The sequence below is a fragment of the Seriola dumerili genome, unplaced genomic scaffold, assembly GCF_002260705.1.
Source record: "Seriola dumerili isolate Sdu_G_001 unplaced genomic scaffold, Sdu_1.0 BDQW01000533.1, whole genome shotgun sequence".
In the NCBI taxonomy this organism is placed as follows: Eukaryota; Metazoa; Chordata; class Actinopteri; order Carangiformes; family Carangidae; genus Seriola; species Seriola dumerili.
In genome coordinates, this window is record NW_019174788.1 from 51,889 (window position 1) to 196,067 (window position 144,179).

At 42.4% G+C, this 144,179-nt stretch overlaps 3 protein-coding genes across 7 annotated transcripts in view; all 3 read right to left on the bottom strand.

Annotated features, from left to right (window-relative positions):
- Positions 1 to 15,553: 15,553 nt before the first annotated feature.
- Positions 15,554 to 63,800, bottom strand: LOC111235776 (cell surface glycoprotein MUC18-like). Of its 2 annotated transcripts, XM_022764317.1 has the most exons (17): positions 63,593 to 63,800; positions 28,573 to 28,700; positions 28,176 to 28,389; positions 26,176 to 26,249; positions 25,958 to 26,054; positions 25,668 to 25,850; positions 24,863 to 24,984; positions 24,589 to 24,730; positions 23,928 to 24,043; positions 22,619 to 22,760; positions 22,084 to 22,208; positions 21,173 to 21,314; positions 20,879 to 20,902; positions 20,268 to 20,300; positions 18,084 to 18,225; positions 17,368 to 17,467; positions 15,554 to 15,668 (listed from the first exon to the last, which is right to left on the bottom strand). In XM_022764317.1, exons 1-17 carry the CDS (start codon positions 63,651 to 63,653, stop codon positions 15,666 to 15,668), a joined length of 1,848 nt encoding a protein of 615 aa, XP_022620038.1. In that variant the 5' UTR covers positions 63,654 to 63,800; the 3' UTR covers positions 15,554 to 15,665. The 2 variants fall into 2 exon arrangements, with proteins under 2 accessions (XP_022620038.1, XP_022620039.1); XM_022764318.1 differs by lacking the exon at positions 20,268 to 20,300.
- A 20,255-nt stretch (positions 63,801 to 84,055) lies between these two features.
- On the bottom strand, positions 84,056 to 88,982 carry LOC111235809 (40S ribosomal protein S19). The gene is made up of 6 exons (XM_022764368.1): positions 88,944 to 88,982; positions 88,097 to 88,167; positions 87,778 to 87,878; positions 87,057 to 87,240; positions 86,201 to 86,255; positions 84,056 to 84,110 (listed from the first exon to the last, which is right to left on the bottom strand). The coding sequence occupies exons 2-6, from the start codon at positions 88,165 to 88,167 to the stop codon at positions 84,081 to 84,083; spliced, it is 441 nt and encodes a 146-aa protein (XP_022620089.1). The 5' UTR covers positions 88,944 to 88,982; the 3' UTR covers positions 84,056 to 84,080.
- Positions 88,983 to 98,040: 9,058 nt separating this feature from the next.
- Positions 98,041 to 144,179, bottom strand: part of cadm4 (cell adhesion molecule 4) — a 142,135-nt gene continuing 95,996 nt past the window's right edge. Inside the window, exons 1-10 of one of the 4 annotated variants that reach the window (XM_022764270.1) lie at positions 133,822 to 136,302; positions 126,190 to 126,336; positions 119,869 to 120,156; positions 117,069 to 117,230; positions 115,231 to 115,321; positions 109,685 to 109,857; positions 102,720 to 102,833; positions 99,739 to 99,867; positions 98,673 to 98,751; positions 98,433 to 98,514 (exon numbers count right to left, since the gene is read on the bottom strand). In XM_022764270.1, coding sequence (XP_022619991.1) covers positions 98,711 to 98,751; positions 99,739 to 99,867; positions 102,720 to 102,833; positions 109,685 to 109,857; positions 115,231 to 115,321; positions 117,069 to 117,230; positions 119,869 to 120,156; positions 126,190 to 126,336; positions 133,822 to 133,918 — 1,242 coding nt within the window. In that variant the 5' untranslated portion in view covers positions 133,919 to 136,302 and the 3' untranslated portion in view covers positions 98,433 to 98,514; positions 98,673 to 98,710. Of the gene's footprint in view, positions 98,515 to 98,672; positions 98,752 to 99,738; positions 99,868 to 102,719; positions 102,834 to 109,684; positions 109,858 to 115,230; positions 115,322 to 117,068; positions 117,231 to 119,868; positions 120,157 to 126,189; positions 126,337 to 133,821; positions 136,303 to 144,179 lie in introns of those variants that run through there. The other 3 variants (XM_022764268.1, XM_022764269.1, XM_022764271.1) reach the window with 3 other exon arrangements.

Consider the following 144,179-nt stretch of genomic DNA (forward strand, 5'->3'; position numbering starts at 1 on the left):
TGTCCTGATAGCCTAGCATTTAACATGAGTGTACACTCGCATTCATAGCTCTGGTAGGCAGTATCATGGCTGAGTGGTACTTTCAGCTAAATGCTAATGTCACCATGGTAACATGCTCACAATGCAAATGCTAACATCTTGATGTTTAGCAGGTAAAATGCTGTTGGGAATGTCATTCATTTTGCAGATATTTGTTCATAAACCAAAGTATTGGACAAATTAAATTTTGACCTGATGATGGCGCTAGATGAAAAGTTAATGGATCAGTAACATGCGTACAGTTCATTCACTGGGCACCTTGGATATCAGTGCCAAATCACATGGCAGTTCATCCAACAAATTTTGACACATTTCACTCAAAATCATAAATGTCACTGCCATAGCGGTGATAGAGGAAAAGTCAGGGGATCATCAGGCGCAGTGGCTTCATTGTCTGAGGACCATGAATGTCAGAACAAAAATAAATGGCTATGCCTCAAACTGTCGTTGAGATATTTTAGGACCAAAAAGCTGTATTGCCACTAGCTGTACAGTGTTATAAATACTTTTTACAATGGTCGTTAAAAAAGGTTGATTACCTGGCTTGAGGAGAAATCTACTGCACCATAGCACAACATATAGCTTTAAAAACATACTTACTTTATAACAATGACACAACTGTATTGCTACATTGAAAAGTTGTGTGCTTATCTAGAAACATGGATTGCATTTAAAATAACACCTTGTTTTTGGCCTGCTAAGGTCAGATGCACCTTCCAAGGATCCCACTCCCACAGAATTTAATGGACCAACACATTCAGAAGTTGTAAAGATAAGATGACCTTCGAGGTGAGAGGGATTTGTATGTCCTGAAATAAATTCTAGACACAAGTCTGACTCCAACAGAGCTGCTATCTTCTTCTCTGTTTCTACCCTTCACACAAACATGCGCACATATTTTATTGATATCTCTGACTGACAGACTGTGGAATCCTTTCTCTCAGCCCACTTAGCTATAATATGTTTACCTGTATTAATGGTAAACCATCGTCCCTTTCGCTCTTCCCGCACTCCCTGTTTTTAAGCTACTGTAAATTATTTCCCAATTTCTGGGTGTCCTCCCTTCCTCCTTCTGTTTCTTCTGGCTTTTATAACTCAGGCATGCATGCGCAGCCCACAGTGAAAACAAATATCATCCTCAATTGCCCAAATACCGTGGCATAAACTGATTAATGAGGGAATTAAAATGAATGATGATCCATAGGGGGAAATCTTTTTCCTGGGATGTGACAGTGCTTATCAGTGGTTGGTGCAATATCTGTAGAATAAACGTAAGGCATCTCCCTCTCTCCCTCCATCTCCCTCCATCGCTCTGTTTCTCTGGCAAACTGTCACCATCACTCATCAGTGGCTTACATTCCCAGCATTCCCCTGGGGCACCTGGCTCATGAGAGAGGAAAAGTGACGAACACGCACTGAAACGCACATTCACAAACAGAGAGGAAGTGCACGCGGCACACACCCGCTCTCACACTCATCCTTCCATCATACACTTTTTCTTCATAATAACTGACAGGTCTTTTCACAAATATGCAAATGAACATGAGAAGCTGACTTACATTAGCACAAGGCTGAGTATGTGTGTGTGTGAGTGTGTATATACAGTACTACGTGTGTGTGTGTTTCTGCTCACTGGGCTAATGGCACATTGAGAGTTGTACAGGCCAAGTCAATCATGCCGGATCTCTCCCCATTGTCCCATTGAGACCTGTGGCTCATCAGGGGAGATAATTAGTCTGAAGAGCTTTAATGACACTAGCCTAATAGCTACAAGAGCACACTGAGAGGCAGCAGTGTGTGTGTTTGTGCATGTATGTGTGGGATGTGTTGTGTGTAAAAGTGTGGGACGTGTCTCAGAGGCGGTGAGTAAGCGATTAAGTGATTACAATCATGTTTTGTTAATACATATGTTTAGGAGAGAGAGAGAGAGAGAAAGAGAGAGAGAGAGTGTGTCTGTGTGTGGATGGTGATAATGTGGAAGGTGATAGAATAATGAATATTGTGGCTATCTGAGTCTAGCCCCCACACACACACACACACACACACACGCGCACGCGCACACACGCGCACACACAGAGTTTTCACATTACCACCACACAGCACACGCGAATGTCAAAACGCGCACACACACACACACGCACGCACGCACGCACGCACGCACACACACACACACACACACACACCTCCTCACACTTTATTTTACTCTGCTTTTCTCCCACTCCCTCCATCATTGTTAGCATTGGAGCAGTGAGTTCGCTCACAATCCAATCCTGACACACAAAACCTCTGAGCTTGTGTGTGTGTGTGTGTGTGTGTGTGTGTGTGTTTGAGAGACAGTCAGAGATAGAGGTGGGGGTGGCATTATGCATTCATATTGGAAATTGCTGTGAATTTAAATGAGCATGTGCACTTTGGAGGATAAATAAAGTGCATTGCATTGCCATGAGTGCATACATACAGGGGGTGGACGCAACAGTGGGGACAGTGTATGTGAATACGCGTTTCTTCCACAAAAATCATACATATTTTTACTCAAGATCTGTTAATAACTATAAGGTAAGTATACAAGCCCACAACACAAACACTAAAGAGACAAACAATAACACAAACCTTCTCAGAGAGCTACTGTAGTCCCTCTGAGATTTATCTAATAGAGTGAGAGTTATCACTAATAATGGTATGGATTTGTCCCAGAAAAGCAATAAAGGAGGCCCAACCTTTCCTAAAATAATCCATATAATCTTGCAGGGAAAATCAGATTCTCCCGAGATAGAGGGTGACCAACAAAATAAAAAAAATACTTTATATGTTTGAGTTTACCTTTTCAGTCTACACCCTGTTTTTCTGTGACCTGAGTATGAATCATGCCTCTGACCCTGAAAGTGAATGTGGTTTTGTGCCACAAAAGAGAGAGAGAGAGAGAGAGAAAGAGAGAGAGAACAAAGTAAGCAATAATCAGCCATGTTAGTGTGTCTGTGTGTGTATAGAGATGCAATTACACACATGCAGTAATGGAACTGCATCGACTGATCTCGAAATGTTTGGATGTATCACACACGTGTACTCTGATAATGCATTAGTATTGATGGCATTGTGTTCAGGAAGATCCAAAACACACACACACACACACACATGCACTCAAGCACAAATACACATGCATTTTCAGTAATGGTTTTCTCAAAAAGGGGGCACAGCTACAAAGAGGTAAACCCCACAGGGAATCCATTTGCCTTCCCTTGCAATCATCGCAAACTTCTCTAAAAACACCACGGACGGGCGGCGTTGCCATGGATACACACTGCTTCATTCATTCCTCTTCCCCTGTCGTTTTTCCAAAGTATCTTTCTTTTTTTCTAGAAGACTTGCAATCCCTAAGGATTGATTAACACTGCTGCTACATACCAGAACATGTTGTTTCCTGTGAGTAAGCATGTGTCTGAGTAAATGTGAGTGAAGAATGCAGTAAGAAAGCCTCACTCGACGGCACGCTTAACTTCAGGGAGACAGAAAAAATAGCATCCAATGATCCTACACAAACAGATACACAGTGCGTAATGCTGTTAACAGCTGCTCACCGCAGTGAACAGGCAATGTGGAATGTATGCGTTAGCTCTTACACACACACACACACTCACTCTGTCACACACACACAACCCCGAGCGGAGAGAGATGTCCCATCGCTTACACCAGGTAAGCCAGACAAACTCCCCTGAGCTATAAGCCAGGACTCATTGATAGGTCTGTCACACCGAGGAGAGAAGTCGACTCATATTTCACTGTGAACCTGGAAACTCCCCGCCTGCAGAAAAATGTCATCCACCAGATACTGAAAATGCCACAGACAGTCTTACTTCCCAGAGAGTTATCAAAAGGTGAACGGCTAGTTTATTTTATCTCAGTGGTCCATGTTGGAGCTGAGTTTTCCTGCTTCATGTCTGAGAAACATAAATAATAAATCATTTGGCAAGATTCACTTATTACACCTGGGAGGCAATGAAAGCGTGTTGTTTTTGTAAGAAAAAAAAGAAAAGAAAAGAAGAAATGGCCACATAACTACACAGGAAACAACCTGTGCACTGAGCAGTTGATTTCTTCATAAATCCAATGCTATGTCCACCTTTAAAAGATTATTGTAAGAACTTTGTTTTTATTCCTGAGAATCGTGATTAAATTCAAAGAACAGACTAGACTTACAGTGGGAGTAAGGGGAGGAAAGCCTGAGGGTTTGGGGAGTAAATCATTTTACATGAGTAAATCACTCAAAGTAACATACAATTTAAAAACATCTAACACATAATTTGATAGAGCAGGATTCACCTATTTAAACGGAGATTTAAAAAAAAAAATTTAAATTTTAGATTGATTGAATAAAAAAAACATACAAGATAGCCATTATTCTGTCTTATAGTAGGAAAATCACACTTAAAAGATGTGTGATAAACAAACATGGACACCGTGAACAGCATCATGCAGATTTGGCTGCTTCTTGCTGTTGAAGAGAAACTGAAAAAAAAAAGCTTGTAATGATGTAACCTTGACTAATAAAAAGAGAACATCAAGCATTGGAGCAAATAAAACAGTTCAGATGGATCCAGCTCTAAAATGTCTACACCTAAATTTCTTTACAGACATCACCATCTGAATGGCAATTAAATTAAGCTTATGTATACGTGCTTTACCCAGCAGGTGAGATTATGTTTGGATTTTCTGTAATTACAACTGTGCACTCGTATCACTGCTAACAGCCAGCTCCTTCCTCTGTTTGCTTTAAACAAACTGCTGTTGCTGCTGTTGCCACCAGAGTAAAATACATCATTTCCTGTGCAGCAAAGGATTTCTACTTGGAAGAATCCCCTGAGGGCTAAACCAGCAAATGTAAAATCTTTTATGAGCTGGGCATAGATTGAATTGATATTGTGCTGCATCTTTTGCTGATAGAGTAAAAGTAGCAAAACTAATACTGGTTTATAAGTATCAGTATCACAGATTATCATTTTAATATACTTTTACATTTAAAGACAGAGAGCATCTCGAAATAGTCACAACTGGACAGATATCCCCTGATATGACCTTTGACTCTTGTTCCTACTGTAGCATAACAGCAGACCTTTGAAACGTAAAACCTAACCCTGGACACAACCCTCTATGGCAAAGGTTGACTTCACAAACACATGTCTTGGCAACAATTTCCCAAACTATTCTGCACCATGAAGCATAAACACACACACACACACACACACACACACACACACACACACACACACACACACACACACACACACACACACACACACACATTGAGGGGAAGGAGGGATAGCGAACACATACAATTAGTAAGGAATGTTAGCCCCTCTAACCCCACCCGTGCTGCCCCTTACCCTGTAGCATGTGGCTCCGAAAAGAAGCATGCTCTCATACAGCGTGTCATAGAGTACAGGTCGTGAGCAGAGAATCAGATCTATTTTTTGTGCGGTTTTCTGAAAATATTTAGATTGAGGCAGTTTCATACAGTACAGGCTGTGACCAGAGGATCAGATTATTACAATTTTTTTCTTTTCACTTATTCTCTGAAAATGATTCGGTTGTGGCCAGTGAGTACATGAAAGAAACCTAGTGTATGTACAGTACATTTATATGGTGTGTGTAAATGGAAATAGCAGTATGGTAAGAGACAGGCACAACCAGGCAGTGCAAGGAGGAGGGAGGCGAGACTGTGGGTACTGAAAGTAAATAATTTACACTAACACACACGCTAACAGTAGTTGAGCATCTGCAAAACATCTCAAACAAAAACACTCTAACACAGCCACTCACGCGGTGAGTTTTTCTTTTTATCCTGTGTGGATGTGTGTGTGTGAGAGAGAGGGAGAGAGAGACATTATGCAGAGCTCTGTCCTCTGATCTTGGATCAAATAAAGTGGACAGGTCTGATAAGCTGATAAGGATGCAGCTGAGAGAAATACCAGGGCCCCTTACTCACACACAGAGGCGATGCGGGCGGGAGAGGGGAAACCTTGACACAGGTAGACACACTGCCACTGCAGCTGTCCGCAGGTAAACGCTGTGTCGTGTTTTCTATTACTGCACACAGCAGCTTGATAAGGTCCCTCTGGCTCTGTAATAAGCGGGGCTCTCTCATCACTTGATAGCTGCTAGTTTTTTCCATTAAGGTAAAGGAAGTAGGGAAGGTCACAGGAGTGAATGAGTTGTACAGGATAAAATAGAAGCTGAGGTGAAAAGGGGAAACTGAAAATGGAAAAGAAGAAGAAAAAAAAGGAAGACAAGGCCTATCCAGGTAGCTGTAAATGCTCTCATCCTCAAACGATACACACATGAGATTCTGTTTATTCCATCAGCAGGAGAGACGTGAATGAAAGAAAAAAAAAAGGAGGACAGGATGGGATATAATGGCAAAACTCCATTAGTAAGTCAGTGGAGCATATGATAGTAATTATCCGGTGTACTCTTGGGATGCCCTAAGTCGCTCTCACTGTCACTGCTATTACTGTTACAACACACAAGGGAAACAAACACTTTTCACAGCGTGTGCACATACGCATGTGTGATGGAAATCAAAAGAAGAGAGTGAGCGCGTGCAAGAGAGAGAGAGAGAGAGAAAGAGTAGAGTGAAGGAGCGACATAAACTGGCATACTGTTGCACGATGTAAATGCAACTGCTGTTTTTCTTGGCTGTGTGTTGGCCTCAGGCAGGTGTGGTGTGTGTTTTAAGGTGTATTTTCTGCAGTGAGACTTGGGCAAAAAGGTCAAGAGCAAAGAATGTGCTAGCCTTTTATTACGCTACACAAGTCAACTTGCTTCTAGATATGTGCACCATTTCTGGAACCTTGGTTTAACACACACACACACACACACACAAGTGCACATGCAAGACAGTGAGTGATGAGTGTGCTTAACTTTAGTTTTAGTGTGCGTTGATGTGGGGCTACTGCGTTTCTGAGTGTAAATCATCCCCAAAAACATAAGTGTGTAAGTGTGTGTGTGTGTGTCTTATCCTCCAGACAGCTGCTGTGCTGTAATGTTAGCCAAAGGGAGGAGCCTGTAGCATGTACAGAAGTTCTCGGAGGAGCAACACTCAACAGCTGCTCTTCAGCTCCTCCGGGCCCTTCTCCCTCTTTCCTCTTCTTTTAACACTGACTTTCTTCTATGATCCTTACTCCCCTCCCTCTCTCCCCTCTCTCTTCTTACTGGGCCCCAGGGGACTTTTTTTTTGCCTTTGGCAGTAATTTAAATCCAGCATTCCATGTTGTGCGAATGTGCAAAGACAAATGCCTGAGTATGAGTGTACACCATACAGTATGCTATCATAATCCAGTATGTCGGTGAACATGTCAAGATTTTACAACAAAGCTGATGTAACTGACAGTCTGCTTCTCATGATGTTTTGTTCTTTGAAAAAAAAAAGCCTCAATATCAAGCAGTACAAATGTCCATACTTATTGAAGTAGAAAAACTAAAGCAAAACTTACAGGCTGCATGTCAGTGGTGGGTCTGAAGACTTTTCCTCTTGTAGATGGACGGGGGAAGCAGAGTTGGCAGGACCTTCAGAGATCTCTCACCTTTAGCAGCTGAACAATTTGAGCATAATACATAGTGCTGCATTAACATTTAAATAGTATGCTTTATATGACAATTGATACTTCTGAAGCAGTATTTCTGATTTTTCTGCCCTGATGTTGATTAGTGTAGCCTATTATAATGACAGGAAATGTTGTAACATTCTACAATTGACTAAATTCTGTTTATAATTTAAAAAGTAACATTTTTGATGCTGAGTGAGACAACAAGCCAAAGAGACATTTGAGACTTTTTTTTTTTTTTTTTTTTTATCATGGCAAAGTAACAATGAATGAATACCCATGTGCCAGGATTTTAAATTCACGAGGACTGAATTTTTTTGCCGACTTTACATAGGCTGTTTGAAGGACATAAGTCTGGAGCTGCAAAAGAGATGCAGGCAGACAGAGCAAGGAGAGAAAAGTTTCTCAGTACAAAGGCAAAAAGCAAAGTTACAAACAATCCATTCTCTTTTAAAATTGTTTGGTTTTCAATTTTAATTCAATTTTACATGTATTTTATTTTTATGTATACATTTGCTTGTGATAAAATGAACAACATATTAAATTAATGTCATATTACTTTCAGTCTTTGTTCATTATTTTTCTTCAATGTTACATGAATTGCCCAGAGCAAATTTAAATCAAGTCACAAGATAACAAAGTTTAGAAATAGCCCCCATTAAGTTCCCACTGCATTGCTCAGCTTCATGCTAGCCTTGTATTACATTAGGTATTAGCTAATGTTAGTGACATGTTTTCATTTCATCTTACAATTAAATTTATTAAGGCCAAAGTTAGCAGCTAATGTTACTGGCACTATGGAATGTAGCTGAATGCTAGCCTCAGTCAAAGAGTTAGCAGCTAAAGTTATCCTTGTTATATTCAGAGGTTAGGAGGAGCTAAGTTATCTTTGTAATTGTAAGGTCCAAAGGTTAGTAGCTTCTACTAGCCTAATGTCCAAAAGCTAGTTAAGTGTACCCTCGAAATTTCCAAAAGAAGCAGCTAATGCTAGCCTTATATTGTTCAAACTTTAGAAGTTTAGTTGCTAATGTTAGGCTTACAATGCCTAAGCTTCAGAACTTTAGCGGCTAAAGCTAGCCTTATGTCTGAATTATGTTGGTGACACCGCACTGCTTGGTTTCATGCTAGCCTTGTTTTCTTTAAGTTAGCAGCTAATGCTACTGACATGTTTTCATTTTACCTTACCATTAAATTCCTAAAGATAAAAGTTAGCAGGTAATTTTACTGACACTGTTTAATGAAGCTACCCTAATGACCAAAGGTTTGTAGTTATGCTAGCTATGTAATATTAAGACATTGGGAAGAGTACAAAGCTATCTTTGTATTTGTTTGTTTGTCGTTAGCACTGTGTTTTTTTTTTTACAATGTCCAGCACTACTTTTGTTGGTTAAACAGATATAGTTCTACTGTACTTCATTGGTTTAAATTGCACACCTTAGGGTTGAGCCTTGATCCTCACCATGGACTCCAGGGTTCAAAAAGGTGGTGGCAGACAAACACCTAATTTATGCTCTTGCTGATTACATCAATGATGTCACTGGTTAAACCATGACTGTGGGGGTGGTCATAAGTTTAATTTACTGTTTTAAGTATTTGTGTGATTTGGAGCAATTCTACAGTTGTTACCATAATAATAATTGAGTAACTTTTTTGTACCGTTGATGTTTACTGATAAAAACAACTTGGATCGATCCAGACAGTTCAACAATGGCCGAGCTGGTCAGCTGTGAATGAACCACTTTAAATGTTATGTTTGAGGCAGCATGAGAATCCAACCGTGTGTTCAGATTACCCCAAACAACCCATCATTATGAACCAGCATAGTTAACCCAACAATGTGTTTACAGAAACAACCCCAACCCAAAAGGCAAAGTACATCCCCAGTAGAGTTGAAGTATGTAATTTGGACAAAATGTTTAAATAGTTTGCGTGAAAAATAGTCCTGACCATGTGTTTTTAATGGTTTAACTGAATCTTGAAGTTGACCTCAGCCTGTCATGGAAAATTTAAGTGAACTTTGACCCATGCTAATTGATTAACCGGCCACATGAATCCATTAACTTGGATGAACTCAGAGGGAGTGAAGCACGTACACACAGTTCTGATTCCCATTACATTTTGGCTTCTACACATCAGTGCCATGTATTTATTGTTAGCTTTTTAAATAGTCTTTAGCCTATAAACCCTGCTGGAAATTCCATCTCCCTCTGATGTATTTGCCTATAATTCCCTCAGACACAGCACAAAGTAGCCTAACCAATTAAAATTAAAACACACCCAGCTGGGACTTAATAACCAAACATCCCACAGGTGGCCTGGCCCTCCTGAGTGACACGCACTCACACACTCACTGAAGCTCGCTGCAGCGGGGGATTGGCCTCCACTCGGCTTAATAGCACTCTCACAGATACAATCAATGGAACAAATCTTTCATGCTGTGAGATAGATATCAGAAATACAGCAAATAAATGCAGGCTCACTCAGGTAGGACATGCACACACACACAGTGAGTATACAGGTACTGTCTCTCTGTTCTGCTTCTCATAATCGCACCCAAACAGTAAACACGTTCAGGCCACACAGGATATTAAACCGTAGGACTGAAAGAGATAAAGACATTTATCACACAACGGGTCTTTCAGGCTTTATCTCTGTCCACCTATCTGCAAACCTTCACTTTTTCCCTCCCTTCTTCCTCATTTCCTTTCCCTCCTCTCTCTATCTCCTACTTTATTCTTTCAGAGCCCATATTTGTTTAACGCTCAGAGCCAATGCAGATTTATGACATCTTAACAAGGCATCTTCTGTTTCGTCCTTCGTCACCAATCACTACTTTCATTTCCCCTCGACTCCTAACAGTAACCCCTCCTACTGCATCATCTCCTCCTTCAATTTGCTCAACTCCTCATCCTGCCTTTAAATCCATTTTCAGTCCACTCAATCTAACATTTTCCCATTTTCTCCTCTGCCTTTTCAAATTCTTTCTATCAATTATCTTCTTCCTTCTCTTTCTCCCTCACGACAGACAGTCCTCCATTAATCTCTACATTCATGCTGATCTTCTTCTCGCCTTATTGCTCTTAGGGTCATGTGTGCAAACTCTATGTGTGTACTGCTGATTATACAGGATGATAAAGCACATCTTGTCCATGAGGTTGTCACCAGGGCATTGTTCAACCTGCAGCCATCTCGGCAGTGCTGCATAAAGTAGTAGTGTGTCTGCTTCTGTGTGTATATATTGAGCTGAGCCAAATGCTACTGAGTAGCCATCAGATCCAGGTTGAGCAGGCAGAGGGGACAGACAGTGGCTGTCATCCCTCAATAGGCTGACACTAAATGGCTAAATCAGTTTAAAGCTACTGTAACTAAACCCAGTGGAGACAGCAGGAAAACTCACAGCGAGCAGAGGGAAGGAGGAGGGAGGAAGGGAAGGACACTGGGAGGAATGACAGTAATCCCCTTCATTGTTAGCAAGACTGAAAAGCACTGATCCTCTCATTCTTTGCAAAACAAAAAATGAGAGGATCTCTCTCTCTCTCACTCACACACACACACACACACACACACACACACACACACACACACACACACACACACACACACAAAACAGCAAAATACACAAATACATGCTTACTCAAAATACTCTTCATCCATATCACCCTCTTAAACCCAAGTTTTACTGTGCTTATAATTACATTTCATACATTTATTCATCACTATTACCAACATCACAAATAGCATGTCCTTGAAGCGAGACTTTGTAACTTTTAAAAGAGGAAATAAGTCAATCCTCCAGTCCTTTTCAAGGGAGAAACTGAATTCATAAGCAATAAAAGACATATTTTCTCTGTTCAGTACACTCCAGGGTTTTGTTGCTGGTCATATTTGACCTGTAAGCTAGCTTATAGTGGCTAATGTTACTAAATTTTAGTAGCTGTGTATTTAACATTACTGGGTCAGTTCACTGACTTAATGAATCTTCTGCACTTCTGCTCTAGTTACAGTTGCTGTCTGAAAAGGGATTTTTATGGAGGATTTATTTGGTCTCTGTGCATTCGGTGGAGAGACTGGTCTACAGTTTACCAAATGAAGAGAAATGTGACTCCTTGTTACTCATAATTTTTAATTATGTGTACTTAGCCTAGTTGCTAAGTTATCCTCAATCCAGCAGCTTGACTGTGAGGATGGGACTTTTGTTCTGTGTACAGTCAGCAGGGCTAAGCTAGCTGTTCATGGCCAGTAAATATATCCAATAGAACTGGCTGCTTGTAAAACCACAATGTCTCCTTTTCTATTTCTACACGTTACAGGTAGCAATTTAGCAAGTTAATGACTAATGTAAGAAATTACTGTTGCTGTTGAGTGATCATATTATGATGATGATATTATGAACTTCCATGACATGTGGTCACAGATGAACATTTTAATGGTTTTATCACAAACATAAACAGACCACGCCTGGATTGTTTGCTTGTTGCAGGTCATCAGGCCACCAAGTAAATCCCAAGAAAATCTCCAGGAAACTCACAGGAAATTAAATTGAGCATCCCAGCAAACACTTTTCAGTTCGGGGAACATTCTGTGAACATTGCCCGAAGGGTGCGGGAAAGTTAGCTGGAACCTCGTAGCGAACATTCCCCTACAGTTATTCAGAAAAGTTTTCTTAAGACACTTTCTTTAAAGGTTGCAAAAAAAAAAAAAAAAGAAGTAAGCTTCAGGGAATGTTCCCTGGAGGTTTTCCTAGGTGGATATGTATCTGAAACAGCAAATGTTTGAAGGTTTCATTTCAGGTTTTACAGTGTGAAGCCCCTAAAGATGCTAACATGTATCCTTCACCTCCATCACATCAGCAGGGGATGACATTGACACTGTTATTTATGTTCTCCATAAATTCCCCCTATCCACCCGTACTCTTACACTGTTCTCTATGGTGCTTTGTATTCTGAGCACAGATCGATTTCACCAGGTCACATTGATGAGAGCCTTCTAATTTCCTAATGGAAAACCAGCAGGGCAGGGCTTGTCCGTAAGAACAATGGCTCTGATAGGCCCATAAGCAGAGAGCCTGGGTAGATGCATGGTGTTGGCCAAAATTGTCACAAAGTGGTACAAGCTTAATGTTAGAGAGACGTGGAGAATAAAACTGCCTGTTTTTTAGAGGAATTCTTTCATCTCATCTCTTGATTAATTTTTAGCTTTGATATATGAATTTTCAAATAGCCAATTATGATTATAAGTGCTATTGATAAAAACCATCCTACTAACTGTTACTGATCTATGGCACAAAGCCGCACAGCAATTTGCTGATGATTGATGGCTTCATTTCATCTCATTTCGAAACATGAAAGCGGGTAGAGAGAGTGCTGCATCATGAAGTCGGCAGCGAGCCCATCCTTTAAGCAGTTATCGATGCAAAACATGAGCTTCCTCGATTTTTCTGTTCTGTCACAACAAATCATCGGATCAATCAATGTGCGGGGAAATTTACATAGCACTGTTTATATCAAAGAAATTAAACTTTGTGCAAGCTGGGAATCAGTTTAGAGTCATCGTCTAGGAAGTGTAAGAAAATACACAGCTGAATTACATCAAAAGCAATCTGATTTCTGATAAGACTCTGGTTTGGTGTATGACAATTTTAGAGATGATGTTCAATGGTGAGGAAGTGTTTCAGCTCCCTTATCATATGGCCAGAAACATTTTCTTACCCCCATGTAACAGTGTTTATCTTAAAAAGCATAAAAAATAACAGTGATATCACTTAAGAAATCCCGAAACAGCATTCCTGTAAATTGCCTATCGCAAATATGGGAATAAATACACACAGAATATAGGAGTGTGATTGGTTTTCTTGGGGGTTTTTTTCATTATAAATTCTACACAGCTGGAACAAAAGAAAAAGATACATCAACACACCACAGAGGTCACAACAGTGTAGCACAAAATATACAGTATACAGTACAGAGAGAAGTAAAGCACTGAGACTGAGAATATCTCATAAAAAAAGACACCTAAATTAAAAATATCTCTCTTCTCTCACCAAATGGAAAATCATGGGAAAATGAAAACTCAGTAGTTGCAAAATTAAGAATCCCCTTTCTAAAAAAAAAAAACAACAACCTGTATACCACAATATATTTTATATAAAACATTAAAATAAAAAATAAAAAACAATGCTCCAAGTTCACTTTTCTATCTTCGCCTGCCATCACAGGTTTGCTAACAGTCAAATCATAATTATGGCAAGATCAGTAGACAATCATTGAAGAATAAAAATGAGCCTTGTGGATGCCGATAGTGGTTTGAGGTGACCTTTTTTTAAGTAAAGAAATCAAGGCCATGGGTTCCAGTGTACAACAACGTAAAAGGGCACTTCAACCCGCTATCAAACCTCTCTGGTCTGCCGACAGTGTAGGGAAGAAACAGCAATGCCAGTATTGCAAACCTGAAACACTCCTGATGTGACACTCAAAAACTCTTTCATTTGGTAAAAATAAAAAGGTACATCACATACTCCAACAATAATCCCGATCCCTCCCACACCTTCCCTTCCCTTCCCAGCTTGTATCAAACTAGAGTGAACCTGTGCCTGTGATTTCCCCCTAACAGGTGAATCTGTGACTACTGCACCGTAGCCCCTGAAAGTTCAATTTTGTTATCATGTGAAAACAACAACACAGCAGGCCACAGTTTGAGACTGTCGCCCATTTCACCAGATTCCACAGATTTTACAGTGAAAGTTGATGATAATTGAGCTTTTCTGAGTGGAACTGCTGCGTGCTGTGCCTGTGAGAGTGGTTTCATCACAGAGCGGAGGACTGAAAGGCTGTGAAAGACTTGGGAAGAAATGATAGCAATTACAGTCCCAGGCCAGCAGCTTAGAAACCATAGACATTTAGAGCTCCACATCATGCACAGTGTACCTCCTGCTTGATAGACAGGGTAATCAGTGTTTGAATTTACAACGAAAACAGGAGAGCAAAAGAAAACAAGTGAACATTTGGTAAACTAACATAATATACAAGTATGCTGGAAATGGCAAGAACAAATTTGTACAACCTAATAGCTTGCTTGTTCAGTGGCTTTTTAGCTGGATTTAAAATGGCAAGCAATTGTAGAGAAAGGATTGACGTTATTAATGCCTTGGCTGTTTCTACTGAAAGCTAATTAGGGATATTGGGAGGAAAAAAAAAACATTCACAGGTGGCAAAAATGTAATTAAACAAACAGCACTAAAGCAAACACAGAGCGTCTTTGAGCAGAAATGTTACAGCCATGTGTACTAAACAGTGTGTTGGGGATAAAATGTGAGCATAAATCATCACTTGTTACTGAGGTGAATAAAACAGAATGACAGCTTGTGATAATTATGCCCAATGTACCCAGCAGAGAATTTTAAGTGTAGACTCCAAGACAGAATAGACGTTCAGTGTTACACTTGCAGGCGAATGCACAACCCCCCCCCCCCCGAAAAACCCCCCCCCGAAAAAAAACACAGTGGCTTAATGGCATTTTGTGTTTCATTCGGGGTAGATAAGAAAGATTCTGCCACTGTGTTTGGACTGTGTCAGTCACGCCTCACTTCTCAGCTCTACTCTGCAGTGGAGTCAACCAAAGACATGATTGGTGAATAAGCAGTTAAAAGAAGCCATGATAATAATGTCATCCAGTGATTATGAGTCCCATTAAGATTTTGCACATGTATGGTTTTTAACCTGTGGGTAGCACAGATGGATGGAGCTGAAGCAACTCAATCTTTAAAAAAAAAAAAAAAAAAAGGAAGGAAAAAAAAAAACTCCACCCAACTGGTGTACTCCAGGTTATAAAACAAGCATAACCAATGCCAAACACGGTGTGCCACCCAATGTCCCATTTCCATGCTCCACCTCTTGTTGCCCCCCCCCCCCCCCCCCCCCCCCCCCCCCCATCGCTCCTCTAGTGTAGTAAATAAAAATTAGCCCTGTTGTCTTCATATCAGTCGTCCTCCTTCCCTTCATCTCTGTCGTTTGCTTCCCTCGACTCTGTTCATCACTGTCAAAGAGAAAAATACAAAAATAACAATAAAAACATCGCCCATGTGCAATCATCCACTTTTTTTTCTGATGATGAGAAAATGCTGTATTTATGACTCCAGTATTTTTCTTTTGAACAACTTGTTAAAGAAAATATGCCCAAAAACAAACAAAATGAAGAATATTCTTTAATTTCATAAATAAATATTCCCTCTACATATTCATTCACACCGTTTTTTGTCAAGTGCTCATTCATTGTATGTAAACTTTTGGTTTTAGATTACGGCAACATAAGAACAATGACGGTAACATATAAGTAAATAATATCATATATAACACTGTATAAAGTGATCAGAGTTGCTGTTTGTATGCATAGTGTTTTCCTCATTAAACACATAAATTACTCATTCACAGCTGGTGGCCATGAGATGTACGTGACAATCTAATTTGATGTCAACCAACCCTGTGCTTATACACATCATATGATGGTGAATTCATGTTACACATTGTTATATTTTACTTCATATCTCACAATATATCCAAGATTACTACATTTGGGTATTTTATGTGACAGTTGAGAGCTAACAGGGAACGAGGGGAGACAGAACATTCTTGGAAAAGAATAAATGTCGTTAGTACGAGTTAAGATTTACTGTTATTTTAGAATAACATTAAATCTGTCTGCGGCATGGCTGCCGCCGTATTAGAAGACAGCTTAAGGGGTGATTTTTTTTTTCTTTTTTAATGGCGTCTCGAGGAAGAAACACGACTTGATAGCATTTGGACAAACAGGCTTTACACATCTTCTTGTTATATCCATTTCAAAAGCAAAGCAAAATGTGTCTGCAATCTCCCTGCAATGCTGAAATGTCACCCAGTTTTCTGTCAGCAGTTTCAAAAAAATCACATAAAACAAGGCTCGCTTAAACTGGCTTTCACATTCACGTCAAATATGCCACTACCATAAATTTCATGATGAAATGTTTTACATTTGTGATGACATTCTCAGATGACTGCGTGCAGCTGTCACCCTCCATCATCTGAGCTGCAGGGACAGTTTTCTCAAACCTGCGCTCTTTGAACTAAAACTGACTTAAGACACTCAGTCAGCCTGACTGATGCGCCTGAAGATATTTCTGCTGACTGTAAAGCTTGTGTTCATGTCAAGCTGACTGCAATCTTTAGATAAGTTTATGTCTACATGATCGTTCTCAGCATTGTGGTGCAATAAATCCAAAGGGGATCATCTTATTACACCGTTCAGTTGCTATTGAAAGCTTGTATGCCTCCAAATAATCTGAATGTATTTTGTTTAACTACATGAACTGGTCATGTTATTGTTAACCAGCTTATTCCCTACTAGATAAAGTAAAAACACGATAACATGTTTTACAAAGTTTCTTTTTGTCTTTCTTTTTTATAAGAGAAACCAGTATAAATCATGAGTGGCTTTGTTTTCATCCACTGCGCTGTCTTAAACAGCTGAAGTGTCCTTGACCTGACCCTGCATACCAGCAGCCTGTATCGTTGTGAGTCACACTCATTAATGCAGAAAAAGCTACACCACCTTAAATTCTTGGAAGGAAAAATGCACAAGTTAGCTCTCAGTTTGCCCTATGATGATCATTTGCTAGAGCTCACTGTTAAAAACACTGCTGCCAAAATTCTGGCACGTGACCCACGAGCCCTTAGTCCCATCATGTGTCCATTGGCCTGACCTGTTCTGTGGACGGTCTCTTGTTGAGGAGACCGGCCTCTTCATTGGCCTTGTCTGTCTTCATCTCCACTACAATGTCGTTGTTCACCTCTCCGCTGGCCCTGCAGAGAGAGTGGAAAAAAAACAAATGCAAAAGAGTCAGTGGGCTGTGTTGAGCAGTATTTCGACTGCACAGCTAATGGATCTAGATATGACTGAAGCTTGCTGACAACTGGTTTGACCTCTACACAGAGTTCCTGATATAACAAATAATACTGGGCTGCTTCACACAGCATGCACTTTAAAATTTTGTTCACTTCTCCCAATTTGTCTGCAATGAATACTCTATTTTTTAAGGTTTCCTTATGCTTTGTTCTTTTTTTAAACTCACTCTTAATTGTGTCAATTGTGCCTCTAACTTCTAATTGCATTGGTTTTATCTATCCATTCATTTACCGAATCACTATATGCTTTTATTTTATGTGATATTTTTCTCTTTATTACATTTGTAGTAGTAGAAAGCAATATAGAGTTTGGGTTATGGTTTTATTTCACTGTCTTAATTGTAGAGCCCCAAATAACTCTACTTCAAAAGAGTTTTTGTTTCTTTCCTTTTCAGTTTCAAAGAGCACTGGGACAAAAAGCCCTACAATAAAGTTTGATTTTAGTTGTAATGGAATCACATGAATCACATGATTCACACATGAATCAGACCCCCCCCTCCCCCTCTCTACTCACACTTCCTTCTTGCCCTTCTTGCTGCAGGGCAGCTTGCTCTTCTTGTTCAGGAAGTAGATGAGGGCCACCAGCAGCAGGAGCAGCAGAACACACACCACCACGGCTATCACCACCCCGCTGGAGCCTCCCTGCTGTTTGTCAGCTACAGCGCCGCAATGGAGGTACACATGGAGGGAGGGATGAAGGGGCAGATGGTGGGGTGGAGGGTTGGTGGGACAGTGGAGGGGGGACAGAGGTGGGAGGGAGGTGTGGAGGGGAAGCGAGGGATCGATCACAGTGGAGGAGGTGGGAAGAGGGTGGAGGGAAAGGGAAAAGGGGTGTTTTTGATTTTGACGGGGCAGTGGTAGGGAGAGGGGCATCGTGGTAGGTGTAGGGAGATGGGGTGTTTGATTTGTGGGATAGAAAAGAAGGAGGAAGAGGAAGGAAAATGATTTGATTTGGGGTATCATTGGAAGGAGAGATGAGGTGACAGGAGGATGGCGAGATGGAGAGGACGGGGAAGGGGATGGGTGGGTTCCAGGTGAAGACAATGGATGGATGGATTGATGGATGGGTGGAAAAGAAAAGGAGCGGGGGAGGGGAGTGGGATGAAGGATTAGTCTAACTTTTGAATGCAATGTTCTTGAAATGTGATGGGACCCAAAAACAGGGCCTGTATACTCAGATAATATCAGACAGCTGACCAGAGCCAGAAAACAACACTGAACATACTCACCCATCCACCTACTCTTGTATTATTATACTTGTGAGGACATGACTCTGAAATGGTTTTCTCAAAATTGATGTTGGTCTACATAAACTGTAACATCACTATAAATTTAACAAGCGTTTTAAAGGCCAATATTGATATAAATTTATACTATGGCCATTAAGAATACTTATTTTGTAACTGGATGGCTAGCGTCTTTAAAAGAACAGTTTGACATTTTGGGAAATATGCTTAGTTGGTTTTTTGCCGAGAGCTGTTTGAGAGGATTTATACTTCCCTCATATTTATTATGAAGCTGGAGCCAGGAGAAGGTTAGCTTAGTTTAGCTGAAAGACTGGAAACAAGGCGAAACAGATAGCCAGGGTATGTCCACACACCAGAACCTTTAAAGTTCATTATTAACATATTATATCTAATTTGTTTAATAGTTTCACGGGGTGTTATGTGATGGACTTATTATTGGATGGGAGGAGTGACTTCCTGGAGTCTCAGGAGGTTGCCTGGCAACCTCACAGTGATGAAAAGGAAAATGTAAAACTATACTTTTAAAATTGTACAACAGACACAGTTCTGGTAAACAGTGAAATCATCCGAAACCATTCAAGCTGTAACTAATAGTAACCACAGCAGGAGTTGATGGTTAAACTGACTTCACTATAACTTAATTTAACTGCAAACAAATTTTTAAAATGGTTTTAAATTTGAAAACAACTTCTCATCGGGACTGTGATAAGTGTCTTAGAACCAGATGGAGAAAAGGTTCCACCTTGTCCATTATATCAGGATGCCAGAAACATTTCCACCAAAAGGTTTCTTTTCAGGTCAGCCATTGTGGGGGACATTTGACTAATTTTTTAACAAAAATGATGAAATTATTTTAGTTCTAGCAAATCATCAAGCCACAGGACATACTCAGTTTAGGGCCACTGTCACACCTCGTCGTCAAAGATTAAATGAAATAAATAATTAATCAAAAGAAATGATGACAGAGATGAAACTATTGCAGAACTGTTTTTATGTAGCTGTAGTTAGGGAGTTATGTCTATCATAGATGAGAGAGAGCAGACGACTATCCATTAGAGGTGAAATGATTCGTTGATTTTAGCCATTTGTCTTTTAAAAATTAGTCGGGGGCCATTTTCACTATCTCAGCTGTGAGGATTTGTTGTTTTGTGTTGTGATGTTATTTTCATTACTGATTAAATGAGAAAATAATCCGCTGATTAACCGAAAATGAAATCAATTGTTCAAATAAAAGTTTTTAAATCCAGTATAAAATGTACCTTCCTTTTCCACCTCAAGACTTCATTTAAAGCCCGTCCTCACAACTACAGTAATACAAGTACACAAGCACATTAGCTCTTGTAAACACAAATACACTAACCTGTGTGTGCACACAGACATCAATAGACACACAGTGACTTACAGTTCTAGACATACAACATATACATGTCAGTAGGGTTAGCGATACAGACCTGACTTAAGCACAGGGTTTCCAGAGAGCAGCACTTTGAGAAAAAGAGAGTTTCTCAGTCCCATAGCATAGCAAAGCAAGAAGCACAACACACACACACCTCTAAGAGCACACGCACACAAAAGCTACAGGGATACACAATTCGACACACAGCAACCCGGCGAGTGGATACAAGGAAAAGGAAAAGCCAGAAACAAGACGTCAGTCGGAAAGACGAGGAGACCACAAAGAAGACACAGTAAAGAAACAAAGAGAGGAAAGGAAGGAATAGAATAGAATAGAATCCTTTATTGTCCCCAAGGGGCCACAAAAAGTTGTAGTAGCATCCACAAAATATAGGACAGACATCATACAAAGGTGACGAGAGAAGAAGAATAACAATATACAATATCCACAGTGTTCGGTAGCAAGAGGGCAAATATACAAGATTACAGTACAGCGGTGGGAGGTGTGTGTGTGTGTGCATGTGTGTACGTGTGACTGTATGTGATGGAAGGGCCGGGGCAAGAGGAGATGGATAGAGGGGGGGATTTCTAAATTACAGGGTTTGTACAACAAAGAGTCCTGAAAGCAGGAGGGAGAAAAGGAGGAGGAGGAGGGAGAAGGCTCTACCTCTGTCAGCCGTGTTGTCAATTGCTGGAAAAGAGGAAAACAAAAAGAAGAAAAGGTTTAGGTTAGGTAAAGGTTGCAGGTAAGCTTTGTGTGTAAAGTAGTTTCTAAGGTACTAAAGTGATTTAGTAAAACCTTGCTTGAAGTACAAGCAGTTTTACTGAATCACATTTTTAGGACACACAACAAAAACACTTTTTGATGTCATAACTCAATCATCAAAAGCTGTGCTGGAGAAAATATGAAGACAAAGGGGATCTTGTAGCATCATCACTACCATCATCTCCTGACACTGACCTCTTGTGAGAGATACCGGCAATTTCTTGCTATCAGTTCCAAACTCGTTGGTGACCTCGCAGGTCACCCCGTTCTTCATGACCTCGGCTGTGGCTTTCAGGGTCACGGTGCTCACCAACTTGTTACCCTCCACTGATACCGACTGGCAAGGGCAAAGGAATGGGAGAAGAGAGAGATGGAGGAAAGAGGACAAGGAAAAGACATGAATTCTTACATATTCCCCTCATCATTTCTCACCTGTAGTTTAATTTTGTGGCATATTTTCCTGATGCATTTGCACTCCTCCCAACCCTATCCTCCTGTGCACAGTGTAGTGAGGTTTTATTCAATTTTTCTTCCTATTATTCTCATTTATACAAGAAAATGCTCTTAAAAAACTGTTCAAGGTGCAATTTTAAATATCTATCATAAACATATCTCTATTTGCCTCTGAAATTATCCAAATTTTCAGAAGAACTTTATTTTCTACAATATTTCACTCATGGAACTGTATTCTCTCTGTAAACTTCTTTAAAGCTGCTTCGTATGGGATTTTCTTTTCAACCATATCATATCAATATGATAAAAATAAAAAAAAATATTACTTATTGCCCTGTGAGCTGTTTCTCGCTCTCCCTTTTCCATTGCTTTTGAAGTTCAACATTTGCCAGTTTTCCAAGAAGAAGATCTTAAGATGTTATGAAAAATAAATCATGCTTCAAACTTCACATCTTGACCCAAATGAAAACACTAATAGTCATAGCTCAGTTTGTTTGAAGTACAGCTTCACCTCTGCTGCTAGTTTTATGTGCACAATTTCTTTCAGGAAAGTAGCAATGACATCTGTTTACTAAGTGCTCCTTTTAAGTTGCACACTCGGAAAGAGGTTATTTTTGTCTCTGCTGGTCTTGGCTCTGTTTTCCCACATGTACCTCTTTTCCTGCAGGATTCCATGTGAACTGAGGGGCAGGGGAGCCGTAGGCCGAGCACTTCAGAGTCACCATGTCGTCTTCCTTCCCCACCTCTGTAGGAACCGGAGTCTCAATCATCGGCTTTCCTGGAGAGGGAGTGGATTTTTTTTTATTTTTATAAACAGTGCAGTACACACATACACACACACACACACACACACACACTAATCCGGTTACATCCCGTATGGAATGATAATCAAAAGACTAGTAAGTCACACTACCTCCCAGCTGCTTCCGCGAACTATACTCCTCTGATTAAATCTCTTGTTAATGATTACTCTGTTTACAATAGAGTCTGAAATCCTCATAAGCAGTAGGCTTGAAAGTTGCAGTCAGTGGCTAGCTGGGTTGTGTGTGTGTGTGTGTGTGTGTGTGTGTGTGTGTGTGTGTCAGACACAACACTAATATGATTGAAATCTTAACTTAATCTCACCTAAACACTGTTTTAGTGGTTTGTGTGTGTCTATGTATATGTCTACATGAGAGTGTGTGTTACCTTTGACAGTGAGGCTGACAGTAGCCTCGGCTGTCAGTCCTGGCACAGATGGAACGGCTCCAATACACATGTACTCTCCAGCTTTATCATAGGAAACATCTTGTATTGACAGAGTGCCATCCTGAGAGAGGACCTCAGAGCCCTGGAGGAACACAAACACACAGAAATAAAACCAGCTGGACCCACAGTATTATTCTCTGTGTGTTGAATATGAGAGTAGAACAGCACTGTGAATATCTCATTTTGAAGGCACGCTGCTATGCTGGGAAAGCAGAAAAAAAAAAAAAAACCTCCACACACACAAGTTCTTCCAAAGTGCAGTGATAATGGATCAAAGCAAGTCCTCCATGATGAACCTGTCTCTTATGATCCATCTCAACTTCTTCTCATAGGAATCCTCTTTTTTCTAAGAACAAACACGTTGCCTTCCCAGAAAACCGGCTGTTGGTGAGTTTCTCTCACACCCAGGAGACACAACAGATAGACAGGCTACAACAACAAGCCTGACACTGGAGGAACATTTTGCACATAACAAATGGAGGGGCAGGGATGAAAACCAAAATACTGATGGTATCATGTTGATTTGTGCTTTTACAGGTTTTGTTCTTTGGTATGTTTACTGTAGGAAATTGAGACAATGGGTTAGGGGTGCTTTTCATTGCCTGGTGCACACAGAATATGCAAACTCAAATAGTTTCAAATATCTATTACCCAAACCAGCCGTTGCCAGTCCAGAAAGTTTACACTTGAACTCAGACAGTTTTAAAAGTGAAGTCGCATGAGATGAAGTTTTTCCTGCTACTGCAAAACTGAAAATATACAAAAAATATTCTGCTCTCGCATATTTCCAACAGCGGTTCAGGTCTAATCTATTTTAGACTGACCAAATTTAGGATTTATGGTTATAGGCTGAATTACATGAAATGTCATTAGAGACATACAGCATGTGTTGGTGTTGCTTTTTTCTCATTCACCAAATAGAGCACACGCCAGTGTCTACTCTCCAGCTGCTGCAACTGGACATAACACAATGCAGCCAGTGTAGCAGGGCCACAACTGTCTTTAAAGGGAGCCCTGCTTAAGACCTACAGGCTCCAGTGTTGAGTGGCAGCTGCACATAAAGTTAGTTCTGTGTCACATTTCAAAGGGCTGAATTTTTGTCCAACTCTTATCTAGGAATGCTCAGAACAATTTCTGTGAACTGCTGAGGAAAAGAGCAAAGTTTTGCATTTCTTTCTTAGAAATATACCACTTTTCCACGAAAGAGACAGGAGAAGAGAAGGAAGGCTGAGAAAGTGATGCAGCACACCTTTTTCCACTGAACAGTGTGCTGAGTGGAGGCCTTGGTCTTACACTGCCATTCCACCTTGTCTCCAAGCATGACGACTTGAGGTTCGGCAGGGATCACGTTCACCGGGTCGATGTCTGACGCAGACAAAATGAAAAACAATTGAGAGAAAGGGATGAAGACACACAAAACCTACGGCCTTATATACATTCTGAGGGGTTAAAGAAGTGCCACTTAAAATCAAAAAGCTTCTCATTGCTTAAACAACCATGTAATATTCTGCTTAGTACGACCGTACTAAGCAGAATATTACATTTTTTTTGTAAGTACAAAGCTAATGCACTTACTCTGAAGTTAAGCCCATTTTGAAGCCCAAGTTAAGCCTCTTCCATGCTATTTCTAGGCTATCTCCACTTAATGTGTGTGATAAGATCAAATTAGGTAGTGTGGTTGGGATAACATTAAAGTACCAGATGAACTGTGAAAAATTGAATTGGATAACGGCCAGCTGAAAGGATTCCATTAAAGCTCATTCTGTTTCAACCCTTTTAATTCTATGATTTACTGACGAAAAGAGCGGCTTTACCGCGGGGGCTAACCTGCGCAAACAGGAGACAAATTGTTCTTTATCTGTTTTTTTACTTAATTCTGCAGTTTGTGCGTGCGTCTCTGGCTCACTCACAGTGGACATTGAGGTTGATTGTTCCGCTCAGGTCAGCGTCCAAGTTATCGAAATCTGTGGCGGTGCATTTGTACACACCGGTGTCCGTGCGCTTGACAGATTTCAGCGTCAGGAGACCACCCTGACCACTGATCATTTTTCCCTGGAGGTTGAAGGACAGGGATCGGAAGAGAGACACATGAGTAAAGACTGAGTGAGTCATTTTTATAAATAAGTTGGGATACACATGTTGTTCTAAACAAAAAAACCCAACAAACTTGAAATGCACACGTACGTCTTTAGTGAAGTCAAACTCAGGCTGTGGGTTTCCATCAGTCTCACACTTCATAGTGACAGTATCGCCCTCTTTGACTTGATCGGTGTTGAGAAGGGAAAATGTCGCTTCCTCAGATGGATCTAGATGGACAAGGACAGACATGGAACAGGTGAACATTCCTCTTTTGGATACATTTACACTGTTACACTGTATATCATCAATCACAGATGTGCAATGCATTCCACAACGGATGTTTTACTTTCGCGGTACCTCCCCTTTCCTTTCCTCGTTATTCTTCTTCAGCTGACAATCAAACTCCACCGTAGCTGCATTAAACTACTGTGTTTAGCAACCAATGAAATGGGCCCAGGAAGTGAATGATGTATTATTTTATAAAGGGTTGCGATTATTTTCATTATTAATAATTTGAATAATCTTTGCATTTTTTTCTTGATTAATTGATTAATCGTTCCGTCTATAAAATGTCAAAATAGTGAAAAATATCCTGACATTTGAAAAACTGGAAGCAGCAAATGTTTGACACTTTTGCCTGATTAATTGATTAATCATTCTATATTTCTTAAAACAGTAGGTAAAATTGTGATGGCAGACAGGAAGAGGCTTTCAGATGCATACTGTTTAGATGGTGGCAAACTGGTCTGGTTTGTTATTGCAACTTCAAATAAACTAACTTGCCACAAAACTCCACAGACCCCCTTCAGTTCCTCCACAGAAGCTAATGTTGAAGACCTTTGTCATAGATTCACTGAATGTTTAACACCCCAAGCCACCAATTCTGCTCCCATCCCTCCTCTCCACTCACAGTTGAGGTTGATGGTGATGGTGTCAGACTTCTTCTGTTTGATCTGGTCGCCTGGCATGCTGTACTCCACAGTGCACTGGAACACAGAGTCCTTGTCGGCCTTGGTGGGCTGCATGTACAGGGTGCTCGTGATAGTGTAGAGACCCGAGGCCTCCTTCACCACAGAGGGAATCATGTAGGTCTCTGGCAAAGAGGAGGGTTGGAGGAGGGAAAAACAAGATGAATTCCTTTACTCTGCACAGCAAATGAGATAAGACTACATTTTTGTTTGTCAGTCAAATGACGCTTACGCTCTTTCCTGTCTTTGACTTCAGGTAGCGGCTGTTCATCTTTGAACCAGATAATTCTTGGCTGGGGATGTCCATTCATTGTCACACAGGTGCCAATCTTAATGCACATGGACAAAATGCAGGAAGGGCAAAAGATAAGTGACAGATAATGTGCATCTTCATTGTTTATACAACTGCAGGGAATATGCAAACACACATGCACGAACTGCAACACCCACCTCGGAGCTGGTGGTCTCTCCCACAGAAATAGCCTGACTCGATGGTCTTGTGAGTTCTGGCTTCTCGGGAGCAACTGAGACAGACAATGGGAGGGGAAGAAATCATTATTATATCATTATGATTCATGAGAGGAAAAAAACCTTTAACCTTTAAGATACAGGCACGCACACACACTGACACACACTGCACTTTCTTATATGCAGTACAACTCACATGCTTGCTGACCTTGTTAATTAAGTCGAGCAGTAAATATCCTGCCACACCTTACTCCACTGTGACCTGCTTCACATGAGCTGATAAGGGTCAAACCCAAAAAAAAAACCCACAAAAAAAAACCACACTCCCTCCCTTTCTCTGGATCCCCCACACAACCGCCAGTTCCCTCTTATTCCTCTGCTTTATTCCCTACCTCACTTGTCCACATGCAAGGTCATCTTATCACTGCCTGCAGCTGTTGACTTCTTATAAAAATAAACAGTAGATGGGTATTTCACTCTCTGTCTCACTCAATCAATTCTTTGTTTTCATTTTTTTGTAACACTGCTCCCAAAACGGCTGTAGTTAGCTTGTATTCTTTTCTTTTTTTTTTTTTAAACCTTTCCCTTCCCACATACTGTGCAGTGCAGGCTGCAGTATGTAAGCACAGTCAGTTAAAAGAACAGTGAGGTTTCTGCACCTTAGACAAACGTGAAGACGACAAACCTCAGTCTCTTACATTATAACCTGAATAAGTTAGCTATCTTTTCATTGATATCTTTAAAATTTTTAGAGAGTTAAGACAGCAAAGCACAGTGGAAGTAGGATCGTTTTTATTCTGTTCAAGTGTGCTTTTGCCCGGCAGGCATACTGTTTACTCTGTACTGTAAGCCTCCAGAGAGAGAGAGGGAGGGAGAGAGAGCGAGAGAGAGAGAGAGAGAAGCCAGGCTATCACTGCTGTAGCTCAACCCTCAGGAGAGCTCATAACTCAGTCCTATTAAGTTAAGGCAGGACAGACACGCTGTAATTCATCCTCCAATGAGTCAAGTGTTCGAATGTGGACAGAGAATAATTGCTAGTTTGTGAGATAGGCTCTTTTCTTACAACTGTGGGCATTAAGTGCATCTAAAAAGGCCTTTGTCAAAAAGCACTTCATTGAGGTAATGTCAAACACTGACTCATTCACAATTAATAGCTTATTTTATGAGATGGCTTTGAGCCTCAATGCCTCTGAGTGCATAAATGTTAATGGTTAACTTGTAGCATCTTAACTAAAGAAAAGGTTGTTTTGCTGTTCCCGCAACACAAATTCTCCCTCTTTAGGGTGATTGATCGGTCCAATCCGAAATGCAAATGAATCCCACTCATTTTGGTGCGACCCGCTAAATGCTAAAAGTATGATTTATGTCAGTTTAGGGTTTGCTATGGGAACGGCAAGGACACAGGGAGCTGCACCAGGGTCAGCCGTCAACGCCTTGGTGATAAATCTGGACTGTTATTAAGGTGAGATATATGAGACATGACAGGTGTGATTGAACTATTCATCAATTGTGTCAAGAGTGATTAGATTGTGGTTAATTGACCTCTGGGGAACTTATCAAAGGAAATTGGTAACACAGCATTGGCAAAAGCTTCACATGATTAAAAAAAGTGTTAGCTAAAGTCTACTCTATTCTTCACAGATGTAGACAATTGTGACAAATCATACTTTATGATTGTGTATTTAAATTAAAAGGTTTTGCATGGAGCTACTTTCAGCATGTGTGAAATGCAATAAGCAAAATGCATCACATGCATTAGGTACAATTAAGTCACTCCTAAATCAAAGTATGCATGAACACACACGCAGATCTGATTAAAGCCATAAACCTTCAGTGGCACTGACAAACCAAGTCATAAATTCCACACATCAACAGGTGATGGGAAAGTGTGTGTGTCCGGAGGGGGTGGGGGTCTCTTTGCAAAGGTCATGTGGGTCATGTTGAGGTCATATTAAAAAGCCAAAGTGCACTGGCCGACTCACAGAAGACTTTAAGCATAGTGGCAGCTTCTGCGACCCCAGCGAGGCCGGTGTTGACTTGGCAGTAGAAGGTAAGCTCGTCGGAGGGCTGAGTGGAGGAGATGGTCAAGGTGTAGTCCTCTTCGATAGCGACCCTGCCAGTGAGAGGGGTGTTCTCGTCACTTCCATCTCCACCCTGGGAGCGGAAAGCCACGCGCCTCCTGGTTCCCTGCTCCTCCTACATCGTCAGACAGAGAGAAAAGAAGAAAAAAATGACCTTAAGTCAAACCTAAAAGTCCAACTTTTGAAAGGATCTTCCTTTTTTCATGAATTGGACATGAAAATCTACCAACACAAACTTTTTTTCCTTGTCTATTAATGTTCAAATTTGGAATAAAATGAATACTTGGAAATTACTTACAAAGTACCATTCAACAATAGGGTTGCTTGCTGATGATGAAACAGTAAAAGTGCAGGGCAGTTTGGCAGTCTCTCCTTTTAACACCTCCACTTTAGGAGCCACCTTCACATTCAGAGCCTCACTGCATACTGTAGAGAAAAACACACAGCGAGAAAAAATATGATAAAGGACTCCACAGCAGAGGGATCTGCTAACAATAAAGATTTTAAGAACTTATACAAGTATTTAATTTCAAATCACATCAAGTCACTTTTATTTATACAGCAACACAATCACAAGTCTATGTAAACATAGGAAATGCTCCAATGTTAGACCCTCCATTCAGACAATATACCCTGCATATATATATATAGAGGCTGACAGCACAACATGAAGAACTTTGGTGAATCCCCACTTTATTACAAAACCTTATGACCTCAGAGACAGTAACATCGAATGGTTTAATTGACGGTACTGCTTTATGACATGTATTAGAAAAGTATAGCATGGTACATATGGTGTTGTTCACATTTGTGATGACAGTAAACTTCAGATCTGTACAGTGCCTCTTGAAGAAAGACAGGAGGAAATGAGGAGACACAGAGGGAAGAAGGAAAGACAAATAATAAAAACCACAATGACTACAACTTTGTGTCCATGTTATTAGATTGAAAGTCTGTGTGTTTGTTTGATACCCTCAGGGCTTCCAAGTGTTCAAACAGTGTTACGAGAACTAGGGACAGCTGCATGGCGCCCATGAGGGACTTTATCAGCGCTGCAGCACGCCTTTTCCTGCAATGCCTTGGGCAGTTCGCACTCATCACTCGCCGTGCACGCATCACATACACCAGCAGAAAGGAGAGGCTGAGGTCTGTGATTACCCCACGCTTTTAGGCGTAGCGCCTCCCCCGCTGGAAACACATGTACACAGACAAACATTCATGCATGCAATGTACGCCCACACAGACACACACACACACACACATTGCAGTAAACAGATACACAGTTGTAAGGCTCCAGGAGATGACAACTGACACCGGGGCGAAGCCAGAGGGTCGGACCACACATGCATAGACATACGCAGGCTTGTGCTGTATCTCATCCTTAACACAGAAACACACAAATCCTCCACAGGAAAAATCTTCAGTGGAAAGTACATGTGTAATCCTAGCATATTAAAGGAATATTTTACCTTAAATTTAACAGATTGGCTTGACAACAATTACAATATTTCCGATGAGAACAGAAAGTCAAGGCAAAAAATATATATCAAAACTTCCACAGGAACTTATCAAACCACTCCTGCAGCATAATTCGCTTTTGTTAAATATAGTCTGAACACATAGCCAAATACCTAAATAGCTAAATACACTACTTTCATCTCGTGTTACTGCCTATGCGTTGCTTTAAAGTGCTGCCTGTGGTTCTTTTTGTGATTTGTAGGCAAAACAAGGTACAACAACATATAGTAAGGAACATTTAGATCAATGGCAGAGATGTGGATTCTGCTGCAGAAGTAGCTTTGGGAAGTTTCTATAGATGTTTTCATGCATGTTTTTTGTCAAGACTCTGCCTTCATTGGAAGCTTTTGTAATTGCAGTGAATCCAAACAGACTACAGCATCTTTTCTCTGCAAAGGTAACAAGCTACTCCCTTAAAGGTGTATGCACAGCAGTAAAAACTTTTAAGGGATCCCTGAGGGAAGCTAGAAGGCCCTTGTGACTGACACTGTCTGTGTTCTCCATTGAATAGAGACATTAGGATGCACACAGTGTCCTAGATCTCAATGGGAGAGTGTGCGGCTAGAGCACAACAACTCAAACTGGTTCCTCTTGGGATAGGGAGCATTGTAGCTCTCTAAACTCTAGCTATGGAGAAACAACGTGACATCGAGATTATATTGGAGGAGGACGAGAGGCGGGGAATGATGCAGGGGAAGGATGGAGAGCTGGAAGAAGGGAAGGAGCTCCATTTCTGCTAATGAGGGCACTGCGGCACATACAGTGTCATAAATCGTAAGGCGCAGTGATACATGAAAGCAAGGGAGGTCACTGTGTTGTGAGGGTGAGGCTCTGGAAACAAAGGACAACAGCAAAGAAAGGACAATGTTGTTTAAGTGACTTGGGTTACACTGCCAAACCAATTTTACTAAATCAAGTCATCAACATATGGAAGCCAAATTTCACAGTCTAATTTGGCAGGCTTGTATGAAACGCAGTGCTTGACAGGCATACTTAGATAGAATTAACTGATATGCCAGTAAAGAAAAAACACACAGGTTTATGGGAGTTGAGGCATATCTACAGCACTTTCACAGAAAAAGAAAATGTTTGTATAATGTGAATAAGCAAAGTACACAGCCTCTCTCACAACATTCCCAGAAATCCCTCTACACTGCAAACATAACAGACACTGAGTTAAGTAGCATTAAAAATCCAGAGACTTACACTCAAATTAATATTCATAATATTGAACATACATGTTGTTAATGACCAACCCAGCCCCAAACCCTGTGTGGTAACATAAATTAATCATGTCATCAATTTCTGGACAACAAAATCTAGACTTGAATAATTTATTTCTTGAGAAACTGCCAAGAGCGGGGAGGGCGGACTTCTGGGAATCATAGTTGTTTGACAGGCTAGTTTTAATAACAGAGCAAAAAAAAATGCAGACAGGGATGATGAAAGAGTGTTTGCTCAAAGTGTCTAAAGAGAGATGAGAGAAGCTGAGGGATGGCCGGCTTGTTATCACTCTACTGTGAGAAAGAGCGGGAACGAGGGATGGAGGGAAAAGAAGACAGAGAGAGAGGGAGAGTAAGTATAGGAGGAGATAATAAGGGGAACTGTCAAAAATACACACACTGGTGGTTTGGTGGTTTTGTGTGTGTGTGTTAGTGAGAGACATTCCATCAGGGGCAGATGCTATGATTCTCCATGACCCACAAACCACATAGAGGTCAAGGGTCAGTCAAGCGTTGACATTTGATGAAAAGATCTCATGTCTTTCTCTGTTTTAATTCTCTCACTTCCTCTTCATCATCCACTTCCCTTCACTCTATTTTTATCCTCCCTCTTATTTTCCTATCTACTTGTTATCTCCATCTCTATCCAGCATCCCACCCTCATTAAATATTTTCTTCTACTTGCTCAGTAGCTCTCACATGAACCAACATTAGTTTTACAAACCAAGTCTCATGTTCCGAGTTTGTAAGAGGGATGTAGCCCAAAAGAAAATCTTCCTCTGTTTCTGCGCCAACACAAACAGCGAGCCAGACAAGCAAACACACAAGAATGTGTGAGTAAACCAAGTGCTGTGCTTTTAGGCAGCACTCAGGATTTAAGAGTCTTGTTAAGTGGCGCATGGGAAAAATACACACTCACACACATACCACATTAAATCAAGTGACTAACTGACACACACATACAGACCCCTAATCTTACTCTGGTTACTCAAGTTATTTGGCTCTTGAAAAACACCTGTAAACTCTGGATTTTTGGGGTAAGCTTGTAGAATAGTTGTGAGAAATCTAGTTGAGAGTTACTAATAAAAAAAAAATGGATCCATCATATGCCATTAATGGTAAATTAAGTCTAACCAAAAGGATCCGAGATTAATAAACCACAGCATGTTTTTGGGGGACATAAGTTTTTTATTTGTAAAGAGTTGTCAACACTAATCAAAATAATTGGTTTCTACACTAGGCTGAGCAAAAGCAAGTGACAGGAAAATTAGGACATCCCTATAAGCCTCAGCTCTACTTTGTGTTTAGTGCTAATTAGCAAATGTTAGCACGCTGACCCGGAGATGGTCAGGCTCACAGTGCCACTAGAGGCTGCAGAGTCTTACTATATGAAAAACTGAATTATAAATTAAATGCAGCTGATGAAGCCATATTTATTTGTATTTCAGTGATTAATTATGTATTCATGTGTTGTCTACTAACTTTTAGCTGTGCAAGTCACATGATACTGATTACATTCATTTCCTGTGGAAAAATAGAAACATCTGTATGTTGTACTTGTATCATTATTTTGGCATAATGGAACATAATCAAAATTGCCGAACACTCACTTTTAGAAATGCTACAAGCCCTAATTTTGTCGTTCATGGGATAATAATAGTCACCTGATATCAGTCATGATATTCTGTGTCAAAGTGCTGGTGTCATAACATATACTTATTTTTACTTTTAACTGGGGTTTGGTGCATGTAAATGCCTGCATGTGAACTGAACTAGCCAGTTTAAAGCAATGATATGGTCTTTCTGTCTTTGCCAGCCTCTTCCTCCTCTTCTTCCCTTCCTTATCACTCATTTCTGTCTTTTTTTTCTTTCACATGCATCTTTTGGTGCCATTCGCAATATGTTTTGGTCCAGGGTGATCAATCAGGCCGCGGCTGTGTTTTACACACAAGGCAGCTGGACAGACAGAGACAGGCAATTAAAACATAATTAGGGAGTGCTCTGTTCAATCCAAGCAGTGTGATTGTGTGTGTGTGTGTGTGTGTGTGTGTGTGTGTGTGTGTGTGTGTGTGTGTGTGTGTGTGTGTGTGTGTGTGTGTGTGTGTGTGAGTGTGTGTGTGCAAGAGTGATTGTGTATTCAGAGACACAGGCTGTTGGCTGTCACTGTGTGTGTGTGCAAGAGTGTTTGTGTATTTTGAGACACAGGCTGTTGGCTGTCATTGTGTGTGTGTGTGTGTGTGTGTGTGTGTGTGTGTGTGTGTGTGTGTGTGTGTGTGTGTGAGAGAGAGATTGAGAGAAAGAGAAAGAAAGAAAGAGAGTGGTGGGGGCTGTTGGACAAGGGTGCTAGCTACATGGGGGTCTCGTTAGCTGACGCAGGCCAGCTAATCGGATTTAGCCAAAGAGAGGGAAAGTGTGTGTGAGGTGGTGTGTGATGGGGTGCGTGACCGGGTAGAAAGACAGATGGGAACGAGACGGTCAGACTGTGACCTGTATATACACACACACACACACACACACACACACACACACACACACATACAGTATATCTATAATGCATGTGATATTTATGAGCAACCGAACCACCCCAAAAAGCTACAGTTAAGTAGAGTGTGTGTAGAAAAAATAAAAGATCCAAGTCTGCAGTCAAAGCAGCGTGTCAGAGTGGAGGACATCCACATCTACTGAAAAGTTAATGTGAAACCATCTTTAATACTCTCTGTATCTCCCTTTGCCTTTTTCTTTGACTTGCCTCTCTGCCTGCATCTCTTTCACACACACACACACACACACACACACACACACACACACACACACACACACACGCACACACACACACACACACACACACACAAGCGAGTGCCCCTAATTATGAAAAGAACCAGCTGGATCCTCTCTCTCCTGTCCTCTTTTCCTTTCCCTCTTGTTCTTCCCTCACCTACTGTCGTATTCTGGACATCAAACCATGAGCTTCTGTCTCTCTCCGACTCTCCTCTTTTTATCCCTCACTCTCAAAGAGCATTTTTTAATACCCAGTGCACAAACTCACTCGCGGGTCTCGTCTGCGCATGTGTGTGTTTGACAGAGGGAGATGAGAAGCGGAGAGAGAAAGATGGTAAAAAAGAAAGGCACAAAGAAAACAAGTAATGATAGACAAAAGGAGAGCAAGAGGAAGAAAGGGAACAAAAGACGATGTGTTTTTGCAAACCTGGCCTTACCTACATGAGTGTCACCCAACTAGAGCCCCCTTATGAAGCCACCATGAACCTCCTTTCACTGATAGTACCTGCTTGTCTCCTTGCTAACCCAAACAGCACTTAGCTGTCAGTGATGGATTTTCTATAATGGAGTCTACTGTGTACATGTGGGTGATGGTACTAGGGGTGCAGGAGAGGTGTGTTAGATTACAGTCAGCATGTGTCAAAGAGGCAAAACATAAAGATATGCTCCAGTAGCAAGACCACGATTGGGACTGTACACAAGACTGGAGCTGTGAAGCTGAAAAGGACAAGAGGAGTGCAACGCCATACCTGCCGGATGAGGACTGTCAGTGAGTGTGTATGTGTACCTGCGTATGTGTGTGTGCGTGTGGTCCAAAAACATCCCTGGCCTCTAACAGGATTAGTGTGTTTGACTGTTGGCAAAGCAAACAGTGTCCTGCTGCAGAAGACACAGCCTCAATGTCACGAGGACTGAGTCACCTACAACACGAGGTCATTAAAAAAACAGCATGTACCAATAGCTTCCACTTTTTATTCATCACTTTCCACTGATCAGCACCTTTTCCAAAAGGTTTCCAATTATTTCTCAATCTCCTCATCGTTGCCCTTTCGTTCTCTTTAACCAGCACTGCTGACATCTCCAACTGAATTCATGCTGGAATAGTCTGTGATTATGATGCAACCACTGACACTCATATAGCCCTTTTCTAGTCATATTGACCACTCAAAGCGCTTTACACTACTATAGTCACCCATTCACTCACACATTCATACAGCGCATCTCTATCACACACACTCATACACCGATGATGTATCAGAGGCAATTTGGAGTGAAGTGTCCTGCCCAAAGACACTTCGACATGAGGACTGGAGGAGGATCGAACCACCGACCTTTTGATTAGTGGTGCCTCCTCAGCCATAGCCACACCACAGTTAAACACATTTTGATGGTGAAGATTTGTATAGTTAACTGAAAATCTTTGAGTTTGAACTGTCGGTTGACCAAAAAAAAAAAAAAAGAAGCTATTTGAAGACATCACTTTGGGCTTGAAAATATAAACAGTAGATCAGTTGATAATGGGACTAATCCTTAGTTGCAGCCCATGCTAACAGGCACCTGGTATACATCTGAAAGAATCTAACTACATTAGGGCTACAGCATGTATGGAGATATCGCATGGAGACCAGAAACTGTATTTTGTCAGCTTGTGTTTTCTCCTAGGATTTTCCGATGCTGGTGGGGATTGTTAACCATGAAGACAACGTCTGTTTTTGTATAACGTATGAATGTGGCTTCACTCCCACCACATGTTGTAATGGCTACTAACACCACAGAAAGATGCGAGCGAGTCACAGCAGTCATCATCATCCTGAGCCAGAGGCTCTGTGTATGTAAGCACAGTTGTGGCAGCAAGGCGTGGCAGAATGCCCTCAGCTCCCCAACACCGATGATGGCCCGTTAATGTTTCAGATTGGATATGACTCAAATCTCGTGTGTGTACGGGCCGTTCATATTCACTCAGTGGTCCCATTAGTCTGCCTGCACTGTTAGAAGAGAACAGTTTGCACTCCTCAGGGAATTCAGTTTGTTCAGTGACATTCATTTTGGATGCCAAACTCGACGCATCTAACAAATTTACTAGCCTTAAGGTGGAAAAATAAACACAGAAACGCTCTACTGGGACTGCTCAAATAAAAAAAAAAAAGGTGTTTGCTAATGTGGTTAAAATGACTCTGTGTTGTTCCATTTGCAATTAATACTGTTGTGGTTGGACATTGCAGAGACATAAAATGTAAGGTCTGTATAACTCCAGTCAAGCAAGAACAGTGTATATGAATATATATATATATACTGTATATATGTATATGAATATATATATATACAGTATATATATATATATATATATATATAAGTGCGCATGTGTGTGTGCGTGCGTGTGTTAAAGGGCAGGCTGGGTCAGACTGCCAGTGTCGGGGTGGGTCCATGTAAGGCCTGGAGTCCGTCAGTGCTTGACTGATGAGACAAGAACAGGTGCAGTGCCGAAACAGCAGCTGCTGCGAAACACACAGGCGCAGTGAGACTCACAGAACTACAGAGATGACAGACAAGGACAGAGAGGAAGTTTCTCAAATGGCAAGAATATACAGACCCAAACAGTTGTAGAAGTAAAACTTGTAGCAACCAAGGAGATAATACATAAGAAACAAAACACAAAACACACATACAGAGAAAACCAGACAGAAACAGATACAGTGTACTCTCACTGTCTGTCTCCTTGCAAAGTCCTCATGTTAAGAGAATCCAAACAAGAACAACACATAGCAGACTAACTGCTGCAATGTCTGTTAGTGTCCTGCTAAGTGTTGACCTTTGAGAGGGAAGCATAATGCTAATTGGAATCCCATTGTCATTTGCTGTATCAATAGGAGAGGATTTCACAGAGAGAATTGTCCAGAGAGAGGGAGAAGAAAGGAAAAGGTAAAGGCAATGCAGAAGTAGAGGGACAGTTATTAAATGCCAAAAAAATAGCTTCTATTTAACTAAAAAGAAACTATGTCTTGCTGCAAAGGCCATGAAAATCTCAATTCCCAGCATACTTTGAGCCACTTCATTACCAGCCTCATGAAACAGCTAATATCCTGTCGCACTGAAAGTCTGATCCTGTACAGTACATTCAATGCCTCTGTGCACATATGTTAATACATGGAAATTTCAGTATATTCTGAACAACACAAATAATTTAAATCATGAGTTCATTTGCCACAAAATGGCTAAACCAGTGTGAAGAATCATAATGAAATCCTGGATGACCTTTCTATACACACATGGGTGGCTGTGCATGCACAGTGTCTGCTGTTTGCTCTTTGTAGGGCCCTTTTGTATTTGCTATTGTTGCTCTTGTGACCTGATTTGCTTATGATGTTCCACGACATGGACATTTCCCCAAGTGGGACATATAAAGTATCTCAAGTGCTTTCATAATAGAGTCATAAGAGTCCCTGATAATCTGTTCTCAATATAAATCACTGAGCATTTGTTTCATTTGTTTAATAAAGTCACAGTAATTCTACTTCAGGGGGGATTCGTTTGTTATTCTTCACCAAATACAGAATCTAGGTTAAAAGAAAGTTAAACGTTTTTTGACTGTTATGAACTTCACAAGAAACCAGTGAAAAACTTTTTTTTGAGGATTCTTTTGCTCAATATCACATGTACGACAGCACTCCAGTACCAATTACAGCAATCAGAGAATCAGACAAGAGTCCTCAAATCTGCTCTGACTGCTCAGAGGCCAATCAAAAGCCTCTGCAGTTCTAACTGCAAGTCGATAAGCGAGGTGTATTGTGCTTCAAAGATGATATCTGGGGCCTCTAATTGGAGTCAAACACAATGTTTTATGAGGGTTATGTGTAATATATCTGCTTGCGAGAAGGAGGTCTTGATTTATGGTCAGATAGACCAATTCCGGATGTGAAGATGCCACATGCTAAGCCCTTGCACCACAATTACAGGATATGGAGGGGCCTGTATGCCTTCCTGTCTGGACTTGTATTGATGTACCACCTGAGTGGAGGCAAAATCTACACCTGGGACCCTGCAGCAACAGACAGAGAGAGAGAGAGAGAGAGAGAGAGAGAGAGAGAGAGAGAGAGAGAGAGAGAGAGACACACACACACACACACACACACACACACACACACACACACACACACACACACACACACACACACAGGTAGCGGCTGGTTGTGGAGGTCATCTGAGTCTGGCAGAGGATACTTTGTTTTACCACTTTGTTTATTTATTGGCACTAAACCCACCAGCTACTGTGTGTCTGTTATAGAGAAGAGAGGGGAGATTAGACAGGGGAGAGACTTTGAGGGGAAAATACATTTTTTAGACGTTAGATACAGTAAGAATCCCGTAATCTTTTATTGTTCTGCTCTCAGTTCTCCAAATTTTTTGTATTAGCTCTATTTGTTTCTTCTGTCAAGCTCCATTTTTATGATTCTGATACCAACCTTCTTGCTTGAAATCTAAATCGTCTTTCATGTCTGATCTGTACTGCTGGCCTTGAAAAAAGCTGATGCGATTAGCACTAAAAACGGGTTTAGCTTCATTTGGATTCATATGATGAACTTCATTTAAAATGAGAAAGGAGAGACAGAGGACAAGGACGTGAGTTTAGAGGATGATGTTCTCAGGGACTTGATGTTGACGTAATGCAGCTGAGTCAAACATAAGGCTATTAGCAATTAGTTTGGGGTACGCATCAGTCTTCTCCACTGCCATAAAGCTAACAATATTAGCATCTGTGCATCCTTCTCAATGTAATAAAACGCAGAGCCCCGAGTCATCGCAAAGTTCAATGACTCGGCAAATTATGTCTGCCAGCCAAGTTGTGTATGTGTGTGTGTGCGCTTCTTTTTTGGTATGGAAAAGTGTGTTGTGTGGGACAGGAGGGCAGAGAGGTAACATCACAGTGTGCGCAGTTGTGGCAGATAAATCACAGCTTTACTGGTGTGTGTGTTGTGTCATCTCATGGCAGTTTAGGGGCTCAAGACAAACAGTGTGAAGTGGGCTACAAGGTCGGCCCCTCACACACTCTTTTGTCTACTGGGAGATTCCCCCTCGCCGGTCCTGTTGTCCCGGCAACGAGGTGAGAAGTCAACCCCATTCAAACACAAGAGTTTTGGAGCTGTGTGGTCAATGAGTGTGTTTATGTATGTGTGTGTGTGTGTGTGTGAGGAGGGGGGGGGACGAGCTGGGACGAGAATGGGCGTGCCAGTGAGTCAGGAGGAGAAAATGAGGACAAGGATAGATGGTCAGAACAAGGAGGAGAAAAACAAAGAAAAATAAGACAGAATGTATGAGCAGAATATGAATTCGTGGAGCTGACATTGCAGTCTTCTGTCCCACTCCGCAGGAAGCGACAGTTTGAAAAAAAATAAAACAAAGCCAAGGCGTCTCATGAAGAGATTATAAATAGAGCTATGAATACATGAGTCTTATGAGGTTTAGTGCTGTGTAAGTGCTTCTGCTATAGTAGCTTTGATATATTGTCTCACTGATAAACCTAAGGATCCTCTGAGTGTCCTTCCCCATTAGAGTTACCTGAGTAAAACTGAACTCATCTCTAACACAGAATATCTAGGCCATTTATAAAGCCAGTATCTTTTAGCTGAAACAGTCTGGTGGAATTATATGCGGCTCCATTAACAGTGAGTTCGCACCAATAGCCAGTGTCTTGCTCCTATTAGAGCTCACATTTAGGTCTTAATACAGGGGTGGTAACAAAGAAAAAAAAAAGCCATAGCGGTGAATGACATGGAAGATCAGATAAAAATATCAAGTAGAATTTCATTACTTTTCGAATCAAAGGGCACAAAACAGAGAGGGTCCACCAATTACCGCAGTGTGTTTCCTCCTGGCTGCCTTTCATTTTCAGGAGGAACTCAATTTGGTGAAGAGAGAGGGGGGTGGGGGGGTGGGGGGTGGGAGTGTGTGTGTCCTGATCGACTGAGAGAAAACCCAATCAGTGGATGTCACTAAAGGGGCAGAGATGAGAAAAGGTGTTAATATTTAATGTTTCGGGGCCCCCAAATCTGGGCCTCCTTTCCCTCTTCTCCCTCTTCCTTCCATCCCTCTCGCCTCGGGCGCTCCAATTAACACACCCTGTCCTTTTCTTCCCCCTCTCTCCCAGCCTTTCTCGCTTTTCCCTCCTTCCTTGAAACACAGCCTCTGGCGAAAAATAAAATTTAGAAACAGGAGGAGAGAAGAGGCAGGAATGGAGGGATAGGCAGAAAAAAGAAACGGGGGGAATTTGACTGGGATAGTGTTTGGAAATGCGATGCAAAGTTTGGACGAGAACAAGTTAAGAAGGCTAGAGGGTCTCAAAGAAGAGAACAAGCACACGCAGTAGAGGACTGATGCAAATGCAAGCATGAGCAGAAAAACCAGAGAAAAGAAAGTTTGCAGCTCTTGTACGTAGGAGTTAAAACTGGAGCAAAGGAGAAGGAGAAAGATTAAGTGAGGGAAGCAGAGGGTCCCCCGAGTGTTTCCAATTCCCCTCAGCCTCTACCTATTTATCGAGGTAAATGACTTGCTTTAATGGGCCAGAATGATATGCAGTGTTTTGCAGAGGCAATCTGCTTGCATATGTTGCCGCTAATGTTGCTGACGTCCATAATAGAGTATCCTAATGAGGTGCATTGAATGATGGGTGAGGCAGTAAAGATTATAAATTCCTATCAGGACCCCATGAGGGAGAGGTGAGGCCTGGAAAGAGGATGGAAGGATGGATGGATGGATGGATGGATGGGTTTGTCAAGTGGGGCAAACTAGAGTATTCTGAATTCTGTGTTCATGTATCAAACTGGATTTTGACAAAAGAAGATTTGGCATTGCAGGCGTAACGCATAAAGTTGGGTGACTTGCAAGGGATTAAAAAATGTCATAAATGAAGCCAATTGAGTCCAATACATCCTAACTTTTAGTCCCTGGCTAGAATCAAGCTCCATAAACGCTGGCTTCTACATTTCACATAATGTAACCAATAGCATCTTTTGTTGAGGACCATTCGTGGTTCTGCGTTAAGGGCGACGCCGTAGCTACGTGCTTTGACCTGCTGCCTCATCTCATCTTGCTGTTCAGCATAAACACAAACATGGAACAAACTGAAGAACGTCTGATTGAAGAAGTTCATATACAGCAACATACGACACTCTTGTCTCTCCATTACAAGTACTAACAAATGACCCATAACTTGTGGTGAACGCATGTTAACACGTTTCTTTGTGCATTAGTCACTACCAGCCATTTGACATGTCTGTGTGAGCATGACTGCCCCTTAGTATTGCTGCGGTTCTACAGCAAGGAAAGTCAGTGTTGAATGATATGCATTACGCATCTGCAGCGGCATCGCCGTGACCTATGCTGTGACCCCTTGCGTCAACCATAAATCCAGCTTCATAACTCCCTGCCAAGTAACTCTATGCCCCCAGTTTGTAAAAGAGGCTTTTTGTAACAAATGTATGGTCTCCAAGCTCAAGCTGATTTCAGAATCGACTCCCTCCAGAGCCACAGCAGACATTATATTAGTGTTTTCACAGATGTGTAGAATAGATAAGAGTTTCCCTCTGAATATATCACTTGTTCGTAGGTGGTGTCACAATTTCAAGTTTGTATGTGACATATTTACATATTTCAGGTAATGCATGAAGAAGTACTGCAGCATTCCCTGGCAGGGCAATGTTCTGGTGACTTGTTTAAGTTATGGTGTAATTGATTACCTTTGCACAGGACATTAATGACCTCTGAATTTATAGCACAACTTGGGCTGTGATAATTTTGACATTAAACTTGAATGAAGATATTCCAAATTTTGCAAATGTCAAGCAAGGTAGATTATGCACTTTAGTATGTGTTGCTCCATTTCCCTGAGCGGTGGCGGCCCAAGGATTTATTCTTAAAACAAAAACCTCACGATCCATCACTTTTTAGTGTTTAGTGACATAATGAGTGACGGGAAAAGAAAAGGCAAAAAGAAGCAGGCTGTCAAGGGAGATTGTCCTCAGGATTCACTGTCCTTGCCTTCTGATTTTATCTAAGACAAAACTCACATGACTCTGTTTTGTTTTGGATTAAAGACAACAAAACAGTCTAGAACAAGATCACTGCTGTTGTGCCAATGGATATTGTTTAAGAGAGGTTATTTAGGACAAGCACTCACGTTGTATCCCCTGTTACAACTTTTGTGACACTGGACTGGACTTAAGGGAAATAAAAAATATTTGTCTTAGAGTTGACTGGTAGATATTTTATTTTCCATGACAACCAGTCTGCGTTACTGTCCCTTTACTGCCGTTACTAATTGTTTTATATTTTGAAAATGAAAATGTAATGACACCTCTGTCTTTTACAGTCAGGGCAGACTGTCAGAGAGAGGAGAGAGAGCGCGCGCGCGAGGAGAAAGGCTGACTCAGAGTATAAATAAGCGGAGAGACATTAAGACTACAGCTAATCTCACTAAAAGGGTTAGGACAAAGTGCTGCCGCCTCTGCCGTCTCTCTCGCTTCCCCTCTCCCTCTATCCTTGAATCAATTCATTCTGCAAGTCATTTCCTAGCGTACTGTGCAGATAAATGCTCAGCGTAAGATAGCTCTTATGCCCATTTACTGTAATAAAACACCTACTGGAGCATGTCCATCACAGTGTTTGTGTGCGTGTGTGTGTCTTTAAGAATACACCAATGTAGGGTGTGTTTGATTAAGATTGAAAAAACAAACCCAGACACTTTCAATCCAGAAGGGAAAATAAGATTTGAGATAAGTTGTAAGGTGAAAGCAGGCCAACATGTCTCCCTGTGGGTCTCAGATTTCCGCTCTGGAGCCTACCACCAAAGACACACGCACACATACACACATACACACACGCAGTAAAGCTGTAGGCTTTAGTATGCCGTCCTGCAAACCCATGTGTATTTTAATACTGGGGAGTCCAGGGTTTAATGTCTCATGCTCTATTTACAGTAACCTATTTACAGTATGATTACTGTTACATTCACAAAAAGAGTGAAACGCACGCACAAACACACCTGCCTGGCCTTCGTATCTCAACAGCTCTGTTCCTCAAACATTCTGGTTCTGTCTGCCACCTATTTTTTTCTCCAGCAGTCGTGTCATGCTGATTTGTAGCACCCAGGTGTTTTGTTGACCTGAGAAAAGGGCCTGTTCCTGGGTGGACGGGTTAGACACACACTGCACAAGGTGAGGTAAACAGAGGGAGGGAACTGAGGGCAGATGGGTAAATAACACTAAGTTGCGACTGTAGCTCGCTTCCACATTGTGTTTCTTGTGAAGATAACACCAATATATGAATACTAGCTTTAGACTACATCCATGCTAAACCCTCTTAATCTGAAAAGAATGGATGAATCTGAAAGTGCAGGCCGACATTTGTGTTTGACTGTATTAAAAATACGAACCACGTGGTCATGGAGGTCAGCAGAGGTTTAACCAGCTGAGACTCAGACTAACTGTCCCGCTCTTTTCCAGATGTTGACCGTGTTCGCAGTTTTGTTGTTTGCCAAGTGAAAAAAAGACAAAGAAGAGAGTTAGCCATTTTCCTCTTGATTTGAGGTTTCAGTGTGGATGGGTACATTTACAAAAATCACCAGAAAATGTTAGCATGGATGCTCAGCTTTCACATAAAATTGGCATTTTTAGATTTAGGCAGCTTAGTGTGGACAAAGTCTGACTTTTCCATGTTAGCCTTCATCTGATGCATTCATTAAAATGAGTGTAATGTTTATTTGTTGCATTTTTTCTATGTATTTTTTGCTTCTCTTTAGCAGAATCCCTTTGTCTGCATTATCTCTCTGACACGTCCTCCTTCACTGTGCTGTCTGTTGTCTCTCATTCTCTCCCTCTGTAGGAGTGCTGAGTAGCACTCTGCCCATCTCATTTAGAAACAGCCCTCCCTTCACTTCTAATGAGTCTTCATTTTGGCAGAAGAGGGAGAAAAGCCAGAGAGAGGAACACCATTTCCACTACTTCAGCTGACAGCAGTTCCCTCTTGAAAACCTCTTCTAATACCCGCATGGGACTATACAAGAGGGCTGGAATAGGGAGAAAATGGTGGAACAAATGGATAGCCACTCTCCCTATTAGCCTCCATTATCCACAAGCATCATTTCATAACTAGCGACTAACAAGGCTTCTGTGTATGCGCCCGTGCCCCTGTTGTATGTTTGAATGTGCGCTTTGGCTGAGCTAGGATACACAAATCTGGTGTGGACAGCTCAGAAACCAGAGAGAATTGCCCTTCTTTGTGCCCGAGCTGAAATACGAGAGCGCTTGCTGAATAAAGGGGGTCTTATAAGGGGGCGAGGGCACTCCTTAGGGGGCCAGTCAGCCGGGCGTGACAAGCCGGTACCGCTGTAATGAGATAACAGGCCACTGGAGTACGCGTTGATTCATTCCTCCTTTCTTTCCTTTCTCTATATCCATTATCCCTTCGCTGTTTTCTTATCCATCCATTGCTCCATTTTTTTTTTTTAAAGCAGGCCATCGTGCTCAGCAGGCTGGTAAAGCCTGTGTGTGAGGGACCGATAGAGGGATAGAGAGGAAGGAGTAAATACACTGGCAGAGATCCAGATAGAGCGAAGGAGAAAGGATAGGGCGCAAGGGTGTGCAAATGAAAGCTTGGAAGTGTGTGTGTGTGTGTGTGTGTGTGTGTGCTCCTGAAAACATATATTCAAGTTCATACGAACAGGAGTTTGGAATTCTTGAATTTAAACATGGCCACAGTGAAAAAACAGCACGCTGTAGAGATAGAGGACAGGGAGTAATCAAGAGATAGAGAGAGAGGGTGTATACAGTACGGCTCACTGCCTCCAGACAGGCTGGGTAAAGCCTTCCTCCACTCCTCAGCCATCAGAAAATTACCCCTGCACCTGCCCTCCAGCCCTGTCCCCTCCCTTCTCTACCTCCCCCCATTGACCCCCTCCCGTCATGGACAAACTGACTTCTACAGTGTTGACAGTGGCAACACTCAGTGGGAGGTTGCAAGATACGGGAAATCCCAGTTAAAAGGTGAACTCATTCATTGTGTGCTAGGAATATATGACTGTTAGCCTGGCAAACCACCCCTGACAAAGAGCCTCACCACATGTCTTTTGCTCTTTCCGTAACCTGCGCTAATTCATTACCGCCACTGACCTCCATATGTCAGCTAAACCACCAGATTCCAACTTATCTTTCTCACCCCTTCACACCCCAACAATGATTCATTTGTTGAAAAAAAAAGACACCTAGTCTTGCTCTTAAATCAGAGTTTTCTTATCATGTTTGTATAGATTTATAGTTGCGATAGTTGGACAGCCGAAGCCATGATTTCATCTGAACGACATGAGCTGTGTGCCTTCCTGGGCTATCAACACTTGCTGTCCCAAAACAGCGTATAAGCTGGAGATTTAGAACGGTCTGTCTAGCCCTAAATCTGTAGTCTCCTGCCTGGCATACCTCACACACAGCAGACTGAAATACACACACACACACACACACACACACACACACACACACACACACACACACACACACACACACACACACACACAGAAACACACGCTAACTACCTTTTGATGCTCTACCTCCCACCCCTCATTCTCTCTCCCCTACCTAAGACTCTCCCCCTGTTCTTTTTGCCTATTATGGCGGATTAACTTATAATGCTTGGATGAACTTCAGTAAGTGGGGGGTACAAAGTCACACATCAATACACACACAATCGCTGGCCGGCTGGCTGGCAGATATGGTCACAAGCCCACTGGCACGGACACATGGGTCCTTCTGGAGAACAGCGAGACACATGCTGACATACACACATATTCATGCACGCATACACACACACACACACACGTTTACATACAGGAACCAGACTGAGTGAAAGGTGCAGAATCCAACCCAAAGCCCATATTAATCCCTCTGATCCCTCAGAGATAGAATAATTCAGAGTTAATTACTATTCTCCTGCATTCCCCTCTTTCGTCTCCTTGATTTCTAAATCCACTAAACTCCGCCTTTCCCTCAATCAGGCAACCATTTGAATATACTCTCTACAGTAAATCCGCCTTTGTCTCCTGGTGTACATTTTTATTTGTTTTTCGCCCGCTGCTCGTCTTATGCCTTGGCAGACTTTTATGCACAATGTCTTGACAGAGTAAAATGAGAGGTAAATATGGTTATGAGCCGTCTCTCCCTCTCAATTTTTCTCTCTCTCGCACACACACGAACGTACAGGTCTTGGCAGCAGCTGACACAGAGTCTGGCACTGAGATTGTGTCTTTCTGGTTGGAGTTTGGAACCACAGTGAGTTTAATTAGAGTGGAGGGGGACCACATGGCCTGCTGCCTGGCTGGTGTAAGACTGGCTGAGAGGCTGGGTAGTGGAAAGACCCACTAACAACCACACAACAAATCACTGCGAGGAGAAGTCACTGAAAAAAACACACACACCAGTGCGCACACATTTCTTACTGCAATATATTTATAGCTATAGTAGCTGCACACTCATTTGTATGCAGACAGCTTCCTCAAATATCTTTCCGTCTCAAACCAACAGCATTCTCATCCAGATAACTCATTATTCCACCGATAAAATGCCCTTGTAGTATAGAGTTAAAAGCATCCTACATCATTGCCCATGCCACACTGCATTATCTTTTGTGGCATTCTCGTGGCATTTTGTGGCATGTGAGCTGCATATCTTACACAGGGGGAGAGAAAAAGAGAATGCATTCCCGCAAAGTAGTTTCTATTTTCTGCACCAACACTTCAAGACAGGCCAGCAGATAAGCTGAGACAAGGAGATAGTGAGGGGCTAACACTCGGCCATACATGGGTAGGGCAAGGAGACGGAAAGAAGCTTCGGTATGTACACACACACGCACATATTCACACACCCAGAGTGCATATTTTGAATATTCGACATATGGACAGAGCAAGCACACATATCACAAGTGGCATGCAGATCACGTATTATGCACACATATTTTAACGTAAACTCTGGGGAATATGAGCTCGCAAGCGCGCACAAATACACATTCCAGTTAGCCAACTCCCGCCTGTGTTAACCTTCCAGCATTCCTCGCTAATCTGCACCATAATGGCACACCTGTCTTCTCCCATTCTCTATTACTTCCACAAAAATACAGTTGGGGGTTTAAAATGGGAGCGGAGAAGGGCGGGCGCACTAAACATATTCATGAACAAACAGCTGATCCATCCTCTCTTTTAATTTTCTCTTTCTCTATGCATCCCTCTATCCATCCTCAGCCTTCACTCTCTTGATCTGTTTCCATAGGGAACTGTCTATTTTTTAAACAAGAGGAGCAGTGGTTTGTCTTTGCTTTAGGGGGTTGGGGGGGTATGTTACCACGGTAACAGACATAGAGGTTATTGTCATAGCTAGACAGGCATTATTGGTGCAAGTGGGAAGGACAGGGCAAGAGAGGGTTTTTTCTTGGAGGGGCAGGGGCAGGTCAGAGATTGGAACAGTGCAGGCCAGGGGGTGAATAACTAAAGCAGTGGGGCAGGCGAGGTAGATAGGTAGGTCACATTATTATTGATTGCATGACATTATGTGGACAGCAGGGGAGTCCGCAGAGACAGACGAATAAATTGTGGCTTGACATCAAAGTCAGGCTGCTGACATTGAGCCTGCAGGGGACAGAAGCTGCCCAAGGCTGGATTTGAGGTGGATAGATACACACGCAGGCACGCACGGACACAGAAATAAACAATGAGAGCGCTGTTCACCAGTTACCTGATAAAACCAAGATTGTCGAGAGAGAGCTTGAAAATGAAAATGACGGAAAGAAACAGGAGGAAATGTCAGCCATGAATAATTTCAATTCCAAACTCAGATATTTTTTTTTTATGAAGCCACTTCTCGGACTAAAATCCCCAAAAATGTCTTACTCATTTACACATCAAGGCTCACCAGAGACCTTCACAAGGTGCATTATTCCAGTCCTCATAAAATTACAATCTGCTACCCACTACATTTTTCACATTCATTAATGCTTCATTAAATTATTATTCATAGCTTGGATGATGATGTGATTAGAAAAGAAATGGGAGACAACAGATGAAATAATTAGGGAAATGAAGCTAAGGTTTAAATATTCAACATTCATTCTCATCTCTCGCCGCGTGACTCTGCAAGGCAAAGCAGAAAATATAACTGACAGGAGAACAAAGTTGTCGGAGGAGATAACCCCATGACTGTCCAACATGACATACATATTGTCCTGTTAAGGCCATGCCTGACGCAAGCCTTTCATCTGTGGGCATCAGGCCTGACACAGAGGACACCACCGTCATTGTCTGCTAAGTGATTGACCGCCCTGTCTAGATGGCTATCAGCTACACTAACCGGGGCCTGGTGATAACATCTGGAATGTGTGAAACTTGAGAGAGACAAAACAACAGGAGTCGCAACTTGCACAGACCTGCAACTCCACGAGATGGAAGATAGAGACACAGTGGGGCTGATGAAGATGTGTGGAGGGAGAGTTGGGGTTGGGGGGGGGGGTCCGGGGCTCAGGTGAGGTTTGGAGAGTTTGCTGAGAGAGACAGCGGAGTCCAAAACAAACAGAGAAAAACAGTGGGATGTCGTCATGGATGGAGGATGAGACAAAAACAAGTGGTGAGGAGGGGGAGCAAGAGGAAGGAGGTGGAGGGTCTGAGAGAGGAGAAGGTTAGACAGAGTAACATGATTGAAAAAATGTCTAAACCACATTCTACTCCACTACAAAGGCTTTGAAGCACACCAGCAGTGTTTCCTCCTCTAACTGTGGACGCAGAACCAGATTGACCCCCACAACTTCCTCTGCTCACACAGTGCCCATGTCCTGCTTTTGAGGAAACAATACCAGACTCCTTTCCTCCTTTCTAGTGTACATACGCAAGGTCACACACTGAAGGGTAATAACTGTTGGCCTGAGATCTCGCACCAGATGGGCCTGTGACCCTTTAGGTTATGCTTCCTATTTGTATGCATCCTGATTTAAATAAGGCAAATTTACACTTCTATAAGGTCTGTGTTTCCCACTGACATTTCATCAATATTGTGGCCCCTCTATTATAGGTGACTGACACATACTGCTTTCATTGGTCACAAAAGGCTATGTCTGGATAACAAGGCAAGAGTGTGGCATTGAGGGTCATCTCTATAAGAAAAGCCAGTTAATAAAAGGTCAAAGCTGACTTGAGTTGCTATTCATATAATGCTGAAAGGATAAGTGTTTGTTTTAGGTAATTAATATGAAATCCACAACAATTTTGGTAATTGATTAATTGCTAACCGTTTTCTCCATCGTAAATTTGGGTTTTGAACTGTTGGTCATACCAAACAAGCGATCTGATGATGTCGCCTTTGGCTTAAAAAACGTGTGATCAGCAGTTTCACTATTTTTTCACACATTATAGAAGTAACCCACAGATAAACGATTGTATCTGTGGGATAATAGATAATAAAAATAACAATAAGTTGCAGCCATATATAATTTGAGTCTCTAGGGGACAAACACATCAAAAAGGTTCTCCTTCCTTCCCCTCACACTCTTACACGCACAAACTCTCTGATGAACAACGCACCTCTACGCTCCCATTCTTATGCAAACACACAGGTCACGTGTCGATTTAAGATACCGTATCAAAGAAAACAATAGATTTATGTAGTCAGAATAACTCAAGCGATGATGGAACCTGACAAGCAGAGATTACAAGGCTGATGGACACTGATAGGAAGAGAGGGAGGAAAAAAAATAAAGCACACCAAGCCAGTGTGGCAAAACTGGCATGGAGATGCAAAACTAATCGCTAGCATACCAAGATCAAAGGAAAAATGAGGCATAAGAAAGGAGTACGTCAGGGTGTCCTTGTATCACTTTAATCATGGCTGCTGCATACCACAGAGGCAGACGGTATGGAGAATGATTTGTTCCCCTCTTTTAATGAATAAAGTGTGTCCTAGAGGACCAGTTCCTTCCTAAAATACAGAGCCACTTATATCATTAGCGTCATTGTTTGACTTTTGCCCTAACAACCCTGTACAGTGTATTAATTTTCTTTATCAATGTATATGTGCAATTAAATACATATTATGTAAACACACGTCTGCAGGTGTAAACACCAGCACTGCAACATAAAATTAAGTTTAATCTAACCCCAGAAAAAAAAAATAATGTTTAAAATACAGTTGAGCGCTGTTCACCAGGCATTAGCCTGAGAGGAAACCCTGGTTTCTGTCCAAGTAGATGAATCTCTGTTGTAGGTGTTTACAGGAGCAGATGGTCCAGGTAGGCGTTGGAAGTGCTGGTTGTTTAGGATAATGGAGGAAATAAAACATCATATGGTGGGAAGCCAAGCAGGAGGATTGCACGTGTGTGTGTGTGTGTGTGTGTGTGTGTGTGTGTGTGTGTGTGTGTGTGTGTGTGTGTGTGTGTGTGTGTGTGTGTGTGTGTGTGTGTGGAAGAGGCTTCTGGAAGTTTCTAAGGGTGTTGAAGCTTAACTATCAGCACCTCTGCTACCCTGGCACCATCTAGTCCACCTCCTCCATCTCCAAGCATCTGGTAATAATGCGAAAAGATTAAAACATATGAAGGTAGAGGGAGGGAGAGGGGAGAGGAGGGAAAGAGAGAGCATGGATGGGTGGCTAGAGATGGAGAAGGTAGGGAATGGCAGAATGTTAGATAGAGGGTAGTGAGCTGGAGGCCATTGTGAGCAAGATAAAGATGGAAAGGATAAAAGTATCTACCAGTGTTCTTTGCATTTTTGAAGGTGACATAAGAAGGGGAGATCATTAAAGACATTTCACTACAATTTCATAAAGGTTGTTACGGAAGAAATAGAAAATGAAATGGGGAAAAAAATGAAAAGAAAGAGGTGAAATGAAGTGCATCCAGTATATTACTGGACATCTGTGATCATATGAGTGTTTTCAAAGCTGTCAGCCTGCGCTTTTTATTACAAGAGTGGGAGACGGAGAGAAAGAGGAGCGGGATCAAGATAAAAGCAGACACCACACTATTGAACTTGTTTCAATTAGATGAACTCAAAGGCGGCAGTGCTGCGTAGCTGGACCTCCCATCAGCATCATTCATTTATTATTCATAACTGTGTCCAAAATCACAGGCCTGTTCATAAAAGATTTTTTTTTTTTTTTTTTAAAAAACCAAAGGAACAAATGACTTACAGCAGAAGTAAGCTATTCAATTTACATTTCCAGAGCTTTTTTTGTTGGCGTTAGCCCACAATGTGAGCAACCAGCGTGAGTTTTTCTCAGAGAATGTCCTCTGACTCTGTATGCCACTAAATGTCAGTGAAGAAAAGTGTGCTTTTATAATGCCTAGGTTAGAATTATACATAAGACTGTGGTTGGGTTCAGGGCCCTTAGGCGAATTTTGACATTTATGGTGGGGAAGGTATAAGAGGGTGTTTGAGAGGGGTTTGCAGAGGCAGGCAAAAGCTTGTCCATGCAGGTATATGGCAGGAAGGGGTGGGTGGGGGTTGGGGCGAGGGAGGGGGAGGGGTGGTCTGTCAAATCCTGGAAGAGGTGAGAAGCACTAAAGAAGTGTGAGCCGAGGAATGTGGAAGAGAAGTTAGCGAAGTTGACGGGCAGGAGATGTGGAAGCTGTCTGTCACCAGCGGTGCTCCAGAATTTTCCATGACTTCAGCTCTCCATCTCCAAGCCGAAAAAGTAGCTGCGGGGCAGAGAAGCCCCACGCTGTATCTCCATAATTAGCTGTGAATCGCAGGCTGAGGTGGCAGGGAGACACATGGAGGTAAAACTCGGAGGTAACACACTCTAGCTTAGGTTTCAGCCGTGCACAAGTGAAGGCAGATGGACTCGAAAGCCCCACTAGATTGGTCACAATGTGTTGCCCAGATTGAGAAGGCATTACATACATTTCGCATACTAGCACCCAGATGCTCACCACCCTCTGTTGTCGTAAATCACACCAACCGGTTGCCTCATCCATAACATTTTGCAAATAAGTGGCCACATATGTGAACTGTGATACAAAAGGTTTCGACATCGAGTACAGGGCTACAGCAGGAAACAGTTTTGAGTGGCTACAATTTGCTCGAATTGCAGTTATTTTTCTGTTGAGTAGAGATGCAGGAAGTGAGAACGCCAACGTTGAGCAATAACTTACTGGACTCAATGATGGCTCAATATGGCCTCACCAGCTACTAAGAAAAGAGTGTGAACAGGAGGCGTAAGCAACACATAGCTATTGGCATTACTTAACATGATTTCTGCAATACAAACTCCTCATCCCACCCACATGCATAATAACCTCATGCGAAAACAGCCAATAAGAGCTTCTGTATTTATCTGATAATTCATGCATTTTGGATTGTACGCCACCAAAAGCCAGCTGCTGCAAACAAACAGAAGCAACGCAATGTGTCAGTGTTACTGGCTAATATGGTTTATGGGCAGACCTATGGACAGAGTGTGGCTGAAGCTGATATGGAGGCTCGTTTCCACGGTCCAAAGCCAACCAGCCAATCATTTGGATATTGTCTCATGTTTGTACTGGAGGCTTTGGCTGCCCTCTGTGAGTCAACTGACTGATAATCCACTGCAGGGGCTCTGACCACATAGTTGAGTGGGAACAGACAGAGACAAACAAGAAACAGCAGAGAGAGAGAGAGAGCGAGGCAGAGGGATGTGGTGTAAGAAATGGTATGAGCAAAAGACAGAATTCGGAGAGAGAGCGGCAGTAGTAGTCATAGCAGTAGTGAGAGGAGAAACCAAGACAGAAGAGGAAGTGGAAGGAGGTGAAAATGTCAAAAGACAGGGAAGGGTGAGGAGACAGTGAAAAAAAAGAAAAGAAATGAGGACACGGAGAGAAAGAGGTGCAGACAGTGTTGTAAGTGAACACATGCAACACGATCTCGAGGCCATGACCGTCCAGCTGTCTCTCCTCTTTCTCAGTCGCTGTCACCGTTTTCTTTGTCCTGCTAAATATGCTTTCCCTGCCCATGGGAGATGGCAAAGAAAGAGAAAAAGAAAGAAAGACAGAAAGAAAGCAGCACAGTGTTGGCGGGGCGAAGGAGAAAGTGTTCGATGAAGGACAGGAGGTCCTGGTCTGATACTTGGATACAGCCGAAGTGAGGGAGGAGAGAACAGGTGGGTAGCCACAGGAAGACAAGTATGCCATTGTTTGGCTGGTATCTATGTAACCATACGGTCCATGTCTCCTCAAACTAGCATTTTGTATCTCTCAGTGCATGTGAGTTGAGAGTTAGCATTAGCTCGGGGTTACTGTTGCACACTGTGCTTTGACTTTGACCGCTCTGTCATGCCGATGGTGGGCCTGGATTTGATGCACTCCTGAACCGTTACACCAACTGGCCCTAAACCAGCACCAAACAGCCACACGTACGTGCACACACACACACACACACACACACACACTCAAACAGATGGGGCGAGGTGGGGTGTGTGTGGGTAAGGGGCTACAGAGAAGGGTGTAGGCGGTGGATGGTAGATTTTTTGGCAAGCTGTACCTTCCTAAGTTCATTGCCAAGGAGAGCAGGCTCTAACTCAGCCTGGATCATATACCACCAGCTGGCAAGCTAGAAGCCACAACCATGGCGGTGCAATATGACACAATGCAAATGGGGAAAAGAAACAAAGAAGGTGTTACATCAAAATACAGGAAATGAAAGTTTGAGTTCCCCCTTTTAGGTCAAAAATATTAACTTGGAGACATCGTATTGACATAAACATCCTCTTATCAAGAAATAGAGGTGCCTCTAGCCATGTGAGGCCCCTCAGTGTACTGGTGAGCAAGTCCACTGCTGTCCCATCACCAGCTGGTACTACCATTAATGTGGGACTGGACACACACACACACACCTATTTATAACCTCAGTTAAGTCCGGATTCCAGTTCACGATGGGGTTGCCATAATGTTCACATGCTCCTAACAGCCCCGACTGCTCCAAGTGACGGGTGCCCACACACACAGCAAAGTCCTGTCATACACCCAGTGCTAACTCTCCCCTTTGTCACACTCTCTCACACACATACTGCAGTGTTCAGTTAATGGGGTATGCATTCCAGACACACACATTTAAATACCCAGACACCCCTTCTCACGAGTATGCAGATGCAACACACACACACACACTTAAAACACCTGCATACATGCATGTATCCATCCATGTGTGCACAATCACACACACAGAGTTTAAACATCAACAAGTACCACCGCTCGTCAGGCTCTCCCTTTCACTGTGCCTCAACTCCCTTCACTCCCTTCACTCTACACCTCCTCTCCTCTCCATTCCTTCCTCCTCTCCTTCCCTCTCCCAGTCTCCCTCTCTGCTGTGTGTGTAATCAGCCCAGTATTAATACCTGCATTCCAACAGCCTACAGGAATGTCTTAACAATGTAGCCTTGTTCAGGTGCAGAGGGAGAAAAGACCTCACTGAAAAATACATTAAAAAAAGTGCTGCAGCAAGGAGTCCCAAGGCTGCAGCATGGAAGACCTGAGGCACGTTATCATTCGAGATGAACACGGTTGAGTGGAACACACTTGGCTGCCTCTAACACTTTGTGGCCAATCTACGAAAAAAATTCCTACTCTTACAGACATAGTATATGAGTCAAGTACTGTATACCACTTGTTAACAATCTCTCTCACACCCAGTCTATAAGCCCAAGATGCACAGGACAGATAATCATGCAGCTGAGCTACACTGCTTCACCAGAGAGTGATAATTCACTATTATGCTTAATTTGTTTTCAAATGTATCATATTATAATGATTCAAATAAAAGCTGCAATGATTAAGCAGTTAGTCAATCACTCTGTATACAGAATATTAATTAGCAACTATTTTTACAAATTAATTCATTTGATTGTTTAAGTATTTCTTTCCAATAAAATACCAGTTGGACTGTTGGTCAGACATTTGAAGGTGTCTTCTTCAGGAATCTGTGACGAGTATTTAGAGAAAATAATTAGAGGATTAAATGATGAAAGTAATCATTAGTTGCAGCCCTAGTCCAAACTAATTATTTCAAGAAAATTGCAATCAAAGTGAGTCATTTTATACATGCAATTTGTTCCACTGCTTGTTTGTATGTGATTGGCCGCACTGTGATGCATTTCAATGTGTGAAAATATTCTCATGATTATAATGATATTGATTTCCAGACCTAAGTAGAAGAGAGAGGTAATGAAAAGGAGTGACATACTGAATGTTCCATCATCCTCCCATCCTCCCTCCATCCCTCCCTCTGCCTGCCCCCTTTGTCAGGCCTTATTATTGAACATGTGTCCTCTCTGCCCCTGCCATTAACCAACCCCACCCATACACACTGCTTTCAATGGACAGACACACACACACACACAATGTGCAGCGCACACTCCTGAATTGCTAATTGACATGGGGAGTTGGTGCATCTTTCATCATTCTCCATGGAGACAAATCTTGAAGTGTGTGCGTGTGTGTGTGATGTGAGTGAGGAAAGGGATCAAAGGAGGCCCTCCAAGCTGCCTGTCCTAGAACTCTCAGCCCCTCACGACACTTTATAGGGCAGCTGGGAAGGGCCAAATATCTATCATACTCATCATTCAAGAACTACAACGTAAATGTACAGTAAGTTCAGCTGACTTGAGTTTGATTATCATTCAGAGCGAATAATTGTCAAGTAAATTTAGTCTTACTGCTGCAACATGACCACCGCCCGGAGCAGAATGGAAGATGCTCTCGAGGCAAAACATTGGCGTTATAATTACTTTAGCCCTTAATAACATGAGGCTAAATCAGTTAGGAACTCTGTAAGTCTAACATTATCCTCACAATAACTATCCATCACGTTTGTTGTTCTGCAGATTGCACAGACATGTAATTGGGAATCATTTAGCCAGATGGAGTCATAACCCAATTGAATGCGATTGATTTTGTATTAAATATTCATATGAAGCAGGAGTAAGCTTGTACTTTTTTTCCTGGTAGACTGAACTGAAATGATGCTATGAAACTTGATTCTCCTTGTATTACTGGAATATGGACATAACTGATGAACAACAACAAGAGATTTGGCTGAAAAATCCACTTCAGTTAATGGAGGACTTTCCACTACTACTGCACGGAGCTGCTGCAACTCTACAAATATTGTTACATGAGTGGGAAGTGAGTGTAAGTCAAACCCCCTTGTGGCTTGATTATTGTCATTAGCTGAACTGTCAGTCAAAAACAAAAAGATTACCTTCCCGTACTGCTAAGAATCACCAGGGATTGGAGACGCCCGGGTTCTTTTGGCTCCTTATTTTTCTTTTTCAGGCTATTGTGATGATTAGACAAAACATGGTCAGGATGATACATGTATTTTCTATTGGGCCCTGGCAGGGATAAGAGACAAATGACGGATGAAGGGTGAGACAAGGTTAGAGGAGGAAAGAGACGGATGACAGAGAGAGATGTAGAGATGAAAAAAAAAACACAGTGATAAAAGTGATGCTTTACAGAGCTGGGCATGAAGCAGGGTGTGGTAAAGAGGCTGACAAGCGAATTCCAGGGAGAAATGTAACTAAGAGAGAAAAAGAGACTCACACTGAAGTTAAGAACAGATTGTGACTTGAGGAGAACATTAACAGTCAGAGCATGGTAACTTTACCCCTCTACTCTTCTCTTTCAAAGTCAAGTTTGCACAGGCAGAGAGGTGCAAACTTTGGTGCTGTTGTCGTTGTTTCAGAGGGGCTCTGGTAAGTGAAACCTCATTAAAACAAAGACGAGTTATGTCCTTAGGCGGGTTGCCTGACTCGGAAGCCCTGAAAACCGACACCGTATCTGTTCAGTGATGACACTCGGGCCTCGCTCTCAGGTAACGTGGGGAGCCCCCTTTTCTCACACAAACAGACATGAAGTCATACCAAACATCCAACACACAGAGCCAACAACACTTGTGTTGTAATACAAACGCCACTTCTGAATCTCACACACCCACACCCTCTTCCCCTCCACCACATTCTGCTCCTCCTCTTCCTTCCCATCGTAGAGGATTAATGTTCCCACTCCTGTCTCCCAGGTCCCCCCGGCCCAGTTATAGCAATACGATCTCATTGTCAAACAGTGACCAGCCTCGCCGGAGAGGTTAACCACCGCTGCTTAACCATTAACTAGATTAAAGTCAGGGGGGGGGGGGGGGGGGGGGGGGGGGGGGGGGTGCAGGAATGTTGTCTGACAGATGGAAAAGGGAGATTGGACATAAAAAGTGGTTTCAAAGAGTGATCACTGTGGTTTTGGCCTACCCTTGTGACAGTGGTTTGAGTAAATTTGATCACACACACACACACACACACAGACACACACAGACACACACACACACACACACACACACACACACACACACACACACACGTGTACATATAATATAGGTAAACAGAGAAAATTGTGTAGCCTAGTGAACTTCAAGTCACCCTCATCTCCATGTTATCGTCATGCAATATAGATAAGGGAAGAAAAGAATCCTTTGGGGCTCCACCATCATATTTCTGAAACCACTCCCTGGGAAGCAAGAAATACTGGGTCAGAGGTGCATTCAAATATTTTTCCACAGGCTAAAAACTGCGCCTCGGTTGCATGGGAAGCGTTCAAAGCCATGTGCAATAATTTCATAATCATTGCATCTGAAATGTCAAATAAACAATCAAAGAACTCAGGGGCAAACAAATCAAATTAAGGGTGCATTCACAGCAAACACACATTTTGACTCTCTCCTTCCCCCACACCAGGCGAAACTAGTGGTGTAGAAAGACACAAGGTGGTAATGGAACCCGTGTGTGTGTGTGTGTGTGTGTGTGTGTGTGTGTGTGTGAAGGAAGCGGGGTGTGACGGGGGGAGTTTTTTTTGGAGGGGTGCATTCAACAACTGCTGCTGAGGCAACTGTTGATGTCTGAAAAGCAACAGCTTGCGGGGCTCCCAGAGGACGTTCTGCCAGCCAACAGTCAGATGGAGGGTTTAGGGTTGGAGGGGCGCAGGGGTTAGGATTTCTTCTCTAGTGCCAGGAAAATGATCTCCTTGGCCACAGATCCAGGCTTTTCCATGACATTCCCCATTGCTGACTGGTATTCCTCAATCCTGACGTACTCCGCCTGTCTGATCCGCACTGCTGCCATGTCTGCTTTTTCCGCTTTTGTTCATTTCATCCCCACTTTCATGCTATGTGATTGATCATAACAGCTGGGCAGGAAACAAGAGGAGTATTGTAAAAGCTATTTTTTGTGGCAGATATCAAATACTGTATGTAGGTCATCACATTTCCTTGCTGATTTATGACACAAATTTGGAACACGCGTGACCAAACATGCTCAAGCCAATCTTGCTTCTTTGTACATTCCTACAACAAACACACAGAGAACTAGATGCTCTTATCCACATCTTACTACAGCACTCAACTGATAAATGGATTGGCAGCACTTAACCTCATCTCCTCAAAGAGCTTTGTGAATTTTTCAATTTTGCTCCAGCCCTGAATTGCAATGCAACCCCCCCCTTCGTCCCTGCAGCTACCACAACCACCATCACATACACAGATGTAGAGGCAAGGACACACATGGAGCCTCGTCTCAAGGCTGCATTTGAAATTACCCATCACCATCATCTTCCTCCCATGAGACAAGAACAAGACTGCGTGGTGGCAACACAATAGTCAGCTGTAATCATCTCTTATCCCATCCCTTGATCTCTCTCTGTCCGCCCCTTCCTCTCTGCTTCCTTCTTTCCCTCCCTCTTCATCTCTGATTCTTTTTTCAACTTTCCAATTTTCTTCCTAATATTCAATGTATGTTAAACTTTTTTTTTAACACCTATGAAACTACTTTAAATCATGATTCAAATGCAGACAGTGGCAGAGTCACACACCGTCTTTTATTGTGCTTTGGAAAGTGAAAAACAGTGAGCCTGCCAAACAGGGGAGGATGGTCATTCTTATTTTAAAATCATTAATAGAGGCCATAAATCTGCTGTGGAGCAGCTCCAGGGATGGGCGTAAAAGCAAACAGAGCCCTCTCCCACCAAAAACACAGCAGGCAATCTTCCTGATGCTATGCAAGGTCATTAACTGTGAACCGTGCACAAAAGCTGAGTGGTCAACACAGGCAAAGACAACATGATAAATCACAGCAAGCAAACGCACTCACACAAACAAGACTGGACATCACGTGACCTCCTCTAAAGTGTCATTGTGGAGGACAAAAAGGAGAGAATGTAGAGGTAAGACAGAGATAGACAGAGACAGACAGACAAAGATAAGAGGGAAAGACGGGGGAATGTAGACAAAGCTAATCTGGTTGAAATACACCTTTTGTTTATGGATGAGTATCTGTGGAAGTGTGTATGTCTGTCTGTCTGTGTGTGTGTGTGTGTGTGTGTGTGTGTGCGTGTGTGTATATAATCACAGCTTTGACTACAGCTCTTTTGAAGCTCTTGTGGGGATATGATGATGAAAAAAAACAAAAAAACCAGGGGATAAACTTTTCCATCTCCGCTGTGCACCACATCATTCTTGCTAAGTGACTTCAAACCAGGATTAAGCACGTGCATGCAACCTACCATCTGCTCATGCTCAGTTGCGTACCGGTGCTGATTGCCAGCTCATTAGACAACATCAGCGCCATATCAAAGTTTAATGTGTCATTCATTGCAAAATATTAACAGAAGTGGGTATGTGAAAGGCTGACAAGCTCAAATCCCCTTTTCTGAGTTCAGTGTATACTAAACAGTCTTCCTCACACAAACCAACCTGAACGTGCCTTTTATTTAAACTGACTACTGCTTAACTGGTACCCCATGGATGTTCTGCTGAGTTAAGCCCAGTGAAACCACATGGATGTACCCTGGCTGTGAACAAACTCCAGCTTTACACCTGTGACTGTAGCCAGTTTTACACAGAGATCCCACTATATTGATGTTGAGAAGACCCCTCATTATGCCAGCTTTGCTTGTTTACACTGAACCAAACAAGTCGGCATAATGCTGCCCCAAGGTGTGATTTAGACAGCTTGCAGGCATCCCATAATCAGAGACATGAAGCGCAACACAACAGTGCCGGCATCTGTCCCGCCATGCTGGCTCTGCCGCCCCCCTGCCCCCCCTACATGAGTTAGTACCTTTTATGCAGAACGGCTAGGTGCAACATTCCCACTTTGAACAGTCTGTGCGAGTCACATTGTGCCTGCTTGTTTGTATGTGGATTACAGCCTGTGACTTGTGGTGAGAGGTCGGTTTAAAGACAGAAAGGAAACTCTTTTCCACAGAATTCAAAGGTGTGACAAACAAACACACACATTAGATTGCAAGCTTCAACGTGTCCACAGGAATGCCACTCATTCCATCTCAGTGCTCAACTCCATCACTGTCACACAGACACACACACACACGCGCGCTTTCACAAACACACAGAGGGGAATGAATCACCCCAATAATTGTGGCCCAACCATTCCACAGCCCACTCCCTAGAGGCCTAAATGACAAGGGGGCAAACATGGACTTGCTCTCCCAAAGCAGCCACTATCAACCTGTCACTCACTGCTATATGAGCTAAGATTTCCAGTGTTGCATAACGCCAGAATCCTGCAACTGGTGGCCGTATGTGTGTGTTCTTAAATGTATAGTACAAATAATGTGTGCATCTGTATGTCCATTTGTAGTTTTATGACTGCACACTTTTTTGGTCAGCGAATGTATTCTTATAAGTATTCTTGGCTTCATGCATTCAAGAATGCACATGCGCGTGTACTTGCGGAAAAAGGAGACTAAAACTAAGTGCCCCAGGACAGTTGCAAAAAGAAAAAAAAAGGGTTCCCTGGCTTTTATCTCCTTGTGGCTAAATGGATCTTTTTCTGGCCTAATACCATAATAATTACACATGGCTGCAGGGGGTGCACTTTTGATGCTGCGCTGGCAGGGGGACAGAAATTAAAAGTGAGGAAATGACTGTGGGAATTAAGGCAGCGATAGACAAAGAGGCTGACGCCGCGTGTTAGTGGTGAACACCTTGAACTCAACTGATGCTTGTCACATTGATTCTTTCCACCGGTTTCTGAACACTTTGGAGCCTCTACAGTTTAGCTCAAACTCATCTAACCATCTGACTCTCATCTTGTCTCTTTACCTTAATGTCACTTTGTTCTTTTTATCCCCAAAACAAAACTCATTGTTACTTTGAAGTTATTGCTTTTTACAAAAGACTGGGTGGACATATTCTTTTCAAATACATTAAGTTTTCTTCACCACTACCTTAGAAACTGTGTTTCTAATTGCAGATAGACTGCGCCATCACAATTTGCAGACTTCTGAAATGAAGTTATAATACAGCATGTTTCCACGGTCAATGCAGCTGCGATGGAAAAGGTAATGGCATGTCAGGAGCGCAGAACAGGAGCCACTGACCAACATTTCTGTGCGAGTGGGTCAAAGGGTAAGCGCAGTCCTGGGCACAGGCATGCCGAGCACCTTAGGGTGTCCTGGGTTGCCATGCATCACATATCTGTGTGTCACAACTATGTACATAAATACAGCCATACATGCTCACAAATATAAAGACACACTTAGTGTGGCCAGGTGGGGGCACATCTGGGTGTTACATGTCCCATGGTTTTTTTATTTTAGTGTACGTCTGTGCTCAACACTGACATAGTTGGAAGTTGCAAGTGTGTGACCAGTAATTGTGAAAATGTGGGTCTGTGTGACAGAATCCCACTGAGACCCAACAAGAGCTGCTATTATTAGACAAAACTATGCTAGAGAGAGAGAGAGGGAGAGAACGAGAGAGTGAGTTCAGAAAAAAGAACAGATTTGGCAAAGTTTTTCTATGACAAGACCAATGTTACACCAAAGTGAAAAGATTACTTTCCTTGCCTCAGAGTGTGTGTATGTGTGTGTGTGTGTGTGTGTGGGGGGGGGGGGGGGGTCAGCACCTGGAACCAAGCCTTTAAATCAATGTACCACAGCTGTACAGAGGGCTGTGTGATCAAGACTGCATCCATCAATTACAGGGAACTTTTTAGTAGGCACCTGTTAAAAGGCTCCATGAAGGGCAGACAGACAGCAAAGTACAACAACTGTCTCTGATACCAGGGTGGAGGGAGGGGGCAATCGTAAATCTGATCTGGGGAGCGAAGAGGTGTATAAAAGAAGAAAGTGGTATGAGAAAGGAAGAAAAGCTAAACCAGGTAAACTCTGAGGGAAGCTGTGTTTTCGGTGAAAAACAAACTTGCTATTCAATGAGGGGCTCCATAAGTAATGAGAAACTACTATGATGCAGTGAGGACAGGACAGTCAGAGAGAGCAGAAGAGATGGAGAGTATAGAGAGAGGCCAGCCAGCACCCCAGCCCCGCCCTTTACTTCATCCTGCTTCAAACCACCAAAGGCTGCCTGTACAGGCAAGGAATTAGAAATAATGTTCATGAAAACTCTGCTATGCATTCCCGCAAATTTGATTTTGACACACACAAATGGCCACAAAGGAGTCACTGAGGGCTACACTATGTAAAACACAAATATTAACAACAAGTTAACCTCTTATACATCTTTTAAGGATATTAAGCAATGAAACGTTACAGTCATGCTAAAAGAGAATAAACAAACGCAGTAAAGTAGGCTACAGCATAATCTCAATGGCAGCACATTAAATCATATGGGACTGTTAAGCATTGGACATAAACATCAAGTACACTGAGGTCAATAATAAACGTGTAGGTCTACCACAAGTACCACAGCAACTACTTAAAATTAATCTACACTTGGTTTTGGTCAGTAACCACAAGCTTCTCTTCATAGATCATATAAGGCCAAAGTCAAGTTGCATTTAAATTGGCTTAGTGTGTCTGGCAGCAGTAGAGGTGCTGAGGGTGAGGCGCACTGCCAAATAAGAGACGCAAATCCCGCAGATCAGACATCAAAGCGCTGGAAACTGCACCACAGCAGCCAGACATGGCAGATTGAATGAGACTGGATGAGACCGGCAACCTGGTCTTCAAAATAAAAGCTTATTATTTATCACCGTTCAGGTAAAATATAATAAATAAATAAATGGGCTGGCCCAAATATTTGGAAGACTTATTTCGTAGATTTCTCATTAAAATGACACATTATCTAAATATAAACATTATGTTTTTCATTTCAATCGGTGTTTTACTTTGGCAGTTCAATATGTTTTATTACGGCCGTATGGAAGAGGCGCTGTTTGGTATTAGGCTATGTTGGTTTGGCAGCGGTGTCCAGAGGACAGGAGCAGTGTGCCGCAGTCCTGGGCGCTGTTAAGAAGTGCACTCAAGTGCGGAGCTGAGACTTACCGCACTAGCCTACAAAGAGTCACCATTAACCCTTTAAACATCCCCGCAGTGTAGAAAACCCGCACGTCGTAACTGCGCAAACTAACGGCTACCGTAAAACAATGTTTGTTTTATAAATCAGTTAGACCTCTGTTGAAACAAATAGACTTTCTGAAACGTCGATTATGGGAAAAATGTTATCGGCGTGTTCCGGTGGATCCGTGCCGCCGCTAACAGGTTGCTCTACATCATCCAACAATTTCGAGCAAACATAGCCAAACTATAAAGTGTTAGTCTGGACTCAATGAGCCGTTTCTGGCTGCGACATGGACAGACAGGTTTGTCCTGGACTCGTGGTCCGCGAGAGAGGAAAGTATAAATGTGCAGCCTAGAGCCATGAAAAACTCACCAGAACCGTGACAAAAGCACGACAAAGTTAGTAGAAAGAGGCATACTGTAATAAATGAAGCGGGAAGTATCAAAGAGACCTACCTATCAATGCCCAGAGCAAGGTGCACAGGAGCGACGTGCGTCCAAACGTTATCCCGTCCATGGCCGGTTTTCTAACTTTTTTCAGAGAAAAGTATTCACTTTGTTTTTGGTTGTAGAGAGTGGAAATCTGGCTGCAGTTAGTCTTCTTTCTTCTTTCACTGCTCCAAAGCCTTCTGGACCTCTCTGTCTCTCTCTCCCTCTCTCTCTCTCTGCTAAAGGAGTGCCTCACTCCCTCACACACACATACACTCAGAAATCTGATGCTGGTGGCAGTCCTCTTGGTTGATATATTTGCACAAAAGGTGACCCCCCACCCCCACCCCTCCTCCTAACACAACCCCCTCCCCTCTCCGTCTCTCCCTCTCTCTCTCTACCTCACTTGCAGTGAAAAGACTTGCTTGACTAATTCGCAGAGCAGGTCTCCCGGGGCCTGCAGGATTTCTTTAAAGAAACTTAAAAGTGATTTTATCATGAAGCTCTCTGGCTCATTGTAACTCGATAGACAAAATAATTTAAGTTTTATCAGGATAATATAAGAATTTCACAGCAAAACTAGACATGAAAGCTGTAAGCTCACATTAATATACTAGTAGCCTATGTTATAGTAGCTAGGCCTATCTACAATAGTCCAGAATATTAAAATTATTTTTGGACTTGTTTGGAGTCAACATGGCACACTTAACAGCTTTTAAATTTAATTTCTTTAATTGCTTGGAAATTATGGAGGTAATGGCACAGTTTCAGAAAAAAACATCATATTAGGCTTAATAAAATAGGCTGCAGAATAATTAGCATTTGATTAAGTGCAAATTGCAAAAGACACAATTTTGCAACTGTAGATAAGGGAAATTATTTTCACCCATTATAGCTAAATGCTGGTAAATGAATATGACAGGTTACTGATCATTATTCAGAGGTCTTGATTGCCCAAAAAATAATTGGTTGGGAAAACAATCAGCTTTCTTTTGCTAGTTTATTTTGTAGACAAATTTCCGGCACTGGTTAGACCTTTAACATCCCAAACTTACACATGTCTCAAATAATGATTTTCATTTTCAAAGCAACCTGAGGCCATTTCTTGGGTTAAGCTGTCTGTCAATGACAGACATACCATTCATTCCTAGACATGTAATCCCTTCAGAATCTGTTTGGGTATTTGCAGGGTATGGAACAACCTATTTGGGTATATACAGTTCAGATATACGGTTATCATGAGAGGCTAAGTGGCTTATTCACTATACTATAATACCAGTCTGAATGCTTGGAGTGGGTATTGTGTGACCTCTGAGGTTGATTTAGGCCAAATCCCATAAGCTAGGACTTGGAAAGCATAAACACCTGTCAGTCCTGTATAAGATGACTTCATGGTACCATTGACCACTGAAGTGCTCAAGAGGAACATCTATCTTCTTGCAGTTTCTTTCTATTGGAACTAAATAATCGGCACACCCTGCAGGTAATAATAGCCCCTTGCAGAGCAGTTGTATTCAAAGACACGCATTCCAAACATAGTTGGTCTAAAACAGCTGGTTAATTATTTTCTCAGCCCTGTTTGAAGAGGAGAAATGATACTTACAACCTGCTCCACTGCAGTATAAAGAAGAGACACCCCTCTGGATGGGATCTGGTAGTTGGAATACACACACACACACACACACACACACACAGCTGTTGTTCACATAAAGGAGTCACTGACAGCAGTGTGTAGGTTACTGAGTTTAATGGGACTGAGGCAGTTAGTTTACTCTCATGAACTCTGTTTCTCTCTGTCTATTCCCAGCTATGACAGCAGGAGGGGAAGAAAAGCCTTCCCACTGACTATCCAACATCAATACAGCCACTTATCCCTGGTATCGAACCAGTCATAATCATCTCTCCATGCTGTAGAGACATGAGATCCACTAACAAGTCCTCTGTCCTGTGGTGAAGGACTTAGGGCGATGTAACCCTCACACTGCCTTACATAAGACCTATATCATGCTGCATAGCTGTAGCTAATGCTGATGTAGCCCAGCACGGGGGCTTACGTAAGGCCTTTAGTCATACAAAGAGTAGCTGTGGCTCTGATTTACAGTATTGGCTCATTACCTAATGGAGCTGCAGGACAGGACAGGAGAGGAGAGGAGAGGAGAGGAGAGGAGAGGAGAGGGAAAATAAGGATGGACGAGGACAAAGAAGGACACAGAAGGGGATGGTGTAAGTAATAGGCAAGGAGAAGGAAAGGGAACACATGAAGAGAGGGAAATGAGAGTGATAATAGTCGGGAAAAATAGTCAAGAAGGAGCGAAGAAGAAAAAGAGAGTGAAGGCATCTCTTGACACAAACTCTAAAATATTTGCAGAGGTCAGTCTTGGTGACAAATGTCTGCTCATCGTCTCAGAGTCCAGCATATTCAGTTACCACAGGTGAGCAAAGGTGAGCTTGAACATCATGAGGAGCTAGTTTTGTACCTGACGGGTAACAGCAGTGCCAGACAAGGGATGCTTTAAAATGACAGGGTAGTCATCCTCCTTCAGACACATTGTGTTTGGTGTACTTTGACATAATCCATCGAGTGCAGAGCTGTATTTAAATGCTATTCACATTGTGTAAACAAGCAGAATTATACTGTTCTCATATTATGGTGTATATTATGCAAATTGCTAAATAACACCAACAAGCCATTTTCTTTATGAATAGGCCGTTGTTGAACTTACAATTTTTTTATAGGCACAAAACCATAAACATTTGTATTTGCTTTGCTGCTTGTTTGGAGATTTGGGTGTGTTGTCATGCTAGCGGTGGCTAATGTAGCCCTGAGCGACTAACCTCAAGCAGGGATGAGGAGCAGGCTACAGAGGTCTGAAAAACCCTAGATCTTCTCGTTATTAAATTCATAGTCTTCAGATCCAGCCAACATTGACTCACATGACTTCACTTGAAGCAATTTATCTTTTTACACGGCTCCCTCCAGAGCCACAACAAGACTTAGACAACTTTTTTTCTCACACATGCAGTAGTACTCCCCGAGACCTATAAACAGTCTTTGATGTTATAAACCAGTGGAGTTCCCCTTCAAGGGATCACCAGAATTATTACAATTCATCCTGAGGGGGGCATTACTTTATGTACCAAATTTCATGGCAATCCCTCTAATAGATGTTGAGACACTTGACTCAAAACCACAACACCCCACAGTGGCACTAGAGGAAAAGTCATTATGATACGTTGTCTGTGAAAATCTGTACAAGACGTTGCACCCATCCATCACCAGATAAGTGAAAACTTTGATCTGCTGGTGGCGCTTGAGGGAAACTCAGGAGATCACTAAGGTCATTAGGATTCAGAAATTTCAGTAAGGACCAAAGAGGTGGACTGGACAACAGACTGACAGACAGACAGATCAACATCACCATCCCTGGAGCCTTATTTTATCTATATAGACCTTTTAATGGCTGTCAAACCACTCCATGACTGTTTAAATTATATGAAGGTCACAACATGCGAGCAAAACCTGTCTGCTGTAGCACCGAGACTTGTCAGCATTTTTAGACTTCAAGAGAAATAAAACCATGCAGTTATGTGACACTCATTGAAGGTACTTGTAGGCAAATTGTCACACCTTGCAAAACATAAATCAGACAGCCCACTTTATAGTCCCTTGCTTTATGTGATTTACCACCCCCACCCCATGTCAAAAATTAGGCTACCTGACAGGGAGAATATTTGACACATCAGCCTAAAGCAAGGGGATAAAGAGAAACAGAGACACGGAGACACTACAAAGGGAACAGAGATGTGTAATGAAAGAATAATGAAGAGAGCAGATTAGAAGAGGAGGAGGAGGGGAGAACTTTAATTCCAAAGTCAGGGGATGGGTAGCATGTAGCCCCGGGGAATAAAAGCAAAGTATAGGCAGAAAGAAAAAAAAAAGGGGGGGGGGGGGTATAGAAAGTGAGGGAAGCTGTTATCTTGCATGAATTCTCATGTCTGGTCTCGACATGGCAGGAAGACTGAATGAAAGATGGGCTGAAGCTTCACCCCCCCCCCATGATTCTTTGATCTCTTTTGGTCTGTCTTTCTATATGTGCCCTCCATCTCTGTCCATTTTAATCTCTCCATATATCTTTATTACCCCATCTTTCCACTCCCCTCTTACTCTGTCTCCCTCTCTTTCTTGGCCTCTTTCCTCTTGGCTGGACTACAGATGATCGCACAGCTGTTTTCCAGGCATCGATACATAGCGAAGCATGAGTCACAGCGCAGGATTTGTACAGTGATGAAGCTATTCTATGGGGAATTCAACGCTACTTTTCTGTAATCTGGATCACTTACAAACAGTAGCTCCAGTTGGCCGTAATGATCAATAGACCCGACAACAGAGTCACTAAAATGAAGTAATCATTATAACTTATGCTTACATCTTTCTATTTTCTGTTGGTTTTACCTGCCTGAGATGTAATAGATTTAATAGAATGGATATCTCTCAGTGGGCCTAACAACAGTAGTCTGTACAAAACTTTGTGCATTTGTAGTGTTGATTATTACAGGATCAAATGGGGTGCAGCTCTTTGTTTATGTCCCCTGTATAATTTCACTGGGACCCTGTCTTTCAATGCGAGTTTGTGCCTATCCCAGTGGATTCTGTCTGACCGGGGGGCTGGGCACAATACCACCCATTCTGACAGTAACTCTGTGGGAGGGAGATCTGTCATGCTCACTATGGACAGGGCCAGGCGACAGGAAATGGTGGTGAACAATATGGGAGTCACATACCCGGCTCTGTGTCTATAGAGTGGGTCCCTGCATCATAAAGGTCAGATGTGTGGTCAAGTGTTGGCAGCAGTGTTTACAAGAACTAGGTCATACATCAACTGTCATTGATGCACCGCAGTTGTCATGGTTTTTAAGGGGAAATACGGCCCATGATACAACATGCACACGCATTTTCTGGGATATTCCACAGTTGAGTTTTAATTCATGAGTTGGTCTCTGCTTAAACTGAACAGCAGCGAGAGTAATCTACAGTCAAATCCTTGTGCAGCTAGACGGCGAATAGTGAAACCACTCCCACAACACTATGACAAAAGCCACAGATGCTGAGACATTTTCTGATTCACAGCTGTAAGCCTCGCATTCAAATACAATTCATGTAATATCTCAAACAAAAATTATTTGACCCCCCCCAACCCCCCCCCAAATCAGTCACTAATTCCATGTCATAGAGATGTTCCAAAGTTTCACTAAATATAATTTCCAGCACAGCACAAATAATGCATTTTATAATTGTTTGTTCTATTCAAATTTGTTCAGTATTATTTGTACTGACAGCCCCATGAGGAAAACAGCTATGAAAATCACTTTTGCCTTGCTTTTCCTCAAAGACTAACCCAGTGTTTTGCATGTTTTATCCCACAAATCAGTATTTTTTTTCTTTTACATAGTTTTTCCATCTATTTTTATACACTACAAAAATCAATTTGAAACAATAATTTTCAGTCAGATAATCCATACCAGTGAATATATCTTGTTTGACTTTTTCGTCAGAGTTAACTCATCATTGCATGGTAATGCAGTGGAAATGAAGCATAGCAGTACTTCAGGCATAGCACTGAAGTCACACATCTCCCTACTGGCTCCAGCCGTTCGCAGTGTGCTTCAAAATGATTGGCTCATTTGCAGCTGTGTAGCTATTAATCATATTAATTCAAGTGTACATCACGGCCACTATAACCTGACACTGCTTCATTGTTAGTCTGACAATCATGCTCATGCCAACACTGTTTGCTGCCACACCTCCCTCCACCATAGCACCAGCCTCCTCCTTATATATTTTGTGTTGCTGATTGATAAGCTCGCTCAGCAGAATCCACAGTTGCTTGGATTAATTGAGAGCAGCAGAGCCTTTTCCACCAATTCTAACTATACAACCATTTGCTATAAGTGTTCACATTCTTGACGAAAAAAAGTCTTCAACTTCAACTAGTTATGCTCCTTGCTTTGCTCAGAAGCTCATATCACACCATCAACAAACAACAGTGGCAAGAAAAAGTAAGAGAACCCTTTGGAATGATCTTCATTTATGCATAAATTTGTTACAGTAATGAACAAATATGAAAAGTATGTGAACCTCTACATGACATGAACAAAAACTAACTGGAGTCACGAGTTAGGAAACCATGGAGTCCAGTCAATGAAACAAGATTAGAGGTGTTGGGTTAGAGCCAGTTTGATTTATAAAACAAAAAAACACCCAAGCATCTTGAGTTTGCTGTTCACAAGAAGCATCTGCTGGTGTGAGCCATGTCTTACAAAAAAAGAGAGATTCTAAAGACTTTAAATATTCATGAATCCACAGTTAGACAAACTATAAATGGAGATGATTTAGTTCTGTGGCTACTCTCCCTAGAAGTGGGTGTCCAGCTGAGTCCAAAGGCACAATGCAGAATGATCAGTGAGGTAAAAATGAAGCCCAGAGTAACAGATTAAGTCTTAAAATAATCATTAGAGCTGATCAAAATCTCAGTTCATGAGACTACCAAACACAAATCATAGTGCATGGTTGCATGGACTACAAAAAAAAAAAAAACTAAAAACATCACTTACATGCCTGAAATTTGCCAAAGAGCACCATGACACTCTACAACACTACTGGGGAAATATTTTTATGGACTGATGAAAGCATGGCTGAATTGTTTGGGAGGAACATGGCACTGCATACCAACATGAAAACATCACCCCAAAGTTGAAGTAAGGTGGAGGAGCATCATGATTTGAGGCTTTGCTGCCCCTGAGCCTGGACAACTCAACGTCATCCAGGGGAAAACAAATTCCTGAGTTCATCAAGGTCTCTTACAGGGCAATGTGAGGGTGGCTGTCCACCTACTGAAGCTCAGCAAAAGCTGGGTGATGACCGTAAACACCAGCTTTTTCCACCAGCACAATGTTTAATGGCTGAATTAGAATTGCTTGTGTGATAATATCTTAAGCACACGCCATTGCCACCGTTAAGTTGCCACCTGCCATCATAAATATAAGTTGTGATGCTGTGACTTCAAGCCTTAGCAAACAGCTCACCAGAAATGTGAAGACTAACTTTTTGCTGTCAAAAATCACATGTACAATGTAAACACTAGTTGAGGGACGTTTTTTTTTTAAAGGCGTTCTAGAGGAAATTAGGATCTGCAATAAGCATCATTAACAGGCAGACATCAAGTAAGATGTTTAACTTGAGTGGCTATGATTAATTCAAATTAAATCCTAATCCCCAGTTTATTATTATTTAATTTCATGCACCATATCAGGTGTAGAAATTAAACCTGATCTTCTTAGCACTTAATTCTCTATTATAGTGTTATCTAATTCTAAGTATATTTAGCCAGATACGATCTGATATAAAATTACAAATGGAAACTTTATCTATTAAAAAAATGTAGGCTTTAAAAGTTAGGCTATAAAAAGGAACAGTGTGAACAGTTTAATAAGTTTCAAGAGCAAGACCATATGAATATGACTTTCCTACAAAACTCTAAATTAATATATTTCTCTCCTCTTACTCTTTTTATGCAGCTTCCTCTTTTATGCTCGTGAACCACAGTTGGCTTTTCTTCAGACATCTTTTTCCTGTAATACATGTAAATGTAGCTTTCAGAGGAAAATTAATTAGGAATCAGCTCTTTGCCTTCAAAGTCTCCAACGTCTCTGCACTGCACTTTCTCTTGCTTACAAACATACATGCGCTCACACACTCACAATCCTCCATGCCTGCTGGGCTGTGTGGACTTTATCGCGCCTACACCAACTCAGCGTTGGCGTCGTCTCTGCATTCAAAGCCTTGGGCTTTGAATATGAATACATAAACTATTTTATAGAATATTAATCATCCTTCACCACTGAATGAATTGCAGGCAACTGCATTTTCTCTGTGTCTGCCCCAGGGTTACGATAGGGATATGAAAGTGTAACCACCTCTGTTAAACTTGAATGCAGTAGTTTTATGAGCGAATACATCCTTATTTGCATGTTTACACTATCCTGGTGGGCTTCCTGGTGTCACCTACAGCAATGTTAGCCTGTAATTAAAAGCCTTTTTCCTGTGTACATTCTTAAGTATACACGCATATGCTTGTGTAACAAGTGACCTGTCAAACTTATTGTGCATTTTGAGCCTGGCAGGAACACAGTGAGGAGTTTATATCCAAAATGAAGATACATGCTCCGACAGAAATGGATGCTAACACGATTATATATCACACTGAGCAACATAGTTGTTGTTTTCTATGTACTCTTCTTAAAGTATTGATGTGGAAATTCTTGATCAGTGAAAGCTGTTAAATTTTAAGTATATCAAAGGTAGTGAGACATAGATGAAATGTCTTATGATTTTTTTATGATTTAGAGTTTCATAGCTTGTGACTAGGTCAAACATTGTAGCTTTTTAACCCAGTTCTGACGTTTGCAGAAACTTTTGATCACAATCAATTCAACAGCACATTATCTGTGTGTCTGAGCTCAACCAAATTTGTCTCCATGCCTCTATAATGGGGTCTGATCTGTTTTTCTTTAACTTGTGTGTGCATCTGCATCTGCTGTAACCCAAGTGAGGGACCCATCTGTGTGTGTCCAATGAAGCCTGAACCATTACATCTCTACTGATGTGGCCCCCCACGACAGGGGCCAGGGGCAGGGTGTCCCCTGGGATGCACAGACCCAGAATGTCTCTCTTTCTTCCTGTCTCACACATTCACACACTCGCAAACAGCCATACACCAATCCAACTGATCTGCTGACCAGCAAACTAACCCACACATCTTTCCCTCACTCATCTCTCCATCCAACTGATCAGCCCTCCTCACCCATCTCTTCTCACGTCCGCTCCCCTCCCTCCTTCCTAGCCTGGCTCCCTTTGAAACTACCTCTCTCTCCCCCAGTCTTGCCCATAATAGGGAGGGTAATTATGGCATTACAGCCACAATAACTGTGGTGGTGGCTGAGTAACCGTGACACACGCTCACGCACCATGGCCAAGTGTTGCCATCAATATAGACTTCTGTGACTCCACAGGGGGGGCATTAGGAAGGAGAGTGGGGGAGAGGAGAGGAAGGGAACATTAGGGATGAAGAGGCAAAAAAATAAGAGATGGGGAAGAAAGGCAGGAGTAGGTGGCTGTCAGATGTGTAGAGAATCAATTAATGGAAAAGCAGAAGGAAGAAGAGGAAAGGAGATGTGGGTTGCTCCGATATGTTAAGAGAGTGACACACAGAAGAAAGAGCATGAGTACAGCCAGGATCAAAAGAAAGTGATTGAGTGAAGGGAAAGAGGGGGAGAGGCTGATGTGCTTCAGACAACAGGAGATGGGGAGAGAGGAAAAGAGGAAAGAGAACGGCCGATAGAGCAAGCCTGTGGGCCCCCTCTAACTGACCGTGCAGTTTGTCTAGCTTGGCCTGCTGGGTTGGGCAGAGCACTTGGCGTGATGAGATTTAATGCAACTCCAGAGTGGGCTGCCAATGGGAATGAGATGGTTAGCAAGGCTGTTTATCACCCTGCACAAAGTAAGAGGAGACAGCTGAATGCGGAGGGGAAGGGGAAGAACTTTCAATTACATTCATTTCTTGCTGATTCACCCAAACACACAGGGAACATGCCGTTTTGATTATATGTGATTTTAAGAGAGGGAAAAAAAAAAAAAATCAGCAACACATTTGAACTCAAAGAGTCAACAGTGACAATGGCATTAAAGATTAAACAGCCAGATTAAGCGGTCAGCATATTTTGTCACACCTCATTGCCTCCATGTGAGTGAATTACTTCTGCTGCTGAGCTTGCCCATTCAAATCAATATCTGTTACTGTAATCAATTGGCAGCAGATGGTTTTTGCCATAAATGGGATACGACTGAAACGCGAGTGCCCGGCTGTAAAGCGCTATATAGAAGAAGAGTGCATCAGGGGCCCAGTTCCATAATGATAACATCACTTAGTGTGTGTTTTTGCCATTACGTTTATATCTACACGCCTTGTAATGGATGCTCCTGGAAGATTGTGTGACTGCTCAAAGCCCTCTGTGTTCTGTCAGTCCAAAACAATCCACCACATTCACCGATCACATGTCCAGTTTGACTCACACCTCCACCACTAAACAGAGCTCTGATGTCATCAACACGGGCCAGGCTAAGTTAGTCACACGCTCACCGATGACCTCGTGGTCATTTGTCATCGCTGTCAGGATCTGAGGGAGGATGACGCAGCACTTGACCGCAGGCGGAGATGAGCAGATATTTGTCCCTGGCACACGAGCAGAAAGCGCATGAAACTGAATCCTGGTTAACTGACTTGGTTGTGCAGGGAGTGACTCAGGTTTGTGTAATTCTGTACAGTATTGATTATTCAAAAGAAATCATGTTGACAGTTTCAAGCCTCTAAGACACTCTGAACTGCTGTCCCCTGTGCTTTTCACAACATCCTCTGTTTTTAATCCAAGATAAATAACAAGCAGGTTTTCAATTCACAGAAGGTCGCATTAAAATATTGAAGTGTGAAAACAGTTTGAATCACTAAGAGAGGAACATTAAAAATCTCCTTCATTTTCAGGTTTTATTACTACTCTCAATCTTTAATCACACCATGACCCATATTTTGATTGATGGACTGTTTTCTTGTCCTTTTGTCTTGTTTCTGTTCTTGTGTTGACGGTATCTTCCTCTGTGCACTTGTGTAAGGTTGAATGACAATGCATTTGAATAGAATGATTTCCCTTTGTCTGTATCTGCTGCTTTGCTTTATCACATAGTCTTTCATTCTTCTCTGTCTCTCTCTCTCTCTCTCCTACCCATCTCTTGTCTGAATGTACATTTTAGAAAAAGTCAACTCTTGGTCATCTGCATGCACAGCGCCTGGGTTCCAGCTGTGAACGGAGGATTGAAATGGAAATAGGAAGGAGAAAAAGAGCAGATTATGCTCCTCAAACGCATGCACTGCCTCCTGGCTGGCCCACCAGCTGAGAAGAGAGAGAAAAAAAGAACATGGGTGGGTGGGTGGATGATGGGGGCTTAGGGGGAAAATTTAGGCAGCAGCAGTTAGAGTAAGAGTTAGAGTTAGACAGCAACTAAGTGAGAAGAGTGAGGTCGGTAAAGTAATTTTGGGCAAAAGTAGAAGATAGAGAAGACAGACCGAGTGGAATAATCCGCCCTGAGAGGGCTGCAAAATGGTGTAAAACTAGATCGAGACTGTTTGAAAGACACCAAGTGTCTGCACAGACACAAAGGTGCCCGCACAGCACATACTAACTCTAATGGACTAGATGAGATTCATGTGAATAAACTTAGGCTGACCTCTTAGATAGCCAGACATTGAACTTGAGTAGCTGGTTTGGACAGGCGCACAGACAGTGACTGAGAAGAGATTATTAACTGTGTGTGCAGCATTATACAGTGCGCTACATAAAGCTTCAAATAAGAGGTTTGTCTGAATGATAACTGCAAAGTTAAAGGACACCTGCTGCATTGTACTGAGGAAAGTGAACCATGTTTGGAGACACATTTGAAGAGTTTCACTTTTCAGCTGAAAAAATATTATATGATAGAATTTCTAGTTGTTTTTAGGTAAAGTTCTTAATTTAATTGAAAACATTCACGTGGGGGTTCCTCTCACATTACAATAAAATATTGAAATGAACTTTAGTCTTAAACAGACTTTCCAAATGTCAGAGGGCTTGCTGGTACATTGCTATTCATGAGATTCCTGTGTCCTGGTGCAACAGCAGAGTGGTTGGTATTGACCTCAGCTGGAAAAGTCAGATGGGAGGAAAGAGGGAGAGAGAGGGTGAGCGAAAAAAACTGTATAATGTAAAATAAAATAATGAAATAATGAAAAGAGAAAATGAGACTGAGAGAAACCAGGAGAACAATTTCTCTATCAGGACTCAGAGAAGCGTGACCCTGTACTTTGCTGCCTACCTGTATTCAGCAGGCCTGGAGGCGAGCGCATATTGTTAACCTAATGTTGTACCAAACCTCTGCCACAGCAGGACCTGGCCATCAAATTAAATTCTCTCTCAGAAGATGGGTCCCTGTGGTGTGCCTTGATTTCTATGGAGGTACAGTATGATTTGTATGATTGTTGTCAGCGGTCAAATGCAGTCATGAATCCAACACGTCCCAAATGGCACCTAATCACGGCTCACAAACCAGCACATCTGCAAAATACTGTATCCAGAGTCATTATGTGAAATTGGAATGTGAAATTGTGCATTTTTTGTGGAATGTGCAGAAATGTGCACAATCTACATTTGCAAAAAGAAAAAAAATCAGTAAATGCAGTGCACAGCGACGTAATTACTCAGGAGATGTTTTGACATAACTGTGGGTAAAGAGATGAGGAAGCTTTGAAAGTAGCTCAGCAGTTAATAAGATTTCCACTAACACAACTTTACCTGTCTGTCACACTGTTTTTGCACGCACACATTTACACAGGCAATGTCTGGGATTTCGTCTCTCACACACTCTCCCTGCCTCTCCACTCACTCTCTCTCTCTCTCTCTATCTCTGACATGCACAAGGAAGACAGTAGCCTATTGACAACAGTGGAGGATAGGCAGGTTTATCTATCTCCACAGTGAGGTAAGATACAAAAACAGAAGCCCATTGACTGACTGAAGGTTGTCCAAGTCCAAGGACAGGATATTTTTCAAACAATTGTATGCTTGGAATGAGTGGCAAAGGATGAAGAATACAAAACAGAAACGGAGACATGCAGGCAGTAAGGACATTATTCAGGTAAGAGAAAGGAAAACCAAAGGAGTAACACAACAGAGAATGAATACAGAAGTGGCACAGCAGGGTAGCAGCGTAGAAAGGAAAATGAGGAGAAAGTACAAGAGGCACAAGGAGATATACAGAAAGGGAGGTAAGACAGAGAGGAGGTTGAGAGAAAATAAGGGCATGTTGGAATTGGTCCAGGGGGAGGGGAGAGGACGCTACCTCGAGTCAAGGAGGTCACTGTGTGCAAGAGAAAAGTATAGCACGCAATAGTACAACAGCAGCCTGAAATGAGTTCCCTAACCTCTGCAACACTGTGCCATAAACGCACTTACGCACTCCCACATGTGCACATACAAACACTGCATACCTGGGTTGGGTTGTCTTGAATGAAAGTCTATCAAATAGAACATGTATAGTATAACGACATGAGGTAGCACGCTGCTAAATCTGTGCAGCGCCACGGCTTCGTCGAGTTCACTGCCCAAAATTTAATTGAGAAACATGTTAGAAAGTCACAAGATAATCACACTGAAGCCCCACACACACACACACACACACACACACACGAGGTATGTGAGGAGTTACTGTTATCTAGACCGTGTAGTGTGGAAATATTGCTTTAATGAAGTCCAAGAGGGCAAGAGACACGAGAAGTTAGACAACCCCCCAGTTCAAAAGACGTGAGAAGTAAGATCACCACTCAGACTGTCCATTTGAAACATTACAGTTTAAAGACCAATTTCCTGATATGCATTTGACCTACTGCACTGTTTTCATGTGTAATGAGGGTTAATCAAACACATTTGGGTGCAAAAAAAAAAAAAAAACACATTTGGGTGCACTTGTTTTGTTATAATCTGGCTAAACTGTTGGCAGTGATGGAAGAAGTAGTCAGAGCCTTTATGCCAGTAAAAGTAGCAATACCTCAAGGTAAAAACACTCCACGCATGCATTCAAAATTAAAAAAATATATATACATATAAAAGTATCAAGGGCAAAATATAAAAGTATTACAAGTAAAAGTACTTGTTAGGCAGCAGAATGACCCCCATCAGTTTTACATTATACTGGATATTGCTGCTGAAATATTATGCAGCATTTTATGTTGTAACTGGTGAAAGTAAAGCTACTACTTTCTATCTTGTTGGGAAGATTAATTCATTATGTTCTAAAAGCTGATCATCACATAATATTTTCTATGTAAAATTCCTGTAAATCTATACAGATACAAGATATAGAGAAGCATAAAAGTTGTAAGAAAACTAAATTGTCATTTTGAAACATTTCCAACATTTGCAGCAGCAATCACAGCCTCTTTTTCTTCACTTAAAATGAAAGATGTCCTGTTGGTTATTAAATGTGCAATGACCCACTCTGCATGCACAACTCATAAATACCCCTCTGACAGACTTCTCAATCACATTTTACTAATAACACTGGGAAATCTACAAACTATTCATTTTTGTTTGTTTCCCATGAATTACTGTTAATTCATTCATGAAAACCATCTCAATCAAATTGCAGTCTGCATTCTTTGATTATGTAAAAACATCATTTTCCCTCAAATAAATAATGTTTGATTGGATTGGAACCATGATTGATATGATTAAAGAGGTGCAGGGATTTGTAGAAAGCATAGGAACTTTTTCACAGAGGCAAAGCATGACACAATGGCAACGCAATAGGCTGAGGGCTTTTAGCCCTGATAAGGCATGGTAAAGCTGGAGGAGGGAGAAATAGGGTACTAATGGTACTTAGGGGTAAAGGATGAAAAGGAATAGGGGAAAGAAGATAGCAGGAAGAGGGGTAAACCTGGATATACAATAGAAAGGTTGAACAAGAAAGATCATTAGAGTGATGAAGTCTGAGAGATTGTTTAGATTGGAGGGCGTTAGATGAGAAAGGGGCATGGATTGAGAGAAAACAGAGGGAGAAAATGAGGGTGACAAATCAGGAAAAGTTGTTTAACTGAACCTTCACTTGAGTCTCAAAAACTGGAGTACCATCCGTATGTCTGTGAAGATTGTCAGTCATCCAGGTCATGGTATTTCTAAGTGCTATACAAAGGCAAATGGACGTTCATGATGTTGAAGATGAGACTATGATGAAACGTCTTCAAAAACCTCTTCTCAGTACAGTTGCCTTGACTTTATGTGCGATCAGTGAAGAAAATTCTATGTGTCTGGGTCAGTCATGACTGGTGCATTTGTCATACCTATCAAGCTTTTACCTCACAGGAAACTGTTCATTATTTCAAAATCAAGTAAAGGGCAGCAGACATGAAAGCTGTGATTACATCTGATCATTGTGATTTTATTATGTTAAAATAATCTACAAATTTAGAGATTTCTGACCCTAGAATCAATTCTGTCCCAACTTGTCACTGCCAAGAGCCCGAAGTGAACTATTTTCCATGTCAGTTGCTCGTGTTTACAGTAAATATAACAGGACGTGAAACTCAGCAAAAGGCCGTGGAGTTCAGGGATAGCTCAACCAATCACTGTAAATGAGGCATGCTAATAAGGATTTCAACTATCATCTCATGCATGCACTAAACCTTGAAAAAAAATTAACACAGGGAAAAGACTTGTCAGGGCTGCGGGTAATGAGAAATGTGGGTTTTTAGATATTGACTCTAGGAAACTAGGTGAAGCTGCTCTGTGGCTTAAGTTGATACATGGCCTGGTCAGTTTCTGACACCTCTGCCTGGCATTACTTTGAAGATTTCCCTACCTCCCACGGACATGTAGAAAGATAGGGAGAGACAGTGAGGGAGATATGAAATGAAATGATGAAGCACAGAGCTACAAACATGCGCACTTCTCCTATCTCAGTCTGTCTGTGTCAACTATCTCCACAGCCAGTCGGTGTCACACTGGTGTCTAGCTGTCTCCCTCTGTCACTCTTTTGTTCTGTGCTGAAGAAAGCGTAGGGCCGCAGCATCAAAGTATGAATGACTTGAAAGCTCTGATCTGGATGTGCGCGCGCACACACACACACACACACACACACACACACACACACAAGCAGGGGCACAACATACAAACAATACCGGCTGCAGGCACACACACACAAACAAGCAGGGGCACACACACAGATGACACACTGTGCAATTCAGTCAGTTCGCCTGGCTTTGTAGACAGCATCTGTTCTGCGCCCCGTCATCTTGCCTTTGCACCCCACCCTCTGTGACAGGTGGAGGAGATTCAGACTCAAGCTAAGAAGACACACATACAAAGCTCACAGAGACCCGAAAGTCAATGATACACAGTTAGTGTTTTGCCTACACACACACTCATATACACACACCTGCTGTGGGGCAGTGCTACAGTGCCCCGTGGTGCCAGGCAGGCTGAGCGGCACATTACATGTTTATACCACCTGCTCTCAGGCCAAACACAGACTGAAGGATTAGAGCTGACAGCACACAGAAGTGCAGCAACACACATAGAGCAGACAGATGTATATAGAGCCCTTAAACTATCCAGAAAGTCAGTAAGGTCAAACTTATTCTTTCTCCAACACATACAAAATAACACAAAACCATCCATCAATCTGCTTTTAGACACCCATTGGGACAGATAAGTGTGTAAGCCCGACTTTTTGTAGCTGTGGAGTTTTCTCACTCACAGATTTGTAATGCAGAAGGCAGCAGCTCAGCTCGCTACTAAGAAAACACAGACCTTTTGGCCTCAGACTAATTTCTATAAACACACTCTTGTAGACTAGGGCTGACCTTAGCCAAACAGCATCAACAAACTATACATGGCCTCTACACTGCGTCTGATGTGTTGGTTTAACCACTGGCTTGTATAATTGGACTTTGTTATGGCTCAGGTTACAGAAGATACAGTGGTTTCCAGAAACCACCATCCCCGCGGAGAGGCATGGTGGCAACAGCATCATGCTGTGAGGGTCCCTTTAAGAGGCAGCGATAGAGAGACTGGTTAGAATTAGGGGAAGGATGAATGAAGCCAAATACAGGTCTTGAAGAAAACCTGCTCCAGAGTGGACGTGACCTGAGGCTGGGACAACAGTTCACTTTTCAGCCTGACAATGACCATAAGGCTTACAACCAAGACAATGCTGGAGTGGCTTTGGGACATTGGCTGTCCTTGAGTGGCGCAGCCAAAGCCCAGACTGAAATCCCATAGAACATCTGTCAAGAATCCTTAAGATGGCAGTTCATAGACGCTTCCCAGCCAATCCGACAGGGTGTGAGAGGATCTGCCAGGACAAATGGAATAAACTGCCCAAATCCAGGTGTGCAAAGCTTGACTTACCCAAGAAGACAAAGGGTCTTCTAAAAGTTCTGAATTATGGGTCTGAACACTTTAGTGAGAGATTTTAGTTTCAGATTTTTCATAAATTTGCTAAATTTTCAAAAACATGTTTTATATATATATATATATATATATATATATACGTATATATATTGTATATATATATAAAAAACATGTTTTTGAAAATTTAGCAAATTTATATTTATATTATTTATATATATATACGTATATATATATATATATACATATATACATATATATACACGTATATATATATATACATATATACATATATATATATACATATATACGTATATATATATGTATATATATATATACGTATATATATATTTCAATGGCTAAAATGGCAAATTTACCCACTTATGATTAAATCTACAACATGGAGTGTTTAAAAAGAAAGGAGGTCTGATACTTTATGAAGCCAGTATGGACAAGGACAGAACTAAATACCCAAGCTTACTATGATCAGTAAAAATCCTCTCTCTCTCTCTCACATACACACAAACTGAATGAGGTTGAGATTTTGGAAATCTAAAAATATTAAATGGAAACAAAAGAACATGCTTTTGATAAGAAAGCAATGTAGATCATGAGAAAAGCATTATAGGTATTCCATAGGATCTGTGTCGGCTTTCCCAAGAAAGTTAGTGACTCACTATGCCAGAGATGGGGAATGTTTGGAAACTTACTGTGGTATGTCATGTCTTCAGAGTAAAACACGCCACAGGGCAAGAAGCTGTGGATTGACAATGTGTGCGTATGTGTAGCAGCCCTCATGATAGTGGTTCTATTTTAGAGAGACTTGTGCAGCAGAGACATTTCTTAGTTATCTGCTGTTTCCAGCCCCGAGGAGGTGAGAGGCAGGTCTGCATCCATTCTCAGTGTGATCAAACTGAGCTGCCAAGGAACTGGGGGAATGAGTAGGTGCAGCCACCTCCACACACACATGGCACGACAAACCACTTAGATGTGCATTTGTTAAAGTGGTAATTGTTCCACAGTAGTAATTGCTACAGTGTAGTCTACTGATAATTACACTGAACACAGTGACATATCGGTGCATAAACAAGGTGACTGACTAGAGCTGAAATTGCCTCGGAAAAAGACATCACCAAGTAAGGATGCACAAAGCATACATGCGTGAGCATGCACACACATGCATTTGAACAGGAGCAAGTGAAACAACATGGCAGACCTCCTCTGGTGGATTCCGTACATTTCTCTCTACCACTCAAGGACATGTTTATCGTTCTCTCTCTCCCAAATTACAGGGTGGAGGAAAAAGAGGGATCATGAAGGGGAGAGGGGGAGGGAGAGAGGGAGAGGCATGGGGAGGGAGAGACGATGGGTTCAGGTGTTCAGGAACAGCTGGTCTCCAAATGAAAAAAGGAGAGTGGGTGGATGGAGGACAGCGAGACAGGGTGATGGAGGGGATGAGTGAGAGAGAATGAGGGGGTGTATAAAAAGACGAGATTAATATTTCCTGAGAGATGTGTAGTATAATTGTTCATGATGATTGACATTATAAAATAGACGAGACAGCCGTGTGCTCAGGCGGATGTGCACTGCGCTGTGTGTACTGTACACACACAGATACAGTGTATAACAGACTGGCAAACACAGCAGGCTCACTGTCCAGGGATCTATGACACACGATATCTTACAAACACAGGACCAACTATAAGCTCGCAACCACACACAAAAGAGCACAGCAGGCTGTGTACAACAGCTCAACTCAGTCGGCAAACAATGCCTTCTGGTTGTTGATCTTCAAATCTGGACATGAATTCAGTTAACAATATAAAAGCAATCTGTATTTTCTCAAAGGGGACATAGATACATGAGCACTGCGCTGCCCCCCCCCCCCCCCCCGATTCTCATTTGGTTGTGCTTGTAGTTTGACTGCCCCAAGGCTAGCAGAGAAATGAAAAAAGCAGGCACACATGAAGCGCCACTGGCCCATACTGTAAGTGCGAATTAAAATAGATTGGATATTTTACAGTCAATTGGGTCTGTGTATTACATTTCTGTGGAAAACTCCTGAAGCCGTTTCAATGAACAAAATTCAAGGTGTGTTGTATATTATAATTTTAGCATTAAAAACATTTTACTAAAAAAAAACTGCTGACAAAGAGAATCAAGTGACCCTTAAAAACTATTCATCTACACCCTAAATTTAAAATGAAAACTGCCCCTTTTCAAAAATGCTTAACTATTCCTTGCAAAACACGCTGATGCTATTAGATAAATCATTGCTACTGCTGTTAAGGCACCTCTGAAACAATCACCCCAAAGTTCATGTATAGTCATGATAGATATTCTATAGGCTTTGGCACCCTCTGCAGGATTTTAGAAGCACCGCCAAATTAAAGCAGTCAAGTGCTGTCATTGATTGAGCTTTGTGTAACAGAATCTGCTAGTGTATCTCCACAGAAGAACACAAGATTGTTACATAAACTGGCCCAAACTGAAAACCAAATATTCAAAATCCACACATTTTAGAAGACTCACATCCACTATTTAAGATGTTTTAATAAGACAAATTAGGCACTTATGCAGCGTTAAAGACCTGCTTTTAATCAGCAACCCAACTTCCACACAAATAAAACGACAACAGGGTTAATCCCTTAAAACAGTTTTTAAAACTGTTATCTCGGCAGTAATAGTGTGAAATAAACATGCACTTTTTGCTCTATGGCATTAACATTGCTAACTTGGTAAAAACCTGTTGTTGACTGTGCAAGTCTCTAGATGGCACTGTGGCCTTGAATGAACCTGCTAAATCATGACATCATTTCTTACCAGCTATTGAAATGTCGACTATGCTGCTTATGAACATATAATCATCCACCTTTGTTAACTGACCAATTTACCTTGTTGTTATGGTATCATGGAACAATCAGTGCAAACTACATCTGATACATAAACACAATGGCAAGAATAAAAGATTAATATAGACGCATAAGCGGTATTGCGACAGTGGAGAGCATCTGGCCACTGATGAGCTGTATTGGCTCACTGATGGAACAGCTCCAAGGAAGCGTTTTTATTCTGCTCGATCAAAATGCACCCTGTAATAAGCTTCTACTGGTTAGGAGACATGAGGATCTGAAAATACTACAACCAAGGTTCATTCACTGCCCTTTAGACTAAATGACATTGAAGCCATTAATCACCCAGGGATTATTTCATGCAGGAGCTTTTTTAGCAAACTCGGTTCCAAGTGTTTATATTCATTCCAATTTATTTTTGTTGCCAACAAATTTGTCTGATCAAGGTCAATGACATATGAACCCAGACAACAATTCAAGCATTTTCTCAGAGCCAGACAGGGTGCATGGAGTACTTCAAAAATACTGAGCAGACCATTATTGTCCTCGGCTCCTGATAGTTCACACATTAATAACAAAGAAGCACACATGATTTGACTTTCTCCAAAAAAGATTTATTAAACAGTTTTCTTGTTTGCAGCTGCAACCTGTGGAAAAACACAAAAAATACCATGAGGCATATTCACAAGATAAATCTTGGGGCAGACAAAGTGTTGTACTGCCTTTGTAAACTTGTTCTCAAATCGAAATCCAATTACTTGCAGGGGGGAAAAGGGTGTTTTAATAGTTTCATCGTGCTGCCATAGCCGCTGTAAATTATCCCAATTATTTAAACACGACCAAATGAAACTTCTCATCTGCTTAATATTCTACTGTTACTTTGCTGTTCACTTAAATTTCTGACCACATTATAACCCACAATACTGTGGTTTAGTGGGACATGTGCAACTTAAGGGAGTAAGATGCTATCAAAATGCAATTTCATCAGGACTTGAGAGTGAAAACAGTTTGGAAAGGAAACTATGTTCCAGCTGCTGCCAAAACACACCCTGAATAGTCTACTAACAGTACATGGCAGGAACCTCGGTTGCAAAGGAAAAGCATCAATCTCTTAAAAAGCCATCAGAAACTACAACACACAAGGGGGATTCGTGAGGAGGTAACGAAGCCACACCAACATGCTTCCTGCCAGTTTTGTGCAGCAGGCCGGGCCCAGGTCTGCTCATCTGCATATTGCTCATTAGCATGGGTAAACAAGGAGAAAACTGGTGCCATACGGCGGACTTGCCAAGCATGAAATTCCCTCCTCATGTTTACCCCCTTTACCCTTGGATTATCACAACGCTGCTGCTTCTCTGATTTTTGACAAGGCACAACTGAGATTTGTTTTTTAGTAAAAGGCGAACAAGGAATTCCAGTAGTGTGCCATCCAAGACATTACTCACTTGGTTGGCAGAGGAAATTTTGCCCAAGGACAAGCTCTTTAAAAAGCTTTGCATGCTGAAGTGACACTGGGGCTGTATACTCTCGCAACAGACACGGTGTTGCATCAAAGCAAAGGGATGATATTTCTGTGATCACATTCGCTGAAGGCACCACCCCGAGAGCGTCTGAACGTCACATAAAATGGCAAAGTGTATCACAGTCAGTCACTGAAATCAACCTTTGCCTGGCCAGCATCGGCTTGCAGTGACATTCAACAGCTGGGGAGTCTGATCCTAGAGCATTTAAAGTCTAGCAGTGGGTTAAACAATACTTTAGCATATACTAATGCTCTTCAGTACAATGGTGATCACTGAAAGCTTTGGGAAGTATGCTCCCCTTTGTTTATGGCAGCCAGATGAAAAGGGTCAACACCACTACACAGACCTCAGCTGTATTTAGGAGATATTCCTGGTGCAACTAGCATGTTAACATAATACCCATGGCCATAATCACACTGTATGACCTGCAGACCTGGGTTACTCTCTTAATGTACTCTGTGCTACACCTGCTGATTCTGTACATGGGTCACTAAGCTGAATCAAATGCAAAGCAGCGCGTTTTAAAAAATTAAAGAAAGTGGTGTTCAAGTAGTGAGGTACAATGAAGGTGTTAAACAGAGGACAGCAAACCAGTTTCATGTTACACCTGTCATCACTAGCACAACAATTTGTGATAAGTTGTTTAAGAAATAGAGACAAGTGCTGCTGACATCATCTGTGCCAGTATCTCAGATTAGTGTTCATATGTAGCATCAGCAAACAGATTCATATGTTTGAGATCCCCCAACCAGCACTCATACTCTCAATGATATAGTGTGCAATAGACAATTTCCACCAAGTAAAAAAAATCTGTAGTCCTCTCATTGTTTTCTGCCATATTATTCAAGATGTTTAGTTTCCAGAGTACACCGTGTTACGTGTTAAAAAGTTAAGACATACTATTGTATGAGTAAATACGCATATTTTAGTGGCCCAAGAAGCTTGTTTAGTAGTTATTCCATCTTATGTATTTGGATCAGTACACTACATGAGCTGATCCTCTCACTAGAACAAGGTACTAAAATTACTGGAAAAGGTCAAGTGCATCCAGGAAATGCATTATAACTTCAGTATTAAAACATCAACATCATTGGAATAGTTATTCAACTACGTATGGTTTTGCTATGACTTTCACTAGATCCAAGTACTCAAATAATCAAGTTACTTGTGTGCATGTCAACATAATAATCAGGGGAAAATGATAAGTTTCTCACCTGGCCAGCAATTCTGTCCAGGTCTCTGGTTCCCTGGGAGGTTAGTCTGCGACCACTGAGGAAAATGGAGAACAGCAAATATTAAAACGGGAAACTGAAGGGACACAATATAATACATCAATTGACATAACTTGAACAAAATTCAATACACAAAATGCTTAAGTCTTACATAACTACTTCTTTATGCCACATTGGCCACAGTATTAGTCAGGGAAGGGCAATGATCAATTCTCCATCCATACACGTTGGCAAAAATCACTCATCAACCATGAAACAAAGTCCAATTCAAAATGGAATTTCATTTTCCTGCCCATTTGAACAGAATAAAAACCAAGCCAATCAATTAGTCTTTTCATTACAGAGTGATTACATCTGTATTTGAGGCTCACAGCAAAATTCAAGCTTATACGTTAAAAGGTTTCAGTTATCCAGCATGAAATTGATGAGTATATTTCACATCATGGTTCTGCATAGATAAAAATTCAGGTGCAAATTAAGAACTGTGCATCTGAGTGAGTGAGTGTGTGTGTGTGTGTGTGTGTGTGTGTGTGTGTGTGTGTGTGTGTGTGTGTGTGTGTGTGTGTGTGTGTGTGTGTGTGTGTGTGTAGGGAGTGTATGAACGTTGCAGTACCCAGAAAACATATACATGGCAACTTATACTCGAGCCAGCTTTGACTGTACAAACACATACCCAAATATAACCCTCAGAGTAAAAATTTAAAGAACCTCTTTATAGTGCACTTGTGTATTTTGAAAGCATCGTCATTCAAACAAGTTCATTTCAACAATTCAGTAACTAAAATATCAAGCTTTCATACTTTAAAGACCTGATGGGTAACACAAATAAGATTCTTACCCATTGGGATCCTTCTCAATCATCTTTAGCAGCTCCAGGGCCTGCAGCACCTTACGAGCCACATTCTTGGATCCTACACTGTAGTGGGCAGGGCACACGCCGTTCCTTTGGCGACTTCCATAGATCTTGGTCATGGAGCCAACACCAGCACCTCCGCGGAGGTACAAGTGGCGGACTGTGGATGCTAAGGGAGCAGTAGAAATGGTTTCAGCGTCAGTTGTGATAAGCTTTTTTGTAAGTATGACCTGTCTATAAGAACTTTAATTGACAGCTATACAAACATTTTGTAATTTTTCATTAATGGTCAATTAAATTTGTGTGCTCATAACAAACACTGACTATTAAATAACTAAGTGAAGGGATCTCTCTATCTGAAAGAGGGTGAAGAGAAATACTTTCTGGTCACCGGTCACAGCCAACTAAGCTGAAAACCAGCTGATTGCAATTGCTGGCCAATCAATCAGTGCATCTGTACTGGATACATGGCTTTGTGGTCTCAGTAAGACATCAAGATAATAAGTAGTAGTGTTTAATATTTCATGAACAAGGCACTACAGTCAGAGATCAAGAGTGAATCAGTTGCACATTTTGATTAAGCATCCACAGTTTTATCACACATTTAGTTACACATTAAGCTGTAAAATTAACTAAGCTGTCTTTCTAATGTTAGAGACACCATGACCAGTTGGAACCTAGAATGAACATCAATATTCTGACTTACCAGCTCTGATGTAAAACCAGTTCTCATCACTGGGGGCCAGCTCCTTGTGCTTACCCAGCTTGACAAGGTCCACCCAGTCAGGCACCTTCAGCTTTCCTGACCTACAAATAGGAGAGAATTGTCACCATGATTTAAACCAGAACTGGATCCCATATCAATATTCTGTTAACATGTGCCAGTAGGTTCATCAGTATTACACTGTTTATTCACGCTGTATAAAACTAAACACCAACTTAAAAAAAAAAAATAATAATAATAAAACGGCCAGGTAAGTCACTGCAATGCCAAGAGCAAGTTTTGCTAAAACAAAAATACTCACTTCTTCAGGAAGGCCGCCAGGGCACGGACAAACTCCTGCTGGTTGACGTCTTTCACTGTGACACCAGGCATCTGAATAAGAAAATGCACCAACGTTACTATCAACGTATCTGCTGATGTACACGTGAAATAAGCTCATCAGCACAACTCTTAAGTATGCTTCAGACTTGACTTGTTCGCTTTCTGACAGATATTATGTGATCCAACGTTACACAGAACAAAAGTGTGGACCAACGATATCAGTTGCTTTGCCGATGATATATGGCCATGACTGACCCGCTCATCTTAACTCGAAATGTTACGTTGTTGCAAAAAACAAAATATCAATTCAACGATCCAAGCATCAACCAAAGCACATTAGGCAGATACATGTGTAGGGGCTCTCGGCTGCACGCTTTCAGCCGGCATTAGCTATCCTTACAGCGAGTGTTGCGCTAACTGGCTACTAGACCCGTCTCAGGACAAGCCCCTTTTGGTAGTGAACCCTTATCATTTAAAAATAGACAATTCGGTTAGATCCCGACGACCTACGCAATATGTCTTTTGGCAATATGAACAATTATTATAAATTTCAACAAATATATTGCAAAATCGGGACAGCTAGCCACTAGCTAGCAGGCCTCAACGAGGTAGCATGGGGGCAGCCATAACCTAGACCGATAGTACGAGAGCAGGATTGAAGAAGAATTCTTTTAAAAACTGAGTTACACGTCTAACGACCTCACAAAAAGCTCAACCACTTTATTAATCTACACCTTATATCCTACCTCACCAAGTTTCGAGTGTAAATGCTAAAGTTTGAAGCAATTTAATGTCAGATAAACGGGTAAGGAAAAATAGCGCTTTACCTTGCTTGTGGACAGCAAAGGGAAGAGGGTCGAACGGGGTTTCCAACTCATGTTAAAACGGGCAAATCTCGTTCCATTACGCGAGATCGGGGCGTTGTTTTTTCCACCGATGAGGCTGATCATTGTCACATTGAAACTGTGACAGATGATCGTGGTACTTTAAGACCATGCAGAAGACTCAAAGAGAAGCCGCGAACATAACTTTGTGAACAGTCTTCTCAGTCTACGGCTTTCCCTTATAAGACACTATTTATTGTATCCTCATCTTTAGCAGTCAAATTTGGATGTGAATATGCACAAGTCGAAAATGAACAAGATGCCAAAGAAAACATTATTCAGATACTGTCTGGTACAATAAGCCTTGTCACTATAAATTGATGGTACATAGAAAAGAAACATTTATTTTCATAAAATTGATTCATTATGAGTCTATACTTTTGCACTGCCTTCCTGAGGGTCTCCACTTCCACAATTAACAGACAAACATACTGTCGCTGTAGTTTAAAATTGCAGCAGGATAAGTTAATTTGTTAATCTCTGTTCTTAATGTGTATTGTGGGTATGTTTTTTGTGAAATGGAGCCATCTCCGTGGGGCTCAGAGTGCCCCCTCCTGCAGCTTGGAGCTTGGTCCTTTTGGCAGACAGTGAGAGAATGATTTGTAGACACATTGATATGCTTGGGTGATTTTTTTGGAAATATGGGCATATTTTCCAGGCCATAACAGTCAGCCCTGCAGTTTAATGAAACTCATTTGCATGTAAAAACTAAAGTAAACATTTAGAGCACACAAAACTCACTTTTTGACAAATTTTCAGGTGTAGGCTAGCTCCAAGATTTGTCTTTTCGTTGTGAGCCTAAATCACTTCACAGGAATAATATGGATAATATGAAATATAAGCATAAAGGTGAGGGCATGCATTTCCTCTGTGTAGGTATCTTGGCAATATAGTTCAATATACATGTGTCTTTATTTTGTCTCATGGAACAATCCCTTCTGGATAAGACTGTGTAAAATGTCTTTGATATCTCTATTCATCTTTATCACCTCCACCTCCATCAAAAAGCACATTACCTTCGGAGTTAAGAGCTACTTCTTATTTTCCTTTGTCTCTCTCAAACTTGGAGAAAATTGGAAGAATGAAAGAGCACCTGAACGGGAAGGGTTTTTACTATAAAAATGAATAATCAAACCTTATTTTTGTACATGTTTCTGTGTGTCCATGCTTATATATGCGTGTGTGTGTGTATGTGCCTTATTTACATATTTCACTGGCTGGCAGAGGTGATGTTGCCCTTTGCACATCTCCGATGGAAAGGGCAGCCATGCTCCAACATTGACACAATTGATATGTTTGCGGAGACAGGAGAGAGAAAGATAGCAGGCAGGTGGATAAGCAGAGGTTTATGAATCAGGTTTACTCTGTCAGTGGGGGCAGACAGTTTAGAGTGAGAGGTGAGAGTGAGAGATAGAGATCCTGGAGGGAAATAAAAAGGGAGCCAAGTCATACAGAGGACAGATTATAGAGCTTTGTATAAACTATCTGTGTCATCGCAGGGCTTCACAACAGGTAACTCTACCTTTTTATCCTAATTTACTTCTTTGACATTATATCAACATACACTCACCAACTTTTCTGGCAGCGACCATGCTGAAAGGTCGGGCCCTATAGCTTGAATGTTGCTTCAGAGAGCTTAATTGATTAATTAAGGCAATTAATTACACTGGGAATGACCAGCCACTAATTTGAATTGAAAACTCACACAAGGTGGATTAAACTCCATTAATTACTTCAGTAAATCAATTTTGCTGAGGCCCTTCAAGTGGTGAGACAGGAGACAACTGTGTAAAGTGATTATGAAGCGGTATAAAGAGGTTATTTCAGCCAGTCGGGATTATTATGGAAAAGTGACGACTAACACCAAATGTTCTGAAAAGGTCAAACTAATTACGTGGAATGGACAGGTGGCATATTGCTGCGGCAAATCCGCTATTTCAATATTCATCCACTCTACTTTATGCGAGACTATTGTTTGAAAATGTACTAAAATTAGCTGCCAATCATTTTTCAATAGATTTACAGAAAATTACTCATCGGGGGAGTGTGCACTTGTGTGCCTGAGTGTCAGTGTCCATGTATTTATGCATAAATGTCTAGGTCTGTTTGTATTTCAGAGAGTATGACTGAGCAAATGATGCATGGTGGGCCAGAGGGAGAGGAGAGGCAAAACAAAGACCAGAAAAAGGGGAGAGTGAAGAGAGTGTTAACAGTATGTTGCCACCCAGCTTGGTGCTTGTTGCTCTCTGTTTGCATGGTGCTCACATCCTCAGTGGCGAAGCTCTGTCAAGTCTGGTCTGGCCTGACCTTTTCACTCTCCAGGCACGTTTACAGCTCTCCGATACCTATCAAAATATCTACTCTCTCAGTGCCCATCTCTCTGCCCCTAGCATAAACTTGCATCACATTCTCTGGCCTTCCCCATCTGTACTTTCTCCCTCTCTTGCTGACTGTTTTTATTATTCTGCTCAACACCCTTATGCTTAACCTCAAATTTTCCCCCAACCCTTTGTCACTCCGTTCTCATTTGTATTCCTTCTATTCTTTGCCTTTCCCTATGTTCGACCATTCCCTTGATAATGTGAGCGAACGCTGCAGGGGCAGTCTTGGCTGAAAGAGCCATGTGGGAACATACAGTATGGCAGGGGTGGCAAGAGTGGACGTGAATGAGACTGTATTTGCATAAGCATCAATACATTTTTCTTTAATATTTGTTCTTTCACATCATTATCAGTAATGGCTTTTTAAACTGTAGTCAGATGTATTATCTGCCTTTAACAGTTTCTGTGTCTCTCTTTTTTTTTTTTTAATCTCCCCGAGACATGGAATTCATGTGGCTGTACTCCCTGTCCCAGTGCATCCTATCTGTAGCTTTAATAGTGGTGAGTGTGAGGTTGTGCATGGCAGTCAGTGGCAGCAGTACCGTGGCTGACACCCACAGTGGAACCCAGGGCGTCGGACCCCAACCCGGGAGCGTCTCATGCTGTCTTCGACTGTGCCTGGGCTGGGTGGGGGCTGTCGGGGGTGCAGTGGAAGTCCCTTTAACTGTGTTACTCAACCTGCGAACCCCACAGTGTCTGTACACCTGCATAACCTTGGTGTGCTGCCCCATGCTGGCTAGGCAGTTTACCATGTTCCTGTTGATGCTGCTTACACTGGACACCCACCTGCAGCATCACTTGGCGGAGAGGTGAGTGAGTCTATAAAACTGGTTTATGCCATAGAAGAATAAGTATACAAATCCTTAGTGGGAGTTTAAGTGGAAAAGTGTCAAACATTAACAGGGTACAACAAAAATATCCATTAAGATGGGTACAAAAGATGTTTTCTCAGCGATATAATGAAGCATCACACTGTGAATTAAAATTACATACAATGCTTTTATACTCTCTTGTATGTGTGTGGGAGAGGGTGAATATGTGGGTGGTAGGAGTCAACCAACACTCAAGTGTGCTTTCAGAAGTAATGGAAGAAAATCAATACAGGGTAAACGGGAAAAAAAAGAAGCAGTAAACATGTCAAGATGTGCCATTGTATGGAATATTGTTACATCAAAACAGACTAGTTTCCATCTCAAATATGGGTGAGTAAATATCAATAGGCTCTGAGGCTCTTAGATATTTGACCGACAATTACCTACAAATCCAGTCTTTCAGTGGAAGACAGTCAGTATTATGTCTTTTCTTAAATGGTCTTCAGTTGCTTTGTGCAAACCAGCTAACCAGTTGGTGTAAGTAAGATAGGATTTTGAGCACTTTACTCAGATCTGTTTTCAAAAAACATTTATCTGCAGTCAGCTAAGGTGCTCACTCACATCTTGTAGATATTACAGCCGTTAGAGCAGATCTCTTCTAAAAGGCCAGTAATTATGTATTTTTGTTGTTAGTGAGACATGAGTGTGAAGGTAGTTTAAGACTGTAGGAACAGTGCAGATACTCATGGGTGAATTTCTTTCTATAATCTAAAGCACCGGGGAGCAGTTTCAGTAAAACCTCCTTTCAAATATTTCCACATCCTCGTGTCTTTGGGTGCCAGGTACTCCTTGATGGTGACCCGTCAGCGAGCTCTGTGTGTGGTTCTGCTGTGCTGGGTGGGCTCTGTTCTGTCTTCCTTCGCACAGTTCATCGGCTTGGACGTTCTCAACACCTGGCGAAGTGGTGGTGCTGGTCCCGGCACAGCTGGCCTCGGGCTGGATGGCAACTGGACGACGTCTTTGCCCCATCTTACCCCTTCCCCGCCCCCTAAATACCACCATGACCGCAAGGTCATTGGGAAGTACCTTCCATATGGAGGCTTCCTGTCCAAGTTTTATGTGGAGGACATGCACAACTTCACCTACGCTGAGATTCACAGCAGCCACTGGGGAGTGTGCGCCCCTGACACTGTTCTCAGCCCCCAGTTCCTTGTCTATGTTCATGGGATGACAGTGTTCATACTCCCCTTGCTTTGCCTGTTGGCCATTTACCTTTACCTGCTCTGCATGAAGCCCAGGAAGACTCCTTTTAGTCATGCAGACCCTCCAAAACATGACTCCTACCGGGTCCGTTCCCTGGCCCTGTCTCTCTCCCTTTTAGTTCTGCTCTGCCTGCCTGTCCACATTATCCATGCTCTCTCGCTTTTTACCCCCAGCACCAATCTTCCTTCCTGGGCTATTGCAGTTGCCCTGTTCCTCTTCCAGCTGTACAGCCTTGTGCCCCAGATCCTCTTCACTCCTCCTAGGAAACAAGTGGGGGAAGAGCGGACAACATTTCCTCTTTCTGTTCCCAGCCTTCCACCTGCAGTAGCCCTGTCCAGAGGAAAATCTGTCCATATGGCCCTGTGTGAGGCAGTGCAGGCAGCTCCGTGGTCTTCAGCCAAACACTCCCTTAAAGCCAAAGTGTGCCCAGAGGTCTAAATTCCTGACACAGAAGATGTGAGCTGCTGTTCTCAATGAAAACGATTTCATCAACTAAAAGCAACTGAATAATCTTCCTCGAATGTCTTGGCTGAATAAAAAATAGCTATTGTTTGAAACAAATGACTTGTGGACAAAGAAAAGAATAAATATAGCACCTTCCTGTTTGTTGTTGGCTTTTTAACTAATCAGCAACCTCATGCACAGACGTTATGAATAACTCACAAATGAAAAGGCCAGTTAATTATCAGGTCCCACACCAAATGTCAGTGCGAAAATTAAGTCTCCAGATGATGACAACTATCCTGATCACAGATGTCTGTTTTCTTTGACTGCTCTTCCTATGGGTCTTATCCTAAGCCTGTTTTAAGTCTCTGCTAAGCCAACCACCAGTAATGTAGATATATGAGTGACAGCATTTAATTAAACATTCAGTAATAACATAGTGGTCCAGAGAGAACGCAGCATTGTAGGGAAAACATAATTAACCTGGTTATGACACAATCTTCATGGCTGTTTTGATTAAACTTGTAAATACAATGTGATGCTCTCTTGTAATAAAAGGGCCTTGCTCGCACTAATTGGATTGTTCATCTTCAACTGTGTTGGTGTAAGAAATCACTGATGGAGAAAAAAAAAAGGAGAAATCCATCTCTTTCTGCGTGCAACATGGGCATGACAGTCAATATGCTTTCTCTCTCCTTCATCACAGACCTGTTCCTTCTCTCCCGTCCTCTCAGTTGAGATTTCTTGCTGGCTCTTTTTGTTGCCTGATCATTTTCCCGCTTTTTATACAGATCTCGTGTCAGTTTGTCATTTATTTTCTCGCTCATCGTGTCTTTTTCTTGCTTTCCATATCCTCTGTACTCAAAAAATACACAGCGTACGAGTACAGTGTGTCTTCCATGACTAAAGAACAAAAACAAACAAACAAAAAAAAAAAAACCCCTGACTGGAACACATTATTGATACAGAAAGCTGGTAAAGGAAAAAAAAAAAAAAAAAAGATTTCCCCAGCTTCCCTGGTGCGGCTGCCCATTCAATTGTTCTGTCTGCCTGAAAGCTTCCTGATTATGCTCGGCCTCGACACACTCAGCCATCTCAATCAATGCCTCCCGCTATGCTGCCGCTCTGCGCACACGTCCGTGCTTCGTCAAGACCAGTGAACGCCATCCTAGGGTCACTTGGGTTGACTTTGAGGATGGATAAAACTGTGTCTAATCCACCATGTAGCCAGCAGGAACATAAAGAGATAGTGTTTGGATGGAATGTGATATTTACTGTAACTCGTAGAAATGAAATACGACGATCATAAATGGGTCATAAATGGGGAATTTTCTGATGTGGACCCGTTCCAGGACGTTAATCGGTGAAACTACCGTCATAGAGAACTGTGTGAGTTATTTATAGACTTCTTGCTGTCATTATTGGCCAGATGATGGTACATTCACTGCATGTTATAAACTCATGGAGGAACACAACTGACTATTGTCTGGCTTGTCCCTATCTCATTTTTGCTTGTGTCTATTGATCTGATAATCACCCTCTGTGATCACGGTGGGGCTCTGATTGTCATCAGGTCTAGCTGCTGAACTGTATCACTGTTATGGTCAGATAATGGCCAGTTTCCCAGGATACACCAGTGTAAGCTGACTGAATATGAATGTGATTAAAATCTTTCTCTATGGAAAACATACAAAACTACATACCAAAGTTTGTTTTCTGTGAGGAGAAGCAGAAATAACTGTATCAAACACAACCAGACTGAGTTCTGCAAATCCCACAGGAAAACAACCGATGAAACCTTTGTTTGAAGGACACACACACTCCTGTTGTGAAGACACATAAAGCAACAATATTCTCTGTTTTATTACCCATCGACCACAGCGGGTCTGATAGCAGGAACTACCTGTGCTACCCTTGCGTCATCATAAACTGAAGATATGTCTAGTGTTGACTTGTGTAGATGTGTGTGTGTGTGTGTGTGTGTGTGTGTGAATTGTTTGTCGGCCAGAGTGTCAACTCATGCTTGTGGCGCCTGGCAAGTCCATTACTTTGATTGCCGTTTGACAATCTGTCTTTATGACAGGCGACCGCGGAGCCTTGCCATCGATGGAAGAGAAACACATCGATCTATCACCCCGCGACCTCCGGCGGCTTTCAAATCTAGCCCTGTGCACAGATGGACATGTTGAGTGCTTCTCGACAGAATCGGGTATTGATTGCGTGGAAGTTAATGGCAGAGTCATATTTTTCTGTGTGCATCTGACTCAACCCTCCTGTCACCCTTTCTTCCCTGCTATCTGTTCTTATGATTCATTAGCAGCACCACAGAACCTTCTGTTTTGTTTATTCTATTTATTCTGAATGAGCTGCCAGTGCTCTGCCGCCTTCATCTTTATTTTCCCACCTATAACTCCACTATTCCCCATTGATCTAATCATATGCTCAGTCTCCTGTTCTCTTTTCGCAGGATTTCAAAAAACAGCACTTGCTAATTACATGGTAAATACATCCAAAAACCAGTCTGATCCCCAAGGTTATTTTTGGATTCTTTTTTATTTTGTCGTGCTTTGTATCTTTCCCCTATAAAGAAATAGTTAGCTATATATCAACAATGACACATGGACTCTAAAATAAACAAGAGTGAAAGACAGGAGAAGAGACGACTAGGCACAGGAGACGAAGAGAGAGAAAGACTGGGAAAGCGAGGAAAGGTAAGAGGAAGAGAGTGAAAAAAGACAGCAATTTCTCTACAGTAGAACCAAAAACAAACCATGGGAAGTGTACATTTCTTTAACATTTACAATTATAATAATAACAACGGCAATAATAATAACAGTAACAACAATCATAATTGTTCAAATAATAATAATAATTAATAAAAAAATCAATAAGACCTCTGGTTTCTCATAAAGACAAATGATTTTTTTTTATTCTTTTCTTTATTTTCTTTAAAGATCACTGGACAGTAGTTTGTTCGGCTTTGCACCTCTATAGGCTAATATTCTGTGTTAGTATAGTTGCTTCATAATGCGTTTCAATAGTAAAGTGTTTTCTTATTTTCTTAAAAGTTTCATTTAATTTATGTTGCTGTTCTTTTTTTTTTATACAAATAAGGAATTCGGAGATATGTATATTTGTTCTGTCAACATGTTTACTGTACTGTATGAATGTGTGCATGTATCTGCATATGTGTGGTAGCATCCAGAAAAAAAAAAAAATCCATCCATTTAATATTCCCATTCATTCCTTTTGCTATCGCTCCCCTTGCCCTTCTTAATAAGACTTTTAAACCTTTTTATCCTCTTAATGACATTTTAAAATAATTAAGCTTTTCTTTAATGCCTTAGCAAGTCATATTCCTTTCTTCTTTGTCGGGAACTCAGCCCAACACTAATCCTTTCATTATTAGGAGCCAACAAAGGAGGAGCGATTGAGGAGGGGGGGGCAGACGGAGAGAAAGAGAGATATAAGGGAGAGGGGAGTGGATGGTAACAGGTGAGCAGAGAGGAAGGAGATGGAGAGTAAATTAAAAGAGAGGAGAACCACCTTTCGCTCATTGCTGGTACGAGAGGGTGGTGGTGGTGGTGGTGAGGGGTGGGGTGGTCACTAAAAGCTGATTTTTTTTTTTCACAAATTATTGGCAGGCCACCCACCAGGCAAAACAGGACAGTTAACTTGTTCATAAAGTATGGATACTTCCCGGGACTCTGGGTTTACACACTACACTGTTGTTAGGGAATTACATATGGGATGTGCTCTGTAGGCAAGATGCTTTGGCAATTTTTAAAAAGTTCAATTTTGCTAGCTCCAGGTCAACCCCCCCCCCCCTCCAACCACCCCGCAGCCCCCCTCAGTTGCCCCTCCCTCCTCACACACTGGTCTCACTGTCTCCGCCAGTTAAAGATTGAGCTTTGTGAAATGGATGGGTTTTCTTCAGGCATGGAGTTACAGCAGTCGTCTGTCGCCCTAATTCCCCTTCCACTCCGGCTGCTGCACGGTGCAGAGCGCCGGTTTTCTTTGTGCTCCCCACTTCCCTCTCGATCAAAATAATTACTCGTACGGTTAATTCGTTATATTTCCTACGTGCACCTCACCCTCTCACCACCCCCCACCCCCAACCCCCACCCCCCCACCCCCTGCTCGTTTCTCTGACTTACAGTATATGGCACACGTCGTTAATGGCTGGTGGGTATACAGGCTCTCTTTTTCTCAATCTGTCTCTGGGTTTGTGTGTGTGTGTGTGTGTGTCTGTGTGTGTGTGTGGAGGATATGGGGTGGAATGGCATGGGATGGACTGGCTGTGTGCAGTATCTGTATACAGTCGTTTTCAGAAGGCCGCCTATATGGCGTGTTGTATAGAAGTGTGTGTGTGCGCGCGTGTGTGTGTGTGTGTGTGAGAGTGCGTGTGTGTGTGTGTGTATATACTGTATATAAGGGGGGAGACAGGGAGAGGAAGGGGTAGGGGGTTGAGGTCAGAAGAGAAGGGGATAAGGAAGGAAAAGGGCTACAGTAGGTACTCCTTCTTGCCCTGGCTGGCGTCGTTCCCATTAAGGAAGGCCTCCTGCACCTCACCATGTTCATCCAACCCACTGGCCTCATGGGTAAGATAGGAACCTGCATGAAAAGAGAGGAGAGAGAGAGAGAGCAAGAGACAGAGAGAGAGAGCGAGAGGGACATTGGAGTGGGAAGGTTAGGTGGCAAAGCATCATGATCACTGCAGCGCCATGCAGAATTATCAAACCAATCAGCGCTAATATTATTGAGTACCATACCTGTGACAGATTAATTCATTAGTTAACTAATTGTTAGGTCAATACCAAGCAAGAATAGGCTCTCGGGTACGGTACGAGCCTACCGGTGGAAATTAAAAGTAGGCGATGGAAGTGTGAATAGAAAAGACAGAAAAGGAAAAGGAAGTGGAAAAGATGATAGAGAATCAAAGACGGGGAGGGAGGAGAGTTTGGCAGAAAAAGGTGGAGGGGAGGTTAAGTGCAAGTGAACAATGGCACATTTGTGTCACTCAGAAAACCTATCAAACTCATTTTAACACCCCTTAGGTCCGCGTGATTAATGAGTCGGTGCAGCACAGGTTACAGGGAGCAAGAACCGCTCAAGTCATCTTCCTGCCGGAGTGTCCCTTCACTCCAGGGGTGAGTGACACTCTCATTCTCCTTACTGCAGAGGCTGACTGGCATGCTGACAGTCACGGCAAGCTGAAGACAAAGCCCTAATGGCCCTGTCTCAACACTGATTGGTTGTAATGGCCCTGTCTCTGTGCTGATTGGCGGTCAAGCCATACAGAATATTGACTGACGGCTTGTCTAGCCATAGGGTAAGTAATGGCTGTTTGCGGCCTGCTACACTGTTCCCGGATCACTTCTTGGCAGCTCTGGCGCACAGTCAAAGGCTGCCAAAATGAGGGCACTTAAAAAGATAGGGAATGCAGAGGGCTGCTTTTAATAGATGAGCCTTGATACACTAACATGGAGTCATAAAACATGGGGCCACACCTACATTTCCCACCCCACCCTATCTCTCCTGCTATCCTGGCCAAGGTCGTCCATCACGGACAGTGCCCGACTGGAGAGGAGCATCCGGTCCTGTCTGCTATGTGCTGACAATTTTACACCTTGGTTTAAAAGATTATTTTCAGAAAATCTGGGTGTAACTGTCTTCCAATGACTTTTTTACATCCATGTTATAAAAGAAAGTGCAGAAATGAGAGAATGTGCCTATGAAAAATGTGATAAAACACTCTGAGTGCCAAGACATGTCCCCTGCTTGTGAAGGAAACTTTTGTGTTACTTCGTATGTGTGTGTTTTGTGAATGTGTGTTACCTTTCTGTCGGACAGAGCACCAGATGGTGACAATGAGGACACAGATGACGGTGAAAACCAGCAGTGCCAGAACGCCACCTATCACTGCATATGGTACTGCACTGTGAGTCTCTACCACTGCACCGGGATCTGAGGAAAGAATAAGAGAAACAATTAATGTGTATGGGTGGAGTGTGGGGCGTGTGAAGGAAAATATATGGAGATATAAGGAGAGAGAAGCGCAGAGAAAAGAACGGAGACAAACAGACAGATGGATCAAAAATGAAAGAGATAAAAGTGAGCGAAAGAAATCACATTAAAACTTCCAGTGTGGGAGAGAGTGCAGGGAGCAAGACAGGAGAAAAGAGAAGTCAATATCTTCCACCCAACTTGCATTATCACCTTTCATCACCCACTACTGCACAGAATGTCAGGCAGTCATATTGGGTGAGAAGAAGGTGGAGAAATGAGGAGAGTGAATAAAGAAATAAGTATGTCAGCCTCTAAAAACCCACTCCAGCCAAGCACCTGTCAAGAGCACAATGCATTTTGAATGAGGGGAACTCTGAGGGTGTTTACACCCTAGGTAGTGCAGCCCTGGGAAATGAAATCAAACACTTCACCACAAGATGAGTGAAGAGAGATAAAAAGATAAAGAAGACAAGTTAAATTCTGTGACATTTTGTAGTATAACATCGCAGGGAGTTATTTATACCAACCTCACCTTTTAATAAGTTTACACACCCCGCTTTAAAGTAAAGGACAAATACAGTGGAAAAGTGAAAGAAACTGTGGGTTAGTGTTGAAATGATTAGTCGATGAAGCAATTTGTCAAATAACACAAAAGCTGAATGACAGCAATTTCAGGAATTGATTAACTGTTTAAGTCATTTATCAAGCAAAAATGCAAAATATTTACTGTTTACTGCATTTTTCTTAGTGTTGTATGACTTTAAATTCAAGTGTTAGAACATAAACTGAGTACTGGAGGGCTCTGGTACATTTGCTCATGTTCATTTGTTAAGTATTTTTGACAGTGACGTTTTGGACTAAACAATTAACCAACCGGTAGCGCAACTGTTAGCTGCAGACCTAAAATAGACCACACAGCAACGCTTAAGACAAAGCTCGTGCTCATATGTGCAGGTATGTGTCGGCATAGAATTTCTGACAACAATAAAAGCAGGTGATTGATCTAGTGCAGGGGTGTGGAGAAAGAGAAGGGAATGGTTGAGTCTTTGAGTATGAACCTAAATAAAGAGAGAGCATCTTCAGTTGCTGACAACAAAAAGCTCCTTTTTTTTGATGAGGCTTGGGGGTTGTAGTGTAAGAGCTGGTAAAGCCAATGGGAAGCAAGGACACAGAGTTATTGATGCAGCTCTTGGACCTTGACAAAGCAGAATTAAAACATGAATCATTAATGCAGTGCTAACATGGAGATCAGGAGAGAAAGAGAGAGAGAGAGCGATGAAGGAGGGGAAGTAGAGGAAGAGGCAGAAGAGGCAGAGGAGGAGAAAGTGTTGACAACTGTAGAAAAGAGTGGGTGCTCTTGTACATGTATTTCCTGGACAAGTGTCTCATTGAGCACCGTGACAAAATGCATCACATTGCTGCTAATGTGCATGATCAAGTATTGGTGTGTGTGTGTGTGTGTGTGTGTGTGTGTGTGTTTGTGTGTCGTAAGTACACATCTGTGCATCAGCAGGCACACAGGACACAACTAAGATAGGATTAAGCAGTTGGCCTGAGTGATATTTCACAGAGGATGAAAAAGCAAGCAGTCAAGCGCTCTACGTTTACCTCACGCCACCCTGCGCTTAATCCACGGCGGCCCAGAGCTCCGCAGGAAATGACTGACGGCACTCTAAAGCGTGTTGTTTCTCCGAGGAGCCCCTCAGACGGTACATCACATCGACTAAACGCTCACCAAACTGTTAAAGGAGCCACAGCTTTCTCTTATGACTCTTTATGACATTTCCACACATGCCCAGCAGGTGAACAACCTCTGCCTGCCACAGACAGTGGCAGCGGTAACAGAAGAACAAGAAGGATGCCCCCGCTCCCTTTCGCTTCATCTCTCTCTTTTAAGACGCAGAGAGGAGACAGAGCATCCGAAAGGTGTGGAAGGAAAGAGGAGACGCCAGTGACAGTGTGTGTTTGTGTCAGTGTATGTATGAGATAAATGGATTCTGTAGATAAAAAGAGAGAGAAAGTAGTGAAAGAGAGTGTGTAGTTTTACACACACACACACACACACAAATTCAGAGTAGCACTAGTGCCAAGCAGCCTTTTCTTTCTCCTGCTGTGTAACACTCATCTGGGAGAATGTGATTAGACAACCACCTGGATCTCTTGTCTTTCTTTCTTTCCTTCGTTCTTTCTGTTTTTCTCTCACTCACTCTCTCTTTCTGTATATATATGTGTGTGTGTGTGTGTGTGTTTGTGAGTGTGGATGTGTGCAGATAAATATGTTTGTGTAGCATCTTCTCAGCCCTCCAGAGGCCGGTGTCAGTCAGTTAAAGGCTGGGTGTACTGCCAATTCCTTAAACTCTTAACGCAGATTCATTAACAGTACCCACCAAGCACCAAGAGACCCACCCCAGACCATACACACACACACACACACACACACACACACACGAATGCTGACTGGGCAATGTGTGTGGGGTGCATCAAACAGCCAGTGATAAGAAAGAGGGAGAGTGGGTGGTTGCGCATGATGCATACCCAAGCGTCTGCAGACACATGCGCTCATGTAGATGCAGGGCAAAGGAAGGTTGCAGCAGAAAAATGGTGTGTGTGTGTGTGTGTGTGTGTGTGGGTGTGTGTGAGAGAGTGGGTGTGTGTCTGGGGGGGGGGGGGGGGGGGGGGGGGGCACCTGAGAGTCATCAAATGAATGTGGGGAGTGGAAGACACCAAAGGAGAGCAGGAAAGGACGAGCAGAGGGATGGAGGGCAGCAGAGGGAGAATTTAAAAAAAAAAAAAAGGTGTGTGTGTGTTACCTTTCGGGTCCAAGGCGACGCTGCGTGTTAGCAGGGTTTGGGTTGCGGGATGGGAGGTGAGTGGTTGGGTGGAAGTAGGAGTGGGAGGGACCGTGGTAGTGACTGACACATTATCTACAGACAGACAGGGAATGGGATAACACACATGCACAGATGCTATTATCTACAACATGCAGTGACATTTAGAGACAGACAAACTTGGAACATAAAACCTGACACAAGCTTTATTGTGGTTGAATGTTAATTGAATTTCAAGGCGGCCATGGCTCAGCATCCTGCTTGATAATCATTGGATGGAAGTCTCAAAGACACCTCATCTCTTCTGATGAGTTTAGAGAAGGAGGCACAGATGTAAAACCCAAGAAATGGAGGAAAGACTTATTTCAGACATGCTGTTCAGCAACCGAAGCCGATGCCATTTCAGTACCAGAGACAAATGTCGCTAATTATTTTCACAAATTGAATGCGGGTGCGAAACGGAATCGATCTCGACCCCTGACAAGCGATAAAGACACGGACAAATGGCGTTCTCTGGCGGACCTCTGCACCAGCTGAAGGGGGTTAAAGAAAATGTTTACAATGGGAAAGACATGCTTTAAAGCTGGGGCTGAAGAGAATTACACCTGGCAGAGTGCCATTCATCTACAAGGCAAATGGAATATATAGGAACACATTCTCTATCACTGACACATTTTCTATGGTACAATGACGGGAGAGACAGAGACATTGTCTGTGACAGATGCATTCCCAATGGAGCAGTGCCATGCAGGGATTGTCTCATTCAATGCTGAACAATAGCTTGGATCTTGACACATTCTCCAAATCAATGGCTGAGACACAATGGTAGGTAGAGAGGTAGAAAGAGACAAGTTCATATTGCTGTTAAAGACAAAAATAATGGCTGACAAGAACAAAAAAAGGAGACAGAGGAGTGGGTGTGAATGCGTGTGTGTGTGTGTGTGTGTGTGTGCGTGTGCATCAGCACTCTCAGACTGAATAACATGCCACTTCATCAAACAATCCCTCTAAAAACCACAACGAGCGATGTAGTTTATGTACTTGAAGTCTCAGGACACACTCACACACACACACACTCTCAGATGTTAACACTCACACAGTTTGTTTTGAAATACATTCAGGCTTGTGCTCACACATACCCAGAACACATTCATGCACTTACAAACAAATGCTTAATAGCCCACACACAGACATAATACATTCACAAAAGAATACATACACACACACACACACACACACACACACACACGCTCGCTCGCGCACACACACACATTGCCCTTTCTGCTCAGGAGTAATTTATTGGTAAGTATTCCTCTGTCTCTTCCATCCCTTTCTCCCACTGGCCCTGAGATCATCAATCTCTTTTTGCACTCCTCTTATGTCAGCACTATACCTTCCCTCCTCCTCCTCCTTTTTTTTCCTTTCTCCAATTCTGCCTTGGTCTTCTGAAAAGAAATGTACATGATGTATTTTGTGGAATAGAGTTTTGTGTGAAGAAAAAGTGAGAAGAAGCAGGGAAAGGCAAATTGAACCAGATAGAGGGAAAGAGAACTTAACCTACAATTACCTAAGTGTGTGTGTGTGTGTGTGTGTGTGTGTGTGTGTGTGTGTCCGTGTCCGTTGATGCTCCCCTGTAAGAGTGCATGCATGTCGCATGTGTGAGTGGATACATGCATGTGTGTATGTGGCCGTCACTTGAGCCTGAGGACTGAGGATTAATGGCCGGGGTCGTTGCACTAATTAACTGGACGCTGATTAATTTCTCTTGACTATCACACCAATGACCTAAAAATAGTTCTTTCTCACCATTTCCAACTTTTTCTTATCTCTCGACCACCATCTCTCACTTCCTTTTTCTTCATCAACCAAACTCTCTTCCCTTAATTGCACCCCCTCCCTCCTTCACTTTCCTTCGTTCAACTGCCTCTCTAGTTTCATTCCTTGGTGACTGCGTTCCCTCACTGCCTCTCTTCAACTTAATTAAGGAGAATGCCATACAGCTGTCGTTCTCTTGGCCGATAGCGTCCTTTTTTCCCCCCACATCATATTGTTATTCATTAACACTATATGGCTGCCAATCAGGCACACAGCCCATGTTATTTCCAGGGATGGATGTGGTGGCACTTGCGATAATGACGTTTCTCCTCGTATCTAATTCTTGCAGAAGTGTGCCTGAGGATACTGTGCCACCATTTTGGATGAGGCCTGTTATTCTTTCATGTTCAGCGTTTCTGATTATAAGGGCCTTGCCCAGAGCACTGCTAACTCCACTTGTCAACCTGGTGTGCTGAATATTAAACATTGATCAGAGGTCCTCTGCTGAGGTCATAAAGGCCAACACTGATTGGCTGAGGAGTCATTGAAAACTTACTCAGATGCCGATAAAGGTGCAGTGTCACGTGTGGAGGAAAACAGCACTGAAGACTTTTTTTTTTTTTTTTCAAACAAAATTGACTCTACATTATCTGTGTCTGGCTTCCTCTGCCACTAGCCCCCAACCTCTTTCCATTTTCATTCTCATTCTGTTTTTTGAGAGTCTCACTTCATTAAACAGAGGTCTGTGTTTTTCATTCCAATTATCCTGACAGCTCATTACAACAGTCGCAGAGACACAGACTAAACCCTGGTCACCTAGTATCCCTCTCCATCTCATTATGCATCAATCCTTTCATCTTTCTATAATTCTCCTCTGCTTTCCATGAATCTTTCTATAAAACTATTAGTGTCTCTGTTCGTCCCCCTTTCTCACTTCGTGATCCATTTTGCAGAAATATACACACACACATACACATACACATAAGTGCATTACCTATATGCAAACACTAACAATTCTCATCTCCCCATCTCTACCTCTCTCTCTCTTTCTTTCTTTCCCTCCCCCTCCCGCTTTCGCATACAATTCAATTCTAATGGGTTTTATTGGCTTGGAAATTCATCTGAGTGCAGCAGCTCTGTTCAATTACATAAGGGAGCCCTGCAGGCTTTCCCCAGACAATCAGCAACATTCTGCTCCCAGTCACATGCACATGCACTCACATGCACCTTCCCGTATGTACACTCATAAAAAATATAAAAAATCCAATTTCTCCCTAAACAATGGTGGCAGAGATGAAACAACCAACAGGCCACATCCTTTTTCGCATTGTTGCAGATACTTTGCTGTGTGTGTGTGTGTGTGTGTGTGTGTGTGTGTGTGTGTGTGTGTGTGTGTGTGTGTGTGTGTGTGCGTGTAATATGTGAGCTTGTGCACTCACTCTGTGATTCATTCAAAACAATTTTTCACATTTATATCATTAACGACTTTCTGAAAGTTGCAGAAAGTTAATTTCATCGTATTAATTTGTGCGCACACGTACATGCACACCAATAAGAACTATGCCACTCTCTCTCTCTCTAAATCATAAACTCATTAAAGCGTATGCACACTCACACACACACACACACACACACACACACACACACACACACACACTCTCTAATACATACACGGAGTTACATGCACACAAAAGTGTGACCAGTCCACAGCTTCAATGCATCACATCGTTGCCACAGCCCAGACTCCCTGAAGAGTTTCCCACCTCTCACTCTCAGTTTCTTCGCCAGAATTAAGCCCGTGTCCCTTCATGAAGTGACAGAGCCTAAAGCACCTGCGACAAATTGGCAGCCACTTTTGCCCGAGTTTGGGCTCGGTGTACAGACCCTGATGGCAGATAACTGTCACAAAGGGAAGGTTGGCACGGAATGAGACCGAGAGAGAGAGATGAGAGAGCACTGGTAGTTTTTCTGCACCTGCAATAAAAAGGTTTCTTTTATGCTGACTCATCCTTTACGGCACACTCTTACAGCATTTCCTCCTAGCCCCCGCTTCCTCCCCCAGTGCACCTTGGGATTCCCTCTGGGAAGGCTGGGAGCCAACTAAACTGACATCCCGTTTATCTGACAGGCTGTAGGACTGAATTTTAACCTGCATTCGACCTCCATCGTCCTTTTCATCCCTCCTTCTCTCCTACCCTCCCTCCCTCCCTCCCGCCTTCCATCCATCCTTCCCCAACCCCTCGCTCAGTTCCACCATTTCTCTCTGTGTCCTTTCCTCAGAAAGCAAGACCCTCCTTGAGCAATGAGAATGAACTGCAGCTGAACTGAAAACGGGGGCAAACTGGTGGCAAGGTGAGAAACAGCTGAAAGGGCGTGGGAGGAGTGCAGAGAGGAAGAGGAAGTGGGCAGGAGGTGTAAAAGAGGTGAGAACAGCGGGCAGAGTAAAAGAAAGGACGGATGTCAAGGAAAGGAATGGGAAGGAGGAGAGAATGAAAGAAAACATGAGAAAAGCGGTAAAACGGTCAAACAGTTCTGACTGAAACAGAAAATAAGCTCATGGAGAATGAAACGCTGAGGCTCGAGAAGAGAAGCGAGAGCGGAATGAGACTGTATCTTCTTCTATCACCAAAGTATTTAGGAATAAGTGAAGAGCTTTGTTACAAAATGAGATATTCTCTCTATTTGAAAAAAGAAAAAGAAATGAGACACCCACTAAAACAATGTGGGTGCTGGAATGAAAATGAAAAAAAAAAGAAAACACAGTGTGGAGAAGTGTTAGAGCTATGAGTCATCTTAACATATTTTACAGCATGGAATCATATTTTTTTTCAGTATTGACTGATGAACTTTGTGTTTAATCATCAGAAAGTAGCACTCCATATTAAGTCATCCATGGTGGGTTATTTACATTGACAATGATGTAGCTACCGCGCCACTCTGAGGTTACGTAACATTTACATTGACATGCATGTCAATAGAAACATTATTAATATATATTAAGAGTTCATCTGACGTTTCTTGAGAAAGAATTAACATCCCGTTAAGCAGACTATTAGTTGTGACATACGGGGAAATCAAGAGTCGACAGATTAATGTGATGGCTGAATCAACAAATCTGAGCTCTTTGAGGTAAGGTTTGAAACAATCTGCCCAATGGGCAAGTACATATTTTTTGAAGTACAGCAAACCACCACAGATACAGGGCTACAGCAGGAGGATTTAAGAAGCTGATTGCTGGAAATCCGTGGTGCAGAGCAGAGGAGATGAAGCTTGGCTTATATTGGTTATGAGGATTTGTGGTCTTTTATGGATTTTGGTCAAGGCAAAATTCCTTACTTTAAATGTACCCCCTCCTTTTTTTTTTTCAAAATAAGAGAGGATGAGAAAAAAAAAAAAGCGTGATAAATCAAATTAATGACCAGCACAGAGCAACAGTGTGAAATAAAGAAGATAAATGATGAAATGTGGTAAGAAATGGCACAGAGAAAAACAAATGAAGGCGACAGCTAAAAGAAAAAAATGGTGAGGGAGGAGGCTGGAGTAGCGGGTGAAACACAGACCATTTTTCTACAGAGGTGGCGAAGAACATCAAAGCTCGACATGTCTCACCTTCTACGATAGAGAGAAAGAGAGAGAGAGACAGAGAAGGGTAGAAGGTGGGGGGGGTGGGGGGTGTCACCTTTCATCATGCCACTGTTACCACCCTTGATACCTGTGGTAAGCTGCCAAGAGTGTGTAATTGTTGACTTTGTGCATGTGTGTGTGTGTGTGAGAGAGAGACAGAGAGAGAAAGAGTGTTAGAATGATGGATAGATGAGGGGGCGCTAACCAAAAGCAGACTAAAAATGTTACATAAGATATGATGTCTATATTCCCTCCATCCGTCCCACTCCTTTCTGATCTCACAAATCAGGTTCTGGGGGTGCAATGACGGGAGCCACCAGCAGGGGATGTAGATCAAAAGGGCAAATCTGCTGAGTGACAGTGGTGCTCATGCAATTAGGCCAGACCACAAATGTATTGGATGTGAAAGTGTAGAAGCCTCTAATGATGAGCTAGTTTTGCAATTTACCTTTGCTGCCGTTCCATTAAAATCTCACAGGTCCCTTTCATTTTTTTTTTTTTGTTCTTATTCCACTGCAACTTAAGCCAGTTGTTTCATGCGTGGATTACGCAACATTAACACGCATCAAAACCTCGTTATCAATTGTGCTTCAAACGCTGACCAAGTTCTCAGATTTCCTGAAAAACACAGTGATACAAGATTTTCATGTGATGTTGCAAGCTCCACCGTCATCCTCTTTGAGCCGGTGTGCCGTCTATCTGGGTCAACCTTCATTAAGAATTTAGCCACCACCAGTGAATCTAGGCGCAACATCTTGGAAAACTTGTAAAACCTGACAACAAAAGCCCCTTCCCCCCCCCCCCCCCCCCGATACCTCAGCTCGAGCAACAAGCAAAGTTGATTTGTCTGAATTTTAAATGCAACAGATGTTCCACTGTTATTTTTTTTGTGCCAACTGTTACCAGCAGATTCAGCTCCACATTAATACTTTGTTTATCTCCTGTGTGTCAGCTTATATTGTGAAATTCATTTAGTTGTCAGAGCTTCGAGTATTTTTATTTATTGCACTCAAAAATCTAAGTTACTCTGAATTCCTTCAAGAGACGAGCGAGTCGCAGGGGACATGAGAAATTGGTTCTTTACAAGAGATAGCCTGAATAATGATTGGTGACTAGTATCGGAGCGCAGTGGCCAACATCTTCTTGTGGAATCAATATCTCTGCTGAATCAATTGGAGGTTTAGCAGAGGTTTCCTGCTGTGTACCGAATCAGGAAAACAAATAAAGCTGAAAGACAGATGAGACATGCATCAAGATTTAATGGATCTGTTGCCCAGTGCCAGAATAGCCAGACTCCAAAGACACTGGGAAGAAGAAAAGGATCGATAAAATTGAGCAAATATTTTCAAAACACAAAAACAAGATGTAACAAAAAAAAAAAAGATCCATTGATCATAAAATTATTATATTAAAAATCGCCTGAGACACTATAAGACTGGAAATTATCAATTGAAAAAACTTTAAATACACTTGTGGAGAAAACAAATATTTAACTGTCGGTAACTCACCATACACCAGTAGGGTGTAATGATCAGCAGCACGTCCAAAGTTGTTCTGGGCCTGGCACAAGTATGTCCCGTTGTGTGACTGGCTGAGACGGGAAATCTGGAAGGTGGGGCCAGAAATCTCAGCCCTCTCAGGCAAGGTGTCGTTGATCTTGGACCACTGAATGTTCCTGGGCCTGGTGGAAGGAGAGAGAGAGAGAGAGTTTAATGTTTGATAGCGCTGAAATAATGTGTCGACTCATTGATTGGCTGATTGGCCAATCAGAACTTAGGGGAATTCACTCTTTTAATAATCAATTAATTACTTGAGTCAGTTATTGGACAAAAATTCCAAACATTTGTTGGTTTCAGCTTCTCAAATATGAGGATTTACTGCTTTTCTATGTTTTTCATATTTTTGTAATCTGGAGAACTTTGGGTTTTGGACAAAATAAATAACTTGAGGACAGCATGTTAGGCTCTAAGAATACTGAATCATTTTTCACTATTTATTTTACATTTTAGGGTTAGTGTTTTGTTGAATAATCCAAAAAAAAAAAAAAACTACTGACCACAATGTTAAAACTAATGAAAATGCAGAGCCACATGGCCTCACACATTCATGCACACTCATATATACAAATTACAAATCCTGACACAGCACAATGTTCAGTCTCTACTGTGTGCCATGCAAATACAGTTCAATTATAGATTTACATATATCATTACTTCTGCAAGATCTAGTATTTCCTCTATAAGCATCAGCGTTGGGCAGTTCACATTACTTGGTGCTGTGTTACAGTAATGTGATTACTTTTTCAGCAAGAAGCAATGCAAGGGATTACAATTTTCCAGTTACTGTCTTAGTTTGGTGTAAGGTTGATATCAGTTTGGTTTCTGTGTGTTCAGTGGAGAGACTGGGACGTGTGAACTTGGAGCAGGGGTTGGAGGTGTGGGGAAACATTTAGCCTCCACATAGAGAGGAGAAATAGTAACTCCCGTGTTCTTCTATTCCACACATTTTGTCTCTTTAAATGTACACACATTACATGTAGCTGGCTTGCTAACGTTAGCTACAGGTAATGAGGAATGAACAGGAATGAACTGGTTTTATTCAGAGTTGGTGGGTGGGTGAATCCTGCAGCTTCAATCTGAGGACAGAACCTGAAGACTCCACGCATCAAGCTGTTGATGCTCAGTAAATACTTGGCTGCTCACATACTGTCTTGTTCTCTGTTCCTACACCTGTTAAATACAGAAGGTGGGACGTGTAGGTGTGCAAGATTTGGACCGAGTAACAAAAGTAATGTAGGCTAACACCTGATTACATTTCCAAGTAACTCGCCAAACGCCGACGACCGACCGACAACTACCTCTCTGACTAATACCAATTGTAGACTGTTATTCTTTTCATAAAACCTACTAAAGGGTTTTAAAAATTAGGAATTGAAAAGAGACAAGGTTCGAAGCACAGACATCGGGGGATGCTATAAAAAGAGAGGTGAAAGAGGAGGGTAAAGGAGCCTATGGGGAAAGGATGACATGAGAAAAAAGTATAAAAGGAGCTTTGCAAAGGAGCCAATGGCAACAGAGGGCTGCATCCTGACAAATAATGAGAGGATGGATAGTCAGAGGGCAGCCATGGTGTGAAAGGGTTGGCAGGTGGGAGATGGGGGCAGATGAGAGAGAAATAGAGTATCAGATGTGCGGACAGGAAAAAAAAAAAAACAAAAAAAAAACAGGAGGGAAGACAGGACTAGAGAGAAAGTGTTACTACAGGTGGAGGAAGGACAGAGAGAAGAAGAGATGGTGTGGTGGGAGATGACAGGAAGGAGCAGGCAGACAAAATGAATTGGTCATGAAAGACCAGCAGGCAGCGCACACAGGAGGTGCAAGGATTACAGAGACACCCTGGCGAAAAAGGTTGCGTGTGGAAGTGTGTGTGTGTGTGTGTGTGTGTGTGTCTGGCTGGGTGTCATGCCTCATGCCACCCTGTCCAGATTACAATCCTGACTCATCTGGGTTCTAATCCCTCAGGAGGTCTAATTAAACCTTTCTTGCTTAGTCACACACATATGCACAATCTCTCTCACTCCTACACACTGATACAAAATCTCCCTCCGTTCCTCCCTCTCCCCGACGCACCCATGTACTGTACACCCTTGCACTCTCCCTCACACATTAATTCCTTCTAACGCTAACACACAAATAAGCAGGCAATCAAGGAAAATGACAAGACATTGTCCCCCATCTCTCCTCCTAATAACAGACAGACAATGAGTGTACCCCTTCACTGAAAGGAAGTGGCACATAATTGGTCATTAATGCTTAACAGGCAGTTAACAGGGCCAGGGAGCAAGCGTGAGGGTGACAAGGGGACTGTAATGTGTGTGAGTGTGCGTGTGTGTGTGCAGTCCAGCATGAGATGAGGGTCAGAGTCCAGAGTGGCCTGCTGTCCCATCCCTCACATACGCGTGCATACACACACACACACACACACACACACAAAATCACACACAAACACACACAATCACACAATCACACACAGCGTCCCCAGCCAGCCGTTACAAAGCTTTAGTGGGGCTATAGCCAATACACTTTTCAGCCAGTCCTCACTGTGGGATTTCACTAAAGTCATCACACACACACACAAACACACACGTTGGCTGCATGAAGCTTTACTGGGGAGCTTTAGTGGACTTGATGCCCACAGACAGACGGACCATCTAGGGGAGGGTTTAAGAGCTTAGGACCCAATACCCTTCTGGAAAGTGCACAAAGGGCTGTGAACACACTAGAAAAAGGGCTTTGTTTCAAAGCTGGCTCTTAAAAGTATTGACTGCTGATTGGGTTTAGTAGCTCTACCCTCACACAGTCACATACAAGTTTATAACTTGTCCAAATTTACAATCAATGCCTAGTATCCTTTTACACCCTTCCTGGTAACCTCTCCGTCTCAAGTCTTAAGCTCTTTTCCTCTTTGTTCTCTCTGCAATAAAATATGGATCAAGTGGTTTTTATCTGTCCATCAAACATTAAATGTCAGCTGATAGTACAGATACCAGTCTTCTGGTTTTGATTAAATTCTTTGGCACTGCGTTGTATCCTATTTAATATAATACAATATAATATAATATAATATAATATAATATAATATAATATCCTCATTGCTTCAGTGATGGTGGTAATATTGTAAATATACATGTTTTATAAATGATAACACTGGTTTAACTGCAATTACAGTCCAAGGGATGATGTGTTTGGAATTGACTGGCCCAACAGGGGGGCCTGCATCATTTGTGGAGGAAAGTATGTGGTCGTACTTAATGTCTATCTCCTCATAATTTGCTACAAAGGAGTTAATACAAAGCTGCTGTTCATTCCTAAGAATAGATCATAGGAAGAACAAAGAGATCTTACAGCAGTTACGGAGAATATATTGAAGTTGATATACTTTGTAATTATCTTGAGGTTTCTAAGAAAGAACCCTGAAATTACATGGGGTAGCAATTATAAAGAAAGAGGTCAGCTTAATGTTCATTTCAACAACTCATAATAAAGAGAAATATTAATGCTTTAGACAAACACAGAGGCCAAAGATCTCTTGTGTCCGCTCGGTTATTTTGGTTACACAGGGGAGACACTGTCCTCTATTTTTCTTTCTTTTTCTTTTTGAAGCTGTATGAGGGCTGATAAGGCACATATGTTTTAAAGTGGATAGTAATTACTTGGAAAATAAACAGTAATACATTTTATTTTTCTCTCTCTCTCTCTCTCTCTCTCTCTCTCTCTCGGCCAGTGAGAAGCTTCACTGGAGCAGGTGGATGTTACTCCAGGATATTTACACGATTCCTGTAAAGAACAAGGGGATTTTCTGTGCACAGAGGAAAGTATTACTTGGGAAATAAACAGAAAAAGATATCAATGAACCTGTCTGTGTGTTGTTCACAGATCACCTACCGTGTCTGATTCATCTCTACAGCCCATGATTCATACTTCAGGCAAACGATGACAAGTTGGGATGACGACTCATTGCTGTATCTGTGTGTTCATCTCTGTGTTATATATCTGTGTATATGTTATATGGCATAGTCTCAAAAACAGTTTAAATTAATTAATCTTGCAAACGTAACATTACTATTATTACATATCTTCATTGTTTTTTTTTTTTATTGCTCTAGCATTACCAGATACGTATCAACCTCATCAGTTAAGCCGCTGAGCTACTCTCTACAGACTGTGGTCACAGTGATGACGACCTTTGGTTGTGGCTTTTGCAATCAGTCCAGGTCTCTCAATCGGAGCTTATTCTACATTTCCGTGTGTAGAATAATTAATGAAGGTGCTCTGGGTAAATGTGTGAACTCAAAGGTCCCATATTGCAGAAAGTGAATTTTCCATGGCTTTTTTGATTCAATTATTATATAAAACAGGTCTAGGTTCTATATAAATACTGTGAAAGTATCAAAGTGCTCAGTCCACAGAGAAATGCACACAGCCTATATTCAGAAACTCTGCTTTCAAAATGTAACTTTCTGTAACTTTGTGATGTCACAACGAAGCAGACGCCACCCTCAGCTATGCCCACAGCATGGCTCACTTGGACCCACCGCCTTACCTTTTTTTTTTTTTCTTTTTTCTTTTTTGCCTTTGTCGTTTTAACCTTACTAATAACACTACACCAAGAAGCCATTCTGTCCATGAGCTAGCAACTACAAGACAGACAAATAATGTGGAGGACAGAATCAGACACAAAAACCCCTGGTTGTTGCTAGAGCTGCAGAGAGAAGCCTGAGAGAGGAGATGTAAAACTACAATGAGATGGTTTTTGGTTCTTAAAACCACAAAAGAACACTGGAAAAGTGTGAAATATGGGACCTTAAAGACGAAAGACAGCAGAAACTTTACCCTCCAAACAGACTGGCTGAATGGAAGCACAGCCTTGTGGGTTTGTTGCTACCCACTGTGTGGTGATGATTGGGACTAAACGTCATTCTCATTGTAGCTCAAAACACTTCCCCCAGACTGTTTCAACATGAGTATTTGCTGTCCCATAATATCATGTTGTGAAATGTTGTGTTTGTAAAGGGTTGACATTGAACTTGGCAACTTCCTGCATGTCCTCATCAATCAAAAGCTTCCTGTGCATCCTTAAGCCGATTTGTCAAGGCTCATTGCAGCTTTTCGAGCACAGGCACTTTGTTGAGACAAACCTTTTATACTCTGTGATTATTTTGTCACGAATTCATTATAGAATGAGAGAAAACGCCTAAACACGCTGCAATGACAAACCATAAACAGGTTCACAAGCAGCATTTGGTAGCAGCTGGTAAATATGTCAGGATCATATCTTGTGGAAGCTGCAATGATTTCACTTCTAGTTCAAATACATTTTTCAAGAGTGAATGAATACAAGTCAAGTCATCATACCTCCTTAAACCATGAATTCATGAGTCTTTCAAACATTCTTCACATTAGCAAAACAAGCTGTCATTCACACATATTTCACAAGGCAGACAACAACAACACAAATCGATTCATCACGTGCAGACACACACACAAAGACTTACAGAGGGTTTCCACTGACGGAGCAGGTGAGGCTAAGCGAGTCGCCCTCTCGCAAAATGCCAGAAGGAGGAACAATTCTCACTGTGGGTGCAACTGTAGAGAAAGAGAAGGAAAAACAGGGGAAGAAATGAGTGAGTGACAGAGAAAACAAAAAAAGCTCAATAGAAAACAAATGGATCAAAATTATCAAAATGGAGCGACAATCTAAAAAGACAGAAAAAAAAAAACGGGAGAGAGAGGCAACAAGAGAGGGAACAAAAAGGAGGAACAAGGGAAAAGTGAGTAAGTGACAGGGGGTAGGGTCTTTAACATCTGTTTCCAAGGCAACCAGCCGACAATCCCACGGCTGAGACACCTGTTATCATAAGCAGCCCACCGCTCAAGCAGCTGCTGTACTGCACTTACTTCAGTAACAGAGAGATGGGAAGCCAAATGCACACTGACAGTTGGTCATTACTGCCAGCTCTCTGGCTGGAGGAACCCAGCAGCACGCAGACTGACAAAACTGTTGAATATGAATCATTCTGATCTATCAACAAACATTAATATACACGTGGCAAATGAAATGCACCGAGAGAGCGGTGCAGAGGTACTTGCTGAACATGAATCACATCACCAAATAATTACATAGGCCTATGAAATGTTTGACTATTCAGAATTATTGATATATCGTGAGATAAGAATCATATTGACCTGTCAGCAATACTGATATGGGAGCACAAATGGAGTAATTGAATATTGGCTGACTTGCCAAACAGCATCACAGTAATACTGGCGGACAAAAACAATTCTATACACTTTTAGCATCTATTTTCAGGGAATATAAATAGTATTGATGTTGTTCACTGTAATGTGATACCTTTCAGTGCTTTTAATGTCAGTTGATGTTTTTTCTGACATTTCTTTGTTTTTCTAAATTATATTAAAGATTGCAAACACAATAATACAATTCATTAGAGAGTAATCCTACTGAACTGTTCTCGCTCACATAAAAAAGAAAAAAGAAAAAAACAAAAGACAGAAATGTCACGACTGCAGAAATAGGAGCAAAACTTAACATGTTTGATAGGATTAGAGGCCAACAAAATGAATTTACATTTAATAGATATTAAATGATGAATTTTAGACCTTCTCGAAGAGGGCTCTAAATTATAGATGTCTGACATTTTAAGCATTAATCCTATTGAACCATCCACAGACGTGAAAATATTGAGAATCTAGCTTAAAATAAAAACATGGCTCTATTTGAACTTATTGCCCTGAGTTAAAATTAGGCTTAAGCCAATTATAAATTATATAAAATCTCTTGCAGTATTTTTACTCTCTGCGTTTGCCTCCCTCAAATGGACATATGTGGAGAGATTTCAGAGCATGCTAACTCGTGCGAATAAGCAAGCAAGATCAATCAGTCCCTGAAAAGTACTGGTCTCTTTGCACATACTAATGTTTTCTCAGCTGATGCTGGGTTAGCTCCTTAAACCTCAGGCCAAGACCCTAACCTGGCCACAGGCCTATTGCTTTCCGCTCTCTGCATGACAAGATTTGAATGTATTAGGTTTTAATGAGTGCAGGTCTCATACAGGGCAGCTCAGAGTATCACCCCTGGACTGAAAATCCTGGACTGTGTATAAATGAGCATCACTCTGAAATGAGATAGCCACCATTTGAAAAATGAGGCTGCTACCTTGACAAAGTTATTGCTGGCATTTAAGTAAAATTATGATTATAAATTAAGTGACAGCACTACAGATGGAATAATATGTTTTTTTTTTTAACGTTATGTTTCTAAGATGAAACAAAATGTAGACACACACATACTTGGCCTGAAGGAGAGACTTACAATACACATCCAGGCGGTAGTGCCGAACCCTCCTCTGTGTGCCCAGTGCCGGGTGGAACGCCTCGCAGCTCAGCGCCGCCCCATTGTCTTTCCTTTCTACCGGGATCCGGATGGTGCTGGAGACGCTGAAGGTCTTCCCGTTGTCCTGCTGGGACACTACACCTGGAGAGAGGCGGAGAGAACAGAGGGGATGAGATGATGGAAGGAAAGAAGACGGCTGGGGTGGCCAAGAAAAGAGGCAGCAGCCAAAACGTGCCCGTTCTTCCTTTTTCCCTGCTGAGACATCACACCTATGGTGGGAGACTTCTAGAGGAGAGCATGGAGGAGGATAGATGAAATGAGCGGACAGAGAGGAAGAAGAAGTTAGCAATGACTTAGCTTTTTAGAGCAGCAGCAGGTACCTGTAGAGGACAAAGTAAGAGCGAGGGAGAGAGAGAGAAGTGAAAGCAATTTGCATCTATATTTCATGGCAATTATGAGCAGCAGAACTGTTTGTTTGCAGATGGTAAATCAACTGAATGTTTTGTGCGAGTGAAAGAAAGCGAGACAGAGATGGAGGAGGGAGAAGGATAAAAGGGAGAATATGCATAACTGAATTGAGATTTTAACTGAGCCAGACATGGGGAGAGAGGGGCGTCAAAGGAGCAGGGTGAGAGAAGAAAGGCAAAGGAGAGAGGGACTCGGAGACGGAAAGAGAGGGCAGCAAAACGGGCATGAGGGCGAGACGAGCCGAGACATGAAAGCGGATGATAAGAGTGCCAAGCCAGATGCAGAGTGGAATAAAGATGCGAGAAGAGAGGAGGAGGATAGACAGAAGGAGGGAGGAGGAACAGCAGGGCCGACCTAACGGGACTTGACATGGTCACGTATTAGGAGTTTGTGCTTGTTGAGGCAGAATACAACAATATTACTTATATCGCGCTGAGTTTTCAATTATTGCCGGCGAGCAAATGAAAGCAGTCCCAATCGAAGCGTGAGAGAGGACGGCGGTGGGTGCAGATGAGCGGGAATAAGGGAGCGGTGGGAAGATAGTAGCGTAATTAAAGAGTGCTTTCCCATATCTGTTGTGATCTGCCTCTAACCTTTAGTGTCACAGTTCATTTAACTCAGGGCTGTAAGAGAGGGGAGGAGAGGAGAGGAGAGGAGAGGAGAAAGGAGGAGAAAAGATTAGAGGAAAGGAGAAAAGGAGAGACAATCAAATAGGAGGAGACAGGAGGAGGAAACAAGAGAAGTGTTAGGAAACAACATGAGACTGGAGAGACAAAAGTGCAGCCCCCTGTCTGTCTCTTTGACTCTTTAAGCAACCAATAACCAAGCTGAGGAGCATCACATCTTTGTCACCAGTGAAATTTGAATAAAAGAAATGAAAGGGAGATCAGATGAAAGGAAAAAGGAAGGAGTAAAGGGGAAGGACAGAGAGAGGGGAGACCGAGTGATGGTGACAGGCGTGCTCTGACATAGCAAAGGGGAAGAGACTGGATGAAAGAGACGCTCCAGCGACAGACAAAAATAGAAAGTAAAAGAGACGATGGCTGACATGAAGTTTGAAAGGGCAAAACATTTCTCAATGCATGTCCCAAAAAGTGTTGACACCAGATTATCTGACATTATTTCATCTGCTCTGTGTGAGTTATTTGACGGCACAGAGTATGAATTAATGGACAACAATATTTACCAAAAAAAAAAAAAAAGGTGCATTAAACTGAATCAAAACAATAGCCGCAAGCCTCAGTGAGAGACACTTTGCATAACTTAGTCTCCAAGTTTTCTTTTGTTTGCCTTCAGTCAACTGAACAAGGTTTTTGAGGAATTCAAATCAGAACGTAGCATTATACACAAACGCTGATTTAACGGCAGAGGTTACGCAGACTGAAAGCAATGGAAAGATAGGTCTCAGATGTATTATTGAGTGAAATGCCTCTTTAGTTGTGAGAAGCTGAGGGAGACAGCGAGTTATAATGAAGGATAGATCAAGGTAACAGACTGATGGATGCCTCATAGATTTATCAGAAGCAAAGAAGTAGGGAGAGTTAGAGGATGGCGAATTAAAAAAGTGTCTCTTCATGCGTGCGTGAAAGAAGAGTGGAGTGAGAAAAGCAGAAAGTCTGGAGTGTATGCAGCATCTGTGCTTTTACGCAATGGGGTAATTGTCAGATTATGTGCAAATCAAGGTTATTTGAATTTAATTTCTGAGAGAGCACAAGGAGAGAGATATATGCAGAGAGGGAGGAGATATGTATCTGTTTTTGGTGGTGAAAGACTAATGGAAGTCTCGGAAGGACAGAGAAGCACCGAAATGTTTCTAGTACTTTGTTGGTGGTGTCTGTATTCTCAACACACAGATCGACGCACAGACATAGCCGAGAATTTGTCTGTGAACTTTAAAATTTTCTCGAAGGGATGGAAACAGAAAGTTTTAACTGTACAGATCTCAAAAAGTGTGCTTGATCATTTGAAACTAGATCATTGCCTCTAAATATTGCAAGGAACACTTGCTCAAAATTAAGGAAACGGGAGGAGGAGAGAGATTTTGGCAGCCCTGCAGCCGAAACCGCCATTCTCTCCATTCATTTATCCATCCATCAATCTTTACCTGCTTTCATCAAGTAATCCATCTCCCATTCCCTCTGTCAAACCATCAATCACCAATCCATTCATCCTTCTTTTATTCAGCACTCAATCTTTGATATCATCCACCCATTTCATGTCACCTGCCCTATATTACCTCATTAATTTCCTCATTTATCCCTCACGATCATCTAACCATCCATCAGTCCATCTGTCAGCCACATCCAGGTACCTGGTATTTCCCGGCCGTTACGCATCCAGCGCAGGGTGGCAGCCGGCTTGCTGCGTGGCGACACACAGGTGAGCTCTACCTCTCCGCCCTCCACGGCCTCCTGCTTCACGTCCACCGTGGGCGTCTCCGGCGGCACCAGGACAGAAAGCGTCGCCACCTGGTGGTGCGTGGCGTCCGTGTAGAGCTGACAGAAGTAACCGCCCTCGTCAAACACGCTGACGTTGGTCAACTCGATGCGCACCAGCCGTGGCGTGAAGAGCACCATCTGGAAACGGTCGTCCTTCAGTGCTGCAAGTGGGCGAGGATAATGGAGAGAGGGTGGCAGTGGGATGAGGGCGTTGCGGAAGTGAGACAGCATGGGTTGGGGTTGTTGGGGGGGGGGAGTGGAGGGAGGAAGTGGAGGTGTGATGGGAAGAAGGGGAGATGGCAGCGGGAGAGAAGGTGGAGGGTGGAGGGTGGAGGATGGAGGGTGTTGGGTGGGGGGCACAAGAACAAGGAGAGAGAAGGTGAGTTCATCAGTCACTGGTAGAGAAAAAATCTAATCATCATCCTATAATGTGATATAAATTCAAAACGCTACTAAAGCCTGTATCCAGACAGAATAAACAGAATAAAGGTACAAAGGGAAAACAAGAAACATTGTTTTTGCTCTGGGTCAGTGTGTAATTGATTCATTTCTAGAGCATTAAGAATTGTTTTCGCCCCCTTCAATGTCACGGACGAGCGAAAGCTTAGTCTGCCAAAGTGAGTGTCACATTATTAAGAACTTGTTTGTATCCATTTTACTGGCAGGCCTTTACTTGCCTTATTTTGCATTTGTTTGTGAGATGAGAAGCACATAGTCTTTCCACAAGCGGGGGGGGGGGGTGGGGGGGGTGGGCGGGGGGGGCGTTTGTGGCAGAGCATTTCATTTCTGTAAGAACTCGTATCAACCTGTGTATCTGTCTTATCCAGCATTGCCGGAATTTGACAATTTTTCTCGTTGTTTTTTTGGTTTCAGCCATTTTGGCAGAGATAGATGAAATCTCATTCTTAAAACCTGTTGGCTCCAACCAACCAAGGCCCAACAGCCTTCAATGACCATAACGCTGGACCTAACATTTGAATTGCCAAAAAAAAAACTAATCTTTGATCAGAACCAGGATGGTGGAACCCATCACCATTTAAAGATAAGAAAAGTAATCGCAGACGTCCAGACCTGTAGGTAGAGGCACACTGATGTTGCCACTTACAGGCCCAGGAAGTGACAGATGCTGCAATTGCTCACACTTTTATTGCTGATAAAGGTGCAAGTTAGATTCGAATTGCAGATCTGAAGGTGCTTGGGCTGTGGCTCTGCAGCTGAATGACTATCAGGAATGGTTGCAGGCACTTCCCATGAATAACAAGACGTATGCTTGTTAATTAATATTTAGAACATATCTTATCATTTGAAAATACAGTGTATTTACCTTTTTGCAGGCGATAATTGGCAAGTACATCAAACAGCATACGAGAAGCAAGGGCTGCTTTATTTGAGTTGTGTGACATTCTCAACTTTGGTATCACTTATTTCTTAGCCTAAAGATAGTATGTTCTGTATTAGCAAACAGTCAGTTCTATCTCCCACAGTCCGGAACAAGAGTAGAGTTTTCACTGCTTTCTAATTTGTGATGTCACTCCCATGGACAGCTCTGCAGAGGAAAAATTGCAAAACATGGGAGAAATAGCGTCTGTGACAGCACCCCGGACGATTTTCTGCTCTGGAATTGATAGTGCTGCTAAATCTAAAGCTCAGTTTGATATAGAAAGTTCAGAGAGAGTTTGCAAAGTCAGTCTCGATGGAGCAGCTCCGGGCTGTACATTGATACAACATAACAGATGTCTTGCTTCTTTCATTTCCAGCTTTGAGGGAGAGTGTTATTCATTATCCCGAGCACTGATTGGACTATCCCAAACTAGATTGTGTTCATTCATTCTTTTTAACTGTGTGCTTTATTCGTCTGTAAGTCCATTTCTAATTAGTGTCTGTCATTTTTATTGTTCATCTTATTAGGTTTTAAACATTATTGTTTTACTTGCTGTGACGCACTTGCTAACGCCTTTGAAAAGTGTTATGCAAATAAAGCTTATTGCACAAGCAAATTTTATTTTCGGAGAGCTATTAAACTGTATGGTGCTGCCCTCCGAGTCAGTGAGAGACAGGCTCAATACTACAATTGTACACAGGATAAACACTGCAATTAAGATTATGGAAAATTACCAAAGATTGAAAACGAAAAGTAAAAACACATAAGTTTTCTAAACACTTAATTGTATAGCTAGTGCTGGACCCCATACGAATGCAAACCTATAATGCACAAAGGAAAGAAAGGAAAGTAGCAGGGAGGATGAGAGAAGGTGAACATGCAACAATTCTTCTTTTGTTACTGAAGAAAGAGAAGAATCAATGGTGAGAAAAATGCTGATAATAACAAATAACACTAATAACAGTCTGTGGGTGACAGTGGCTCGATGCCCATAGATTCTCATAAATACCTTTGAGACTCACTTTGTATTGAATTGACTGTGAAACCTCTCCCTCGTTCTCCATCTCTACTTTATTCTGTCCCTCTCCTCGCTCCTTTGTGTTGGCTTTGGCTCACGGAGGGAACAGCAGACACTTCCCTGATGTAACACCCGGCCATCTCCCAGGATAATTCATCACAACACAGACACTACACTATAGATATTGGCTTTGTGTGTGTGCATGTGTGTGTGTGTGTGTGTGTGCGCGTGCGTGCATGTGTATGTGTGTGTGCAAGAGAGTGAAGGAGGAAGAAAGAATGAGAGAAATAGACTAATATAGCTACATAATGCGGCAGGCGGGAAAAAATAATGTAGATAGAGACAGAAATCCACAGGAGACTGAGAGAGAGAGCGGCCCGGAGCGATGGAGTTAGTCCACTCTTCCTGGAAGTACACCACACTAATCTCTCCACCCCACCCCCCAAAAAAATTTCCCCTCCACCGGATGGCAGCGAGACCATTGTTGGAGAGCTATTCCCTCCAGATAGGTAAATCTTTTTTCCCCTCTCTGCACTAAATGGCAACTAAATGTCAGACTTCTGTTCAAGTCCAAGTTCACCTTTATTGTCCTATCTCATTTGCATGCTGAGGAGAGTTGGCAATAGGGGGGAGAAAGAGAGATATGGACCACTGAGGAGAAATGGTCCATTTGGTTAGTTCCACAGCTCTATTATAGCTATCAGTGCCCACAATCTCATAAAACACACCCCTGACTGGTTGCTCGCTTGCAAAACAGGCAGTCTAATTCACAGCACTTACAGCAGCGACCCCATTTGGGCAGTTAGTGCTGAATGGCTCGGCACAGAAAGGCCTTAGTTTGTGAGCCTGACATCTCGGCGTCAGATGGGCAATAGGCAGGAATGGGAAGGCCCTGCAGCGAGTGATGGAGCAAACGTGGAGGTAAGAGAGAGCCAGAGTGGGATGTAATTTACGCTCCCAGAAAATGTCCCCAACAAGGTTTTTCGGTGCTTACGGGAGCCAAATTAGATACGGGAAACCATCTATGCTTTATACCTTGCCTAACCTTTGGATCATTTCCCAGGGCTGTCTCTTCCTCTGTCGCCTGGCGCTCCCTGTCCTTATTCTCTCTGTTGCTGTGTCTTTCTTAACCCTCTGCCCTTTGTCTCATTGTCCCTCGCTATTTTCTTTATTCTTTCTCATTTTCTCTTTCATTCTAGCTTTCATACCCCGTCTTCTTCCTCGCTCTGATTAGGCCTCAACGTGCTTTCCAGAAAGGTGCAAGTCCATGTCTCGTGGGAGAGCAGACGAGGCTGCTCTGTTTAAATACTTAATAGAACTTACTGATAGTGCTGATCTGATAGAATTGTGGGGGAGAGTTGAAAGTAAGGTTTCCCTAAGTAGTGACCTCAACTACCCAATTAAAGCCACTCCGCGATCGAGGCGACTAACAAGTGAATAAACGTGTGCAGAACAAAAGCGCTTGAGTGTTGTATCAGTGAACAGTGAAAGCAGCTCTCTATTCCACAGTATTTTTGTCTCATCTTGGCATACAGTTCAGAAAATCTTCAGTGACTCTGACAGAGACTGTTCCCGACGAGAGTGTAGGAGTCAAATCAATGTAATTACAAGTCCTGGAAGACATAATCATTAGAAATGTGAAAATGTGTTCAGCTGCCAACTTGCACATATAAAAATATCATGCCGTATGTTTACAAATATGTACAAAATATGTCCCTGAGTTACAAAAATTTTGCTTTTATTTTCTGTGGTTAAAAATAGCTACATGCTCAAGTCTGTTAGAGCAGTTCTTTGAGCGTTGTTTACCTTCACGTCAGCTAATTATGCAGAAATTATTGCTGAAACTTTCCTTTTAACCACTCCTCATCATGTGGAAGATTTAACTCCAAGGTCGGCTACGAAAAAAAAAGAGATGTCTGGTTGTGCCAGTCATTCATTTTCTTGACATTTCCACAAGGTCTTTCTGTAACCGCAGTACTACAGGTGAGGATACTTACTATAACTCAATACTAGCACTTGAATGTATCTTCCATTTCATATACTTGAATAGATGGTATATGAAGTCAGTTTAAGGCTGTGTGAGACTGACACTTGCATGGTCCTTGCAGCAGAGTTCTTTATGTATTACAAGCTCAAAGCCATGAGACAAATACATAAGTGATAATATGGAATGGAAGTATAATTTTGGCTGTCTGATGCTCTGCTCAGTTCAACTCAATCAAATTTAGTTAAACCAACAGTAACAGGAGAAGATTCAGATTACATTAATATAATGTATAAGTAAATAAGAATATCTCATAAGCTACTTTGGAGCAACATTCAGCAAAAGCAGCTTGAATGACGTTAGCTCAGCAAATAGAATCTTGGGAGTCTGAATCAAGCTGAAATTAAAAGCTGACACACAATTACAACAGCAGAGCAATCTTTTTTCCAAATCATATGTAATCAAAATTATCTTTGCAGTAGCAAGGCAGATGAGAGACTGAACAGGCTGACCATTAAGTCAAGTGAGAGGATCCCAGCTTGGGACGTAGATGTTAGAGGCACAATTGAGGAGTTTGCACAAAGCCGAGCTCCTTGAATGAAAGTTGAGCGAGTGCTCTCTCTCGAGGGGATTTGGGGTTTCCGATTGGCTGCTCTGCCTGTTAGAGATGATTTCTATGTTGGATGGCAGCGGACCGTGTTGGGTTATGATTTGGGGGAAAAAAAAAAACTGCTGAGCAAAAGAGCACCATTACCACCATTACCAAAAAAAAATCTATACCTGTGTGCAGATTTGAGTTGATCCTCTGATAATCAGTAACATCTACTTACAGCTGATAGCTGACTTGTTAGTTGATTGGATTTTGTTACAGTGTCCATGTTCCTTTTCTTATTTTGTTTTTAATTTTCATGCTTGTTTGCATCACAACCAGTTCCAGCACATGCCCCTGGTTTCATGTACTGTAAAAAAAATCTTTTATATTCAAACCAAGTCATTAATTAGGTGGTTAGGTTAGTAGTGTCTCCAACAAAACCATGCTTTGAATATATTCAAATTCAACCAGTTGCCATTTACTCTAAACTGTTACAAATCATGGTTTTACACCATAGCCTTAAGCTCGAGCCAACGTCTGCAGAGTTTTATCACATAGATTACGTAGGGCATAAATAAGTATTGCTCCACCACAAAACATAAAACAAAATTTTGCTTCAATTAAGCCGCCCCACACATATTTCATAGGCAATGTTAAATATCCTTGATCATTGTTCCTTTGCTCAGATGTTTCCTAGCAGCACTAACAGAAAATCTGGCTAAGGTGGCAACTTTTGCCCTTAATTAGTTAAGAAAAATATGTAATGTTTTTCTACCCTGAGGCCCTCAATGAAATTTGCCTTCATTATAATATTGGTTACAATGATAATGTGCCATAAAGCCGACTTTGAAAAAAACATGTGATTGCCAAGGCCATGCTCTAATGAGAAGCTGTAATAAGCTCTGATCTCATCACTGGGGTTAACAGTGGATTATGCAGAGAGCTTCAAACTATGCTTTTAAAACAGTTAAAGCAGTCACACTGTTAGGGCAGAGAGTAAAACCATCTCCTAAATTAACTCTGTGGTTATCTGACTTTTTAATGTGGAATTGCTTCAAAGGAAAAGTGAGGACATTTGCAATAAGAAAAATGTAAAATGTGAGTGTTGGTGAGTCATCGCTAATGTGTTTAAAAGGCTTCAAATGTCACTGAGGACCAATACTTAGACACAGACAGACTCGGTTTGTCTGCAGAGACAAATGTTCACTCAGACACACACCTCGCGTGCCGTTGAAGAAAAGGGTCTGCCGGCGGGGGTTCTGGATGACCACGATGGATCCATCGTAGTTCTGCAGGCGGCAGGAGATCTGGGCCGTACCGCCCTCCAAGACTGTGACATTCTCCGCCTGCACCGCCTGACAATGAGCTGAGGGCGAGAAAGATGGATGTTAATAAAGTGATACAGAGGGAGGTTGATGGAGAGGAAGAAAAGGAGGGAGAGAGGAGAGGGACAAATAGGAGGAACAGATGCTGAGAGAAAGAGATGTTCAATTTGCACCTCACTTGAGATAGAACCTTTCAAAATAAGGTACTTAAAGCATCTTTCATTTATTGCTATTCATCATCTGGGAATAACAAGGGGGAAATAGAGAGAGGGAGAGAGACGGAGTGATAGAGATTGAGAGAGATTGAGTGGGAGAAAAGGCACTGAAGGACTCAACAAGTAAAAGAGGGTCCTTATAAACAATGTGTTCTTCTGATTATAATAAGGATGATTATAAATACTGCCATTTTTCTTTTTATGTGCATAAGCACACACATAGAAACGGCCCTATTGCCTCTGGCTTTAACAGAATGCATCAACACACACATTTGAATACATTACGCCTTATTAGATCTCTAAGTGGCTGCCGGTCTTGAATTTAGACACACAGCAGCACACACACACATGAATGGACACGCATAAACATGGCCACATATGGAACAACACACAAACACAATCAGATCACAGACTGCGGCACTGCTACTACTTGTGTGTATATTAATAGTCTAAACCGCAGTTTTATCGAATGAGAGTGTGATCAACTCAGTGTGTAAAAGCTGGTCAAAGTACGGATCAGCGAGAGCACCGTTACAGCCTCGGATGCACTTCACACAGTCTTAAAACCATTTCTCATCCAGGTGCAAGCTAAACCATTTGATTACACTCCATTATCCCGATGTAATGGTTCTTATTATAGGTATTTGGAAAGTGCTAGGAGGGGGGAATCATGCAGCGGCTTTGCCTCTTGTGAATGAATAAGCATATACAAATGGACACCTTCTTGAACATTTATGTGTGTACACATGCTCCAACAAGTACTCTCTCTCTCTCTCACTCTCTCTCTCTCTCTCTCCCAGATGAGGATGCAAACACACACCGAAAATACCCATGCACATGTACCACACTCGGCAAACTCACAGAAACTTTTTGCACATAATCTTTCAAACAAACTTGTCTGGCCCCTAAACCCGATGTTTTTTAGACAAGGGGGCTGAGGAGCAGCAGGGAGCCTCTTTGATGTTGCTCACAGCCCAAGAGTCAGTAATAAGGAGGTTGATTATGCTTTGATTGGAGCAGTGTTTGTGGGTCAGACTGTTGACACGGCTCGATTGAGTCACACCTCCCGCTGAGCACAATGGACACCGAGCTCCACCGCTTGAATTCAAATTATCTGCTGAGCAATTAGTCATATAACCACAGCCAGGAGTGGAATGTGATTGCCTTGAAGAGAGTACCAGCTTGCTGGGCTCCCCGAACTAGTATTTACCAATTTGCATCCCTATTTGCATTCCCTCTCTCCCTGGCAAAGTGTTGGCCGTGGGGAGGATTTAGGGAAAGAACGACATCAATATTGACACATGATGATGAAGCAGGCAATAAGGAGTGCCGATAAAGATGGCGTGAGTAAATATATTTCACTGCTGGGCCTAGCAGTGTCTCCGAGCTCGGTAAAACACCTTCAGAAGGAAAAAAAATGCTGTGAGACAAACAGATGGTGGCTGCCATAGAAGGAGTTGCTGACTTGACTGCTCTGGGCCGACATAAATGTCTATATCTGCAACTGAGCATGTCCTACGTTTCTGTGTTTGTGTGTGTGCGTACACATGTACAATGGGTGGGCATGTGCATTGGGTGTGCATATGCAAGGGTTGGAATATTGCAATTAAGCTACTTTGACATCATCTGATCCCGCCAACTTCATCCAAATTTAATTCTCCCCTCGATTTTAATCTCTTTTAATGAAATACTCAAAGCCTACATATTCATCATATCAGGGGAAGGAGACACAGTGGATATTGAACTGAAGACAGAAAGAAACCAAGAGGGGATAGACAAAGGGGACTCTGATACTCTATGGAACAGAGAAAAAAAAAATCTTGACAATTACCACTAATTGTAGTCATTATTGCTGCCATTCTCTACATCAATATTGTGATTCATATCGAGGGGCATCAGGGCCTGCCACTGCCATTGCAATTACTTTTCTAATCGCTGTTATTACTCATCACCATGGCAACCGGGCTAGGCCACCATTGTTTTAAACAGTGTTAATTGTAATAGTGCTGCAGTGCATCCTGACTTCGTCAGTGCAGCACCCGTGTGTGATTAGTGACCCATCAGGACCAAGAGAGAAGTCAGAGCCACTCCAGACAAAGAAAGTGGTCAGAAGTTTGCTTCTGGGAGGTAGCCAGAAAAACTACTTAGCTGTCCATTTATACACCCACTTCTCCTGACAGCTGCCACCCCTTTCAAAGGAAATTATCTTCAGCGGCATAGCGGTAAAGTGCAAAGAAAAAGCAACAAAGAAAAATAAAGAATTGTTAACTGCTGTTGTGAGTGGGACGACTGGCATCCGCTATCGCCTGCTGAGAGATGCCACCCAGAAACACCTGCTGGCTGCTAGGGGATGATCAATCTGGGCAAAGAGAACAGAGGCATGGGGAGACGGTGGCGGGGGTGGGGGGCTCTAACCAGGAAATTATAGCAGGGAGTTAGGAAGTGATGGTTTCGGTATAATAATGCAGCTGGCGGGGGCTGGACGAAATATATGAGAGATGACGCATATTCTTCTAGTCCCGCTCATAACACAGCTGGGTACAGCACTTTAGTTTGACTGTAGGTTTTATAGGCCGCCATTCATATCAAGGCCATGAGTTTGTGCTTCTGATCACCAGCACAGCACAGTGCAGAGAGGGAATGAGAAGGAGGCGGAGGGAATCAACCTCTGTGACAGAGGTATTAATCTGGGCCCCATTAAAATCTTTGCCCATAATAAAATACTCCACAAGCGTTGAATTATATTAAGAGAGAATGCTGAGAGCAATCAATACCATGGTAGTGCACTGACAGCTATGATCAAAGGATAAATAAAACAGGAGGGGGAACAAAAACAATCACTTCTCTCTCCAACCAAGTGGGGGCAGTATTTCATAGCAGTCAATTGGTGCTTCTTATCATTTGAAATGCCTCCACACCCCCCAACCCCACACCCACCCAACCCCCTGGTGTCAGGCCCTGGAAGAAGAAGGAGCCTTTATTTACTACGGCAATAGAGATCCAAGACGGGCCATCATTTCAAAATACATAAACAAATAAATAAATAATAGGCGTGCAAATTCATAAGACAAGGCTGTTCAGGGGCCCGTCCTAATAGTCCCGCAATGGGGTTGAGTTATAAGCCGCGGGAGACGGGGGATATAGAGGGACAGTGGGAGGGGATAAAGGGAGGTGTGGAGAGTTAAAAGAGGTGGATTTGGGAGGCAGCCAGGTGGACTGCTGGCTAACCCTCGGTCACGGTAAATTCTAGAAACTGCCTCAGTGGTGCAGGGTTAGCGGTCTGAATTACCGCCTTGCTGCGCCTCTCTCCCTCGCTTTCGCTCTCCCCTTAATTCTCTCCCTCCACGTCTCAAGAGTGAAGAGAGGAAAAGACAGAATAAAAAGACGAGTCACATAAGAGAGGAGCTGTCTCCATTTGCCCCAAACAAGCCCCCATGTATCCTTGAAGCAGTGCCGTCACTGTCTCCCTATTCATTATCTCTCATTATCTTTCAGTTGGAAGTGCGCCAAGAGCTTGTGTTTTCTTTGCATGCTGGCCACGGATTTACAAGGGAATCGATGCAGGAGACTACAATGCACAACCCCTTATGTTATTACTGTTTTAATTAAAACAATAACGGCGGCTCATAGTTTCCACTCGTCTGGGGGTCATCCACTGGCAAGTTCTCCATCTCCTCCCCATCTGGATGTACATTTTTCCCATTATCCCCCGAGTCTGCGAGACAAGCCGGTTTGCATGGTATGTATGCAAATGAAGTTTGCAATGTTTATGTGTGCGTGCGTGTGTGTGTGCGCGCTAACACTTGCTCCAGGTTAATCACAGAGTTTTGCAGTGTACTGACTCTATGAAATAGCTGACTTTGAGGTTCTTCTCCTCCATACCTCCCTATGCAGACCCATCACTCTACCCCCCCCCCTTTTCTCTTCCCAGTCTAAAATTATCACTCCATCTCTCTCAGGGAGCCAGAGCTCTGCCAATCAAATCCAGTGCAAAGAAAAAAAAAATGCTCCCTCTATAAATAATACATAATCCTTTACAAATCTCGCTCTCGTCTCTCTCATTACCTTCGTTCTGTCACTTTCTCCTGTCCTCCTTTTCTCCCCTCTCCTCCGCTCAGCCTTTCTTCTCATTTTTTTTTGGTGCATACTCCCCCCCCCACCCCCCACCTCCCTCGTTTCCACTTAGTCCACAACTCATAATTCTCTCCTCCCACTGCCTTTATGTCTAATCTCATTCTCACCATCTCCCTCTTTCTCTTTTTATTTAAACCCACAATCTCTCCATTCCTCTCCACCCCACCTTCTGCCTGATCTAATCCTTGATTCCTCCTCCTTTCATCAGTCCCCTCTCCTTTTTTCCCGTCTTCTCCCTCCTTCTCTTCACCCTTATCTTTTATTGCATCGTTCATCATGCATCTTCCTCATCAGAGCTGTCCTGAAGATCCCCCGCTCCTCTCTACTCCTCTCAGAGGCCTCAGGAGAATTGTTACAACTCTGTAACTTGCCGTCTCTTCACTCCTGTCCCTCCTTCTTTTTCTTTTTCTTAGTGTAGTTTTTTCCCCCCTTTGCAATAGTTTCCTTCCAAGCCGCAATACGCTTTCATTCCCCTTGCAATCTCTGTCTCATTCTTCCTCTTTTTGTGACTCAGTGGGAATCTTTTCCTGCCTCTCTGCTGGTTCTATCTCCCCACTCTCCTTCGCTAAATGTGATTTGTTCTGCAGCTCAAGTCTGCAGCATAATCACGCTGTTTTTATAGTGTGCTGGGAGAGCGGAAGAGAGGGAGCAAAGGAAAGACAGGGAGAAAAGTGAGAGGGGTGAATGGGAAAAGAGGACAAAACAAATGAGTGGAGTGGGAGACTCGTTTTTTCCTCCCTCTTTCATCTTCTCCTCTTCTTTTGCTTCTTTTAATTGCCTGTCATATAGCTCAACCCACTTTCCACTTTCTATCCCTCTCTTTTTCTCTCTCTTTCTGTCTGTCTTCCTTAATCTCTCCCTCCCTCCCTCTCTCTCTCTCTCTCTTTGGCAGGAACTTCAGACCTTCTCTCATCCAACTCTCTCTCCATCGCCCACTGGTGTACCGTGAGCACTCCACTGCTAATCAGCAAAATCAGCATAAAATTGTCTCTTTTCACTCCTGACCTCGCATTAGAAACATTAACTTTCATTTATTTACATATTTCACATGCTGTTTTTTAAGACTCTGACTTTGCTCCTCGGTCACGCTGTCTCCATCCTCGGCATTGAAATCTGTTGTCTTCCTCCTCTCATGTACCCCCCCCCACCCTCCCTCCTCCCCGTGCTCTTGCATCTCTCGTTTTGACCTTCGCATCTTTATGTCTCTCCAGCCCTTCGGTGTATTTCAATCACCTCGTCCCTCTCTTGCCCCATCCCCTCTTCTTCCCCGCTGCATTGCATCTCCCTGAGCGCTCTTCTCTCATCTTGTCCACCCATCCCATTACTCTTTCTGCTCTTATTCACCTCTTCTTACCCTTCACAAACCACCATCTTCTTCTCTCTTTCCTTTCTCCTCTCTTTCCACCCTGTTCTCTGACAGCCAAAGCTGGTTAGCTCTATCTACTGTGCAGCATTTTATGGCCCGGGTCTGTCACAGCCTTAACAACCCTGCAACAATGGCCACCACACACACCCCAACAGCGGCTTAAAGGAAATTTACAGGGCTATTACGCGACGGCTACCACACTGGAGATTCACCACAGCCAAAAGCACTGGTCTTAACACCCCTTCAAAATCCACCACATGGCAGCCTTCCCTTTGGTGTGTGTCTGTTTTGTGTGTGTGTGTGAGATGCTGATGAATGTGTATGCGGCAGAGAGGAAATATACAGGCGTGTGCATGCATGTAAAAGCAAGAGCATTTGTGTGTGCGAAATGGTGTCAAATGTGTACGAGAGAGTATATGTGTGTGTGCACACTCAAGGCCCAACACAAAACTGCCCCACTGGCATGAATTACATAACCACACTGACTGCCAAGACACAAACTCATTCTATCTCTGTATCCCTCACTCCCCTATTGTCACCCCCACCCAGCGTCCCCCACAACATCCGACAAAACACAATGTCCTTCTGTTGATCTAATATGCAAAAAAAACAAAAAAAAACACAGTACTGAATTGAGATTTTGGCTGGCACAGAGGAGAAGGCACTGTGCGCAGTGGTACTACGCTTGTTTACCAATGAGCAGCGGGGAAAGAACATCTTCCTGTATTAAATACATAATAGTAATGACAGGCAGTATTAATAGCACCCAGCAACTCTGCCAGTGATCCAACTCCACACCGTGCACTGCTTTTTCCGACCGTCTCTACCTCGTGTTCAGTCAACCTTATGACTCTTTGGTTTCAATTCTCGGCCTCATGCAGCTCTTTTTTAGACCCTGTCCCTTGTTTCATCTCTGTACCCCTCCCCTCCATCTCTGTCTTTCTTGCACAGACAGACACAGACTGTATTGTTCTCTGTCTCGCTGTTTCTCTTTCTCCCTCTGCACATACAGTACAAGTTTCTATCTGGTCCAGTCCTTTTTTCCTTGTGCCAGCATGTCTCTCTCTCAACATATATTGGTCTGTTGCACTGCACTTTTACCCCCATTCTCTTTCTATTCAACAAGCTCTCCATTTGACTCGCTATATCTCTACCACTCTGGGGTCCAACTTTCTTTTATTAGGTTCTTCAGAGGAAAAGCTGAGAAAAAGGCCTCAGCCAGTTTCTTTCTCTATTTTCATTCATGACTGTTTCCCTTTAAGTCCTTTGGTCCAAGCGTCTGTTCTCTTTCTCTGCCTGCTTTCTCATTCCCCGGTCATTTCACCTCATGTGTATACACTCCTGTCTTCAAATTCTCTCTTTTCTTAATCTTAATTACCAATTCTAACTTAATTACCAGCATTTTGAACAATTCATCTGAAGCGCTCATTTCTTGATTCCATCGTGTGGTATTCTTCCCTTGGTCATTTGCTGGGCACTGCACTGGATCTCGTTCTGTATCAGTTTACTGCAATTAGTATCATATTCACAATTGTGTTCTCTTTTTTGTATAACAGAAGCATCCCATTACAGCATTTAGAGGTATATCTGCAGGGAGTTTAAATTAAAAGAACAAAGAGCTTGTACGTAATTGCCACATCTTGGCTATAATATGAAATGAATGTGTACATGTGAACATTATGTGCTTGTTTCCCTCACTTATTTGATGTGTAATGACACCTGAGTTTCCCTCTGGAATCAATACTGCACGTCTCATTTAATCTTTATGAGTGTGTATGTGCATGTGAGTGTTCAAGCGTTGCATGACTTACGAGTGATGCAGAGCAGGACCAGGACCAGGCTGCGCAGGGCCAGAGCGAAGGGGGCAGGGAGGAGGCGGCAGAGGACAGAGCTCTGGACAGGCCTCATTGTGTATTGAGAGGCTGTGTGTGTGTGTGTGTGTGTGTGAACGTATCTTTCTGTCTATGTGTGTGTGTGTGTGTCTGTGTGTGTGTGTGCGTGGATGTGCACGTTTGATCAATGGGTCCTCTGTGACCCTGCCTGCACTGCTACAGACAAACTAGTCCACACACACACACATACACACACACACTGATTTGTTCTCTGCAATGCTGCAGGCACGTGCACACACTAACTGCCCAGCTTTACTTCAGTGCAATCAGACAGAATTCGTTGTTTGAGGAGGACGCTTTAAGAAAGGACTCTTATTTGCTACACTGCATCACAACGCATGCAAAGAAAAACTGCTTTAGCTGCAAAAGAATAACATAGAATTGAATTGTAGCCAGGGCTTGAACGCAATACACAGAAGTCTGGCCAGAGCTAGTGATTTAGACACTCCATCACAATGCACATAGAAATGAGCTTAGAGCAACAAAAATGTTCCACTGTTGACTTTAACACCATGTGCTGCTTAGAAATAACTTACAACATGCAGTGTCTTAAATCCATACAGTGCAGAAGCTTTGCTCCTACAAAGCAGTACAGGGGCTCAGTCCCATCTAAGCAAAATGACAACAAAGCAAACACGGCAAGGGGAGCTATTTACTACCACAGTGCTCTGAGCCTAAGACCAAAGCCCAAGACCCTCAGATCAATAAGCCGGAAAAAGCAATACCCAACGTGACCAAAGCAGACCTGCAACACTTTACTGTTTACGAGCAATGGTCGTCAGTAATGGCAGCTATCCAACTAACCAAACAAGGAACAACTTCATTTACTGATCATCATCTCCACGCTGCAGTGTCAAACTCAGCGCTAAGCTAGTTCCGAGCACCAGGTGCCCAGAAAACCACCCACAGAACTAACCACAACAACAAATAGACTGCTTCTCTACTGTAGGTCAAACCGCACTGCTCAAAGAAAAGAACAGAAAAGATCAATAATACTATATTTCAATCAGATACAGGCCGGGAAACTGTCTCGCCAAGCAAGTGAGGTTTATCTCCACTGATGTTGACTGAATGCCAACTTATGAAATGGAGCTACCTACGTTGCTGTGCCCTGGAGGACAAGAGAAATCTGGGGCAACAATATTCATTCAAACAGATTTTATTTTAATGAGTCAAACAAGGTTTTCAGCACTTCTCACCCGACAAAATTGGCAGGCGGAAGTCAATGTTCCTTTGAGCTATTAACTGAACCGGGCAGGCCTCTGGAGAGAAGGAGACACCATCTCACTGCAACTCATCTGGAGATAGCTAAGGTTAAATAAAATCCACTGAGCTCAAGTGCCGCTCTATAAAGACAGAGAGTGGAAGTGCCTGCTCTGTGTAGAATAACCAACTGGAAAAGGGTTTGGGCAAACTGCGGTACTACGCTTTAGTTTCTGATATTACACTTTTTGGTCTGCTATTTTACTCCAGAGACTAGCACATTATTCTCACAAGGTGTCTACCATTATTCGCTTGAATGCCAGAGCTCTTTCGATATGCTATCATGTATACACTGTAGCGTAAACGGACAGTGATTTTACATGGTAATTTTCAGACTCCTCAGAATAATCACAGGCTATCAGACAGTATAATCGTGCAGCATCGACCTGCCTAACTCTTCCTTTCCAACATGCTCCACTGGATGCAGTCAGCGCCTGGGTGCACTCCAGACACACGCTCACTCATACACACTGATCTGAGAACCTGCTACGTTTAAGGTCCGGACAGAGTTCCTGCCGATTGTCAGGGACCTAATGCGTCATCCGTCTCCGAGAGTGTGTAGCTGTGGTGTGTTTGCATGTGTAAGTACGCGTGTTTTATGTGTGTGCACGTGTATGTGTTTGCAGTGTAGAGACAAAGCGTGATGAGCTGCAAGACACACCTCACTGAACACTATCTGATGGACTAAAGTGCGGGTGTCATCCTTAGATTACTACACACTGCCCCGCTCTCTCACTCCCTGTGCCACTGCAAACACAATGAACTCTAATGGCGACGGCCCTGACACTTCTGGCAAAGCCGAAAGCGGATCATCGCCAATCTTCCCCACGGCTCTGACTTCACCCGTCAACTGGCTGACGCTGAGAAAATTACTCTGTGTCGGTGTACACCAGTAGCTCGGGTCTGGCAGTTCTGGGGCCTGGCAGCAGACGGGTGGAAAACAAAGCGCATTTACTTGTTCAAACTGATCTCCTCAAATTGTGTTTAGTTTAATCCGTTCTGTCCTCTTTCCCCCTCCTCTTCCTTCAGTCCTCCAGTCAGTGCATAGCAGCTAGTTATTCCCCACAAATGTGTCCTTCCTTTTGCTTCACTTCTTTCCTGTTGGTCTATGAAAATAGCTATAATCCAAATGTGGTATCACTGTTGATCACATCCATCTGTCTTTCCGTTCTCTGTCTTCCACTTGTTTATATAACCCTGGCCTCCCTCCCCTTGCTTAGAATGTGTGTGTGTGTGTGTGTGTGTGTGTCAGTGTGGGATCAGTGTCTGCATACTCTGCATACTATTTTGTGAAGGTTAGGGACATGTGTGTGTGTGTGTGTGGATGGAGGCAGCGACAATGGTTGCCTTTCAGGTCAACAAACAGTGGCGGTGTGTGTGTCTGAATGTGCTTGACTGTCCACTGTTGACTGAAGCAGAGTGTACATTTGGCTGTCTCTTTGGCCCTTTCACCATCTACTACCCATTAGTTTATCCATGCAGGCTCACACTGAGGCATCACAGTGCCTCTTTATGTTAAATGGCGGTTTTTATGGCTGCAGGGATGCGCACGGCTGTCTACTGACAAGAAATGTGCACGATGTTTGTGTGGGGCATTTGTAATTCGAAGCGGATGTGGGTAAAGCAGAAATAAACATGACTATGACAGTGTTATGAGTTATGCTGATGTGAACATGGCTCAGTAAAAGGTATCTGCTCCATATCTTTACACTGATGAAACAGAAATCATTGCTAAGAGCTACTCCAACCTGTCAGTACGTTTTGCATCAACACATGCATAATGCAGTTCCTTTGTTCATGCTCATTGCCGCTCGTACTATCATTACTGATATTGGCAATAAAACTGGCAAAACAAATCCAATGGCTAGAGCTAACTACACTAGACTGTGTGTCTATGACTTTCATTGTCCTGTAAAATGCGAAAGGCAACACAATTTTGCTATTATAATAGCACCTCTACTTGTTCTTAATCAACTGATCATAAAGTACCAGCTCTAATCTGCCACAAGCTGTATTTACAAACATCTTTATGCATCCAATTTGAAACATGCTGTTCCCTATTATCAAGTCAAATAAAGTCAAATTTATTTATGAAGTGCTTTTAACAAAATAGGGTCATCGCAGAGTGTTTTATAGGGAAACAAAGGACATAATTACATACAAAAAGAACACACTGCAAATCACTGCGCGACTGGTGAGAGCGTGTGTGTATTTGCATGTCTGCGAAGTTCCTGTGTGGGCAACCCCCTCATGGGTGTATTTGTTTTTGTCGCAGTCCGTGCGGAAGCAAGGGAGGTAATAGCAAATTGTGTACCCTATCCCCCAATCCTCTTTTTTTCCCCTCCCTCTCTCATCGAAATCAAATTTTTAATGGGCTTCATTGGTGCCACCGTGGAATAAGTGTTGCCAAAGCACTTAAGGGGCTTAAGTCAGCGGCGTGCTGAAAATATTAAGCACTCAAACAGCCTTACAAGGATCCCTGCCTGCTTAAGTATGCCAAGGAGGTCGTGCCAGCATTTAATACCAATTGTATTAAAGCGCTCCGACAACGGAGAGGAACAGAAATATAGATATATACAGTATGTACCACAACTGGGAATAGATGGAGAGATAGAGGCTGGCGGGAATAATGGAGCGAGCCAGAGGAGGCATGAGGTGGGAGACGAGGATGACTCGAAGGGATAGAGAGACCAAAAAATGGTGGAAGAGTAGTGCAGCTACATAGAAAAGAGAGAGGAGGAAAGTGAAAGGAAGTGGTGAGACCGTCGGAGAGAGGTAAAGGAGGAGAGAAGAGGAAATTTGAAAAAAAAAAAAAAAAAAAAAAATGGGCAGTGTAGAGGAAGAGAGATGCGAGGGATTCAGGCCAAGGTGTGGGAGGTAAGGGTTGATGGGATAGCTGTGAACCAGCAGCAGAAGGCTAATGCAGAGATTCTATCGGGAGGCTTATCCAAGATTAAATTTCTTTTTGTCCTTAAGGCTCTTCTTGGGTAAGCGGAAGTGTCGAATTTATTTCTTATGTCTCCCTTGAGGTTTTGCAGGAGAGTGGGTTGGGAGCGTGTGTGTGTGTGTGTGTGTGTGTGTGTGTGTGTGTGTGTGTGTGTGTGTGTGAGGATGTGGTGGGGTACATGTATATGTGCCTGTGTAGGTGTGAATCTTGAGGGTTTATTTGCTGGCAAAGTGTGAAGGAGGGCATGTGTTCCTGAAAGGTAAAGATAAATCAAATGAACACCTCCCCAAGGGTGTTTGAGCATAAGAGAACATCCAAGTATTAGTGTGGTTACATTAATGTAGGCATATGAACTCATACATATAGATATTCATGAATATAGATTGTGTATATTCAAGTGCAATTCAAATAACACTTCTTTTTTTTTTAAAGTTTGTTTTGTGGAGCTGCCACAAAGTCCCAAAGTACTCGAAAGTCACAGGAAAGTATTATCTGACTTGTCCTGATTGAGTAATCTCCTCTGGGATTCTCTCCAGTGTAAACAAAACACACAATACTATTTACAAAACCGATGAGCTTGATCCCTTATATGCTATCTTCAACTTTTACAAGGAGAGCATTAGAAACACCAAATTAAAAGCCTTTTTTTTGTTTGTTTGTTGTAAAAACAAGTGTTTTGACCCAGGTCTGAATACATTCACATCTGGGTTGGCGTGCTCAGCCCCTCCCGGGCCCTCTGCTCTCCCACTTCTCTCGTTTTTCTGATTTCTTGTTTGTCTGGCTGACTTGGTGTTAATAGCTAGCCTAGAGCCATGCACTAGCTAATCCAACTCGGTTTGCTCTGAACTCTCTAATTAGAAAAGTCACTGCTTCTCGATCTATGGACACTATCAGTTACTGCAGTTTCTGGAGGCACGGCTCAGGCTACTTCCTGCTCACCACATGCTGCTAGGCAAAGGGATCAATAGGGCCCAATCATTTGGATACATTTCGAGTGACACCACCCGGCTTTCTTCACACAACTTAGGATTACAAAGTTTTGATTTTCTTTATTTTTCACAGTCTGCTGATAGTGGAGCCTGGCAAATAAATAAAAGTCAATATGGCTCACATCACGACTGGCTAACAAGAATACAAAGCAGATGTAAGGATTTGAATCGCTGGCTGAAATGACATGGTTTGGATAGGAATGCACATCCAGGGTGTTTTCTTTCATATACTCCTACATTTCCTCACCTTTCTTTGTGTATTTAGAGTAAGCCCAGAGATTAAAGTCAGTTGCTGGCAGACAACAGGATTGGCACTGGTTTTACAGAGTGGAAGGAAGGACATAAAGGCACTCTGGTAACCATTGTAGACATCCTATTATTAGTCTCATCCCATTATGCATTTACCGTGCATCAACTGCGCATTAAAGGGGACAATTTCATCTTATTCTTTTCCAGCCTGGCAAAGAACTGAGCATGCATTTTAGAACAAAACACTGTGAAGACTGCAAGAACCGAAGATGGAGAATGACATTGATGGCTTGTGCTAGTGCAGCTAAAGAAGCCATCTGAAGCTCACTGCTCCAGTAGCAATGCTCTCCTTTTGTTTAATTCTCTGTGGTGAATTCACTTAATCAGATAGAGCAGTTATTTAACAAACACAGGACTAAGAACCTCTCTCACATGCACATGCTTTCATCCTGAAGACTAGCAGAAATCTTCCTGTCTTGGGGCCATACATGAATGTGAGCCAGATTTGCAATTTCGCTCCACAACAAATCCTGGGGAATCTCGCTCTTTAATGCCAGTGCAGACAAAAGCTAGAGGACTCAGATGAAAAAATATATATATTAAGAGGAGATTCTAACAACTTTCTCACACCAAGAGAAATGCCTGGAAATGAAACTAATTGGTACAAATGAGCTTCTTGCTATCCAAGCATCAGATTATATTCTCGTACCACAGTGAGGACGGACATCCTTAAATACAACTTGTAGTGTTACCTTAACTACGGTACATAGAATTACAGGTTCCCCTGTGCAGCCCTATCATTGTGCATTCAAATAGAACTAATTTTGGAACATATTGATCCCTGAATTAAATTGTTTAATCAATGAAACAAGGAAACATTTACAAAGTGAACACAACTTTAGGCAAGTCAAATCACTTGGTTAAGGTACGAAGAAGACTGTTAATGTTGATGGCAACTTGAAGCATGAGATGGGATGCACTGACTCGCTAACTACTGTTTCAGTAGCCTAAAGCCATTAACACGGCAACTTAACAGGACAGAAAAAGCCACCGCGAAAAGTTAACACAGCAGTTGTACACATTCTTTATGAAAAGGGCTTCAGAAGAGGCTGAAGGACTGCAGCCTCTGTGTGAATAACATCTGTAGCACTACCAGTGCAGAGAGATACAGCAGGATTCAAGTTAGCTACAGGTTTTCTCATTTGCTCAGATAAAGAGAACTGCAGGGTACAAGGAGTTAGAGTATATAAACCAGCATGGCTCGAAACTTTTCAACACAGATGTGGCACTTAGATGTGCTCCTGGCCGTTTGCTGTTTTAATACATGCATTAATAGTACACACTCATCTCAGAAAACATACGAGGTTTCAGTATGAGAAGGTATTACAAGCATATTTTATGTATAACCACGCATGGCCTCCCCCATTGGGATGCAAGAGAGCACGGAGCTCAGTCATCCCTTATTCAGTAAGATAAATGCAAACAATGCTACCTGCCAAGTTGAGAACGTACTGTTGGAGCTTCCTAACGAGTGTTTCTGTGTGTGCTGCGAGCCACATGCTACACAGCTACCTGCTGGGAGTACCACTCATTATCCATGTGGCATCATACCTCCCAGTGACAGGCTACGACTCCCTGCGCACTGTTTTCTCTGCTGCAGTGCACGTGTCAGCCTCTCTTCTTTATGTTCCCGGTGCATGCGCTAACATTTGCATGTCGCATGTGTGGAATTCTTCTTTGTTCCCTGATGTGTGTACCCCTGACAGATAGCTTGTCACTGTGCCTATATGTGCGTGCACAAGTTCATTATCTTGCTCTGTACTTTCCAGGTATGTGCGTGTGATGTGTTATTGATGTGCATATCAACCTGTCATGGCCGCAGCTTATGATGTTTCAGTCTTGTGCTCTCTGCAGGAGGACAGTTTGCATATCTCGGCGTGTATGTGTGTAGCTGGAAGCGGGGTCTGAACCAGGTTAGCTATGAGCTGTCATGGCATAGTGTGGGTGATTAAAATTGCGCAGCTATGTGCCACCTCGCCGGGGGGTTCATCGCCAACTGCCTTGCCCCCATTCCGCCAATTCACAAACGCCTAACAAAGGGATAATTTCTCCCTCGCATGATATAATCTTTCCTTTCACCCATTCCCTCAATGGAAGCCTTTATGGCTTTTTATCACATCTCTCCTTCCCTCCCTCCCTCCCTCCCTCCCTCCCTCCATCTCCTTCTGTCTTCCTCCCTGTCTGTTGCTTTAGCGACCCCTCCCTGCTCGCCTGTCTCTCCCCCTGCCTCCGTTGCTTTTTTTCCCACTCCTTTTCTTGGTCTTCTCTTCTTTCCCTGTGACCTTACAGAGGGTCTTTGCACTGAAGTCACTCTTGTTACCCTTTCTCCCTTTCTCTGTCTCTCTCTGTCTCTCTCTCTCTCTCTCTGGAGGAAAATCACACACTCATCAGTTTGCCAGCTCTGTTCCTGACGAGCAGGCTCGCAAGGAGAATATTAACGAAGCTCCTCAGCCAATTAACACCTAAAGCACATAACAACCTTTTATGCCAGCAGACACACTCGCATGCATGTGCATGCACACACACACACACACACACTAGTGCATAAAAAACATGCAGGAAAATACACACATCGATTACCAAACAGTTCAGCCTAAACACACCTACTTATAGAAAAGAGGATCACATAAACAGAAACACACCGACAGGCCCCAAAGCAAAAATACACTATCACACACATATGCACATGCACAAACACACACACAAACAAACACGCACACACACACACACACACTGGTAGACTGTGCTGATGAATGTGGGTGAAGAAGGAGGGGGGCATTTATGGGAGCAAGGGGAAGTAATATGGAGGGAAAGGCGATGTAAACAAAGTGATGAGCAGCAGTGTGGCAGAGAGGGAGAAGGAGGGAAAGGAGGGGAGAGAGGGAGGGGGAAGAGAGATTGTGAGAGCAAGGTGAAAGACAGATTTATGGAGTGTGAAGAAAGGCATAAAGAAAAGGGGAAAATCAGTGATAGAAGGTTAACGTGGCCTGGCTGCTCCTGACATAGTTCATGCTAATTTGAAGGGTTTAATAGTGGGTGGGTGTAGAGAGACACATACACACACACACACACACACACACACACACACACACACACACACACACACACACACAGACACACACACACACAGACACAGAGACACACACACACATACTTCTGGACACGTGGGGCAGTATCCTTGTATGCATAAAACATGGCAAGAGAGCAAGAGCAGGGGGCGCGAGGGAGATAGGGAGAACAAGTGCGAACGGACAAAAAGCGTATGGTAATGACCCGGATAACGAAAGGCGGCCGCAAGGGGTGGAGAGTCAGAGAGAGAGAGAGAGAGCGAGAGAGGGGCGAGTGTGAATGTGATAAAGTAATGGTGAGGAGGGAGGGCGAGAAAGAGAGAGAGAAACTTTCCTCACGGCCTGCTGCTTTTGGATTGAACAGCGTGCAAATGAAAAATGGAGATGAAATAATTAGACAGGCTGACTAGAAGCGCTCATCTAAATATGTAAATGCACTTAATTTTACTTTGATTTGCTCCACTGCCTCCCTATCACTCTCCCACTTCTATCTCTCCCACTTTCTTCCTTCCATTCTTTCCCTCTCATCTGTTCCCATTTCGCTCTCTCTACATGTTTTTCATCTCCTTTCTCCCCCTCTCTCTCCATCACGTGCTTCCTCTCCCTCTTTGTCCTTCTTTCTACTCTGTTTTCTCTCTCTGCATATTAAAGCTACACTATGTTAATACACTGTAGGTACGTCAGCTCATTTATTCACTCTTTTATGGACTCGGAGCCGTGTGTATATCAGAGAAGGAGAGAGTGCGTTTAATTAGTTCATTCATGCCTGTCTGACTCTGTGATGAGGTGTGCGTGTCTGTGCATGGTTACACACACAGCGGCATGGATGCATGCGCACATGTTTGTGGTAAAGTATACATTTGGATTTTTTAAAGCCCATCTTAATACAGTATTCAGATGCAATATGTGCAATGTTACTGATCCCTAAAGTATTATTACAATCAATGCATCCTGTCAATACTGGCTGTGTGAGGTTCAGCTGAAAGTAATTTGAGGCTTTAGCAGTCTGAGTTAGCCAAATGAAGCGGGTATCTGCCAAAGTTACAGACTTTTGAGTAAAAAATTCCCTCCTTTTGTTTCCAGTAGACACTGTTTCCTCGCTGAGCCAAGGCAGAGGGTATGTATTTGATAAAATGGCCAAAAACAACTGGAAAGGTATTGTACAAGGCCAAGATCACCGGCACCGATCTGATCACAGGCATCACTGCTTGTGTGCAGGTGGATGGAGTGAATGATCTTTGTGTCACTCTTTACTCAACACAGTGGTTTTTTGACTGTCAACAAACAGGCAGCTGAATCTGCCAAGCGTGAGGCAGGTAACAAGGGAATTTTTACCAGCGGACTGCTTGTAGTTCAGTCAAACAGTGGCTGTCTATCATTAAGCTGGCTAGTTAATTTCACTTGAGTGAATTAGCTAGCTAGCTAGGTAACATTAATTCCATTAATCCAATGCCAGACTGATAAACATTCAGTTTATGTAAGGTGTTAAAATGAGGTTGCCATATATGTTTTTATTTTCATTGCAAGATTATCCACTGCGGAGGCTGGTAACATTTGCATATAAATATGAATTGACCTTGTGTTTACTTTCTTCACTGACACAGACAAAAAATGAAAAGACTGCATCAATCAAAGCTCAGCTTAGGGAGGAGAAGAGATACAGAAGAAGATGAGTAGACTGAGAGAAAAAGAAAGGGAGGA

Excerpts from the sequence above, each read along its gene's own strand:
- LOC111235776 (XM_022764317.1), bottom strand. The coding sequence starts at position 63,653 with ATGGACGGGATAACGTTTGGACGCACGTCGCTCCTGTGCACCTTGCTC. Across the intron at positions 22,761-23,927 it reads ACACTGTTCAGTGGAAAAAG|GGCTCTGAGGTCCTCTCTCA; the intron begins GTGTGCTGCATC and ends GTGTTCCTCCAG. Across the intron at positions 21,315-22,083 it reads GGAATCCTGCAGGAAAAGAG|TCGGTATCAGTGGAGGGTAA; the intron begins GTACATGTGGGA and ends TGCCCTTGCCAG.
- LOC111235809 (XM_022764368.1), bottom strand. The coding sequence starts at position 88,167 with ATGCCTGGTGTCACAGTGAAAGACGTCAACCAGCAGGAGTTTGTCCGT. Across the intron at positions 87,241-87,777 it reads CTGGTTTTACATCAGAGCTG|CATCCACAGTCCGCCACTTG; the intron begins GTAAGTCAGAAT and ends CTGCTCCCTTAG. Across the intron at positions 86,256-87,056 it reads ATTGAGAAGGATCCCAATGG|TGGTCGCAGACTAACCTCCC; the intron begins GTAAGAATCTTA and ends CATTTTCCTCAG.